Raw genomic sequence first — 144,179 nt, forward strand, 5'->3', positions numbered from 1 at the left:
TCAGGTCAGAGCAAACTATAGCGTGTGTTTCCGTGGTAATCAAGGACAACAGCGTGGCTCCCTGCTGGGATTTTAACGGTTTCTGGCCAACAATGAAGCTCTGCAGACACATCTGGCACACACTCACGATACTACACTGCACCTCTGCTCATTTTATTGCATTTGATGTCAGAGGTCAATATATACTATTTCTACGGGGCGACGATGCAGACGCGTGTAATATATTAGGCTGCCACGGTTTCAGTTCTTAACTGCTAACTTGAATTTTTACAGTACAGTGGGTCACAGTCAGTATAACCGTCTCTCTAGTTTTTCCTCTGAACAATATTAGTCACAGTAGTCGTCGTAGTTTTAGTAAGAGTAGTTCGGGATTTCGTGCAATTCTCTTTAGAGTCCGCTGGATTTTTGAGGCCGGCGCTCACACCAGTGTTTAGGCAGCGGGACGTTCTGATGAGGATTTATATGGGCCAGTATTCTTTTATAGATATGTAAGTACACAGTATTTTAGAGCGATATATCAAATAACTAACGACGTGGTCACCGTTCAGTATTCCAGCAATGTATTTCAGAAACACTTTAGCAACTTAGACTAGAGACACGCCTCGACTCCATGATGCTGCTCTGCTACATGTGCTGCAAACGGCGTCGGCGCCCCTCCGCTGGGAAAACCGAGCGATGACTCCATTTAGAAATTAACCCGACCCGCTTTTTTTTCTACCTTGTACTAAAAAAAAACAAAACAAAACAAAAAAAAAAGTTTTACAAAGAATGAAAACAGAGTTTTTACGTCACACTGGACAACTTACATGACTATGATGAGCAAATGTCACTAAACCATCGCTAAATCTAATGACGTGTTCAGACCAATTTTGATACACACAGTCTATGCAAAAGGTGCGAATTCAAACCGATTTGCACCGGGTGAGGCGAAAATAGAGGCGAATAAACAGCCGCGGGGTTTCAGCGAGAAATTCACTTCGAGCTGTGCTGTTAAAGCCGATCAGCTGCTTCCCCTGACTGAGCATCCGGGAGATACGAGGGGAGGAAAAGGAAGAGTTTGGTTTCTGGAACCGGGCGTCCCATCGGTCGCTGGGGTGAATATTTAGGGGTTGCAAAACGATCCAAAACCAGCAACCGCATTCATGAGAGTCACACAAAGTGAACTCTGTTTCATGTTTGGTCTGAACACCACGTTAGAGCCGCAGCTTCAAGGTAATCTTCACCTGCATTCCTGCCCATTAAAGCAACGACACTACACGTGTGCACACAGCGTGGGTACATCGCTTCCTCTTTAGCATTCGAGCGTGTAAACAGCTTCACAGATGACTTTTGGCCAACTTTTGAATTATCTTGAAAAGAAAAAAAACAGACGGAGTGAGAGAGAAAATGTTGTCCTTTATAACTTTTTGCTGGTACGTGTAAAGAATAGAGCTCATCCTGCTTACGGGTAGAATTCTGTCCTAGTAGCTTTCATTGCATGAAGTTATCTCGTCACATTTTCTGACTGAGAACAGCTCCTGTGAACAAAGCTTCCTTTAAACGTGCTCGCCAAGCCTCACGGGAGCTGTGCTCGAACAGTTAAAAAAAAACAACAAAAAAAGTCTTTTGATCCGTGTCAATATGAAAAGTATCTACTACATTTTAAATGATGTAATCTGAGTAGTTAGATGTTTGTAATGTCTCTTTCTCCAGTGGTCAAGTCTGGATTATAGGATACATGAAAATTTTTAGGGACTTTTTTGTTTCATGTTTTTGGTTTTTTTTGGGGTCGTTTTAACTGTGGCTGTTTGTCTCTGTCCGCTGGTGCAAAGTCTGAACTTCCAAGTTTACATCTGCATCCATTTGTTGTGTCTAAAACTCCAGCCTGCGCCTTAACAGTGGGATGGAGCGGGGGTGGGTGTGTGTGTGGGGGTGGGGTTGAAGTGACCCTCCCTTCTTTCCTTCCTTCCTTCCTCCCTTCCTTCAGATGCCTTTAGTATAACAAACTGGTCCTGATCTTCCTGAGCACAACTGCTTGAGCTGTGACACTAGCAGGATGTCCCCTCTGAGAGCCCCCTGCCCTGTCCCCGCCTCCAGCACACCCGCCCCACTACTACCATCCCATGCCCCGCCCCCAGCCTTCTAGTATGTGAGTTGACCGGTCCCCTTTTGTATTCCTGGTGTTCTGTACATAATGACCTTTGCCTTCCCTTCCCTCCCCCGTCCCACCCGCCCCCGGCTGTCCTTTCAGGGGGAAAAGAAAAAAAGAAAAAAAAAACATCCCGACTCCCCTGAAATCTTGTATTTTGTTCTAATAATGACGAAATTTATTTATAAGGATTTTTTAAAATCTAACTCTTTCTCCTTTTGTAAATGTTCCAGTTAAATAAAGTTTAAAAAAAAATGTTAAAAAATTAAATGGATATATTGAAAGGTTAAAAAAAAAAATGTCTCTAGAAGTCCCCGCCCCCTCCTCTGGCTCTGTACTCTGAACTTTGTGTTTTTGTTTTTTCTCTTTCTGTATGCTTCTCTTTACGTGCTTCAGATGAAGAGTTCTATTTATTATGACATTAACGTTATTATAATTATGACTAATTATTAATATTATCATCATCCTCATCATCCTCATTATTATCATTAATAAACTTGTCTACTTCAGCCTCCGCGTCTCCGCTGTTTTGTGGTGAGTGATGAGTTGCCGGATGCTCGGGACGCGCCGGGGCTCGCGGTAACGCTACGAGTCCCACGACGCGGCATCGCTACGACGACGCGTGACACGAGCCAGGTGGAACGGGGGCGGGGCCACGCTTCCAGACCCATTTGTCTTGTGCCGGAGCCCCTCTGGGGCCGCGTGATGGAGAGCACCTGTCTGTCGCCGAGGCTGCCATTTACCCAACCGGAGAAAGACAAACTCAAAGAGCGAAGCCCGCGAGTGGAGAAATATAGAAGCGCCTTCAGGGGGAAGCGGGAGAGACAAAAAACATGAATGTAAATACTTCAGAAGATCAGTGCCTCTCCATCACTGTTGACTTTGTTTAATCCTTTGAGCCTCTACAAACAATGGGAGATGGGATTTTTTCTTTTTTTTGTCACAACAAAATCTAGAAAATGTTATTTGTGTCACTGCTGTGCCACATCACAATGCGCACACGCTCAGTAGGCGAATACGGTTCGTGTGCTTTTGTTTTAACGTCGCCGTTTTTATTAGCTGTTTAAGACGTGCCCCAGTTTCTGTTTTCTGCTTATTAATAATACATAATAACACGAAACTGACATTTAATGGAGGCGACGAAGGCACGTGCGAGCGGGCGCGCAGGGGACAAAAAGACACTGAAAAATAAACTATTTTTAGTTCATGTTGACATTTTTCAGCTGAGAGAGGACTCGTGTCAGTTTTATAACCAAGTTATAACCTGATATTTAACTAAAGCTGTTTTCACACAAGAACCCTGGAAAATGTCTCCGGATGTTTCTCCAGAGCGAGAACATCGAGTTCGCTCTTTGTGACGGTGCAGCCTGGACACGCTGTGCAGGACGAAGACAAAGAGTTTTGTGGTTTTTATTCGTTTTTAATTCATTTTCAGTCGTTGCTTTGAGTTTGGGTTCAGAGTGAGTTTATTTTTTTTCATTTTTTGCTTTGATTTTTTTTTAATTGTTCAGTTTTTGCTTAGTTTGTCTTTTTTTTTTAATCATTTTAATGTGTGGAAGTATCTCCAAGGCTTGCTAAAGGAAGACACCCCAGTTTTCATTAACCATACAAGCATGAGCAAATTAAGTAAAAGCTATAAAACAACATTAAGATTTATTCAAAATGTTCATCATGAGAGTCCAACAGAGCAATTTTGGGATGTGGTGGAAGGAGATTATGGAAGCTGTTGAGTCAGTATGGAACAACATCTCTGGCTGTCTAACATCAGGTAAATAACTACAGTGTTTGAGAGAAAAACCCAATAATCAGATGATCTCCTGTTGGCAGCACTCGGCGACAGTGGGGAGGAAGAACTCACTTTTAACAGGAAGAGACCTAAAACAGAACCGGGATCAAGGAGAGGGCGCTATCATCCGAGACCGAGTAGAAGAGAAAACATCGAGCATAAAGAGGCTTCAACAACGAACATTACACAGCTGTGTTCATTTACGTTTAACTTTTTAAATTTGTCTCTGAAGTAAAGATTCGGCTACAGGAGCTGGATTCAGAAATACGTGCTGCTGATCACTCGACTTATCCTGTTAATGGATAAAAATTAAACTCAATGCAAAGAGGTTAGATTACATTTACTTTGATTACTCCATCATTTTTCAGGGTTGTACATTTAATTACGTGTTTACTTTTGTAAATAACCTGTGATAGGTGAAATCCGCGAAGTAGCCAACTTTATTCTTTACAGTTATTACAGATGTTTTAAGGCTGTAAAACCCCTCACTACACACACTATACACTCACACAGGCGTGAACATTTTTACACTTTTCTCTCTTGTTTAAACTCTCAAAGTTCAAACCTTGGTAGAAGAATAAGTCCAGTATTATAGAACGAAACCAAAGATCAAACCCTGTTTTCAGGTCCAGAACATGGGAACAGAGCAGCTGCCAGAGAATTCAACATTAATGAATCAATGATACAGAAGTAGAGGAAGCAAGAAGGAGGAGCTGAGTAAAGTTTGACTTATCTGACTGTTTTGTTTCACTTAATGCGCCTTATGGTCCGGAGAATACGGTAACTTCTACCTTCCATTAGCATGTCAGGAAGTCCAACTTTTTGTGCGATGGTTAGCATCTTCCTCTGCCTTCTGGGAGCTACCGCAGCTGCCTTTGATGGTGCAAACGTTTCGTCGACATTGTTGTTTGTTGGGGAGAAAACTTACAAACATACAGTGCAGCACTTCAGAGTCACGCTGCTAGCGATCGAAGATTTATGTAAATTTGATAAGCTGAACTCATTCTGTACTGTACAGGAGACACGGCGCGAGATTTTGACAATGGTCTACAGCCAATCAGGACGCAGAAGACAATGCGCTGTATAAAAAAAAAGCATGCAAAATTGTACACAACAAAAAAAAATATCAGTGAAACAGCGAGGCCGCGAAAGGTGAACTATTTGTTTTACAGGTGCTTGACTTGCAGATGCCTTAAATCATTACTGTTGTTGGATGTTGGGCCTCACCTGGTCACATTATGTCTGTTTCTGACTGCTGTGGTGACATCATGGCAAAAATGTATTTGTGCGCACATGTTGAGAAGAACTCTGACATTGTGTTCGCGTTCATGTCCCGAGGCCCTAAGTAGCAGGTGATGAAACTTCAGGTTTAACACTGTGTTTTCTGGGTTATGAAGGTGGTTCCTCACCACAGTAACCTGACCTGCAGGTTATGTTCAAGGTAAAAGATCAATATGTGCCAAACCACCACCTACTAACCAATCAATTCTCTAGAAAATAGATCCCTGAAACCTGACGAACATCATTAAAAAAACTAAACAAACTTTATTTCCTGTTTTTTCTTCCTGGTGTCTGCAAATAAAGCCTTACTGTTATTGTCCTGTAAGCTGTAATACAGTAACATTATGCTAAAAATAGCCCCCGGAGCATTTTACTTGTTGACATTATGTAAACTGTTTCTGACTTGAATTATCTTTCGATATTAGATTGAGATGCAGCTGAAAGAACGGGGCATAAACAGTCTAAGAAGCAAATCTACACAATGCATTAATCTAATGGAACAAGCAGCTGTAATTATACCCAAATCTTCCCATTACTCACTACTGACAGTGACGATTCCATCAACCTAAACTGTTTGTTTTGGAGAGTTTTTAATGGTCTTTAAGTGCTTAAAAGCACACAAACTTTTTTCTACTGGGATGTAAACGTTGCACAGTGCTCGTCCTTTCAGTTTGTGATCTCGTGGTTAGACGGGTCGACCATCCAGTTGATAACCGCCTCCGCGTGATCGCACTTGAGCCTTCAGCTGTGCTGCAGCTCATCTATAGAACCTGTAACCACTTTATCTTTGTCAGCTTGACTCTGAGAAACTGACTTTACAGCCACATCACCTCTGACCATCGTGTTTTATGCTTTACATTCATATTATTCCTGGATTTTAAATCTCTTAATATTGTTCTTGTTCATTTTCACATGTATTATTATTAGAAAACATGTCCTGGATATGTTGTAGCACAGGCCTCTCCTGCACCTTTAACGATGACTTTTGACACCTCAGTATATCTGATTAAAGACGTGGGCTGATTAGAACAGTTTCCAGATGTTTCCCAGCGTAGCTTGATCATCAGAGACGCAGTCATTTTGTTCTATTAAGCCTGAAACATGGCAGAAATCACTGAGTTGAGAAAAGAGATTCGAGTTACTCTTAGTAGGCAAAGATCCCTCGAACCTCAGCGTGCTCACTTTCCCCCGATGAGGATCCTTAACAACAAAACAGATTTTTAACTTTATTCCCTGATTTTTGTTTCCTGATGTCTGCAAACAAATCTGAAGTTCTTTTATTGTTCTACAATATTCATAGATTTAATGCCAAACTTGGACACTGAGGTGTTTCAGTGAATCAGCCTATTTCTGATTTAAATTTAGCAACATGTAGCTGAAAGAACGAGGAACGAATCGTCTTATAGGCCAAATTTTTACCAAATCAAATACGCAGGTCATCAACAATGACTTCAGGGGACGGGCTGAGACGGCGGCAGATCATCTCAGCATTGTGGAAGAGTCTAAATGAAATGTGTCGTCTTTGCCTTCAGCTGAGCACTTGTGCTATTTTTTAGTGTTTTGGTTCATTTTAATGCCTTCTATACAGTTATAAATACATATGCTATAACTTTCTACTTCACAGATCCTCAAACAATAGCTGTAATGTCAACCCTCTCCCATTCCCTTATTATTATTATTATTATTATTCCCTATTCCCTGATTTTTGTTTCCTGACGTCTGCAAACAAATCTGAAGTACTTTTATTGGTCTATAAGTATTAATAGATTTAATGCCAAACTTGGACACTGAAGTGTTTCAGTGAATCAGCCTATTTCTGATTTAAATTTAGCAACATGTAGCTGAAAGAATGAGGAATGAATCGTCTTACAGGCCAAATTTTTCCCAAATCAAATACGCAAAATACTTTATATAATAAATAAAGGATCCAGGGGACGGGCTGAGATGGCATCAGATCATCTCATCATTGTGGAAGAGTCGAAATTAAATGTGTCGTCTTTGCCGTCAGCTGAGCACTTGTGTTATTTTTTAGTGTTTGGGTTCATTTAATTCCTTCTATACAATAATAAATACATATGCTATAACTTTCTACTTCACAGATCCTCAAACAATAGCTGTAATGTCAACCCTCTCCCATTCCCTTATTATTATTATTATTATTATTCCCTATTCCCTGATTTTTGTTTCCTGATGTCTGCAAACAAATCTGAAGTTCTTTTATTGGTCTATAATATTCATAGATTTAATGCCAAACAGTGAATCAGCCTATTTCTGATTTAAATTTAGCAACATGTAGCTGAAAGAACGAGGAACGAATCATCTTACAGGCCAAATTTTTCCCAAATCAAATACGCAAAATACTTTATATAATAAATAAAGGATCCAGGGGACAGGCTGAGACGGCGGCAGATCATGTCAGCATTTTGTTTGTGTTTCAGAAATCAGCATTGTGGAAGAGTCGAAATGAAATGTGTCGTCTTTAACTTCAGCTGAGCACTTTTTTAGTGTTTTGGTTCATTTTTAATGCCTTCTATACAGTTATAAATATCTATGCTATAACTTTCTACTTCACAGATCCTCAAACAATAGCTGTAATGTCAACGCTCTCCCACCTGGTGGCACCCTCCGTCTGCCTTGGTTGTTGCACAGTTCATTCAGAGGCATCACTTTTCAGCCACGCCAGCAGCCGTGTGGGTTAACCCAAGTGTGTCATCGTCCCTCACGGCCTCGTTCTGTCACACCTGCTCCTCTCGCACACCTGATCCCGTGAAATATCACCTCCCCGTTTTATTCATACATGTAACGGTTGATTAAGGTCAAATGGAGATCTAAAATATGATAAAAGCATCTGTTGGGCTCCGATAGAATCTGTCACCCCAACCGCAGCAATTGACCATAATCACACAATTATGAAGCGATGAGACACTTTGGCTTTATGGGGAGGGTGCTTTGCTAAAACGGCCGACGTAAAACCCCATCTGTACAAATGGGCCTTGGATTTGAGCCAAAGCGGGGGCTAAAAGACCCAATATATCAAGTCACGGCACATCTAGCAGAGGGGAGCCGAGGGCCGCTGACAAAACGACGAGCCCGCCGGTGTCAAAGAAAAACACGGCTCAAATATTTGTAGCCACTATCAATTTTGTAGATACAGGATTCCCTCGTGTAATTTTGGTAGCAAACACAATTAACAAAGATGATTCATGAGCCAAATGACGGCCGAGTCCAAACCAGCTTGTAATACAGTTCGCTCTTCAGCCGCTCGAGTATTTATATCGCGGCGATTAATCTCGGATGACACGAGGCCCGCGCGCTTTCTTTGACTGCTGCTGTTTGAATGAATGTTCATCAGTGTCCACACACATACCGCAGACATATAATGTTACAGCTGCACATATACTGCAGGGGTGAATTTCCTGGTAGAAAAAATGAATGTTTATAGCTGTGTTAGTATTAGCTAACAGCCTCGCTGCGCCTTGGCATTGATTTTCCACGTCTCTTGGCGTCTCCTGGAGGGGCGCGCGACGTTCCTCCAGCAGATATTTGGTAGGAGAGCGCTATGAAACGCTTAGATGGAAAATTTCCCACCGGGTTGAGACTGTAAAGGTCACAACGTCACGTCGCTCTTATGAAGATCATCGTTTTAAAGGCGATAGATCGGAAATACTTTGTATTGATTCGCTTTGACCCTCCTCTCCACAGGGACGAGCCGGACCGGGCCGGGCCCAGAGGTCAGGAACACGGAGCGGTAGGTGAAAGGTCACCGTTCAGGGACAGACTCTAGGATCTCCTCTCCTCTTTGAGACATTTCTTGTATGCAGTCCTTTTCAAAAGAAACTTAATGACATAAAAAACAGCAACAGTCATATTTTTGTTCTATTCTATCACCGTGTTGATATAAAAACCACCGATTCTGCTAATAAACTGAAAACATCTGTTACAGTTTCATGTGTTTCATTTGTCTTTAGATTTATTATGAAAATGTTAACAGCAAACATGCACATGTGATCTCCTTCTTTTGTAATAGATACATTGTCTCTGCATCACGGTTGTTATAGTAACCAGAGATGGGCAGTAACGCGTTACTCTAATCCGATTACTTTTTTCAAGTAACGAGTAAAGTAAGGGATTACTATTGCAAAAACGGTAATTAGATTACCGTTACTTTCCCGTAGGAACACTGCGTTACAAAAACCGTGATTTTTTGCTAGGACGTAAGCGAGTGCGACGTTGGTGACAACAGCTGTGTGCAGATCAACAATGGATCATATATCGAGTGCAGAGAGAGTATGAGCGTGCAGCGTTTAAAGCGTGGAAGTACTGACCTTACTTTGAGTTTGATTCTGTAAAAAGTGACAAAAACATTAGTGTCCGTTGTGCGTGGGAAGAAAACTTCTTTTTACAGCAAAAAACCCCTAAACTTCCAAACAAGCACCGAGTAGCAACGACGTAATGGGAAACTCACAGAGAAACTCGCGGATTCTTCCACTGACCACTGCGGCACACCTGCACCAGGGTAAACCTCCGCCTACCCCACTCCTGCTTTACAGGTGAAAATAGAGCAACAGGACCGCTAGTCTTTGACTTTATTTATTTTATTTATTTTCTGCTGTGTTTTACTTGCATCTATTTGAAAGACTGAGTGTAAACACACAAAAAAAAATTTATTTTATGTGCTGGAATGTGCAGAAAATAGGTTTAAATATTAAACTAATTTCTTCCAGTCAGAGAATGTTGCAGATAATTAAATGTTTGCTTGATGCATAAAGTTAAAAGATTAAAACTAATAAAACAAGTTTTAAAAAGAGACTTTTCCATTTGATTACATTTTGTATGATGGATTATGCAGAAAAAGTAGAATTGGGCTGAAAGATCTATCGCTTTATCACCTATTCAGCTTGTAAATCGTGTTTTTAAAAAGTAACTAAGTAATTAATTACTTTTGAAAATAAGTAATCAGTAAAGTAACAGGATTACTTTTTGGGGGAAGTAATTAGTAACTGATTACTTTTTTCAAGTAACTTGACCAACACTGATAGTAACTAACACAAAGTAATCTCTGCCATCACAATAAGACCTCAGCAGTGCCACACTGATGCTGTGATTCATGCAATTACAGCATCAGTGCCAACCATCCATTTCTTTTAGTATTTTGTGGCTGACTTTAGGAAATAATTTGAGATAAACTTGGATACAAAAAACCTGTCAAGGAGGATTTGAAGGCCTCGGGCATCAATCTGAATCCCTGAGAAGCTTCAGGACAATCAGCCTGGAGACGGGACAGAAACTTGTCTCCAAGTTTGAAGAGACTGAGGGTCACTGTCACTCCATTATCTGCCTCCTCAGCCAATCTCAACATGGCGATCTCCAGAAACTGATGGAGGCCAAACTAAGATGCTCAATATTCAAATTTTTTCGTGATGCAAAAGTGATAGATGTCAAGTAAAATATGTAAATGTGCTTATAAAATACAACCCTCAGATTTCAGTCTTATCTTCTTTTTCTCCTCCGTTGTTTCCAGTCCAGTTTCGCTGCCATCGCAGTCCTCAGAAGACTTTATCCCATCACACAAAATAACAAGAATCAACAGGGGAGAGTATGAACCCACAATATGGCTCTAATAAATCAGCTAACGCAGCATTCATCACCAGTCTGTGTGCGCCGCATGGACGTTTGAGAGCGACAGAGGCTCGTCCTCCTCAGCCTCTCTGATGGAAGGAGAGCAGCAGGTTTCTTGTTTGGAGTTTTCGACAGTGCATCCATCAGCCCAGCGCTGCGCCATCTGCTGCTAACGCTGCATGCTCGGCCCAGCTAAGTGCCATCTGCAGCCAACTTCGCTTACATCGCTCGGAGAACTTTTACTTTGGGGCTTCCTTAAATCTGGTGATCTCATTTGTCCGTTTGAGAAGGCGGCGGCAGGTGAAAGGCAGAAACTTGGTAACTTCTGTGCCATCGATCATGCTGAACACTTGGATTTTTGTTTCATATGATCCCATAAGACTTCATTAATGTCACAACCCTTCAACTCTTAGTCGTCCAACTTGAGCTGTAGTTATGCCGTCTGTCCAGATGAGGGAGACAAACCTTTAAAATGTACACACAGATCATCCAGGAACAATCATGCACCCGAGACAACCGTCCCGCTGAGCCGGTCCTGCAGCGAGTCACTGTTTTCAGCTTAAAACTCAAATCAAAGCCGGCATCAAACTGAGGCTGTTTAGAAATGATCGGACACGCAAGACTGAGAAATGTTTTATCTGAGAGACAAACGATTGGATGTGTTGTCTCATCAGTTTTGCATTGACGACGCTTTCAGAGACTGAAGGATCAGAAGCTGACACACGTGCACACTGTGAAGATGGTTGCTTCTTAATAAAGGAAGTAAAAGTAATCTAATTAGGTACAGTGGTATATATTTGATAAAATGTGCTTTAATTAAAGGACTCAGTCTTTCACAAGTAAAAATAAGACTTAAGATCTGCTGGAATATGTTCACGCTCGTCTGCAGGTTGTTTCCACTCCCAGCGTGCAGCGCAAAGAAAGGCCGGCCTTGGTGACATCCCCTCCACTCTAATACGATTGTGGTTTAATACCCATTACAGCGGTGGAGAGGTGCTGTCATTAGCAATTCAGCAGGGCTGTAACTCACCTTCCCTTCTTATAATGATTGGGATCCTGAAAAAGAGGCGGCTATAAATGGAAACAAAAGTGCTGGGCTCGACAGAAAACGAGCACCAGCCACAATTTGTGGGATGAGGCGAGCGCACGCTTGATGACCCGCGGCCTTGTGGGTAATGCAAGGTCAGTCCGAGGAATTGGGTGATCTGAGAGCCAGGAGTTGGAGGAACCGCTTTGTTGGCACGAGGCGACAAATCAACAACAGCAGAGAGGGATGGGAAAATCTGAGAAGGAGAAAAGAGTGGCTGATACAGCGGGTGGTTTATTTGGACGATGGCGTCACAATTCAAAACTCCAGATCCCAAAAAGATTCAGTTTACATCATCTGAAAGTAGGAAACTAGCAGCGATGTTGGTGACAGGTGAGGTAACCAACAAGAAGTGGGTGGGGTCCTGAATTAAAGGAAGTTTGGGGTGAAATGGAAAGAAGAGTCGCTCGCAGTCATGAGGAGGAACAGATGAGGTCCTGTGTCTGTAGTCAAAGACACCTTCAGTGATTCCCACTGGCATAAACCCTCCTCCATCACCTTACCACAGCGGTCCCCAATCTTTTTTGCGCCACGGACGGGTTTGTGCCCGACAATATTTTCACGGACCGGCCTTTAAGGTGTCGTGGATAAATCCAACAAAATAAAACTAGTACCGGTACCGAAAAAAAGAAGATTTATTCATAACACACGTGAAAAGACCCAGGAAAACCGAGTAAATGATAAAAACGATAACAAAATAACGCTGAAAACCGATAAAAACCCTGAAAACTATACATTTCACACCTGAGCCTCAACTCTCGCGGCCCGGTACCAAACAACTCACGGCCCGGTACCGGTCCGAGGCCCCTGGGTTGGGGACCGCTGCCTTACCACACTACTTCACACAATCCAAGCAGTGTTGCTGTCTCTGGCTCGCAACTCGTGCTATCTTGGACTTGGCCTAGTTTATCTCCGGGGAGATTGTTCGGTTTCTACGTGTCTCTCTGGGTCGGTTGGCGACATGCTAGCATTAGCCAGCTTCACCCAGCAGACGATGCTCACAGGCTGAGGAAGTGTGGCATCTCTAAGTCATCCGAGTGACTTCCTGTCTCAGCTGACTGCAGGTTTCTCAACCTTATAAACATCACATTTACACAATGACCAACATGGGCCATGAAGTCAGTTCCATGATCACCAATATGCTAATTGAGCACCGATCAATGGCCATGAGTGCCATTCACAGGATTGTAAGATGGTGAAACAGGACGGACCCTCGACTCCCCGCTCAGACCAAGTGTACGCCTCACCAGTGAAAGAGTGGCCACAGGCCTGTGGGTGTAAATAGACCGCAGAGTCCCGGCCTGACGAGGTACTGTAGCTCGTCTGTGGTTTAGCCGAAGGTTGTTTGGTTTAAATGATGTTCTGCAGTTTGAAAACCACAGAGATGTGATGTTTTGAGAAAACATGTCTGGATCTTCCAGAGGATCCTTTAGGTTAAGCTTGCCATCAAACCACGTGTACTCGGGGCCTCCCTGATATGATGTTCCCCCCTATTGCACACACAGACGCGTCACTGGCCCATCAGACACCCGTTTGTCTCATCAGACGACCAGAAGATCTTCAGAAAGCCTCATCACAGAGAAAGCACGCAGCATTACAGAAGTTAGGATAAGGCAGAGGTCTATCTCTCTAACTAGCGGGCATAATTATCTTCTTCTTCATTAGAAAACTAAAAAGAGAAGTGTGTTCCCTTTAATTTGCCCCCTGCTGTGATCTTTTTTATTTCATCCTTTTCCACAATTAACCCAATCTGTTACGGCCAAAAGAATTAGAAACTCCGAGGATGAGCGGCACTTCTGAACTGCAGATTTTATAAGAAGAGCTTAGAAGTGAAGTCTGTCAGAGAGAAAGACGTGTTACTATCAGAAGAGGGGTGGAGGGAGATTTAATATTATTTCAGATTATAAGACTATGTGGAAACAATTAAAAGATCTCGTTCTGGTCGTTCTGCATCTTGTAAACTCCAACCCGCCTGTTTATATCTGATAAGTTATGGCTGCAGGAGTTTGCATGTTCTCTGTGTGTTTGCATCGGTTCTGTTCTGTACGCTGCTTCCTCCCACAGTCCAAAGACATGCAGTTAGTGGGGAAAGCTTCATTAGTGACTCTAAATGACCATAGGTGTGAATGCGAGTGCAGATGGTTGTCTGTCTTTGTGTGTCAGCCCTGCAACAGACTGGCGACCTGTCCAGGGTGCACCCTGCCTCTCGCCCTAAGACAGGATAGGCTCCACCCCCCAGCAACCCTGACAAGGACTATACTGGTGTTTTTAAAAGTTATGTTTGACTTTATGACTTTCTGTGTCGTTTCTGGGATGTTTAGGACTCATATTGCACTGCTGGAAATAGTTTATTTTGATGCATATGCTGCTTTTTTTGCAAATTTGCACTATAATATTTATTTTCGTTTTTCCTGCAGTGTATAAAAATTGGTGTATTTAAAAATAAAACTATGAAGACACTCAAAATAAATTTCCTGTGGTGGGAAACTATTTTGTGCAACTTTTTTGTATTTACAGTTTTGAGGGATAAGCCTCTTAAATTTCTCTAACTAGAAATATATGTTAAAAAAACTAACCATTTTCAATTTTTTTGTAGTTTATTGCACTTTTTTGCAATTTATGTAATTACTATGCACTTAATGCAGACATATTATTACAATTTGGGCTGTAATGTTTGTATTGATGTATAGCAACTTGAAAACTCCCAAAAATGGCTCCACAGCATGTAAAAATATAATATAAGTTCTGGCGCACTTGGTTCTATGGTAGGTCTTAAAGGGTTAATTACCCCAAACTTCAATCATAATATGTCAGAGTGTGTCCAGGCAGGATGGATACAACACACTAATCATTCATCAAAAATAATTCCCATTATTTTTCATACTTTTCTCTAAAAGACAGTGTCAGGGTGACTAATGATGACTTAAATTTAACACGATTTAACAGTTTACGGGTGAAAAAACAGCGTCAAGCTTCAAACCCAAAGCGAAAAACATATTTCAAACATTTTCTTTCTGTAAAAGCATGAAGTAGAAGCATAAAGAGAACAACTGCAAAGGAAATAAAACAAGTTTGGGACGTTTTCTGGAACGAAGTTGGAAAGAAAACTGAAGAAATAACATTTAAAGCTTTGTGTGAGACAAAAGCTTCTCGTTTCTGCCTCTCGGTAAGACAATTAGAGCCCATCTGTGACGCTGTAACTGTGCTTATTCATATTATTTATAACACCGCTGGTTCCTAATTGGAGTCAAAGCACTGACATCAGTTGAAAATCTGTCTGCTCGATTATCTAACGCAACCAAAACAAAGCTCCACGACCAAAGAGCCTGGATGATCGCTCCGCAGCAGCATTTTTTCACTGGAAACAAAATCGAACCGATGATGAATCGCTCTCTTCTCTCTCTCTGCGTTTGCCTGGTGCCAAGGCGCTCAGGATTTAGAACCACTACTGGTGTCCATCTGCACACCGGATTTAAAATGCGGCTACGCTGTGACCCGTCTGTTGTCCGAGGCCTCTGGAGACGGAGGGAGAAGAGGACACGGTGCCAGGAAACGCTCGCTTGCTCTGACAGGCGAACGCGCACGCTCGTGCTGCTTTTCCCCGAGACTAAAGCTCTTTATCGGGAGGTGCGAATCATTCACGCAGCTCGTGAAGAAGAGCGTTCACCCCGTGTGCTGACGGGAATAAAAACTAATTCTGATCAATGAAATGAAGCGTTTAACGCCATCTTAGCTGAGCTGAGGGTGTTTGTATTACAGTATCTGAGCTGCTGCTGTTTGTCTTTGTGTTATGATCTAATTTCAGATTACATTTTGGGGGATCAAAAAGTGTATTTGCAGACGTCCAGATTAGTGTTATCAGCAGGAACAGTGTGACCTGTGAAAAATGAGGATGTACATGAGAGAATCTGTGTTGTGGACAATTCTGCCTGTTGGTTTAAGGCAGCTTACCGGGCGTCTGTTGCAGCCAAATCCATTTTTATTCACCCCGTGGATTATACGACTGCTTGGCAAGGCTGCCCTCGTGCAACTAAAGCCAGCGGGGACTCGTGCAGGTGGACGTCCTGAATATAGAGCACGGAAAGTAGAGGGGAACTGGCGACGCCTTGCAAATAAAAGCAATTTGTCACCAATGCTTTGCTTTGTTTTTGTCGAAAAGGGCAAAAGGGTGCAAAATCCAGACAGACTGCTGCCTGTGGAGGGCGCTGGCACACCGGCGATGAGAGTGGCTGACTGGAGAGGTGCTGAGGACACACTTCTCAGTCTCTGCATGTGTGTGTGAAGTCTCGGGGTGGTGCTAACAATTGACGCTCGCCTGCAGAGAAAGTCCTCAAACAGACCCGAGAGCCTGTCACAGCACGCGGAGAATAAAGGACGTCAGTAGTCCGTGCACAGCCTGAACGTGAAACATTAAAGGCTTCTTAGGTTTCATGTGCTTTTGTGACATTACACTGCAGAGCAATGCACCTTACAGATCTCCAAAGCTCTCACCGCTTTAAATAAAAGTCAATTCAAAGAATAAATGTTTAGCTTTTATATGCGTTACATACGTCACTACTGAAGGTTCACAGAATATTATTTAATTCAGGATCCAACCGGCGCCCTGTTCTCTATGTTTTTAATGGATTAACTAAAGGCTGTGCCTTTCAGAGGGAGGGGGCGGGGCCTAAAATTACTAGTGTCAATTCAATTCAATTTTATTTATATAGCGCCAAATCACAACAAAAGTCACCTCAAGGCGCTTCATAGATACAGAGAAAAACCCAACAATCATATGACCCCCTATGAGCAAGCACTTTGGCGACAGTGGGAAGGAAAAACTCCCTTTTAACAGGAAGAAACCTCCAGCAGAACCAGGCTCAGGGAGGGGCGGGGCCATCTGCTGTGATTGGTTGGGGTGAGAGAAGGAAGACAGGATAAAGACATGCTGTGGAAGAGAGACAGAGGTTAATAACAGATATGATTCAATGCAGAGAGGTCTGTTAACACATAGTGAGCGAGAAAGGTGACTGGAAAGGAAAAACTCAATGCATCATGGGAATCCCCCGGCAGCCTACATCTATTGCAGCATAACTAAGGGAGGATTCAGGGTCACCTGGTCCAGCCCTAACTATATGCTTTAGCAAAAAGGAAAGTTTGAAGCCTAATCTTGAAAGTAGAGATAGTGTCTGTCTCCTGAATCCAAACTGGAAGCTGGTTCCACAGAAGAGGGGCCTGAAAACTGAAGGCTCTGCCTCCCATTCTACTTTTAAATACTCTAGGAACAACAAGTAGGCCTGCAGAGCGAGAGCGAAGTGCTCTAATAGGGTGATATGGTACTACAAGGTCATTAAGATAAGATGGGGCCTGATTATTTAAGACCTTGTATGTGAGGAGCAGGATTTTGAATTCTGGATTTAACAGGAAGCCAAAACAGGAGAAATCTGCTGTCAGGGAGGTGAAGAAGTGAGGGGCCACAGCAAAGGCAGGTTTCACATAAATAAACTTTGTTTAACAGGTGATTCATGCAAAGCTTCTCTAGCTGAGTCAAGAGCTGCAGAGGAGCAGATGGATCCACTTTAGAGGTAAGCATGTGGAAGATAGCAAAACCAGGCTAGCTGAGGTCGGCTAATCAATCCGAACACTGGAGGTTAAACATGTCCAGGGGAGGTATGGACATCCGTTTGAAAAGATGTAAAGTTAATGTACCCACCTGTCTGCCCAGAAGTACAAACCTGCGTTACACTGCTGTGTGTCTGCTATCAGGACACGGTGAGCTTAGAAGAGAAAAGCTTTGCTCACACTTTAAGCTGCTTCAGCTCTGTGCAGTCAGTGCCAAGTTCAGCTGCAGGTAGCAGATATGCGAGCGCGTGAACTCGTTTATCAGACACGCTCCATAAACCTGCAGCAGGAAGTTATTTTCTGCATACTGCATCCATTTTTGTTTCCTGTTCTTTGGTGGCGAGTGGCCTGAGCGGTGATGTTGACCTGTTTACAGTCACTGCATCATCCATCAGGTGACCGGTCTCGGCTTGGCACGAGCTTCTGGGGAGAACAGACGCTTAACGGCTTGACAGGTTGCGTCCGGGCTCTCCGGGCCCGAGTGAAGCGCCGCTGGCTGCTGGATGGAAACGTCAAACAGCCTCGAGACACCCAGCGGACTTTGGGGGCAGCTCGTCGTGCCAGCTGAGGCTGCAGGAGTCAGGCCACTGTTAACAGCGCCGTTACAGAAACGTTTTCATTCAGGATTCTCATAAACAAGTCGCGCTGGTGTTGGTCACAGGTGGGATGAATGTGCGCCCCCTCTTGGGATCCACAGCAGCCGAGTGTGGCCTTTTACCTTCTACCTTACCCTTTGACCTCGCTTCAGACTCATCTGAAAATATCTCCGAGCGCTGGCAGGAAGAAAAGCAGAGGCTCTGTTTCTGAATGCCACGGTGACGCCCGAGATGACGTTTGTGAGGAAATAATATTTTGGGTCAGCTGTGATTCGCTGCCATATTGTCCGGTGAAGCAGGAAGGCCAGGCCACAGAGAAAGAGCATATGTCTGCCTTTCCCTCTGCTGCTGCCCCGACATGTGTTACTTCCTCCTCGCTCGGCCCACCTGCTCGGACAAAGCCTTACAGTTTACACGAATGCCAGCCTACAGCAACAGAATGTGTCAGCCTGAACAGATCAGGCTCATCAAAGAGTTCGCTGAAGTCATTTGAACCGATGCTCCGAAATCAGATCCATTTCTTATGCTTTCAGAAAATCCGTTGCTTGGTATAAAAGACGGACATAGCATCTGCGTCTGAAGAGCGAAGCCAAAGTGGAAGCACCTTAACCTGCACGCTTCTGAATAGCCAGCAGATGCTCAGCGCTCAGCTCTCCTCGTCTGTGACCTCAGTAAACTCTTTCGATTCGGTAAATCGTCGTCGTTATCAGAGTCAGAAATCACTGTTTGGCCAATGGCAATTCAGAAAATAGCTCAGTTAGAGGTTTAAAAAGGAGACTTCACCAGCCAGTGGGTGGAATATCTGGAAATTTAATGTGAGTTTTATGTATAAAAAGCACCAAATCACAGCAACAAGGTGCTTTATACTATAAGGTACAACCTTACACTAATACAGAGACACCCCAACAGTCAGGTGAGGCTCTATGAACAAGCACGGAAAAGGAAGGAAGATGACGAGCCGAGAATGGGTGCAACCCTGCCATTGAACACATCACAAGTACATGACTCCAACCACATGACTTTGCTCAGCCAATCGGATGGCATGTAGGTCATAGTAAGCCTGTCCCGGCTTCCTCCTGTCAGATGCGTGGAGGCGAGCCAGGTGACAGAGCTGTTGCAGATGCTGATTACTGTGAGCCAGAGCCACAGTGTTGTTGTGCACTGAACAGAACGGAATTGGCCAGGTGAACCTTTTTGGGTATGAAAAAGGATGGCGAGCCAATGAACGGCTAGACTCATTCTGCAATTGAAGCTTCCACTGATTGGATAGGAATCTATCAAAGACGACGCTCTGTCCCCATTGTCCAAATACACTGACTTCCACAATCATACACACCATTCCCCCCATTTCTGGACAATAGCGCTTGGACATCTCTCATGGACATTCAGATAAAACTCATGGACTTCAGTGTGGATCAGTGGTTTTGATGTTGACATGTGTTATTTATGGGGAACTGTTTTTTGAGAATATTGCTTGGTATAAGCCATAAGCCAGAAGAATTTGCTTAGTTGTCTTTGTGCACCCCCACTGGGTTTCTGATTAATTGAATAGCTGCAGCAGGAGTGATTATTTAAGTTTTCCTTTTCTTTTCTTGTCATTTTTCTTTGGGGTTTGGTTAAATACACGGTACCTGCAAAAGCATTTTGTGTTGTGTGTATTTATTAATTACTGCCCATCAGCTCCAGTAGCATTCCTAAATCTTCTGATTAATAATAACCATAATATTTCACTCAGTACCTAGCCTGTATTAATTCATTAGCGCTTCATCAGTGTTACATGTGGAAGTGTGAGGCAAAAAAACCTGGAGCGTGGATGATGCAGCAAGAGTCCTGACAGGGACTAGAAAGAGAGAGCAGATTTCTCCTGTTTTGGCTTCCTGTTAAATCCAGAATTCAAAATCCTGCTCCTCACATACAAGGTCTTAAATAATCAGGCCCCATCTTATCTTAATGACCTTGTAGTACCATATCACCCTATTAGAGCACTTCGCTCTCGCTCTGCAGGCCTACTTGTTGTTCCTAGAGTATTTAAAAGTAGAATGGGAGGCAGAGCCTTCAGTTTTCAGGCCCCTCTTCTGTGGAACCAGCTTCCAGTTTGGATTCGGGAGACAGACACTATCTCTACTTTTAAGATTAGGCTTCAAACTTTCCTTTTTGCTAAAGCATATAGTTAGGGCTGGACCAGGTGACCCTGAATCCTCCCTTAGTTATGCTGCAATAGATGTAGGCTGCCGGGGGATTCCCATGATGCATTGAGTTTTTCCTTTCCAGTCACCTTTCTCACTCACTATGTGTTAACAGACCTCTCTGCATTGAATCATATCTGTTATTAATCTCTGTCTCTCTTCCACAGCATGTCTTTATCCTGTTTTCCTTCTCTCACCCCAACCAATCACAGCAGATGGCCCCGCCCCTCCCTGAGCCTGGTTCTGCCGGAGGTTTCTTCCTGTTAAAAGGGAGTTTTTCCTTCCCACTGTCGCCAAAGTGCTGCTCATAGGGGGTCATATGATTGTTGGGCTTTTCTCTGTATCTATGAAGCGCCTTGAGGCGACTTTTGTTGTGATTTGGCGCTATATAAATAAAATTGAATTGAATTGAAAAAAATTCTGAAAATACTGGAGGCCACCAGTATTTTGGCCTCTTAGCAGATGCATGAACAGCATAAATATAAAAATCACAAGATTTTCAGAAAACTTGACCTCAAACTAAAAGTCAAGGTCAAACTTGATCACCTGTGGTATGAAGGTCAAAATCATTCTGAGTGCTGAGCGATTATTTGCTCAAAACAACAAACAGAAAAGTTCTGACTGTAGATTTAAGAAAGTCTCAGGTTTGTTTTCTGCTTCTAATAAATTGATGGAGAGAAACTAAAAATAAAGGTAAAGGTAACACTTCCTGCTCAGCAACAACCCAACACCTGATCGTTGCTTTACAGTCCCATCTGTTCGCCTTATTGATCAAATATCAATGGGGGAAAGCCTGTGAGCTCTTGATTACAAACTGGGGATTTGTGGATATTTATTATCGTCCGGTGATCGATCGGGGTCGCGGGCCCAGCCTCCAGCATCGTACGCAGAGAAACAAACACACATCTCTCAGTGCAGCCCTGACAGGCTCATAAAATCCGACTGATGTCCTTCTGCCCGAGAAAAAGGATTCATTTTTCCAAGGATTCATCCACAAGGGAAGAAATTAAGATTAATGGCTTGTGCGTGCCACAGCAGTTTGCAATTGCCTTTGTGATGGAGATGTTTGCAGCTCTGCAATGTAATATATGCAAATGTGACCTGGAAGTGCGTAAACGGGTGTCATCAAAATGAGCCTGAGCTCATTCGCAGTCAGCTCGGGGCTGAGACAGTGGAGCGCTAAAATATTTAAACACAGGGCAAAGTTCACAGGTAAGAGTGTTTCTGAGCAGCAATTTCACGTGCAAATCAGCAGGTGCATTTCTCCTCTCTGACCTCTAGGGGGGGCTGGTGTCCTGATCAAATCAGTAAAGTGGAGCTAAAACAGCTTCAGGCGGCGTGTTTGTGGTGCGTTCGAGACGAGTATGAGTCACCTGCAGACAGCCTGTTAAAGTCAAGTTTGTCTCGGTGCCGTTTCATGTCCAGAACGCCAGCGTGACCTTTCAAAGATTTCTACTTTGCAGTTCCTGCAGACTCGACACAACAACGCTGAGCCTCTGAGGTCAGAGGAGTGAAACAAGCAGCAAAGACCGTGTTTGCTGGGAGACGGCCAAGGTCAACCAAGGTCAAAGCTGCAGCTGTATTTTCACATCAGCTGTGGAATCAAACGTGCAAAAATCCTTTCAGAACAGGAATGATCCATTTCAACGTGCTGGCAGACCGCCCACGGGGAGCACCGGGACCTTTCCCAGTGTGGGGGGTCATTTTAGCATTTTAGTGTGAGCATTACAGCAAGCATCAGGAGGGGAACGCAACTCTCCGAACACGTGCATCAAGCGCTCCTCCCTCCCTCGCCAACAGACTACGCTCTCGCCACAGCGTCCACAGCCTGCAGATGCTCGCCTCGAAGAGACACAGATTCTCACGTGCAGCCATCCCCTCGGTTTGCGTCTCTCTCAGCACAGTATCGACCTGCTGCTCTGCGAGCAGGGAGTAAAAACATGATGAATCTCAGCTAAATGCTGAAAGTAAAGACTGAGTCGGTCAGCGTGTGCGCGGGTTCCCCCGTCTGAACACATGCATGTGAGGTCAGCTGGTGATTCTTAGCTGCCTGTGAGTATTTCTACAGCGCTGTGATAGGCTGACCCTGCATTTCACCTTGTGACAGCTGAGACAGGCTCCAGCCTCACTGCGACCCTGCAAAAGAGGACGGATGGATGGAAATAAATATCTAACTTTACAAGAGACAATTTGTTTGTTGTATATGTGTCTTTCTGGCTGCTGTTACAACCAAATTTCACCTTGTGGGACAATTAAAGGATTATTCTATTCTATTCTATTCTATTCTATTCTATTCTAAGAGACAAGATATAAAAATTAGGGATGCACCGATACCGATATCCGGTATCGGCCTCGATGCCACATTTTCTAAAGTACTCGTACTCGTTAAAAGTCCCCCGATACCGGGGACCGATACCACGGTCTGAGACCTGTCTATGTTTGAGCGGCATGTAAGGGGTTAATCACAGGCGCCGAGTGCCCGCCCCCAGGCCCCGAGTGCCCGCCTCCAGGCCCTCGAGTGCCCGCCTCCAGGCCCTCGAGTGCCCGCCCCCAGGCCTCGGCTGCAGCTCAACTTAGCGACTTTGTCGCTATATTTAGCGAGTTTTCAGACCCACCTTAGCGACTTTTTTCCTAAAAAGCGACTAGCGACAAATATGGCGACTTTTTCTGGTGTTATTGGAGACTTATTTATGACGACTATTTGACGTGAAAGGGCGTGTTGCTCTTACTCTCAACAAGCAGCGGTGCTGCCGTGGGCACCTCACCCGTGCTAAAGCACTCACGGGCGGAGGATAGTCCTCCCCCAGCTGCAGGAGACGTTCACACCTGTGCGTCCAAACTGCGAATGAACCGCGCATGAGCGAAGCCGCTGCTCCCGCACTGACTGTAACGCAGTCAGTTCTTCTTTTACTGTTATGCTGTTTTGTGGATCAGGTTTAAAACTACTTATAAACACACACACACAAAGTAACTCCACCAGAGTGCCAATTTCGGGTCACTTTTGCCGGTTGAAGGCCGGGTTAAGGAGCAGGGTTGGAATTGTGACATTAAAAAAACAATAACTGCTAAAAGAAATTTAATTTGTAGTTCTAAATAAATTCAAAATGCATTTAGGACGTTTTTTACTCACTTTATGTCTCGTCCACGATGTTATTTCTCTCTCTAACAGCGTAGGTTACAATTATATTAGCATGACCAATTATGCAAATTAGGTGATGACGTCATCTAGCGACTTTTAGGACAACCAATAGCGATTTTCCTTACTGAGGAGTTGGCAACACTGCTCAGAGCTGAGAGAAGGGCAGGCGAGACATATCAGCCGTGTGGAACTATTTCCAAGTGAACGAAGATGCGAAAACAAAGGCGGACTGCAAATTGTGCTCAGCGAAATTGTCCAGAGGAGGCTCAAAAGGTAGCGCATTTAACACAAGTAATTTAATCAAGCACCAAAATCCCAACACGACAACGAGTACAAAGAGTTTACCCACGCTTATTTACCCAGGCTTATTAGCACAGAGGAGCATAGCTGATGCTATAGCAGTGGGACGGAAAATAGTTGGGCATTTTAAACACTCCGCCTTAGCCTACTCCCGCCTCGAGGACATTCAGGGACAGCTCAACCAGCCAATAAAGAGACTGCAGCAGGACGTACAGACGCGCTGGAACAGCACGAGTGCTGGGCGTGTCCGAGCACGAACTCCCTGACTATCTCACCGCTCACCAACGGGCTCTTATGGAGACGACTGTTGCCATCCTCGCCCCCTTTGAGGAACTAACTAACAAAGTGAGCAGCTACGACGCACTAGCCTCTGATGTCATCCCAGCTGTGACTGTGCTAGTGAGACTTCTAAACAGAGAAACAGACGAACAAATTTAAAATTAAATTTTGTTTTTTATAATTATTTATTCTGTAATATGTTGCATACAACATGCTTTTCATTTTAAATAAATGTTCTTAATTCCAAACTAGTCCCTTGTTTGTTTGTTTTTTGTTAAATTATAGGACTAAAGCTGTTACCTGCAAATTTAAATCATGTTTTTATTAAGTACTCGGTATCGGTGAGTACTGAAATGCAAGTACTCGTACTCGTTGCCAAAGAAGTGGTATCGGTGCATCCCTAATAAAAATATTAATGTATTTCCAAACAACAGCATTGTGAAAAATGTATCGTTCAAAGAAAGATAGGAGGCACAACTTCCAGCTCAAAGACGCACAAAAGTAACCTCAAAGTCATATAAATTTGCAAAACGTGTTAATTTAAATAATAAATAAATTACAAACATATTTCCAAAGGTTATTTTTTATCTGGTTGTTAAAAGGATATGAAAAAAGGAGGCATATTTAAAGTATACTGAGCGAAACATCACTGTATACTTGGAGATGCTACTTGTTTCCCACACATCAAACAGCTACGTTAACAGCAAGTATGTTTGGGATTTATTTTAGCACTATTTATTTATTTAATTTTCTTAAAGTTTATTTTCTGCTTCTCCCGTCTCAGCCCAACAGCTGGCTCGGCCCAGCTGCTGTTCGAGATGTCATTCAGCTGCATCTCGATACGAGATCTCGTCCTGCGGTTATTCTGCTCCAGTTATGAACCTGAAGGTTACTCTGATCAGAAGCTGAAGCAAGAACCGGTTCACTGAGCTGAACAAGGTCCCACTCAGACCATCCAGTGGTTCTGACATGCCCCACTTCAAGAGGCAGAAAAGAATTTGACTTAAAGATTCACGTCACGTCAAAGTTACAGGTTAACATCAGGTTCATGCACCAGTGGGACTCCCCACAGTTTGAGAACCACTGCTACAAAGCATGCTTTACATCCAGAAACGTAGCTAACCTTACATTATTCTGGGATTCAGAGGGTCCAGTTTAACGCTGTGAAAAGTGTGTCTCCATAAAGGAAAAGTTTTCTGTGAGGAAAGCCCACACAAAGCCCCGGCTTCATCCAGGGTGAAGCTGTGACAGCAGCAGATTACTGCCTCTGTAAAGCCGGGGTGTCCGCACACTTTGGCTTTGTTATACATACTGAGCAGGACAAATGTGTTAGTGCTCCCTGGTGGATAAAGCGCATTACAACAACACTGCGTATAAATTACCTTGAACAAATGGAAATTTCTGTATAGTACTACACTACTGTGTGTGTGTGTGTATTTATGTTAGAGTGTATAAAGACTGTAAATGTGCACACACTGCCATCGATGCGTTCTCTGTCTGCACTGATAAAAAGCTTATAGTTTAAGGGACGAGCACATTCCTGATGGGAAGGAATCGGCGGGCACTGACTCCGCCTGTCCCAGAGAATATTTCAAGGGCAAACCTGTTGATGCGATCTGCGGCAGGGCAGACAGGAGGCGAGACGGGGAGCGAGCGAGCGGGCGGGGAAGGCAAAAAATAAAAATGAATGAGTTGACAAACGAATGGGTCCCAGGGAAGCGTGAGGAGAGACGACGCATTAATCTGTGGCGGTTGAAAAAGGGGGATGTTGTAGAGTTGTAGGGCAGCCGGTACTCAAAGAGCAGAGGGAGGGAAATAAACGGGAGGGGTGGAGGGAAGGAAAGAGAGAGACGGGAGGGAGAGCGAGAGGATAAATCCTTACTACATAATGATTAGAGCTCACAAGCCCTTCCTGTGACATGGAGTGTAGGAGTCAGGATTACAGCCGGCCAGAGAAGCCAGAGTGAAAGCTCTGCTGATGGGCGAAGGAGGGGCACAGGTAGGAACAGCCCAAAAAAGAAAACAACAACAAGGCATACAGGACAACAAGTGCAGCCAACTGAAGGCTAGAGCAAGCAAGGTGCGCTTGGAGAAAGGTCACGAGGAAGATCCAAGAATTTCCAAACTCCAGCACCTCTGTTCCGGCCATCTGTCGCCAGCCGCCGCCGGCCTCGTCCCGGGCAGCTGGATCATCTCTCAGAGCCTTATTTTGATGGAGTGGCAGTAAAAGTACCGCTCGCACCAGAGGAGGACGAAGGAGGGAGTCTGGGAAATGAAGAGAAGGGTCACCCTGCAGGACCCGCGATAGATGAGGACACACGATGCGGACAGGTGTAGATCTGCGTCTTCGCGAGCCGGGCAGCGACGATCAAGGACGCGGGTGACGAGCTGAAGGTTGAGGATTTCTTTTGGCGCGAGTTTCTGGCAGCTTTGTTAGTTTTTTCTTTTTCTCAGAGAATCACTTTCCAGCCAAGAGAGGAATTATCTTTCCCCCAGAGGTGCGCGGCTGGTGAAGACTTTAAAAAGGCTACTGCTTCACACAGATATGCACACTCGCGGGTTTCTCCTAAACTCCTCCTCAGCTTCTCCTCCTGGGACACATTACCTGAAAACAGTCTTCAGAGGTGTCCCTGTCAACAAGTTGGAAAACTAAACCAAAAGCGCGTCCGTGGCTGAGATTATATCAACTTGCTTTGCTTCTCCTTTTCCTCCTCTGGCACCTGTTCACCTTGATCTCCCTTCGTCACTCCATCCATCCTCCTCCTGCTCCTCTTCTTCCCTCCCCCCCCCTCTCCCTTTTACCAGCGAGTGATAATGTGACCTTCTGCCAAAGTGCTGGAAACCATGCCACCGTCGCAGCGGGCTCCTCTGTTGCTGCTACTGAAATAGACTCAAACAAGTGCAGGGAGAGGAAGAGCGAAAGGGGGAGGGAGATACGAAGGAGGGGAGGAGGAGGAGAAGACGAGGGCCAAAGGGGAGAGAAAGGAGAGGAGGAGAAGGAGGGGAAAAAAAGAAAACGGGGAACAGGACAGCTGAAGCTGCACACACGGCATGAGTGGTGACGAGCCAGGGCTGGATGTGGATTGCCAACACAGGTAAGATCACCTTCGTCGATCGCATTATTTAAGCGCCGGCGTGCTCCGATCAGCTCGCAGTTACTCCTGGTTAAGTATGGAGATGCTTTCTGCTTCTTTGGAGTAGTTTTGTTTGTTTTGTTGAGCAGAGTTTCCTCCTCCTGCTTTCTGCTTTGGGTCAATAGCAGAATTATCAGAGCGCAGAGGGGATCAGATCAGAGGGGGGTACTCGACAGCATCCTTGTCAGAGGGATCAGACGACACGCTGCGCGGGGCTTTTTACGCCTCTTGTAGGTGGCAGTAACTGTTGCTTTAACTCACCGAGCTGCTGGGAGGGGGGGGGGAATTAAGCAGAGTGGATCGATGCGTCATTGTAAACAGTTAGAGCCGCTGAGAGGGCCTTTTGATACATGCCCGCCGGACTTGAGATACCACTGCTGCAGGGGAAATTGAACTGCCACTGAAGAGTGACTTTACAGGATGTGAGAAAATGTGTGCTTGCTCCAATTACCGAAGGATTCGTTCTAGTGTTTTGGCTCCAGGAAGACGCGGCGCCTTCGAATCAAGTCTTGTGGTTCAAAATTAGAGATTTATTCAGAAGTTAGCCGAGAAAATTTGTCCCACTCAGACCAATAAATACAAGGACAACAATGCTGCTGATAAAACAAACATAAAACAAACTATATTTTATCTGACATATACCCCAGGATCACTAACACCATCAGCTCCACGATGTAATAGTGTCAAGACGCATGTCTGCAGCAGGAACTCAACACACGGGCAGGAATCCATCCAGAACAAACGGCCACATTATCCATTCCTGAGTGAATAACTGATAAAATAACATCTCTGTATCTCAGAGTAACAGATTCTTCTGTCACAGGCCTTAAACACGACTCGAGTCGTTTTATTTTAATGCGCGGACAGAAACTGAATATGAAAAAGGGGCTTTGACGATGAAGAGGTCAGAGGAAGGGAGGCGTTCTTGTGTGAGACCAGTTTAAATGAGAGGCGACGGTGAGGGGGGGACGTTCTGCCGAGCTGGATACGACTTCTTCGAGAGCCGAGGCTGCTGCTGTCCGGACACCAGCAGCATACAGCCACGAAGGATGGCTGGTGACACAGACGGACTTTAATCTGTTTTTAAGGCTCACCCGGGTTATTAAACGCCTACAGAAACCTGTGAAACCTGTACAGGGGCCAGACTCCGACTACAGCATGTTTGTCTGTGTCAGAAAATGTGTGTTTGTGTGACCAAGACACTTTCACTGCATGTGTGATGTGATCGGGAACACTACGCTGAATTAGACTTGAAAACAGAGGACGAGGTCAAATAAACTCATCGGCAAAGGTTTTAATGAGCTTATAGATCACGGGAACAAAAGCCTGTTTTTCCATAGACTTCTATACAAGCCAAGCCTGAGGAGACGCCCTCTGCTGGCTGACACAAGGAATGCACCTTTAAGGCACTTCCCCACTGGCTTCACTTTTCAAACCTGGAAATGATGCCTGTCGTTTAAATGCACACAGCCACACACGTCCAGAGCAGAAAATATACTCATTTAAGCTTCTAAAATTAACCAGTTTAATAGGGATTACATAAGAAGTGGGCATAATTTCCACTTTGGCACGCAGTTACTTTGGTTTGAGATCCATTAGGAAGAAAATGAGTCTGCTTTATGTCCCTTTTCATAGTTTGCAGATGTCCTCTTATTTATCAGGCTCTAAATTTGGGTCTTATGTGTCCTCGTGGGCTTTTATGCAATTAAAGAGTTTTCATTTACACGGCCTATAGAAGTGAACGCTCCAAGAATTCATTTATTTTGAATCAAACCTAAGATTCATGCGATGTTGGAAACTTCTTCGGTTAATCGTGGTTATTTGTTAAAATCGCAGGTCCACAGGTGGAGGTAAAAGTCTGTTTTTCCTGCAGTGAGAGCAGAGTGGGAGCGGGGGGTGGTGAGAGTGTGTGACAGTGCAGCAGCAGTTAGGCAGGTGAAAAATGGCTGTTCATTATGTTATACCAACCATATCCCAGTTTCAGTAATTGGGTGCGTGTATGTGAGTTCAGTACAGACAGCCTGCACGTACATGCGCACCAGAAACCAACCGGAGGATCCTCAGCCTGTCGCACAACATGATGCAATCTCACTACATCACACACCTGCCCTTCAACACACGTGAGGACCTTGACTAACTCAATAAATGGTTACGAGGGTTTTTACCACGATCGTCCCTCTGCCAGCTGCACCAAAAACACGCTCGGCAGCAAATATGTCTGACTTATTAAACACTATCAGTTACAGGTTGTCAGGGAGGATCAGCCTTCGTGTTAGCAGACACTGAACGAACCGTACGGCAGCACCGAGCAGCTGTAATGACTTCAAACATTACAGGGAAGCTTCTTATATGAAGAGCTGTTACTCATAATTGTATTGAGGTCCTTTACAAAGCTCTGCAGTTAAAGTGGACCTATTGTGCTTTTTATTTCCTGTAGTACATCTATAAGCTGTTACAGTGATGGGTGCTCACATTAGCTTTAATACTGAGGTCATTGTATGTACGAGCAATCCCTGTGAGCCAAAAGCTTTTAATTGTGAATCATGCAAAGCTTTTCTAAAGAGTCTAAGACTGAAGGGAATGCAAAGTTCATTTTTACAGTTGTGAAGTGTTTGCAGACAAATTGGCGTCTTCCAAGCAAACTACTGACCACTACAGCAACATAGCAACCAAAGAAAGATGCTGGTGTTAGAAACCAGTTGTGGAATCCACACGTTTTCCAGGGGTTCCCATGAGGCCTGTGTGAATGAGGCATTAGCAGCCGAGTAAGGAGAGGCCTGGCCAGCTGCACTTAAGCATGTGAAGCAGTTGATTATCAGCTGATAAAACATCAACCAGTGAGTGAACAAATCTCTTCCCCTGTGCTGAAGCTGTGCCTGGACCAGAGTATTAGAGGTGGGAATCACCATACATCCCACGATACGATATTATTGCAATTTTTTAAAATATTTTGCGATATTCAGATTCTGTACATAAAGGTAAACTTTATCAATATTCATTTTATCTAATATCAAAGTCTCACACTCAGTCTTTCTCTCATTTCAGTTTTATTGTTGACAAACTGAACGGTTTGTATTACAGTCTAGTCCAACTTAACTGAATCAACCATCTGGTACAATTATAGCTATTCTGAACTATGCAGTTTATGAAAACTATGCAGCCCCTTCAGCAACTGAAGAATTTGAAAGTAAATTAAAACAAAATATAATTTTACATTAAATAAAAAAGTTTTGAACTTAATTAAAATAAAACATGTCTTAAATTAAAATAAGTAAACTGTCATGTTTATTGCTGCCATAAAAAAGTTAAACACATTTGGACAGTGAAGGAATGTCAGGATTCTTGCTCAGAAAAAGGATCAACATGCTCTGAAGTCAGAGCACAAAAACCTTTTTGTAACAAAATATCGATTTCTGCTGTCCCTGTATCGATACATTATTAGCAAACAAAATATCACCATACTACATAGTATCGATTTTTTCCCCCACCCCTACTGTGTATGGTAATTAAAATGGATGCAGCATTGTTGCTCTTTTTTTTTTATAATTGAAACAATATTAAAAACAATGCAACTGAACCATCCTTCGCAGCGCTGGATCTCAGTGAGCGCAGAGACTGACAGCAGCTACACAAACACCAGTTTAACAACCACTCCTGTAGCCTTGAGTTACTGAGCTCTTCAACTGCAGAGCTAAATTGTATCGTCACGCAAGCCTCGCATGCTCGCAGCCTGCAGCCTGCGGGCAGACTGACAAACAACCTCCGGGTTGGTAACACTCAGACGGGCTGATTTGTCAGCTGTCCGGATCTCCCATCTCACGCTCAGAGCCGATCTGCTTAATCAAATGTTAAAGACACAAAACCTCACCCATCTTCACGTCTCTGCAAAGCGAGAGGCGAGGGAGGGGAGGAAGACGGGAAGAGGAGAATGATGATTGAGAGAGCAGACCCCCAAAAAAAAAGAAAAAGAAGAAGACATAAAACAGAAACGCCAGTCGGCTCGCCCGCACAGGGAACGGGTTGAAATGGAAATTGCTCTGATTGACGGCTGGTTACAAGCATCTCAGACAGTAAAACATTTACTGCAGAGGAAGGAAGGAGGTTACAAGATATCAGATCAATCTATCGAAGGTCATCAGAGACGAGGGTAGATTTAACTCGGGCGTCACCCCTAAACCCTTCTCTCGACAATCTCTAAAACCCGTACGGGTCACTGTTAAACGTTCAAACGCAGATCTGTGCTGCGACGCCCGCGAGAAGAAGTTCTCAGGGCGCTCTCATGCTGCACAGCCTGCGTGGTGAAACCTCAAACTCTGGGCAGAATGAGGCTTGCAGGCTATGCTGCTCTCTTCTCGAGTTTATGGCTGCACTCACGGGCACAACAGAGACTCGGGGCCCATTTATATTCATGGCGCGGCGCCGCTTGCACCTCGTCTAACGTCCTGTCCCTGTTGAGAAGGAAAACTGACACGCCGTGGGGTTGGGAGGGCGGTGGTGGGGGGGCTTTCTTTGCCTCTCCTTTCCTTGTCATTCTTCTGCCTCTTGTGGATCCTGACACCAACCTGAGTGTTTGTGCATGTGTGACGCGTGTGGGTGCACGTGCGCTGCGTAGTGCGGGAAATTGATTAAGCTAATCGCTTTCTATTCACAGCTGCGTGTGTCCCGCTTAATTTTTCACAATTATCCCTGAGCGGGTGACGCGGTGGGAGGGCGTCTCGATGAGGGATGATGACAGCGATAACCTTAGAAGGAGGGCCTGGAAAGCGAGGGAGGCCGGTGAGACGACGTCCAAACAGAAAGCAGCGTTTAAAGAAATTGTCTAACAAAAAGTGACACGCGGCGTCCTGGTGGTTCGGCAGCATGTGATGACGACGTGATGCCACGTGTCTCCTCTTCCTCTGTCCTTCTTGTCACTCTCAGCGTCACCTAACAAAGTCAAACTGCTCGACAGAGCAAAAAAGACTCAACTCGTGGCTTCCTGAGAGATAAAGAATTGTTTTTTACTTTTCTGGAGGCTGTTTATTGTTGCAAAAATCAATACGTCATCTCCGGAGAAAACCATAAAAGCCAGAGTTGTTTATGACATGCTCTGATTGCTTTCCATGGAGTGGTTTTACATGTTTGAGCTGCGATTAGAGGCACTGAGGCTGCACCTCTCACTACCTTTTCACAGATTGTGACAAATCGAAACCTCGTGCAGTCATCCAGACAGCAAAAGAAAGCCTCCATCTCTTTGTTGGCTTCCTTTGACATTGAATTTCTCCCACGTATCCTTTCAATAACCAGTTAATAACACTTAGTGTCCTGCAGAGTGTTTTTGCAAAGCTGCAGCTCATTCTGGTTTTTTGTGGATACTTGGTAAACATGAAAGATGTTTTTCTTTGGAGTCCGAACCCGAGCAGAAAGTCAACACTGATGTGCTGAACGCAGCTCAGACTGGGTGATGATGCAGATGTGCGTCTGCTGGATGTGTTGAACTTTCACAGCATGCAACACGTGGAGACATCGAGGGCCAAACGAGTGTTTTTGTTATGTCCTGGTAGCTGATCCGAACCAGCAGGTCGAGTACATCCTCTGCTGGGCAGGGTTCGGTTTTTGTCTGTGAGCTGTTACAACTGCCCAAAAAAAATGTAAATGTTCTATTATTATTCTAATATTTCTACTATCTATGCAGTATTTTTGCTCTGGTGACCTTCAAGTCATCTTGAACCAAAACAAACACGGTGAAGACAGATGACACTTTCCTAATTTAACGTGACCCTGTGATGCAGCTGGATTCTTACAAGCATGCTATCCGGTCGTTAAGTGATGACGTGACGAATCCTACTTCCGGGCCTAAAGTAGTCTGCGTTTAATATGGCTTTTGTGTTGTTAACATGTTTAATGCTTTGTATTTCCTTCTATTTAATCTCAAAAAGCTCCTAAAACAGTCAGTGATCACTGTTGACCTCCCTCTGCTTTTATTACCGCTAATCATTTGTTTAAGCTCAGTTTTTAAAACCTTAGGATGTAACTACAGCCCAGCCCATGCAGCAGTATATGAATGACTAACCTCGTATTGTGGATGGATTATCTCAGTTGTTCTCCTGGCTGAAGTTTGGTCCTTTTACAGCATCCTGCCATGCAATCCAGTCGTTAAGTCTGACGTCACTAGCCGTGTCTGGGCCTAAACTCCGCTGCAGGTCCATATATCAAACGATCACTATGGCATTACTGAGAGTTGAAAAACTGTCTAAAGTCTTTCATCTTTAATAAAATGATCAGCGTTCTGCTCTACCAGGTGGAACAATTGAGTTTAACATCCAGGCATCCATGAAAACGGAATTTATGACATTTAACAGAGTTAGAAGTTAGCAGGAAGTTAGCTCGCTAGCTTCTATCTAAATACAACATAGCATGTCCTGACTGCGGGGTTTTGGAAACAAATTCAAACGTACAGCTCTGTTATCACTTCCAACATAAATGAAGACAGAAAACTAAACAGCAGTGACGTTTGTAGGGTTACTGAAGTTTGGCTAGCTGGTATATAATGATGTGCTACGTGACCGCTAGCGACACAGCTATGTTAGCATAATATAAACAAGCTAACTTTTTTCCCCACTCGATAAAAGTTAACATGAGTGTTCTCGGTGGTCAGGAACAAATGTAATCGCATGGCAGGATGCTGTAAAAGGACCAAACTTCAGCCAGGAGAACAACTGACACAATACGAGGTTAGTCATTCATATACTGCTGCATAGGCTGGGCTGTAGTTAGGTTTTAAAAACTGAGCTTAAATAAATGATTAGCGGTAATAAAAGCCGAGGGAGGTCAACAGTGATCACTGACTGTTTTAGGAGCTTTTTGAGATTAAATAGAAGAAAATACAAAACATTAAACATGTTAACAACACAAAAGCCATATTAAACGCAGACTACTTTAGGCTCGGAAGTAGGATTCGTCACGTCATCACTTAACGACCGGATTACATTTGTTCCTGACCACCGAGAACACTCACGTTAACTTTTATCGAGTGGAAAAAACGTTAGCTTGTTTATGTTATGCTAACATAGCTGTGTCGCTAGCGGTCACGTAGCACATCATTATATACCAGCTAGCCAAACTTCAGTAACCCTACAAACGTCACTGCTGTTTAGTTTTCTGTCTTCATTTATGTTGGAAGTGATAACAGAGCTGTATGTTTGAATTTGTTTCCAAAACCCCGCAGTCAGGACATGCTATATTGTATTTAGATAGAAGCTAGCGAGCTAACTTCCTGCTAACTTCTAACTCCGTTAAATGTCATAAATTCTGTTTTCATGGATGCCTGGATGTTAAACTCAATTGTTCCACCTTGTAGAGCAGAATGCTGATCATTTTATTAAAGATGAAAGACTTTAGACAGTTTTTCAACTCTCAGTAATGCCATAGTGATCGTTTGATATATGGACCTGCAGCGGAGTTTAGGCCCAGACACGGCTAGTGATGTCAGACTTAACGACCGGATAAGTAATGCTATTCCTGCACCAGCAGCACAGACATGGCACAAAGGCTGACTCTTACCAAATGGCAAACAAGCCTCGTCTGCATCCGCATTTATGGTTTACATGCAAATACAACAATGACATATAGTCCTCGAACCATGTTTAAGTTGTATTAGCTCACCCAAATGACTGAAAATCTGTTTGCTTGAAGTAAAACCCACGTACGCATTTAATGACTGAGCTCTGAATCCAGGGAGAAAAAACAAAACCAGTTTGCTCTCCAAGAATCAGCATCTGTGTGAAAGCCTTTGACAGATCCTGAAGATTATCCCCGAGACCAGCACAATTTTTCTACACGGCGATGTTGCTCAAGAGTTTTTCAAATATAATATTTCAATTCTATCTTTAGTACAAAGTAAATTGGTTTAAAATTGGTATTTCAAAGCCTCCGCACACAAAAATCAATACGGTGTTGCCAGCTTTATACCTCTGTGGGTGTGTGATTTGGAAGAACCGACTTATGTTGCGTTTATCTTGCACATTCCTGCTTTACACACAAAATAGGAAAGAAGAGGAAGACTGCACAGGCCACACACACACAGATTAAAAACAAAGTGATATGCTCATATGTGGATTAGAGCGTGTGTGTGTGTGTGTGTGTGTGTGTCAGAGGTCAGCTGTATTTGTGTGCAGCCACTGTATCAACTGGGAGAGCAGGTTGGTGACAGCTGGACCGGTGGCAGGGGTGGAGGGGGGGTGGTCTGGTTCTGCATGGGCAACCACAGTTTCAGCTTAACCAGGGTCTTACACTGATCCCTGCTTTACATACGGCTGCACACGAGGCCGAGTGCGGGGTCCGCCAAAGCCTGACAGAGGACGCTTCCGCCACCCTCCGTGTTACCTGCCGCTGCAGGTTTACAGCCAGGTCAGCCCGCAGGGTCGGAGTAGGAGTATTGATATCAGCGTGTGATGTCGCGCCCCGTAAGCCTTCGGCAAACATCCTCCCATGTGTTAAAGGCAAAATGGATTACATTTGCATTGCCATTGTAATCTTCAGCCTCGCAGAGATTATTAACCTCAAAACGCGTCACAATCTGTTCGATTTCACTACGCGCTGTGCTGACAAAGACAACGGGTGATGAAGTGTCCGCTGACGATAAATGTGCCAAAGCAAAGAGGAGAGATATATATCAAACATCTGTCCAATGACGAGCGAACACGTGGCCTCTGTCCTTGGGGATTTTTTCCCCCCAATTTCGAGTAAATGATGATCTTTTCTCGACTATGTTGATCCATTTATTGCACGACCAAACTACGGAGTCTTTTCTTTTTATAGTTTTAATGCAAAAGGCTCAAGCTGGGCGATGACCTGATCAAGGTTATACGACACTTGCTGCAGAGGGAGCACTGCTTTATCGCTGCGTGAGGTTTCAAAGATGGAACTGTAATAAAAGCCGGCTACATAGCTTTCCATCTGCTGTGGCATTTAAAACCTGCTGATCGTGACTCCTCTGACGCTATAGAGTCAGAAAATCCAACTGTTCAGTTCTGCTCCGTCTCCCTCCTGAATATTTAAATCCTTTAATGCAAAGAGATACCAGCAACTGCCTGACTACTCCCCTCTCCCACCCCTCAACCTTTGTTCAGAGACGACAGTAAAAATCTCACCAGATTTATGAGGACTTTACCTAGACAGGTTTTCACCCTGTGGCAGATCAATCACTCGTAGAGTTCCAGTAGAGGCGTGCGCGTCTTAAATATGTCTGCAGTGCCGGCGGCAGAAGCGAAGTCAAAGGGTCCGCGACAGAAACTAATATCACCGAGTGAGTCTGTTTGATGCGTCTCTGTCTGCAGAGGTCACGTGAAACAGATTCATTGGTATTGGTTTGGACTTCAAAGCCTCCACCGGGGTTTCACTTTGGGTGCATTTCAGCAGGAAACCCTGGTGGACGTCGACTTGGTCTTTTTCACGCGGCCGGCTGCCGTTTATCACACGGCCCCATCCCATAAAGACCAGAGCCGTAAATCAACAGGCAGATTTAGGGGGGACCCTGCCCCTCTGCTGACAAGTCTGTCGCTGCAGAAAATGAAAATCCTGGCCTTCGTGGAAACGGAGCCATATTTTGTACAAATGAGCACAAAACATGATATGGATTATGCATTTTGTTAACTTTATTTCTCACTTTTTTTTTTCTTTTTTTTTTCTTTATTGCTTAAGTCCTTAAGCAAGCAATTTGGCAACACCTCTGGGCAGTTACTTGGAGGGGAAAACACCTGTAACATGGATTTTAAACCCAGGAAGCAAATGGATGAATGATGACTGAGATATTCTCTTAATTTTGGTGCGTCTGTGCTGTATTTTCATCACCTTATTGCTCATGAATGCAGTGATGGAGCCTCTAACAGCTGATATCCTATTTTGTAAATACGCTATGATGAATGTTAAACACTATACATGTTTCACAAATGATTGCATGCTCTGCTAATCAGGGTCATTTGTAGGCTGTTAATTGGTGCATTAAATTAATTTCTGAATCATGTGATTACGAGCATCGAGTAAGCAGGTGGTGCAGTTTCTGCCCAGTATGCACCACAAAGCTCCTCCCACCAACAACAGCAATAATAAAAAACAAAAAGAGTTAAAATGTTTAGTAAATTTGATTTTAAGCCCTTTCGTTTTTGGACATCACCGCAGGTTCATTAACCTCAGGTCAGAGTTCTGCGTCCTCCACGAGAACACTGAACAAATTCTGTTCTGATTCATGTTATCAATATACTGATCAAAACAAAATAAAGATAAGATCCTCATCTATGTATTTACTAAAATAATAAATACAGAAATATTTACAGCCTTATGACTGTGATCCACAAACGTCACAGCATCATCACTGGCTAACTGCAGATTGGCTTGTTGGGGTCCGTCGGCAGCACAGCAGCTACCTGTGTTATTACACTCGACATAAACAAGTCCAACATGATCCAACAGAAAAACTCCACTTTATCAAATTATGTTTGCATAAAGCAGTCACAGCAGGTGAAGACTGGCTGTTTTCAGATGTCTAACACTTCGTCACTGCTGATGTGGCATTTGCAGTCAGAGTCCCTACAGTGACGAGCACCTGCCTCAGGAGTCATGGTAATCCAAACATCCACAGTTAACCGGTTTTGTCTTTAATTTATTCTCAGTCGCCTCCATTGCTTTATCTACACATTGCTTTTCACTGTTCCATAAAGGACAAGTGGCCAGTTACGCACATGCTTCAGTGAAGCTTCAGTGAAACTGAGAGGCCGTGCATCTTAATCTTTGTGGCACAAGTCAAAGTTCTGAGCAAATTAATATCAAACAATCCACTGATTTTAGCATTAATCTGTAGTTTCCCATCGTTTAATCTTAAACAACATCAGAGGCACAGGTGTCAAAACTTAATGAGAGCTTCACAATTGATCTTCTAAACAAACGAGCCTAAAGAGAACCAAATTAAATAAGCACGATTAGAAAGGATGAAAAAAGACAAGAGCTTCCGCTGCAAGAGATTTAACAAACACACTCGAGGAGACTGAAAAACCAAACAAGGGCCAAAAAGATGTTTCCTGCACGCTAGGATGAACACAAATTGTGCAGCTTGAGGGCAGCGAGCAGTTACAGCCCGTTGTTGCACAATAATTAATTTGATTTGATATTTCCAAGGTTAGTTGCATAAATGTACTTGTTGTTTATGCTATTTACCCATATGGAGAATATATATATAAATCTTATAAAGTTTTTATCTGTCTTGTATGAAACTTGTATGAAAAGCATACAAGAGTGAAAACACATATAAGATAAAATTATTTAATGAAACTTGTATGTTTTGTATACTTACTAGAAAAAATATGAAAGTAATGAGAAAGTGGCCACTTTCATGAGTAAATCATGTATGTTTTTACTATTTCTTTTCCATATGGGTAAATTCAGCTTTGGCTTTAGTGTCATAACTTGAAAAGTTCTGAACGTGTGCAATTTTACATCGTGTTTATTTGAAGATAAAGGTTCACAGAAAGGGCAGCATGGTGGCATGGTGGTTGTTGCCGCACAGCAAGAAGGTCCTGAGTTCAATTCCACCATCAGGCCGGGGTCTTTCTGTGTGGAGTTTGCATGTTTTCCCCGTGTTTGCGTGGGTTCCTTCCGGGTACTCCGGCCTCCTCCCACCGTCCAAAGACATGCAGCTTGTGGGGATAGGTTAATTGGTTAATTGGATAATCCAAATTACCACTAGGTGTGAAAGTGAGTGCGAATGGTTGTCTGTCCTTGTGTGTTGGCCCTGCGACAGACTGGCGACCTGTCCAGGGTGTACCCCGGCTCTCGCCCTATGACAGCTGGGATAGGCTCCAGCGCCCCCCGCGACCCTGAAAAGGAGAAGCGGAAGCGAATGGATGGATGGTTCACAGAAAGGTCTCACTGAATAAACATATATTATTATTATTATTATTATTATTATTATTATTATTAGTCCTAGACCTTTAGGTCACAACAAGCCTAAAGATCGGTCGCTCAGCAACAGGGAGGTGCAAGTTCAGGCGGTCGCCCATGGACACAGCACCACAGACGGAGTCGTGAGCTCCGGCTCAGGCCTGTGGTGGAGGTGAGGCCAGTCTGACCAGCATGCCGAACTCAGGCTTGCTGGTCAGACTGGCCGACAGTCTGGGAGGATTCACGCACGATCTGATATCGTCGTGTTGGTGTTGTTCCCAGATCATCATACTAAAGGTTGTTCCAGGATCAACATTGCAAGTGACCAATCAGAATGTTGTGATGTCATACTTTTGCGACTTCGGAAAAAACCGCTGTAAAACAAAAAACTGTACTTAAGCTGCGAGAAACCGCCTCTGTCCGCCAATCAACGGACCCTCACCCTGACCCTAACCTTTTAATAAACGCTAAGCAGAACTGATATTGTCCTTGCAACATTGGAATTTCATAAATGCACGAATGGCTTGGCGCGCCAAAGAATAACACTTGCAATGTTGATCCTGGAACAACATTTTCATGATGATCTGGGAACAACACCAACACGACGATATCAGATCATCCGAGGATTCCCACTCCTGCTCGTGCACCGCCGACCACGCCCCACCACAGAGACCAATAAGATCAGACTTGGTAACCTTGTTAAAGTGGCTGGTCAGACTTCAGGGACATCCTCTCTTAAATGACTTTCAGCTGCTTCCTTCAGGTCGTCGGTATAAAGTGCCGTTTATACCTGCTGCTATCATCGTGCTTAATTACACTAAACCATGTTCTCTTTCTTTTGGTGGTGTTTGATGTGTGGACATACTGCAACTCAATTTCCCACTGGGGACAATAAAGTGACCACTGAGTGCATTCACATGTAAGGCACAACGGCGTTGCTATATGATCAGTCACAAACATGGTTCAGTCTACTGGCAGCAAATATGTGGTTTGCAGTGTAAGCTGCTTCCTGCAAAACTCAAACATGCTGTTAAACAAACAATTGGCGACCAACTCGATTTTATAATAAATAAACTTTATAAAGTTTACTTATTATAAACACTGTGAACAAACGAACCACTGTCAAACTCTACTTCGAGGTCAATTTTGATTGTTAATTCATTTTGAAAAAGAACCACGTACAATATAAACATTCAATGCATTGTAGCAGATCATAACAGTGTCAGCTTTGTTCCACTTAATATTATGATTACATTTATCTGAATCATCATTATTTGAATAAATAAACGTGTAGAACAGCTGTATACAGCATAATATTTGTTATCTGCTAAACTGCAGTTGAGGAACTGGTGTTGCTTTGTTAATTAACTCCAGCGCCAGACGATGTGGAGCCGTGCCAGACTCGGTCCCACGGAAACAAAGAGCAGTTATTGTCTTAATGTGTTTGAATACAACTCTAACAGAGCTAACAGTGTATTTACTGCCATGCTGTGGTTTTTCAGTGGCCTATAATTAATGATATAAGCTGTTTAACTGGAGCAGCTTAGAGCAGCGAACAGTCAGAGAGAAACTACAAACTGAGGACAGGATTTGGCACAGACTCGGTCTGTCTTAGCTTTTCTGTATTCTGAGTAAAAGTACACAGATCAGAAGGGGATAGGAAACCTTGATAGTGTGATTCAAAGGTTCGGTCAGGACCTGCACAGCGGTCTTAGTGGTAGGTTGTCCTGGGTCGCAGATATATCCAAAGATCTGGCTCCAGATGTTTAGTTTATTTGAGATCAGTCAGAAGATATCGAGGATTGATCACGTTTAGCGAAGCTCGTGCTGTAGAGCGTCTGACTGCAGAACAGCTCGTATAGGAAATGTTTACAAAACACTTTTCATTTGGGCTCCAACCAAAAACGGCGGACACGCGCCAACTATGTCACACTGTGGATATTTTTAGATGCCGATGTTTTTCCTTTTTTTGCCTCACCTCACCCTGCTCCCACTGTACTTATGAGGATGATGATTCTACAGATTAGTTAAATGGGTGCAGATTTAAAGAGATTAGCGTGGCTGTATTTTTTTAATCAGAGATTAGTTCAACATATTCATACAGGTGTAATCATCTGGTGGTAAATGAATCCTGACTCTTTGTAACAGAGAAGGTCAAACTGTGGCTTGTGTTTGCTGGGTGGTTGCATTTATTACATTCTATTAAAGAAACCTCTTTCAAGCCTGGAAAGCTCTGATCCTGTCTGCAGGATACCCACAGCGGGCAGTGACGTAGAACAAACTGAGAAAAAACGAAGCTCAAAAGCTGCGACACACTTTTTGAAGTTTTTTGAAGCTTTTGTTTTCGTAGTTCTGGAGTGAAAAATGTTTCTACAGTCCCCAACAAGATTAGCAAGCTACAGTACATCCAATAAACTGGGAAAGCTCTATTCCTGTACAGTAATACTTACATTTAAACAAGCAGAAGATGAAATAAAGATGTGAATTTCCTTATTCGGTTAGTGAGCAGTTGCAGGGTGATGGTGCTGCACTAAAAACCTCCCTGTGAGATGTCGTAGTTTCCATGAAAGATTTCAATTTGTCTGCAAACGCTCGCTTTACTTCAAAGTAAGTTATTTATTTACCTCTAAAATTATATATATATATATATATATATATATATATATATATTAGGGGTGGGGGAAAAAATCGATACTGTGTAGCATGGTGATATTTTGTTTGCTAATAATGTATCGATACAGGGACAGCAGAAATCGATATTTTGTTACAATTTTGTGCTCTGACTCCAGAGCATGTTGATCCTTTTTCTGAGCAAGAATCCTGACATTCCTTCACTGTCCAAATGTGACAGTTTACTTATTTTAATTTAAGACATGTTTTATTTTAATTAAGTTTAAAACTTTTTTATTTAATGTAAAATTATATTTTGTTTTAATTTACTTTCAAATTCTTCAGTTGCTGAAGGGGCTGCATAGTTTTCATAAACTGCATAGTTCAGAATAGCTATAATTGTACCAGATGGTTGATTCAGTTAAGTTGGACTAGACTGTAATACAAACCGTTCAGTTTGTCAACAATAAAACTGAAATGAGAGAAAGACTGAGTGTGAGACTTTGATATTAGATAAAATGAATATTGATAAAGTTTACCTTTATGTACAGAATCTGAATATCGCAAAATATTTTAAAAAATTGCAATAATATTGTATCGTGCGTTAAGTATTGTGATAATATCGTATCGTGGGATGTATGGTGATTACCACCTCTAATATATATGAATAGATGCTGATGAAGATTGGCTTTTACTGAAGAAATAAGTAAAAGAAAGAAATAAATAAGAGATATTTTACTTTTCATGCCAAGACAAAAAGTTGTTGAACAACTTTGACCTGTGATGGAATAATCTGACATCATTTATATCTATGCTATCTGGTTACCTTTAAAAAGTCTTGATTTGGAGTACCTACATCTCTTAGTTTCACTAAAAGGTCTCATTAATTAGCTCATTCTTTTTGATTTGGTGGATTGGCGCTCAGTGATCAGGATATACCACTGATTTGATTTTATCTATAAAGTGATTCAGTAAGTTCTGCCTCTGCCGTGTCAAACTGAGCTCACTAAAAAGCTAATTATGTTCCTACAAACCTAGTAGACGTCTTTCTTTCTTTGCTAAAGATGGTGTATTTCACTATTTTAGGAAGAACTGGTCACAAGAGGAACAATAGAGCTAATTTAAGTGTGTAGTGTTTGCCTACCCGGTGCAACGATAGGGAAGCCCTAACGTTCATACGAGTCCCATAAAAGTCATAGATCTGCTTGATCATGGAGTTCTGACAGCCCTGGATCAAGAGGAAGCTGCTGGACTGTTATCAGCAGGTGAAACAGACGCAGCAGGCTGCGGATCCATGGATGAGTGTATTGATTAAGTAGCAGGAGACGGGACAGGTGCACATTGTTAAACAGCTGCAGCAGGGCTGCCGTGCCCAGAATATAAAGGGAGTCATTAAACACTGCACCACACTTCTCACCCAGATGTATTTACTGCTGCAGCGTCACGTTAATGAGCTGGATCAGGAATCACTTGGAGGACCTTTGCAGCATCTCATCGATAAATGGCAGGTTGCTTTCTTTCATGTGGTTTCATAACTCATATGGTCTATATCAGAGAAAACAGAGAGTGGGCAACTTTGGAAGAATGGATGCAGTTTGCAGGATGCAAAGATGAGATTTCACTACCCACTGTGGGGCAGGACGGCTGTTGCAAAAGTAATTAAAGGGCACTGATTGCGCTAATCCTTATTTTCTGTCAAGTGTACTGTTACAGTGGTGGATGCTCATATTAAACAAGGTCAAATTTCCAAATAATGAGGTCAGTGTATGCACAAATAATCCCAAAGGGTCAGGCTTCAGGCGGCTCTAAACACTCGGTTTCAGACAGCTTCTTTTTTACTTGTGTCTTTGCATGTTGCCACAGATGGGCGATCTCCTTATATGGTCATTCTTTGGCTGTGAGATGCCCCACCCACCAGCTGTTCAAGCTCTTTGTTTGCAAGGAGCAGCCAATCAGAAGAAAGCTGGGTCAAAAGGAGAGGAAGGGAGATGCCAGAGGTGCTTGTTGAAGCTTCCACCCCCTCATAAGAAAATTAAGGATTACTTAGAGTCCAACAATAAAAGTCTGGACCTGGAAATGAACAAAACAGGTTTTAAAAATGTGAAAATAAACTGCTGCTTTTGGTTGAGACAGTGCTGAAAAAGGTGAAGGCTTCACATGGAAACATACACTGCATTAGAAGGGGAAATAAACCACACTGTACAAGACTTCAATATGCATGAACCAGATGTACTCACATTCTTATCACTGAGTCTGTGTATGTGTCGCCGTGTGCAGAAAATCCAATTTGCCTTATCAGCAATATTCAATTTCTGGGAGCAGATAACATGTGTATGAGCTGAACATGCAGATGTGGATGTTTGCATTATTTACCTGTTCAACTTAACAAAATGTCTGAGTGTCAGCAGTGTGGAAGCACAACAGACTAAAAATAAATAACGTCGTTGTACGATAAAGCCCCAGCAGCTATTTTTAATCAGTCTGCATTTCTCAGCTCGTTCAGTAAAGACACTGCTTCCTCCGTATGTCACCCACTAGAGGGGGATAAGCACATCTTAAATGTTTGTTAGTCAAACTCTAACTAAGTGAGGGCAGAGAATACGAACACTGCCGATTGGTGGGGCGATACTGCCGATTGGCACCGTTTAACTTTAGTTCGGTCTCTCGTCCACTTTTTAAAATCTAATCTCTCATCAGATGTTAGATCATTCTCAGCGGTGGCCTGTTTACACAGTTCAGCTGTCAAAAGAAGAGGAAACAGGAAAGTGGCTGGTATGGGCTGCTCTGAAGCAACTTATTTAAGTCACGTTGCTTTTCCATAATCCCTTTGACAAGAACGGACTTTGGCGACAGCTTTCCAAGAGAGGCAGTAAGAAATAAATAGGACAGAGGAGTGTGTGTGCTTACATTAATCCTGTAATGGGGACTAACCTCCCAAACCATCATCTCTGCATGTAACCTTAAATATCTGACTTCTTGCATTCTTGCTGAAGAAAGCTTGCAATTAACAGGGAAAAGTTCAGGTTCTTCATGTGGGTATGGAATAACCATTAATGTACCGTCTGTACCATATGTACACCATGCAGCGCTCCATGTTATTATACTCTATATAGGTTAAACATACTGTGGTCTACTTTACTTATTTAATCTCACAGTACAAAGACAACATGTAAAAGACTGAAAAGGTAAATGTTTCCCTTTTTTTACACAAATTTAAAGTTGGGACAAGTTATCTCACATATTTATGCAACTTGCAAGCAACGCATTAGAAACTGAGGAGCCCATCACTGTAGTTTAGGAAGCAAAATGTTTCCCATTATAGCTGCAGGATTTCAGCTCTTCTTTTTTCTGAATCATAACACTGCAGACTCTTTAGTGGGCCAATCATCATCTACCACCCAAATTTATTTACTACAGAGGTATCCACAAATGGTAAATGGTAAATGGTCTGTATTTGTATAGCGCTTTTCTAGTCCCTAAGGACCCCACAGCGCTTTACACAACCTGTCATCCACCCATTCACACACTGGCGATGGCAGCTACATTGTAGCCACAACCATCCTGAGGCGCACTGACAGAGGCGAGGCTGCCGGACACTGGCGCCACCGGGCCCTCTGACCACCACCAGTAGGCAACGGGTGAAGTGTCTTGCCCAAGGACACAACGACCGAGACTGTCCAAGCCGGGGCTCGAACCGGCAACCTTCCGATTACAAGGCGAACTCCCAACTCTTGAGCCACGATCGCCCCCGTACAAAGTACGAGGCCACCTCCACATGTTCAGGCATGGAAACCCGATGCCATGAAGCTCCCAGCACACAGTTTGTATGCTGATGTTAATGCCTGAAGGCGTTTTAGAACTCTTTGTCAGCCGAGCGTTGGCCATTTAAATGCACTAACACAGCGGTCTCCAACCTTTTTTGCGCCACGGACCGGTTTATGCCCGACAATATTTTCATGGACCGGCCTTTAAGGTGTCGCGGATAAATACAACAAAATAAAACTAGTACCGGTACCGAGAAAAAAGAAAATTTATTCATAACACACGTGAAAAGACCCAGGAAAACCGAGTAAACGATAAAAACGATAACAAAATCATGCTGAAAACCGATAAAAACCTTGAAAATCATACATTTCACACCTGAGCCTCAACTCTCGCGGCCCGGTACCAAACGACTCACGGACCGGTACTGGTCAATATTACATAAGCTAATAATAAATGAACTCCATGCTGACAAAAGAACCAGCTTGTTTTCTGCTGAAATATTTAAATGTTAATAGATAACAATGGAGCACTTTAATAATAAGCTTACATGCAGACGTAATCAGGTATAACTGGGCAGTGACTGGTTGCACTCTGTGGGGCACCAAGTACAGTATGACTCATTCTGATTCCAGTTTGCAGCAGCGTCATGACGCAAAAGGCAACCTGTCTCTGGCTCGTGGCTCAAACTACAGTATGTACCTTGTGACTGCTTCAGAGCCGAAATTGTCTCTGCTTTGTAATAAATCTAAAATCTCTACAACCAATGGATGTCCACGGTGACTTTTGATCCTCAACATCTGAGTGGAGCCTGCAGCCCTTGTATACACAGCAGCGGTTTGAGAGGATTTAGCCAAAGGACAGATGAAAATCCTCTTTCCTTTATGTATCAGTACAGTTTAAGGATTCGGCTGGCTTTAGGGGTTCGGGGGTCGGCACCCAGCAAACGTACGCTCACAAGCTGTAATGTATCTGCATCATGAATCTTTGAAGGCTGTTTCCTCCAGATCTGAACGGTAAATAAAAACTGAAATACGATAGCCTCCATGGATCTCAACATACAATATAAAATATATTCCAACATACAAAGTTAGCAACAGCAAAGTCGATCTTGATTTCAGAACAGTTTTATGTCCATTGTACCCTCCAACCCCCCCATCCCGAATTCTCCCCCTACCAGGTCCACACTAGACAAGACACCACAGAGAGCCAGTCTCTGCCCACACACACACAAAAACATCTCAAGACCCATACACATAACAAGCATAACCCCAAAAAACAACAAAAAAGGGACCAAACAAAACAAAAGGATAAACAAATAAATAAAGTAAAAATGAGATAAAAAAAATTAAAAAAAATCCAAACTTTATAATGTAGCTTCACTCAGTTCACTTCAGACTCAGGAAATAAAGTGATGGTGTCCTGTAAGAGAAATGATTTCCAGATTCTGTTAAATTCCCTAATAGAACCTTTTAATATGTCTTTAGTCTTGACTTTATAGTATTCTGCAGAGTAACCGTCAGGGCCCGGCGATTTACCTGTGTTTAAGGATTTAATGGCTTCTTGTACCTCTACTACAGTAATCGGTCCCCCTAATCCCTTCGTCAGATCGCTATCTATTCTTGGAAAACGTATATTTTGGAGAGTTTCTTCTGATAGAGGGGAAGAGCTTGAAGTGTACAGATTGGAATAGAAACGAACAAATACTTCATTAATTCCCTCTGGGTCCGATATTATGTCACCAGCGGCAGACTTGACCTTTGGAATTAGTTTGCAGGTTGCTTCGGCACGGGCTTGATAGGCCAGAAGTTTCCCTCCCCTATCACCGGATTCAAAAAAGCGTTGCTTTGTCGTAATTAATTGAACCATAGCTGTTGCGGTGGTGGTTATACAATATAAAATATAAATAAATATATTAAAATCATGTCACAAAGTTACTGATGACTCCATTTTTGCTTTAATGCCATTTTTACCACCTGAGCGTTCAGCCTTCATTCATGCGCCTCAGCTGTTTTACGGTTTCGTTAAATATATAGGAGGTCTTCACGTGTTTCTTCCATGAATGTTAATCCCAAAACATTAAGCCTAAACGTCTCCACTGCTGTCAGCTGAAACACGGCTAATGTCACTGAACAGGATGTAGAACATGCCCTCTCACAGTGGCGACTAATCAACATCTAAAATGATTTAAATGCACCGCCTGAGTCGAGTAGCACATGCAGGACACGTCACGAACAGCTTCCCATGAGTCTGTGCATGCAACATGACAAAAATCCCCAATTCCTTCATAAGTATTCTGGAGATGAACCGGCCTGGCCGTCATGCACTGCATGCTTGTTCTGCAGTGTTTTCCAGAGGAGCTCACAGCTCGGTCCGACACAGGATGTAGAACGGAGAGAAAAACGCAGCACAGAGCTGCACCGGGCTCCGTGCACTAGCCAAATCTCTTGATAAGTTTATACACTACAATCAAGCCGCAGGCCATGACGCCTGGTCGGGATTACCAAGGGATTACAATATATTCACCCCACTGGGATTCCATCACATGGTGGATCAGATCTCTGTGACAGGGGCCCAGTGTGCAGCACTCCCCGAGGGCCACAAACACTGCTGTGAAAGATTTGACAACGAGCCTAACTCTGTCTGACAGCTCAACACAAACCGCTGTCTGCTTACAACGTGAATGTTAAACTAACATTACAGGGTTTGACATCGCAGAGTCCCAACTATGGCATTTCTCCTGCATTACCTTCCAGAGGGCAGAAAGCACAACAATTGGAAGTAATTAAGATAGTACGGCTGAGAGTTAGTGCTTGCATTGCAGTCCATTAGAGAGGCAGCGTTGCACAAGGAGCAAGGATTTTATCACCAGAGGATTAAAGGCATTTGTATCTTTTGATATGTTGAAATGTAATCTAACGAACGTTATTCTGACACTGTGGATGCCACATGATCGTCAAAACTATGCATGCAGATCTGCAGCAGATTAAGCCTGAATGCCTTGGGCTGCTAAAAAAGAAATTAAGTAATAGCATCAAAAGTAATGTCACGAGAGAAAAATGATAAATCCTCTTGTTCTCCATTTGTTGCATTAAACGCTGGACACCATCTGCTGGGTTGTACCGCAGAATCCAACAGCAGCAGGGTGGCAGCTGCCATCCTAAGACGCAACAGCCTGGCCACAGCCTCGTGCTGCACGCTGACAAACACTAAAAATACTGCTCCGGGCTCCGTTAATGGGCTCTTACACGTCTGATTACAGCGAGCGGGCCGGCACGCTGAGCCGAGATGAAGCCGGAGGGTCATTTATATTTATCAAAACGTAAAAACAAACACAATAAAAAGATTTTCCCGTCTAACATGTCGATCTCTTCTATCCCCCCCCCCACCCACCAGGCAGTAGGTGACTGAGATGGGCGTTCGTCTAGGCTGCTGGAGCGACTCCCCGTGGTGGCCGGTGCCGCCGCTGCTGCTCCTGCTGCTATTCTGCGCCATCCCTGGCTGTTCGGGCCGGCCGTTTGGGATCCCCACGCCGTCTGTGAATGTGGCGGTGGTGTTCAGCGGCACGGCCTACCAGACGGAGATCAAGGGGCGTTTGAGTCGGGAAAACTTCATGGACCTTCCCTTGGAGGTGAACCCTATCACTGTGCTGGTCAACAACACTAACCCTCGGGCGCTGCTAACCCGCATCTGCGACACTCTCTCCACCAACCGTGTCCATGGCGTGGTGTTCGAGGACAACGTGGGTTCAGAGGCCGTGGCGCAGATCTTGGACTTCATTTCCACTCAGACGGCCGTGCCAATCGTGGGCATCAGTGGAGGCTCTGCTGTCGTCCTGCCACACAAGGTCAGCTCGACACCTCACACACACAAACGCCTTTGTTTTTATTCCACCACCGCTGATTTTTAATTTTTCTTTTTATCCAGAATACACCAACACCACAGGACCAACTATAATAATATTTCATTAAACAAAGGAGATAGGTGCTCTATGAAATCAATTGTTGGGGTCAATCTCATTCCTGGACAAAGTTTCTGTTCTTCCTTTTGGTCTGTCAGGTATTAAGAACTCCTTCCTCTTATTGAAGTTAGATAACAGCTTCATTCAGTATTTAGACATTTACTTAATCACTTCAGTCTGCAGCGTGACTCGTGGTAATTATAGTCCTCGTAGCAAAAAGAGAAATCATTTCAATCACACTTCTGCTTAAGGTGCTGATTCATTTTCTTGAGAGTAGTTAAATAATGACAAAGAAGCCATTAGGAAAAAAACAGGAATCCGAGTGCTAATTACATCAGCTTAATGAACACTGAAGGACGTATAATACGTCATTTTAAAGCGAGCAAAAATAAAGAACAGAAAAAGAAAATCGATGGACATTAGTAATGACCAAATTGCACATTTGCATTATTGTTTCACACAATTCATGAGAAGAACATGTTACTGTTTCAAAGTCAGATACAAAGAATATACCTGGGGATGCCATGATGGCACCGGATCTGACATAAACGATAGTAACCAGACCGAAAAGCAGCGCACATTTCAGTGCTTTTTTTTTTCCTGAGATGTCATACACTTTAGATTCTAGCCAATCATTTTACGTTTCCGAGGATAGTAGGCGGGTCCAGGTACGTATGTTCTTTTAGAGCAGAGCTACAGACGAAGCAGTCAAAAGTCTGGCTGTACTTCACAGCAAAAGATGCAAACTCAGCAGCCTGCAACAAGTGCTTTAAGCTGATACTGTGATACTGTCAAAGGAGGTAACACCTCAAATCTGATGAAACACCTGGCGACGCATAGCGGTTTTTTTAAAAGCAGAAAAATGCGCCGTATTTGATAGCTTGCTGCGAGACCTCACACCGAGCACATCTACTGCGGGTGTGGTGGTGACGGATGATGATGCAGCAGCAGCCGTTCTTCTCTGCGTGAGTAGCTTCATGTTGTTCGTGTGTAATTTACGTTGAGTAGGCTAACCATGTTATTACATTAATGCATGTAAGGTGAACTAGCAAACATCATCATAGCTACATGCAGCTGTCTTCTTGTTTGATGGCAGATACTCCCTTCACCCTGGCCAAAAAGGCTAAAATGACTAAAGAAAAAGTGGAAAACAGTTAAACATGAGAGGTTTTTGGACAAAGTTTGTGTTTTTTCCATTGTTTAAGCTGCTTCCAGCCAAGAGTGATACCATATATGCCCCGTAGCTGCAGAAAAGGCTAACATTGTTATCTTTTTACAAAAAAACAGCTGAACATGAGAGGTTTTTGGACCAATTTTGTGGTCTCCATTCTTTAAGCACCGGCACCGTTTCAAAAGTACCGGTTTGGTACCGATATCGGATAAAACCTAAACGATACCCATCCCTAAATATACCTTTTATTCAAATCCTCAGTTTTTAATACACATATAGGACCTTTACTGCCTGATCTACGGCCTTCAAAGTATTCTACTGTTGCTCCAGCTGGAAGCAACTTTGGGTTCAGTGTCTTGTTCAAGTTTCAAAGCATCAACCGTGTATCATAATTCCACTCCACTATCTGAGCCACAGTCTAACGGATATGCTTCACACATAATTGTTGCATAACACAACCCGTCATATGTCAAATGATGAAGTTGTGCTATTTGAAAACGAGTGAATAACAACACCAAAAATATCCAGACTTTCATTTGCCCCACAGATTTGCCAGCTGATTTATTGTTGGAGCACTCGTGCTGCATAAATAATCATGAATCATGCCCATGATGACGCCGTCACCATCACGCCGTCTCAGATGCACATTACATTGCACGAATCTGTGCAAGTGAAGGAGAAAAGGGTTGGTGCATTTCTTCACTGTACTGTGGCGTCAGTGTGTGCATCACATTCAGTTTTTATCTTGCAGTTAATATTAGCTCCCTGATTAACTTTCCAGATGTGAGCCATCCTTCCTCAATGCAAGACGCTGAATTTTGGTACCCAAGTGTATCGTGAGGTTCTGGCTCCAAGTCAAATGGGTGAAGGAAACAGTTTATATAAGACTAACAACATCTGGCACCAGCATGCTGATAATCTATTGCAAGAGGAAGTGATATGATTTATTGTTATGTCAACATTTAGTGCAACTTCTAGTTTTATTAATAAGAAAAACTAGAGCTCCAACTCTTTTGAACATTTTTCATGCAGATGTTGTATGTCGACTAGGGCTGCCACAAACGATTATTTTGATAGTCGACTAATCAGATCATCATCCATTGGACGTAAAACGTACAGCTTATTACACCAGCAGCATCTGCTCTTATATAACTATCATTAGCTTACAGCTTTAAGTGTTTAAGGTAAGTGCTAACTAAAAATAAAGACAAGATGATAGTTTATTAAATTTTAATGAAATTTGCAGATTGTTTCGGTGAAGTTTAATAAACTCCTTGCTATCTAAAATATAACAGGACACCGGAGTAAATTCTCGAGCATCTCACACTTCTGATAATCAGCTGTCTGCTTGACGTTTATTCAGCTGTGTAAAAACTATAACTTTAATCTCAGCCAAACCGATTTACTCAGGAACAAATAAAATACTAAAAAAAAGCCAAACAATAAAATTTTTAAGTTATCTAAGTGACTTATATATCATGTTTAACCTGAGTAGCGAAAGACGGCGGTGGGTTTGAAAACGATTAGCGAGAGTCCGGTGTTCTCATGGCTCTAGTTAGCCTAGCCCCCGGCTAGCTATCGAGCTAGTGGGTAACAGACGTCTCTGAAAACGTCGGAGCGCTTTTGAAAATATGTGGTGTCTTGATAAACTGAGCAGATATTTGAGGTTTACACAGCTACATTCTCGCCTGAAAATATGTTAAACGTTTATTTTGTGACCCAGAAAGAATAATAAGAGTCATATTAAAACTAACTAGCTGCCGCCATTGTTGGAAACTGAGCAGGGCTGCGCTATGAATTCTGGGACACAGCTTCTTCTTCTCAACCTCAACATCGAAGTTTACCGGAAGCCCACACACACGGACCAGTACCTCCTGTTTGACTCCCATCACCCTCTGGAACACAAACTTGGAGTAATTAGGACCCTACACCACCAGGCAGAACATGTTCCCTCTAAGCCTGAAGGGAAAAAGAAGGAACACACACATGTAAAGGAAGCACTCAAAACGTGCGGCTATCCTAAATGGGCGTTTTTAAAGTCAGCAAAGAGGCACAGAAAAGAAGATCAGACACCAGCGAGGGAGGATAAGAAGGACAGACGCAACAACATTGTTATCCCCTATGTAGCCGGTGTATCAGAGAAACTCAGGAGGGTTTTCTCCAAGCATGACATCCCGGTGTACTTCAGACCCAGCAACACACTCAGACAAAAACTGGTTCACCCGAAAGACAAAACGCCAAAACACAGACTTAACAATGTGGTGTATGCCGTACAGTGCAGCGAGGAATGCCCAGACCTCTACATTGGAGAGACCAAACAGCCACTTCACAAGCGCATGGCACAACACAGAAGAGCGACCTCCACAGGACAAGATTCAGCTGTCCATCTGCATCTTAAGGATAAAGGACACTCTTTCGAGGATGCCAATGTTCACATTTTGGACAGAGAGGACAGATGGTTTGAAAGAGGAGTGAAAGAAGCATCTATGTCCACTGTGAGCGACCATCTTTGAACAGAGGAGGTGGTTTACGACACCAACTCTCTGCCATCTATAATCCAGTTTTGAGTTCCCTTCCCAGACGCCTTAACGCCCTCTCACACCCTGGGCCATCTGACCTCAGGAATTCGCATGATAAGGTGGGGCCAGGTTTCACAATGAACTCACCCGAAACTCTGGCTGATTGGGACCCACACCCAGTTCCACACCTTGGCTCAGGCGATTAGAGGATCATCAGGGGGTCCTTTTGTCCCTCTGTGGGGGGACACTCCCACTAGGGTTATATCTGGGACTCTCCACCTTTTGACCTTAGAACTGAAGAAGCCTCTCGGATGAAGGTGAAACGTCTTCAAGTAACTTAACCCTTGTGCTGTCCATGGGTCATTTTTGTCCTCTAAAGAAATCTTTTGCTATCAAAAATGTGTTTTTTATTCATTAAATGGTCTGAAAATAACAGAAGTTATTCATTACTATACTATGCGTGATTGGAATAAGTTTTAAGTAATTTGATTTATTTATGGGGTTTTTATTGGATTTTATAACACCTGCTGTCCTCAGGGGTCAAAAATGACCCCAAAGTACAAAGTGTTGCAAAGAGCCGTATTTTCACAACATACTGCTTTCAAACATCTTTGATCTTGGATCACTGATGTGTGGGGTCAAGCAAAGGTCATAACAACCACAACAACAACAACAACAGGCAGCACAATGAGGAGGCAGGTGCTCTATATTCAATGAAAGTTTATTTACACAGCACCGAATCACAACAACAGTCGCATCAAAGTGCTTCGTATTGTACGGAGCCCCGCAGGGGACATGGGAGAAAAAAAAATTAAGACGGACTTTTGCGAGATCTCGCAAAAGTTTTGCAAGATCTCGCAAAACTAACTCGGGATCTCGCAAAAGTTTTGCGAGATCTCGCAAAACAAACTCGGGATCTCGCAAAACTTTTGCGAGATCTCGCAAAACAAACTCGGGATCTCGCAAAACTTTTGCGAGATCTTGCAAAACTTTTGCGAGATCTCGCAAAACAAACTCGGGATCTCGCAAAAGTTTTTTTTTTTTTTTTCCCTCCTTTTTTTTTCCCCTCCTTTTTTTTTTTTTTTTCCCTCCATTTTTTTTTCCCTCCTTTTTTTTTTTTTTTTTTTTTTTTTAACTTTATTTAACAAACAATGAGTATACAACATACGAACAGATGAAGTATACAAAACAACAAAACATGAACACAAATAGCCAGGGGTAAAAGAAAAAGGTAACAGTTATAAGAATACATCTCGCAAACGTTTTAGCCGCACGAGGCACGATGTGCCGGGAAAGCGGTGTTCCTCCCGGCTCCTTCCCGGTTCCTTCCCGTTAGCTCGAAGCTAACGGGAGGTCGAGACCTCCCGTTAGCTTCGAGCTAATGGGAAGAATGCGGCTAAAACTTTTGCGAGATCTCGCAAAAGTTTTGCGAGATCCCGAATTTGTTTTGCAAGATCTCGCAAAAGTTTTGCGAGATCCCGAGTTTGTTTTGCGAGATCCCGAGTTTGTTTTGCGAGATCTCGCAAAAGTCTGTCTTAATTTTTTTTTTCTTCCGTTTTTTTACCATGTTGTGCAAAGCAATGACCAGCAGGACAAAGCACATATTGTCCTCTAGTATAATGAGGAGGAAGAATCAATGTTCAGGAAGATCCAGGGTTAGAAGATAATGAAAATATAGCTAATATTTAGAGCACATGTTACCCTTTCTCTGAAAAAGCACATCACCCACCTGCAGAAGTGGAAGAAGGCTATGAAGTGAAGAAAAGTGATGAAGAATCTGAACTATGTTCAAGTAGGTTCTCAGGCCTCCAGGACATGGTAGTCTGAGAAGCTTGGAAAGAAAGTGACTGGGCTTCTTGAAGTTTCTTGAATTTTCAGAATGTGAAACTGAAATAGAAGATGTGTCAGAGGACTACACATCTTTCATTTCAATTATGATGAAGACAAAGAATCAAGCAGGAAAGAGGAGTCAGCTGAGACAGAGGAGTATTTGCAGTAATGTGAGGAAACATTGATCTGGTCTTCTATCCTTCCCAGTGTCAGACGATGCATGAGTCTCTCATGTGCCTCAGAGAAAGACGATCTACCACAGTCCAAGCACATGTGCCAGGTCCCATACTCCTTCAGTTGCTTTTCTACTCGAGTACTGAAAGCATTACACACAGTGTATTCTGCTTGTATTCTGCCTTTGAACGTTTACATGCCAATGGATGCATCAGAGACCAAGTTGGGGTTCAGTAACTTGCCCAAGGACAACTTGGTAAGAACTCCAGACTAGAGCACACAGAGATTGAACCAACAACCATCCAATCAGCAGATGAGCTGCTCTGCAGCCAACTCAATGACAAAAAAGGAGGGACAACGAGAGAGGAAGAAAAATGGATCGAATGCAGCTGTAGGCACATGTGGGTGTGTTGATTCTTACTGCCGTGCATCCAGTAGAGTCGCTACGGCCAGTTTATGACATCCTGAGTCTGGTAGAGAAGTTTTAAAGGTGACACAAGATTAATTATAGAAGCACAAAAAGGATATAATTTCTTGATAAAGACACAATAGATGATCATCGTTCATGACACAAACGTGCTCAAACGTGCTTGTGTCAAATATGGACACGTCTTTGTCCTCATGAAAGTTTGCCTTTACTCAGACCCCATGCCCTGGTGTTCCCACCATGCCAAAATATAGAAAACTGTCAGGTAACGAGTTGGAATAAAGTTGAATAAAACCTTGAAACACAGAGATGGATGATATTTTATACTTCTTGCTTTATAAACAGTCAAAGCAAACGGGGTCATTTTTGAGCCCAGAGGACAACAGATGTGATTATTTGCTGCCAGTAAAAAAACTTGAAGTAGTTTAAAAACAGCTTTCTAAATTAACTTTGACATAAACCCGTCTGTGATCATCTGTTAAAGCAACCGACTCTGGTTGTGAAACGATAATCACGATAACTGATGATTTAATTTATTTTTTACCCGAAAACAAAGAAAAAATTCCTTTTTATGAGGTTTTTATCAGACTTAAATTTGAAATGGAATAAAAAAATGTTTAAAAATGTTTGAATTAAGTTTTAATTAAAAGTGGGGGAAAAATCGACTTCATATTAATTAAGTATCAATCAAACCAGATGGGGACATTTTTGACCCCTGAGGACCACAGGTGTGATTATGTGCTGCCATATAAAATTTATAAATGCTTCAAAAAAAACTTTCTCACTAAAGTTCAACATACAGCACTCTGTAGTTAGTCAGATAGTCAAAATTATCTAAACAATTAAATATTTTATTTTCTCAATTTGTTTTTGCTCAAAAACAGGGTGTATTTTTTATAAACAAGGTGTGGTGGCCCTAAAATGTAAAATGTTGGGTAAATTATGTGTTAATGTGTTGGTCTTAAGTAAAACTAAGATGTAACACTGAATTGATTGACAATTTATACTTTATACTTGAAAAAACAGTCAAATGAAGTGGGGACATTTTTGACCCCTGAGGACCACAGGTGTGATTATGTGCTGCCATTTAAAAAATTTAAATGGTTCAAAAAAAAAATTCTCACTGAAGTTCAACATATAGCACTCTGTAGTTAGTCAGATAGTCAAAATTATCTAAACAATTAAATATTTAATTTTCCTGTTTTATTTTCGCTTAAAAACAGGGTGTATTTTTTGTAAACAAGGTCTGGTGGCCCTAAAATGTAAAATATTGGGTAAATTTTGTGTTAATGTGTTGGTCTTAAGTAAAACTAAGGTGTAACACTGACTTGATTGACAATTTATACTTTATACTTGAAAAAACAGTCAAATGAAGTGGGGACATTTTTGACCCCTGAGGACCACAGGTGTGATTATGTGCTGCCATTTAAAATTTATAAACGCTTGAAAAAAAACTTTCTCACTAAAGTTCAACATACAGCATTTTTTAGTTAGACAAATAGTCAAAATTAGCTAAACAATTAAATATTTTATTTTCTTGTTTTATTTCCACTTAAAAACACAGTGTACTTTATGTAAACAAGGTGTGGTGGCCCTAAAATGTAAAATGTTGGGTAAATTATGTGTTAGTGTGTTGGTCTTAAGTAAAACTAAGGTGTAACACTGAATTGATTGACAATTTATACTTTATATTTTAAAAAACAGTCAAATGAAGTGGGGACATTTTTGACCCCTGAGCACCCCAGGTGTGATTATGTGGTGCCATTTAAAAAATTTAAATGGTTCAAAAAAAAAATTCTCACTGAAGTTCAACATACAGCACTCTGTAGTTAGTCAGATAGTCAAAATTATCTAAACAATTAAATATTTAATTTTCTTGTTTTATTTTCGCTTAAAAACAGGGTGTATTTTTTGTAAACAAGGTGTGGTGGCCCTAAAATGTAAAATGTTGGGTAAATTTTGTGTTAATGTGTTGGTCTTAAGTAAAACTAAGATGTAACACTGAATTGATTGACAATTTATACTTCATACTTTAAAAAACACTCAAATGAAGTGGGGACATTTTTGACCCCTGATCACCCCAGGTGTATGAAAATCGGGAGGACATTATGAGGGTTAAAGAAGTCCAGACGCTTTTCTTTGCAAGCTCCTTTGACTACGATGACCTGGATGACTGAGAACCTTCACAGACTTCTTCTTCTTCTTCGGGGTTTAACGGCAGCTGGCATCCTTGTACATGCAGTGCTGCCATCTTCTGTTTCAGTCCGTTATTACACTCTTAAATCCTACTACTTATTCCTGCGTCTTTTGTGATCTTACAAAGCTTCAAACAACGCATCGACTATTAAATCAGTCGTCGACGATTTTGATAGTCGACGTAATCGTGGCAGCCCTACTCTCAACCCACAGTCAGATGGACTTTTAATACACTTTTTTTATAATATATTATGAGAAACGCTGTGTTTAGTTTTACTTTTCAGGGTTTTTTTTTTTTTGGGTTTTTTTTAAGGATTTAAAATGTCATTAAAGATTTATTTTTAACCTCTATTTAAGTTCTAATTAAATATTACCACACCAACGAGTTTGGTCAGCAGCTTTCGGGGAGTCGAAATTAGATCAGGAGCATTTATTATTTAAGTTAAAAAGATGTTTTGTTTGTTATTACTAGGATTAATGCGAGCATACAAATGCTCTGCACCCCTATCAGCCTGCCTCACATTCACCTTTAGACTTTTCAAGACCTGTTTACTCCTTCAGATGAAATCTAAAACCAAACACATGGATGTGAGTGTAAAATCGAAGTTAAGGTACAATCAAAGTTTCTTAAAAGTCTTTTAAAAGTGTTAAAATGGGTTTAATAATGTGAAAAGTGTCATTGCTGCCCTAAAGCTATTTTAAGTATTAGCGATTTCTCAGTAAACTCAAATCTTCCCATTTCATTAGTCTGAAGAATAAGCAGCTTTTAGGCCTTTTTCTTCATCGTCATCTTCAAGGTTTCCATCAGCAAACTGCAGGCCTGCCAGGCCTAAACTGACCCCCTACCAGGTCTCAGCACAGGGGATTTTTGAGATGTGTTTTTAGCCATGAGCTAAAATAATAAGCTAAAGCTACTTTTACAGTTAAAAAGAATTGGTCTCTTTATTTACAAATGATGATGATCCTTTGCAACGATCAGATCAGCGGAAAAATGCTAATACGAAAGATGCACAAGAGGTTTTAACCATCACAGCATCTAACAGCACGAGCCTGAGGCAGTAATCTCACGGCGCTGAATTCATCTTTTCACCTACAGCATCAGTGAACTCTTTTAGTGCTTTGGATAAGAATATGGTTCTTCATTCAAAGACCCACATTGGCCTTTTCCATTTCCATAAGCAAGGACACACTAACAAGACTCCAGTAATTTGCATCATTCACACGGGCCTGTAGACAGCTCCCCTGTCAGCAACATCCATTTCAGAAAACACGCGGCGTGATCTCGCCCTCCGCATGGTGTCGAGGGTAATAAAAGAGATGCCATGCAGCAGTTAATGCCTCCTGCTGCTCATTTACACGTTAACCATTCAAACCTGAGGACAGAAACAGCAAATCAATCACAGTAAATTACAGAATAAACACATGTAATAAGAAATAAGCTCTTTGGCAAAGGCTAGTGTGAAAATGAATGATTGCTTTTCATCAGCAATTAGTTGGGACCATTAATTTATGACATTTAGTGAAGCCATTATACTTGCCTTTCAGAAGAGTAAGTGCATGCATTATTAATATAGATGGTCCCAGCTTGAAACCAACCGTGATCTTCATCTACCCATTGAGGCACCGGGTCTCTGAGTGACATGTACACATGCCTGCCCTGCATGATTTGCTATTTGCATGCAAATAGTTTCCCGCAGCCTTGGGTCCACTTGTACTTAATCCATACCACAAATACCAAAGATTCTGGTTATTACTAAACATTTCAAAAGCATAAAAAACACGGAGCATGCTTAGACTTTCTCAAACTTCACCTGCTTCCAAGTAGAAGAGCACGCGACCTTCAAACTGACCCCGATAACGGTTATGAAACAAAAAATGTTGCTGCTTCAACGCATTCAAATTTCAGGTCAGCCAGTTTGTTTGTGTGAACATTTTAAGCTAATAACTTGTAGAAAATTAAACCAAACCCACAAATGACAAATGTGCTTATTGCAGAAACGAGCCATCACAAAATCCTTCTTTACTCTATATTACACGTCTGTCCACTCGTATCCATCTTTGCACTGCTTCCAGGCAGATATCTGGGCAGCGTGTTGAACCTCTATCAAATGCAATCTGTAACTTTTACAGTCGTCGCTGTGACAAAAAAAAAAAAAAAAACGACATCCATATAATCAGTTAATTTGATTTTATAAAAATTATAAATTTTTCCCAAAATAAGGTTCAAATGAATTTCGGTTAAAAGTTGTAATTCTACTCTGCATTAGGGCTGCCACGATTAGTCGACTAGTCACGATTACGTCGACTATCAAAATCGTCGACGACTGATTTAATAGTCGACGCGTCGTTTGAAGCTTTGTAAGATCACAAAAGACGCAGGAATAAGTAGTAGGATTTAAGAGTGTAATAACGGACTGAAACAGAAGATGGCAGCACTGCATGTACAAGGATGCCAGCTGCCGTTAAACCCCGAAGAAGAAGAAGTAGCAGCCCAGCTCAGTTTCCAACAATGGCGGCAGCTAGTTAGTTTTAATATTACTCTTATTATTCTTTCTGGGTCACAAAATAAACGTTTAACATATTTTCAGGCGAGAATGTAGCTGTGTAAACCTCAAATATCTGCTCAGTTTATCAAGACACCACATATTTTCAAAAGCGCTCTGACGTTTTCGGAGACGTCTGTTAGCCACTAGTTCGATAGCTAGCCGGGGGCTAGGCTCACTAGAGCCGTGAGAACACCGGACTCCCGCAAATCGTTTTCAAACCCACCGCCATCTTTTGCTACTTAGGTTAGACATGATATATAAGTCACTTATATAACTTATATCATGTCTACTAAACTGGCTTTTTTCAATATTTTATTTGTTCCTGAGTAAATCGGTTTGGCTGAGATTAAAGTTATAGTTTTTACACAGCTGAATAAACGTCAAGCAGACAGCTGATTATCAGAAGTGTGAGATGCTCGAGAATGTTATGTTATATTTTAGATAGCAAGGAGTTTATTAAACTTCACCGAAACAATCTGTAAATTTCATTTAAATTTAATAAACTATTATCTTGTCTTTATTTTTAGTTAGCACATACCTTAAACACTTAAAGCTGTAAGCTAATGATAGTTATATAAGAGCAGCTGCTGCTGGTGCAATAAGCTGTACGTTTTACGTCCAAGGGATGATGATCTGATTAGTCGACTATCAAAATAATCGTTTGTGGCAGCCCTACTCTGCATACACACATTTTACACCATTACAGCTTCATTAATGGATAAATTCAGAGTACCGACATGACCTCAGCTTATCCCAGCACGTTATAGATTCACCAAAGAAAAATCTTTATAACCATATAATGAGAGAATAATGAATAGATACGCCCATAAAAGGGGGGACTGGACCTACTGGGTAGAGGTTCCAGGGGAGACCCACAACACGCTGGAGAGGTTATATCTCTCAGCTGGGCTGGGAATGCCTCGGCGTTCCCACAGATGAGCTGGAGGAGGTGCCTGTGGAGAGGGAGGTCTGGGTTTTTCAGCCTGGGCTGCTGAACCTGTGACCTGGGCTGTGATAAGTGGCAAACAGATTGATACTCAATTGTGCATCTATCTATAAATGACTGGCTAATGTGTTGATAATCTCTCTGGTGGCAAGGACAAGGAAAATGTAACAGATAAAAAGAATAATGTGAATGTGGCATTTTATCCCGCTCTAAAGTGAACCTCTCAGTCCGCACTGCCACGTCTCTGAACGCTGGATTTAAATGAAAACGAATGCATGCCTCAGAGGTTAGAGATGTGGGGTAGCTGCAGCTCAGTTGATAGGAAACATTAAATCCGTCCCTGCTGACCATTTCTCAAAATATCCTCAGGCAAGGCAGTGCACCCTAAATCGTCTAAATATTGAAAAGGGATAAAATGTAATGGCTCTGAACATTAAAATCCTCCAAAAGAAGTCAAAGTAAATGATTAATAAAATAATAACGTGCAAAAATGTGGAGAACTTTATAATCTAGGGAAAAAGAGTCAGACAACATTATAAATAAAGGTTTTACAGATAAAGCAAAGCTGGAAGTTCAAAAAAACAACAAAAACTTTTAGAGTGACTGATATAAAATATGTCATAAAGATTATAAATTACCTGAAGGAGGAAGAAGATGATCTGTAATTGTCTGTCAGACTGTTATAGACCAAATAAAACATCAAAAAGCACTGTTTTATGACAACAAAAGTGCCATAATTTATGCTTTATTCAGTAGCATTTTAATATTTAATCGCTGAAAAGGTAAACATGTGCAAACAGTAATGAACGAGCTGCACAGAGATGATTTTGGTCTAACCTTCTTTGAGTTTTCCCTTAATCAGGAATGCCATTCACCAATTGATTTATGGGGTGCTGTCAAGGGTAGTCAACAAGGCAATGGAGCTCATTCATTTTTCATACATATCACTGAAAGCACAGAGTTTGAGCCCTATGAAAGTGACAGCATGAAATTAGGTGATAAACCGATTCCTATCCTCGGGACATTTCTGTTTGTCGATTGGCAACATCAGAGCTGACGTGCCATCGTGCGCCTCATTTTCTATTCCCATCACAAACAGCCATTAAAAAAACTAATGCTGGGCCGAAGACTCAATTAAGAATATTGCTTTTTCGTGTAATTATAGTATTGGAACTCATTCAGCTAGCAGTCACGTCAGGATCAGATGACCAAGGGAAGCTTTAGATCAATCAGTTCCCAGGAGCCTCCTCAGTGTCTACACACTGGATAAAATCAATATCAATAATCACAGCGGACACAAATCACCGACAGGTTTGGGAAGCCTGAAGAACGCGCACCTGGTAAAGCTGGTCAAACAAGGAAGAAACGCATCAACTTTCAAGAGGTGCAAGAACCATCAGACTGCAAAGAAAGAAAACAGAACAAGATGAGCAGATCTACTGGTTTTTATTTAATTTGATACACTAGAGACTTGAAATAAACCATTCCAACATCAAAGTGCCACAATTACACAAACCGACAACCGCTCGAGTCAGCCGAAGACAAACACCTGTTGTGTTTCAGAAGAGTTACTGTGTTCGGCGGTGGAGTCGGCAGGAGCTGCTTCCGTCTTTCCAAACTCGAGGACTTGAACTGATACGGATTCTTTCTGTGTTTGTGGCTTTACTCTCTGTGCTGGTTGAGCTGCATGCTTCACGCCTGCTGCCGTCTGCTGCAGCTACAACGTTCGTTCAACCACAACCATCCATCCATCCATTCGCTTCCGCTTATCCTTTTCAGGGTCGCGGGGGGCGCTGGAGCCTATCCCAGCTGTCATAGGGCAAGAGGCGGGGTACACCCTGGACAGGTCGCCAGTCTGTCGCAGGGCCAACACACAGGGACAGACAACCATTCGCACTCACATTCATTCGCACATTCACACCTAGTGACAATTTGGATTATCCAATCAACCTATCCCCACAAGCTGCATGTCTTTGGACGGTGGGAGGAAGCCGGAGTACCCGGAGGGAACCCACACAAACACGGGGAGAACATGCAAACTCCACACAGAAAGACCTGATGTTGGAATTGAACTCAGGACCTTCTTGCTGTGCGGCAACAGTGCTAACCACCGTGCTGCAAATCCCAACCACAACCAATCACGTACAAATCTTTAAAGCTCAATGACAACAAACGTCACTTATCATTGCTAGAAAAGATCCTTCAACTGCCACAGACACAGAGTGGATTCTGTATAGTCTGAGAGCTGGTCGTTCTACGTTGCCGCACTCATTTGTGGATAGTGACTAAAAAACAAGATGGCAGATACAAGTGTTAGAAGTCAGGCTCTTAGGCTATGTCCACACGTACCCGGGTATTTTTGAAAACGCAGATTTTTCTATGCGTTTGCACCTTTCGTCCACACGTAAACGGCGTTTTCGGTCACTGAAAACGGAGATTTCTAAAAACGCCTGCCAGGGTGGATATTTTTGAAAACTCTGTTTTTGCATTTACGTGTGGACGAGAAAAAAAGTCGCTAAAAAAAGACGTGAAAGCGCATATCGCTTTTACTCTCAACAAGCAGCGGGTGCTGTAACGCAGTCAGTTCTTCTTTTACTGTTATGCTGTTTTGTGGATCACAAGGTTTAAAACTACTTATACACACACACACACAAAGTAACTCCACCAGAGTGCCTATTTCGGGTCACTTTTGCCGGTCCAAGCCCGGGTAAAGGAGCAGGGTTGGAATTGTGACATTAAAAAAACAATAATTGCTAAAATAAATTTAATTTGTAGTTCTAAATAAACTCTAAATGCATTTAGGACGTTTTTTACTCACTTTATGTCTCTTCCACGATGTTATTTCTCTCTCCAACAACATAGGTTACAATTACATTAGCATGACCAATTATGCAAATTAGGTGATGACGTCATTTAGCGACTTCTAGCGACTTTTAGGACAGCCAATAGCGATTTTCCTTACTGAGGAGTTGGCAACACTGCATACGACTCGGTTCTGCTTCTATGCTCCAGCTTTGTTTACTTTTTCCCACCGAGGCTTCTAGACTTCTGATTGGCCAACATTTCTGCACGGTTAGGAATATATCGCCACCTGCTGCTTTGGCATGTTCCTAGCAGCGTTTTCCTTCATTTCTGCCTTTACGTGTGGACGGGATTATTTTTTAAAACGGAAACGGAAAATCTCCGTTTTCAAAAATACCCGTGTACGTCTGGACGTCATCTCATCGAAGAGAGAGAGAGGCTGAGGAGCTGGGTAATTTGAGAGAGGCTCAGGGTGGAGCAACTACATCACCATCAAAAGAGCATCTGAAAGCATTCATCTGACCAAGATGCCCCCTGGACACCTCCTAGGTGAGGAGACCTGATGTTTTTGATGGATGAACAGATGATGGATGGATTTAATTCAGTTTTATTTTTAATAATAATAATAGAGAGAAGACCCAAACATTCAAACGTCCCCCTTTGAACAAGCACTTGGCAACAGTGTGGCTACACATTCTCAACGTGTCTGATGTAATTTCGCTGAACAGAGGAGCATAAATTCAACTTTTCTCTCATTATCCATTTAGTTCAATATCCTGACCTAAAATCCAAAGCACTCTTTGAAGCATCCATTCTGTAGTGTGACAGATCACATCCTCCGAGCAAGACCGTCTGCACAAAGTGTACAAAATGTATGACAGAAAGGACCAAAAAACCCTGATTGTCTTTGCAAGAACAAGAGCCTGAGGCTTTTCTCAGAACTAGAGCAGTTCTTTTTTTCAGACTCTGCCGTGTCTACTTTTGGAACTCACTTGTGCCCACTTTTCAAGTCCTGCATGTCAAAACTCACAGAAATAAGAGGATAACCTGTCTGGACTGAAGCAGACCGACTCCTGAGCGGTCACAGAAAGCAGCCAGCGGTAAAAAGAACAAGTGTTAGCAGAGGCAGTACATGTGTATGTGCGGCGTCACGTTCAGCTATCGGCTCCTGTGAGATTCATTAGGTGGGTCCAGAGATGCCCGTGTGTATTTTTTTAAAAAGCAACACAATCAAATCAGTTTATTTATCAGCTCAAATCTCTGATATTTATTAGTTTATTGATGATTTTCCAATTTTCTGTTCACGTGCAACTAGGGCTGCACGATTAATCGTTAGAAAATCGCGATCTCGATTCATACTTATGTGCGATCTCTTTTCCAAATGACAACGATTAAAAAAAAAAAAAAAAGACGATTGTACCGCATTTTGATCCGGGACGTAATCTGCATGAAAACAAGCGCTCACGCTTCCTGCTCAACAAATGACAAGGGCGGAGCCTTATACCACGTGATACAGAAGCCATCTGGCAGGGAAAAAACAACGGCGAGCACGTGAAACTGCCCGAGGGGAGAAAACACAATGAGCGCAGAGGAAACGCTTCCTGATGGCGGTGAGAATGACAAGCCCACTGTAAAATTACTTCAAGAAAAGGTTCTCATTCCTCCGTGTGGAAGTTTTTTGCCTTCAAAGACGATGAGAGTCAAAAAAATATTTGCAAGCTGTGTTTTGCCATAGCAACACTACAAATCTGTATAACCACCTCAAACGTCACCATAAAGTGCAATATGACGAAGCTGTAAAGGCCAAGAAAGTGACAGGAGAAAATCCATCCTGGTCAACCACCCAAACATTAATAACGGGAACCTTAAACAGCGCTTCCCTATACCCGTCGAAATTACGGAGGCTAATACTTATCACCTGACCAAAGATATGGTTCCATCAACACTGTGCAAAACGAGGGATTTAGGAAAACGATCAACACCCTAGACAAACGCTACACAGTGCCGTCCCGCAACTATTTTTCTATTGTTGCACTACCTGCTCTATACACGCAGCGTCGAGCAACGGTGGAGACGCAATTTCAAGCAGTACAACATTTTGCAGCAACAACAAAACGTGAGACATTTGTTGTTTTTATGTTTATTTATTGTTTTTATGTTCAGTCTCAACTGTTACGAAGTTGATGTGCAGTTGTGATTCTCATTTTATGCAAAATCGTGCAGCCCTACGTGCAACTATGGCTCATCTCAACCAGCTTATGACAACTAAGATTAAATTGATGACACTGCAAACCTACCTAAATATTAGTGGTGGGGAAAAAATCAATACTGTGTAGCATCGTGATATTTTGTTTGCTAATAATGTATGGATACAGGGACAGCAGAAATCGATATTTTGTTACAAAAAAGGTTTTTGTGCTCTGACTTCAGAGCATGTTGATCCTTTTTCTGAGCAAGAATCCTGACATTCCTTCACTGTCCAAATGTGTTTAACTTTTTTTATGGCAGCAATAAACATGACAGTTTACTTATTTTAATTTAAGACATGTTTTATTTTAATTAAGTTTAAAACTTTTTTATTTAATGTAAAATTATATTTTGTTTTAATTTACTTTCAAATTCTTCAGTTGCTGAAGGGGCTGCATAGTTTTCATAAACTGCATAGTTCAGAATAGCTATAATTGTACCAGATGGTTGTTCAGTTAAGTTGGACTAGACTGTAATACAAACCGTTCAGTTTGTCAACAATAAAACTGAAATGAGAGAAAGACTGAGTGTGAGACTTTGATATTAGAGAAAATGAATATTGATAAAGTTTACCTTTATGTACAGAATCTGAATATCGCAAAATATTTTAAAAAATTGCAATAATATCGTATCGTGCGTTAAGTATTGTGATGATATCGTATCGTGGGATGTATGGTGATTCCCACCTCTACTAATTATAATTTATAATAGCAATCTGTCACATTAAACACATTGGAAGTCTTTTTATCTAAAATACATAAACGCTCTGAAAACGTGAACACGAGGACGCATGCTGCATCAGTAAATCATGAAACGGTAAAACTGTGTGACAGCTCGTCTTCTCTCTAACTCTAACCCTCATTTACCATTCGCACCGACCGATCCTCTCTCCACGTCAGGAATAACTGATATTTAATGAAGACCTGTGTCTGCGACTGACTCGCTTACTGATGGAGGGATTTAATAAAAGTTAAACAGACCGAAGCAACAAACAACTTCATCCCCAGTTAACATTTTGTCAAACCAAGATTAGGCAACATTAACCGATAAGTCTCATTAACAACAGCGAGCGTGTAAACTGTAATTCTGCCTCCGTCGATATTTATAGACCCGTGTTGGTGCTGAAACGTGGAAGTAGTGGGACGTTTCACAAAGGACGGGCTTCGAGGCGTCTCATTCTTGGGAACACAGAATTAATGATTAGTGCAGAATTAGCTCTTGTGCTCGGATGTGCGTTATTTCAGTGTCGCTGCACGCCGCCTATACAGTCCTGTTTTGCGATAAATGCCACAGGAAGCCGTGTGTCTGTCCCCGGTCAACGTGCAGGATCTACGTGACGTCAGCGGCACAGGAAGACAGTGCCAGAGCGCTTCCTGCTGCGCGGCGGAGGCAGACATATGTCGCGGCAAAGCGCCGTGGCCAGAAGTCACTCTTCATGGAGGGACAGAGGGAGAGGAAGGGGAGATGGCTGCAGTTGAGTCATGTGATCAGGGGAGCCATACACCGCTTTGTGTTCCATATATTTAGTGCCAAATTTCACTCACTGCCACAACACATTTACCTCAGTGCATCCTTTCATCGCGGTCCTCTCCCAGCATGCTCCTCTGTCACACCAACCCTCTGTACGCCCTTCTTCACTACATCAACGGATCTTCTTTGAGGTCTTCCTCTGGCAGCTCCATGTCCAAACCCTCTCAGCCTCTCTGACTCACATCTGTCCCTCTGATGGACTCATTTCTGGTCTAGTCTAGTCTCTTGTTCTCAGCTCAGCCGTCTCTGAACCGTCCATCTCAGCACGTCTCTCTCCATCATCTTGCAAACATTCTCTTGCTGCTATCTTTCTATCACAAATCACCCGTCATTGTGTCCTTGATCGCTGACTCAGATATCTTATTTTCTTTAGATTGTTGGATACAGTCCAAGCCTATCAATAAATATCACCCACCTGAGTCATTCAAATAACCTTCAGCTATGAGCTAGGATATTTCTGAGCCCGTAAAGGTTATTGTGTATTTTTAACTATTAAATTTAATATATATCCTTCAATACATATTTTAATAAATAAAATAAATTAGACAGCTATTTAAAAAGACAGCTAAAGGTCTGCTACAATGTTGGATGTCATCCATCCCATCATCCTCGGAGGTTTTGCTCTTGTGATGGATTTGAGTTTGCCCTTTCTGTGAATGAGTCTCCGTGATGTGTAGCAACATGAAACACGTAAAACATAATGGTGTCCGGGACTTTGATTAATCATCGTCATTGCAATCTCAATAATTCTCAAGTGGAGAAAAGGTTGAAACATAATTGTCCTGAAAACAAAACCTGTGCAAACAACAAGCAAAAAGTTTAAATAACCAAGATTTTTGGACCTGATTTGCGACAGGAGCGCTTCGTTTTAGAAACTAGGGCTGCACAGTTGATAAACTTTGAGTCTCAGCTTTAAATTTCTGGCTTCCCACAGTTAACTAAATATAATTAAGCAACAATAAAACTGCTCTGCCCAATCAACCGCTTGCTAAATGACCACACGGCTGTGTGCCAATAACAGCTGTTCCTGCACCACACAGCCTGAAGAAAGAACAAACTGTGAGAAAACAGATCTACAACAAAATGAAACGGTCTGGTACAGCAGAAGGTGATGAACCCTCAAAGCGTCGTCCGTTGTTAGAGATAATCTTGATATGGCAAGGCTCGCAAAATTTCAAAATCTCTGGTAGCCCTTTGGGCAGGCATTCTTCAGTTTTTGGTAGCCCAAAATAAATTTAAGTAGCCCGAATAAAAAATAAAGCAATTTTTTTTATGTTTTGTTTCCATTACAATATTATACATTAAAGTATAATATTGTAATGGAAACAAAAATTAATCAAAAAAAATTGTTAAAATAAAAATTACAACAACTGTATAAAAATTACAATCATCAACTCAAATACTTGGTTCAAATTGAACAGAAATTTCTATGAACTTGTAAGAACTGTGTAGAACATGAATCAGTCTGTGTCAGATCCTGAATCTGAAATTTCCACTGAAGTCACGGGTAAGAGGCAAGTGGAACCAAGATCGAGGCCATTTGCTTTTTGAAGTTTGCAAAGACTGCTAAATTTTGCCAATGGTAGTTCACTCTTTGCAACATAGCACGCTGTTCTAAACAGATTTTTCAGGAGTTCTTGTTGTGCTTGGTTTATTTTTAGTATGTTTTTTGCAATTGCTGTTTGTTCTGGGAAAGATACTGCAGACTGGGCAATAATGCATTTCTTGCATTTCTCATGGGTTCTGACGGGGTCTTTCTTAAAATTACTGGTCCCAGTAACAAAGGCGCTTGTCGACTCAGAAATCAAATGAAACTCACAACACACCTGTCAGAACATCATGTTATTTAGCTCGTCATATTCCAGCCACAGGAATTCTTTTGTCCATGAAACCAAAAAAGCTGCGCTTTCTTTTTGCCTCATTGTCTGATTTGTCATAACTTTTCCGTTTTGTGGTCGGCTTTTCTTTGGCTGCCCCTTCTTCACCCTGACCTGTCTTATTTGGCTCAGCAGAACTAAAATACCTGCGTAAATCCTGCTGCTTTTACACACGTACTTACATAACGGTCAGCGATTCTTTGCGCACTCAACCTCTCACATGTTTAAGCTGCGGGAGATTTCACTTGTCATGTTTGAATAGTAAGCTAATGAGTGATAAGACAATGTCAGAGGAATTGGTGCGCAATTAATCGTCACTTACCAATCAGTGCTGCTGCTCTCTACACACCGTTCGCGCGATCGCAAAATGAAAGTGAAAGCAAAAAAAAAAACAAGCGCAAATTCAAACGCGATTTCAATATGTCACATATTGACAGTGGCTCACCGATGCCAATGACATAATTACCCAGCTACATTGGCGAAAGAATGCAAAAGCATAGACATATATTTTCCTTCCTATGACAGCCCGACGGGCAGGGGTGAGTTAGATTTTGGTAGCCCGACTGGAAAAATCGCTAGCCCCGGGACGTCGGGCTAGCAATTTTGCGAGCCCTGTATGGGGAAAGTTAACTAACACAAATCATACACAAAGATGTGGGTCTGAACTGCAAAGCAACACAACCTGAAAACCACACCACAGACTGCAGTTTATCGCCCAACATTAACAACATCGTCAATAAAAACAAGCGTCTACAAAACATGAGTGTATCCATTGAGCTCACAAAGATGCACTGAAATCATCAAGGAGACACACAGACACAACTTTTAGTGTTGGATAGATCACAATAGATCATCTAAACTCTGTAAGGTTTTCAAACCTTTACAAAGAAAATGTCCGGCTGCAAAGAACGTCTCCACGTGGACATTTAAGAGCATCATCAGGACTTGTTCTGAAAACTCTCAGAGGGTTTTTGTCTGCACTTATGCACGATTTCCAAAACTACGTTTGTAAACAGATAGCAGTTTTGCATATTTTAAACTTCTGAATGTAATCTCAGCCTTCAGATGCTAAGCTTTTCACTCAATGGCTGTAATCTTCTTTGGGACCGTGGACCATTACTGTGACACTATGGAAGTCCAGCTTACTGCGCAAACAGAGTCCCGGACTGCAGTTTGTATGTACAGTACTCAAGCTACTCATTAGAGACAACTGCACAAGTCTAGTGATCTATTTCAAAGAACAAAACAAAGCAGACAGAATATTTCTGTCCTTCTGGGCTCGTGCAAACCTTTCTGCCTTTACGCCAAATTTAATTTGACCCATTTCAAGATTTAAATCTGCATTTTATGCCTAAAAAGGTGAAGAATTCATTTAACATTATATGGAAATGACTGGTGACGACCGGTTCCCTTCCATACCATATGCACTGGGCAGTACTCTGCATGCTGTGCACACTAAGGCGGTCGTGACTTCAGGCTTTAAACTGCAGCTGAGCCTGTGGTAATGCCCCAGGCTCACTCTGGCTGCACTATCAGCCTGCTCTCTGCTAATTGAGGCGTTGAGACCGTAGTTTGCAGGCAGCTTTAATCTGACACACCCGTGGGCTAGCAACCATCTACAAAGCATACAGAAACACAAGCCTGTACACACAGACCTGCACAGACACTCGATGGCTCCTCGGCACCTGTCAGGGTCACACTTGTAGGGGTGAGGCAATAACGCTGACAGATTTGCTGTGCAGTGAGGGGAGGTAAATTAGTAGATTTATATGATTCAAGGAGAGATTCTTCAGCTTCTCCGTGACCAACCTGCATAAAGACCCTGCACCCAGTATAGATGTGTATAGACAACCAGCAACCAGAACAGTCTAATCCATCTTAGTCCACAGCAGGATGTTACACACCGAGTTTCCCAAAAGTAAATATTAATCTGTAACGCATTTTAACAAAACCATATTAGCATTCATTGCAGCTGCATGTTTGTCCACCCATGCATGAACGACTTTTATCACGCTTCTTCCCTGTTCAGGGACGAGTGAGAGGAAACAAGGGCAGCGGTAAGCGAAGCAAGTCAACAGAAAAGGAAAATATTTTCATAGCTGCGGGCAGAGTCGAGTCGCAGGCACAAAGTCAGTGGATTTAACCGTGACGTCTGAAACCGTAAGACCCTCATACATCACGAAACCGCTACACTTCTCTCAAGGACGACGAGGAAACAGGATGAATAAGCTCAGAGGCCCGTCTGAGGATGCACGACCCCTCCTTTTTTTTGAGCTCTGAGGGCTCGCTGCTCAGGATGAAGTGGTTTTTCCCCAGAGTGATAGAAGGTCAAGTGGGGGTCACCTACCTATCAGCCCCAGGGCGGCAAAAAAAAGGCTTTTATTAGAGCAAAAACACAACAGAGTCCAAAGTTGCACTTTTGGAACGATGCACGAGAGTTAAAGATTAATCGTGTTGATAAAAATTATGCATCATCGTTAAACCTCCAGAGGAAAACAAAATGTATTCACAACAAAACTTTGTGCACTCAGTCACGCTAATGTCACGCCGCTCCCAATGATTCACGGTCTAATGGCGGCGCTTGTTTTGCTGAGCAGTGCGGTGCAGTACAAATGATACAGAATGATTGGGATCTGCTGAAGAATCGATCAATAATCCTTCATCTCAATCGCTCTCACATTAACTGTGATACGCTGCTATCATTTCTGAGAAGTGATGCTATCATCACGTACAACAGCCTCATAGTTTTCTACTGTCTCATAAGACAAGTCTTGTAGTCTTCTTAAAATATCACTTAGTGATTAATCATGTCTGTTTTAATAAGTTGTCTATTTTAAGTAACAGTGTACACCTGACCTGTAGAGGATGCTTCATTCATTGCAATAAAATCAGTTACATTAAACACAAATGTTACTTTTGCTTCAGTAGAAAGTAAGGATGCAACGATACCAATTTTTTCAAACCGATACGATACCGATACTTGGATCTGAGTACTTGCCGATACAGAGTACAAAAAACGATACTTCTACCACACACACACACACACACAAATACAATTAATTGGAAGACAGGTTTTATTTTATTCCCTGCCGATAAAAAATAAAATCTTAATAAAAATGACCACAAAAAAATTTCAAGTGAAAAATAAGCACTTCTGTTAAATTACTGCAGAGTCTCCACATTGTAATTTAACAAAATATCACTGAACTATTGGCACTGTCTCGAGCTTTCAGAATAATAAATAAACACTTCTGTTTGGAATCAAAAAAATACAAATTAGGTTTGCGAATAAAATGAACTTTTAAATTATTGCAGAGTGTCCATATTGTAAACAAACAAACAAAATTATTATTATTAAATAAATAATAAAATATAAAAAATTATAAAATAAATAATAAATAAAATAATAATTGGCCCCCTAGTGGCCAATCTAAAAAACTACAACAGAAATGACCAGCCACCCTCTGATTAATGAAATAAGTTGGTATCGGTTCATGGTATTGGTTAACTTTTACGAGTATGAGTACACACACATTTTACAGTATCGGCCCCGATACCCGATACCAGTATCGGTATCGGTGCATCCCTAGTAGAAAGTGTCTCTACTGCCACTTTAAGAAAGTATTCCTTTGTGCCAGAAAGACTTTAACACATCTTACCAAGGATAATTTACAGCCACTTTGTCTTTAATTCTGTGCTGATTCATCACCGTTAAATGTTTCAGACAGCGGGTTTAAATGGTAGCTCATCACTAAATCAACTAAATCACAGTAAAGAAAAAGAAAAACGGCTTCTCGGTTGAATCTTTAGAGCGATCTCAGTCAAACCCAATCACAGCTGCCGCAGCTAACAAAGCTTCGCTTCTCCAGAAAAGTTGCATTAAAAGAAAGAGGCGAGAGAGGTGGGGCTGTGTCTCATACCACGAGCTATTTTCTCACCACTCCGCTTTTTCCTGATAATACACTTAACAGAAAACCCATCTTTATTCCTCCCCTCAAGGTCAGTGCATTTTCAGAGGAGACGGGTGAAACGGCGCAGGTGCTGGCCGCAGTGATAGTGCCATCCCTCTGCATTTGCAAGTATGGATGGCATCCACTGTTTGCACGGCAAAAATAAGACATGTGGGTTTAAGTGATGAATGAGTCTGCGGCTCCTGGTGGAGCAAAATAAAACAGAACCACTTAGCTCTTGTCAAAGCTGCACTGCAGACTGGTTGGGCGACTCTCTTCCAGGTGTCCGAGGATGAATTATGTGCGTGTGCAGTCTTATTGGTACGAGGGGGGGTCCTCCAGAGATGTTGCTGCACATTTTCCAAACTGAACTGAGATAATCATTTGCTTTTTAATCAGCGACAAATTGTGTAGTGTGTGCCAACAAAGCATGAAGGTGTTTCCCCAACGTCACACCATGTTGTCCTCTCCCTCCAGGGTGAGGGCTCCAACTTCCTCCAGCTGGGCTCCTCCATCGAGCAGCAGATCAACGGTATGTTCAAGGTGATGGAGGAATACAACTGGGACAGCTTCGTGGTCATAACCAGCCTCTACCCGGGTTACGAAGCCTACGTGGATTACATCAAGTCCTTTACTGACACCAGCTACTTCATATGGGATCTGCAGGACGTTCTGACCTTCGACATGTCCACTGACATCACGAACGACATACGAGCGCGGAGGCTGCTGCAGCAGATAGACGCCCAGGTGCTGCTGGTCTACTGCTCCCACGAAGAGGCCCAGTACCTGTTTGCCATGGCAGGAGAGGTCGGATTAGTGGGACCAGACTACATCTGGATTATCCCGAGCCTGGCTGTGGGGAACCCGGACATCCCTCCACCCGACAGCTTCCCGGTGGGGCTCATCAGCATCATTACGGACCGGTGGAGGATGAGCCTGAGGAAAAGGGTGCGCGACGGGGTTGCTATCGTCGTGAAAGGTGTCCAGAGTTTTCGAAAACAAAGAGGCTTCGTTCCCGAGGGCCACAGCGACTGTCACAACCCTGTCAAGGCGTTAGCTACCAATGACACCCTGTTCAGGTAAGCTACAATGTTGCGGGCAGCGCCTTTACTTTACTACCAACTGTTTCTGTCTGTTGGTAGGCATATCCTGCATATCCTTAATGTAAAAGAATTAAATTCTTTATAATATGATAAGTAAACTGCTAATGAAGCAGTGCTACCGGCCTCAAACTGTGTGACACAGTTTAAGTTTATAAGAAAAAAATTAATTAATTAAAAGAGGTCATATGGACATTCTGTCCGGTAAAGTTGGCATAACACAAGTTCACCCCGATGTCTAATTTATCTGTAGATAAATTCAAATTCATATACTTAAGTTCAGGAGAAGAATTTATTTTATTTTATTAAGCTCCATCTACAGGTATAAAAAGATTACTCCTCAGACTGCTTAAAATCACTTCAATGACATTTAAGACTAAACTTGTGAACATAAACTCCCCACAGAAAGGAACCAGGAAGTAAAATCCAATTTATTTAGCTTAAATTTACACATTTTAATATATTTTTAAGACTTTTGAACCACTAATAAATTAGCCATTATATCTCATCTGTTATAAAATATACAGGTTTATTCAAACTGTGAAAAAGTTCAATTCATTCATCACTTGCGTGACAATAAGGTTAAATGTGATTTGGTGCTGACATGCAGGTATATCCTGTCGCAATTGTGGAAATTCTCACAATAGCCTCCTAATTTGGAGCATCACGGGAAAGCCTGGGGGAAAAAGAGCAGGAAGTATTAGATTTTACTGGCTAGCAGTTTGCAGGTGTGTGTTACCACAACTACACAATCCTCCTAGGACCTCGAAGTAATTTCACCCCAAAGTCAGACTGAAAAAACAAGAGCTAGATTTTAGTTAGCATGCTAAATGTGACATCATAACAGCACGACTAGAAAAAGAGAGAAAAAAACATGGCAGCTTACTTGCTCAGGTCTGCATCTGAACAAAACACCGCACCTTTAGAGCAAAGTCCAAAGTGCCAATGTTTGGTCGTAAAACATAGACCAAGTCTGGAGAAAACCAAACACCACAAACACATCATACAGTACCAACTGTCAGCACGGTGGTGGAGACCTGATGTTTTGGGCTCATTTTAGAGCTACAGGACGTGGGCGCCTGTGCAGTCATCAAGCCATAAAGTCCTCTGGATACTAAAATATTCTAGAATCAATCGTGAGACCATCTGTCTCCAACAGAACGGCTGAAAAAGGAAAGATTGAAGAAAGTCCCAGTCAGAGTCCCCACCTGCATCTGACTGAAGTGCTGAGACAGCTGTGAATAAATGAATGGCTGCAAAGGCCTCAATGAACTGAAACTATGTTGTAGAGAAAAGTGGACGTTACAACGTTACAACGTCACAATGTTACAACGTCACAACGTCACAATGTTACAACGTCACAATGTTACAACGTCACAATGTTACAACGTCACAATGTTACAACGTCACAACGTCACAATGTTACAACATCCAGTTATTGCTGCTCAATAGAATAGAATTCTAAAGTACAAAAAAACCACTAATTAACAGATTCTAGAGAGACGCAGAGCCTTGCATTGTTCACGTGCTGCCATCTTGGTCACAGTGGTGGTTCTACAAGCTACTGAACGCAGGGGTGGACTGCAGAGAGACCTATGAAAACGTCTCTTTTATGACTGTATCTCACATTTAGAAACTAAAGGTGCACACAGAGGTGCCAGAGTCGAGCCAAAGCTTTATCGCCTCTCACGCTGCCCGTGCTTCCCCTCTCTACCAAGTTTCACAAAACTCACTGTGATTATTGTTTAAACCTGCTGGCAGACAAACGCTGAACACACGAGTTTCTCCACTGGGAAAAACTGGTTACCGGGCCAGTCCTCGTAAAATGCCGCGAGTGCCGCAGTTTGACGTTAATGGAGCTGATTGTGAGCATGAGATATGAACTCTGTACTTTATAATGTCTAGCTTGTCGTGTTTAATTGGACACTAGACTCTAAGGACAGCGCTTTAAATTTAAATTGAACCCCAGAGTTTTGGAAACGCACTCAAAAATGTACCAGCTGTTACAGCAGCTGCACAAGAGGAGCTCAAACAACCGCGAGACGTCTTCAGGACAAATAAATTAACACTTTAACACACCGACATTTATCTTCTTTTATACCATTTTATCATTTTTATGTTGCAGATAGAAAAAAACCTGCTTGCTCACTCTTCCTATGTCTATATTTTTGACTTATATCTGTATTTATTTTGGGTGGAGTTGAGCTCTGCCACTGATTCGAAGCAGTGACGATATTTCACAGAGAAGTCAATATTTGGAGTTATTATAATAAATTAGGTTAAATTGCTCCCTGGTGGTCAGAGATCACACACTGAGTATTCTTTCATTTTTGATATATCAAAGATAAGAGCGGTAATGGCTCCGTCTTACATCTGTGGGACATGGCAAGATTGAGGTCAACAACCACTTATTTATTCATGACTGCCCATCTGTTTGATGCTGTGGAGCACATTTTATGGCGACTGTCACTCTCCCAAACTGTGTCCTCTGCCCCGCTGCCATCTATCTCCTCGTCTCTCCGGCGCTGAGCGCTCTGCTGTATCTCCTGGAGGCCGCAGGGTAATTTAGTTGGCGGGCAGGGTGTTGGTAACGGTGGGTAAGGGGCGTGGTTTCGCATCGCCAAAAGAGTAATCTGACACCATCTGTGCCGTTGAGCACACAAGAAATCCTATTTTATTGGGAAAATGTTTTAATCAGCAAAAGGGAAGCACTAGGAAAAAACTGCCCCGGCAACAGCTTTTGGCTCATGTAAGCCAAGGTCATTCAGGGAGACTGAGGGCGTTTTGCGTGTAAATGTTTATATGTGCAGGTTTAGACGGTCACCATGGGGCACCGAACAGGACACAAGCGTCACCAGACACTCGCCTTGCATTATGAAACATCGCTCTCTCCCTCTCATGTCAGAAGTCGTTTATCTTACAGAGTCTTCAGAGCCTTGGGGGGGACAACTTTTCCTTTTGTAAACCCAAACCGTCCATAAAAGAGCGGAAAATTGAGAACAGGCTTTGATAATGTACAAACCCGTCCGTTTAAACTCGCTAAACCCAGCAGGCGTGATTTGAATAGCGGCAGTAACGTGAAGGTCGGCGAGAGAGAACAAAGCACTTCTGTCACCTCTCGTGTTTGCAGCCAGATCAAACGCGAACGACGGCCTCTCCTCCCGGATTCCTCCGCACATCGCTGGAGTTGGAAACAGGCTTTTGATAATGAGTCGGCTCACCTGTTAATGAGATTATTGCACGATACCAGATTAAAGGGGCTTTTCGCATAGACCTGTTCTCCTCTCAGCAGGCCTTCGTCACCTCTGCTGGAGTGTGAGAAAGCAGCGCCACAGGTCTAATGTGACAGAGGATGTGGAAGCCGAAGGAGCAGGAAACCATTGTCGCTGGCGTTCTCAGATTACCCGAGCAGTGTTCAAAGGCTTTAATAATCCCAAAAGCTACATGTATGCTCCTCCTACACCTGAGTTAGGACTAAAACAACTGGTTTATTAATCACTGAGTCAATCAACAGTAAAATTATTGGCAATTATCTTAATAAGTGATTTGTTTTAATGACTTGGCAAGCAACAGATGTCAAACATTACTTTATCCCTGCCTCTCAAGTCAGATGATTTGTTAAATCAAAGAATTCAAACTCTTTCAGTCTTGTAGCACAGCGGTCTCCAACCTTTTTTTGCGCCATGGACCGGTTTGTGCCCGACAATATTTTCACGGACCGGCCTTTAAGGTGTCGCGGATAAATACAACAAAATAAAACTAGTACCGGTACTGAAAAAAAGAAGATTTATTCATAACACACGTGAAAAGACCCAGGAAAACCGAGTAAATGATAAAAACGATAACAAAATAACGCTGAAAACCAATAAAAACCCTGAAAACTTTACATTTCACACCTGAGTCTCAACTCTCGCGGCCCGGTACCAAACGACTCACGGACCGGTACCGGTCCGAGGCCCGGGGGTTGGGGACCGCTGTTGTAGCTTGCTTACCACCCTTCTACACCTGACGGGGTAAAAAAAGGGTGAACATTAACACCACCCAGTTGACTTTTTTGCCAAGTATTATAGTTTTCAGCAACTGCCTCCTGAACAATGTCAGCCCATTCCTCTTTAACAAATCTCTCAGGATCCTGCAAATTCTTATTTGATTTTTATCAGCATGTACCTTGGTCTTCAGCCAGTTAATAACATTCACTTTGGTCTTGCAGAGTAAGTTCTTCACCAAGAGCGACACTTAGTCTGGGTCGCTGTTGGAAGACATCTCAAAAACTGTGGATCCACTGGGAACTGTTCGACTGCTGCACAGTTGTGGTTATAAGGTGGCAGTTAGTTGGCATCACATGTGAATTCACTTATTTAGCATTTTTATTTATAATAGAGGTGGGAATCACCACACATCCCACGATACAATATTATTGCAATTTTTAAAAATATTTTGCGATATTCAGATTCTGTACATAAAGGTAAACTTTATCAATATTAATTTTCTCTAATATCAAAGTCTCACACTCAGTCTTTCTCTCATTTCAGTTTGATTGTTGACAAACTGAACGGTTTGTATTACAGTCTAGTCCAACTTAACTGAATCAACCATCTGGTACAATTATAGCTATTCTGAACTATGCAGTTTATGAAAACTATGCAGCCCCTTCAGCAACTGAAGAATTTGAAAGTAAATTAAAACAAAATATAATTTTACATTAAATAAAAAAGTTTTAAACTTAATTAAAATAAAACATGTCTTAAATTAAAATAAGTAAACTGTCATGTTTATTGCTGCCATAAAAAAGTTAAACACATTTGGACAGTGAAGGAATGTCAGGATTCTTGCTCAGAAAAAGGATCAACATGCTCTGAAGTCAGAGCACAAAAACCTTTTTTTGTAACAAAATATCGATTTCTGCTGTCCCTGTATCGATACATTATTAGCAAACAAAATATCACGACGCTGCACAGTATCGATTTTTTCCCCCACCCCTAATTTATAACGCACTTTACATCCAACAATGTTGGCCAAAGTGCTACAAATATAAAACAAAGAGAAAACAGTTTAAATTACATCTAGAATATCTTAAAAATAAAAATAATGTCAACAAGTCCTGCTGTGCTGAAAGCCGAGGTAAATATATATGTTTTAAGATGTGATTTTAAAACACAGCTTCTGTAGCAAATTTCTTTGTACGTCTTGTTATATTGTTGCACACATACATGTTTAAATGCTGAATGCTGAAACATATTACAAGTTGAACTCACTGATCATGTTCTGGGGTTTCTGTTTCAGGCACATGTTGAATGTAACATGGGAGCACAATGACTTCTCCTTCAACACTCATGGTTACCTGGTGAATCCAGCCATGATAATCATCACTCTGGACAGAGAGCGACAGTGGGACAAGGTAAGACGACGGCAGCTGCTCGACTTCACACCAAATGGCTTTTTAAATGTGTGTCTGATTATTTCAACTAACAGTTGAGCTCACACAATGAGGAGTGTTTACAGGACACTGATGTCTTTCTCTGCATGCTAACAGCAGAGTGATTTCATACATCGCCGGTCTCTTTGCATAGACTAGTTAGCGGAATCAAAGCTCCACTGATACACAATGAAATAATGAAGGATCGCCTCCTAATCACACACAGCACATTCACCCCCACTGATCCCACTGATCCCACCCTACACTTCTTCGAAGGATATTAAAGTAAAACCCACACACTCGGGAAACTTTGCTTCGGCAAGCTGCCTCATTGATATTGAAACATTCATTAAACCATCTGATGTAACACTAGACTGGAGGGAGTTCACGTCCTCATCAAGTTCAACAGAAAGTGCTTAGTTTCACATGATGCACAAAATGAAGAGACACCAGCAGTTCAAAGCTAATTATGTTAATTTAATGTTTTAAGATGTTACTTCCTGTAACTTCCAATATGTTATTGGGACTGGGAGAAAATGGGAAGCTGTAATGGCAACATAAACAAACAATTTGTGGATATGGAAGGAGATTGAAGCCGTTTTGTGCATCATTCAACACTACACCAAACACTATTGACTTTTGTGTACATGAGACAATCAAATGTTAACAGTCAATCAATTCCAATTAATCAACTGTAAAGAAAACCAATCAGAAAATAATTTAAAATCATTACGGTTGAATACTTCTACTAGAGTCATCACAGAATTTTAAAACTTCTAGAGTGCAGAGACCTAAAACTGTTTTAGTTTGGATCAGTATAGTCGATAGAAACATTTAATAATTGGTGGCATAGCTTCATATTTCCATCAAACAAACCCAGCACAGAACAGCGCAGCCATCCAAAACAGCAGACACGGCACTGATTAAGTGAGGCAACGCATGGAAGGAGCTGCCGGGTTGTAAGTGGGTTACAAAGTGGCTTGCAGGCACAAACCAACCGTAGGAAAGTTAGAGCAGCCTAAACAGGACAGCCTGTGAGATCCGCCAACTGGACGCTGATCTGGTCTGCTGTTGAGATCAGCTGATGTACCTGCAGCGGAACTAACTGTGGATTGTGCACATTCAGATATAAATAAATATTTAAGAAAAAGCAGCAATTTGCACATTTAAAAACTAGATCTGGAGATTATCTGGTATATTATCTTTAATCACCGTTTATCTTTGGAAACAGTTTTTTATTTTTGTGTCTCCATCTTATTTTCTTTATATCCCATTTCTTTCTGAACAGACAAGTCTTTCCTTTGGTATCTTGTCCTGGTGCATTATTCATTATGGCTCAGTCACACTAGAAAATAGGACAGCGACCGCCTTGAAACTAGAGGGAGGGGGGTGGAGGGTTGCTCCGTGTTTTCATTGAATTTGTTTGCAATCAAAAAACAATTTCAAGAAGCTGCAGTTTCTGTGCAATCGCTCATGCACAGGTTGAACGCACAAGCATGCAACACCCTCAGTCTCTAGGAAACAACTTCTGACTGTAGGCAGTTGCACAGGTTGCCTACAATTAGGCAACTTGTCTCCAAACAATTGCGGTACAACTCTGACCTGACTCCAATTTTTAAGTGAAGGTTTGCAAATAATGCTGTCAAATTTAAACACGCATTCAAATTGCCAACACAATGCAATCAGTCAGGCTCAGTCTATGCTGATGAACACAACTCATCTGTGACATGTTTGCCAAAGACGACTCAACTGGTTGCCAACTGGTTCTGATTATACTCCTGTATAAAACCAAGATTGCTGACACTTATGTAAAGTTGCAGTTAAATTGCCGTCCTGCAGCAACAGGATCACAACTACGAGTTTGTGGCGATGCTCTGAATGCAAGCAGCTAATGAATTTATGTTTAATGTCCATTTCTGTCTGTGTAGAAGGCAACGGACTTGTAATGTTTTTAGGTTTTATCACAGTTGATCTCCATCTCACAAACAGATTGCAAGTAACTGTCGACGTGACCCAATTCAATCACAAACTGACAGCAGACTCATAGCAAACCGACTCCATTTTATTGCCTATTTATTCCCGTCTTGATGGACCAAAGTCACTTTGAAGTTAGCAGCTAGACCTGGTGCCCCGTCTACATAGCAACGAGAAAATGAGAAGTTCACAGCACACAGCTGCAATAATTTTAGTCACATCGCGGTGTCTGACTACTTTTTCCAAATCGTTCCATGCTCTCTTCTTTTTTTTCCCCCCCTCTTTATTTATAAAGTTTTGCACATGTAATTTGACATATCAGGCCCAATACAGCAAGTACCAACCGATATAAAGACATATATCAAAACAAATTAGGCCATTAAGATTCAGATGATAACAATAAAACAGAAAAAAAAAAAAGGAAAAAAAAAAGGAAAAAAGGAAGAAAAACAAAAAAACAACAACCCACACACAGAAAACAACAAAAAAACAAACAAACAAACAAACAAAATAATAATAATTTAAAAAAAAAATCAACTCCCTCCCAAAACCATAACAAAAGGGAACCCTGTGGTACAAAAGTTTAGTCTGTTGTAAGTGTTAAAGTAAAAGGCTGCCACATCTGTGAGAACTTATTAACATTTCCTCTGAGTCTAAATTTTGTTTTCTCCATTTTTAAAAAGAATCTTCTTTTTTAAAGTAACGACCAACAGAAAACTTCCTGGAAGTGTAACTCTGTCTCCTCTAATATGTAAACACAATGCTAACAATAGAAGACTGAATCTAAATTGAATTCACTGATGTAAACATGAACTGGATAGGTCATGTGACAAGCAGCTCAGCTGAGTTTAGCATAAGACGTTAGTCGTATTGACTCAGAAACACTTTCACATAAAATATGAAATGTGTCCTCCAATCACCCCCCGACTCCAGCACTCCTCATTCCCAGCGTGCTGACCTTTACATAAACCTTTCTGGGGAGGAAAAATACATTTCTCCCGTTCCCTGGAAGAACAACACTGCACTCATTTCACAAAATTTTGTCTAAGAAGTGTGAGGCAATCTATTTTGTGTGCTCCACTTTCTGTTGCCTCTATTCTCTGAAAGCTGAAAATCAATTCCACCTTTTGATTTCCTTTTTACCAGCCTTTGTGTTGCACACATGCAGAGGCAGCCGGCCTGTTACATTCATACATCATCTCCGTATAAGCAGCCTCACAGTTTTGAGGCTGCTGCCCGGCATTACACGCCTCATATTTTTTAACTTATTAAAAAAACCTACATCACTACAACGCTCTTATCGGCCGGGCCTAATATGGAACTTGCCAAGAGTCATTGTTCAGCTGTTTCCACAGATCTACAACTCAAAGTCATTTGGAAAGAGCAAGAGAGAGTGAGAGAGAGAGCATGACAAAAGAAAGTGGAGACGGAAAGAAAAGGCCCCTGAGAATGACGAGAAGTGTTCCTGTCATTGCCGTTATCTGCAATTTTCTAGCTGCATGCAACACTTGCAAACCCTGAAAGTAGAGCCTCACTACTGAAAAGGATTTAACTGGAAAGACGGATCCAGTTGCTCTTTCCCAACAGATTTTCTGTGATATAAACCACCAGTTCTCTTTCCAGACAATTAATAATAGAATTAAAACTCTCATGACAGTGTTTGCTATAAATTAAGCTTCCCATTCCTTATTCTTGCTTAGGTGCTGCGTGAAACACAAACATCTTTTTACCGATGTCTCAGATGAACGAACAATGAAGATTTCACAGTCTAAGCAGCCACAGGCTTCACTCATCTCAGTGTGTTCTCTTGTAAATTGAAATTCTGAGTGACTAAATGCCCAAGAGTGGGATGATACTGTAACAGTGGACTGATCGATATGACTGGCAGGAAAGAAGAATAACTGTGAGGTCCAGGGAGGCCTGAGATATTTGCACTTTTCTGTCGACGTTCAGTTTTTTTCCATTTCACTGTGACAGGCTTTACCGACTGGCATGATGAGATAGGATTGCCCCCCTTCCTGCATAAACAGCAGAGATTATGTGGGAGGAAAAACATTGTGTTCAGACTGGCGCATGTTTTTTTTAGCTCTCCAGGAAGTTGATGACATTTACAGAAGCACAGTCAAGTGAACTAGAAAGAATTTTGTTTAAATATCAATAAGCTCACATTTGTCCCAAATACCTCACTGCCAGAAGTAAAACGCAAGTGGAATCGTTTCATCTACACGAAACAAAAAGGCGCCGACTATTTTAAAAATGTGTCTAGGTGATTGATGTAGATGGAGACAACCGAGATACATCGCTACTTTGACCTACACTCAAGTATTAGGTTTACTGTTTTAAACTGGCAGAAATACAAAATAATTGCAACCACATGCAATAATTTTACAGTCTCGCTGCCTTTGAAATGGGTGCTTTAACTCTTTAAGACCTACCATAGAACCAAGTCCACCAGAGCTTATATTATATTTTTACATGCTGTGGAGCCATTTTTGGGAGCATTTCAAGTTGCTATACATCAATACAACCATTACAGCCTAAATTTTAATAATATGTCTGCATTAAGTCCATAGTAATTACATACATTGCAAAAAAGTGCAATAAACTACAAAAAAATTTAAAATTGTTTTTGTTTTTTTAACATATATTTCTAGTTAGAGAAATTTAAGAGGCTTATCCCTCAAAACTGTAAATACAAAAAAGTTGCACAAAATAGTTTCCCATCACAGGACATTTATTTTGAGTGTCTTCATAGTTTTATTTTTGAAATACACCAATTTTTATATACTGCAGGAAAAACGAAAAAAAATATTATGATGCAAATTTGCAAAAAAGCAGCATATGCATCAAAATAAACTATTTCCAGCAGTGCAATATGAGTCCTAAGCATCCCAGAAACGACACAGAAAGTCATAAAGTCAAAGATAACTTTTAAAAACACCAGTATAGGCTCATGAGGCCCTGGTGGTAAAAAACTACATTTCCACAAAATAACGTCACTTCCGATTTCGGGCAGGTCATGGCGGACATGCGATAGTTCAAACAGCTGATCGGATCGGCAAAGCCTGTTTCTGGAATATTATGTTTATGTTGCTGCAAGTGCTTTTTATGCAGTTTTTGCAAAGCTATATGTGGAAGGAAACTGTGACCGAGGACAAGCTGATGGCATAAGATGTAAGTACAACTCCTCCGGTTTCATATGCAAAAAAATTATTGCGCTAGCTCACGTGGTTGCAGAGCTACCGGGATTTAAAAATAGTTACACAAAACGGAGCGTGCCCGCTCCGACCGGCTTTAAAGGGTTCTGTTCGCAGTCAGCTGCCGTCTTCAAAGCAATAACACGGAGTCAATCTCCAGTTAGTTGGCTTATTAAATGATATTAAGTTGGCAGTTACATAAAGTGGCAAAGAGTCCAGAAATTCAATAACTCCTCCACAAATAGTGACATAACTCCTGAAGGACTGCGATTTAACTGATAAATGCTTTTATGTAAGAACCACAAAAAGTTGAGTCGCGTTTCATGTCGCAAGGAGACGCAACGCAGATGGATTGTGTTCATGGTGCAGACCGGATCAGACTGACTGTGAAGTATCTGCAAATCGAGCAACAATTTGCAAACATGTGCCAACGTCTCTGAATGTGATTTGTCCTGTTTTGTGCCATCAGTCTAGGGCAGGGGGTGTCCAACTCCAGGCCTCGAGGGCCTGCAGGTTTTAGACGTTTCCTTGATCCATCACAGCTGATTTAAATGGCTAAATTAGCTCCTCAACATGTCTTGAAGTTCTCCAGAGCCAGGTAATGAACTAATCATTTGATTCAGGTGTGTTGACCCAAGGCGAGATCTAAAACCTGCAGGACACCGGCCCTTGAGGCCTGGAGTTGGACACCCCTGGTGTAGAGTAACTGAGTCATAAAGGGGGCAGGAAAATCATTCATCGTGACAAAGAAACATCCCTCAAAGCCGCTGCTTTGTTTAAACACATCAAAACTCGTCTTGGTGGTCATTTTATTTCATTTGGTCCTTTGTATTTGAGATGTGATCATCCAGACCAGCGTCTGTGAGAGCTGGATGATGACTCTGGTCTGTCTGGTTAGCCGACCACATCCACACAAGTCAGTGTTTTGCAACAGGAGATGGATTTGCACGCCTAGCTCTGGCTAGCATTGGGCGTTGCTGAGTTTCACTAACCTTAGCTCACTTGCCTGCTAACAACGTCATTAGCCATTAACCTTGAAGCCACATCAGTTTTCATTTTGACGTCCTTGTAGCATTTGTGCTGGAGTCTGTGTTGTGCTGGGAGGCGGTCATTCGTTTAATTAGTGAGTAATGGACTCCATTTCTACCTCCCGGTAATTTATGGTTGCTCACTGTTAAAGCTGTGAGCAGAAGTGTCGCTTACTTTGGATTTTCACCGAAGCAAGAAAGTTGGGAAAGGTCTCATTTTCAAAGTCAATCGGCTCAAACACTGGGAAAGTTGCATGTAGCACTTTCAGAACAAATCTTAATGACCATGTTCAGCTTTGTGTATGACTTTGTCTTTGCTTCTGAACATCATTTGTTGCCAAATCTACCAGGACCTGCATGTGCTTGCAATGCTGGAGTTTGCCAGATGACGCCGCACTGTTGCCGAGTTTGTTACCAGATTTGTCTGCGCTGCCATCTTCAAATCAAATCAAAATTTATTTATATAGCACATATTAAAACAACAGTGTTGACCATAGTGCTTCACAGTCAGTAAAAACACGAGACAATTAAAACAAACAATAAAACAGGACAACAAACAATAGATAACAACACAACAAGCTAGAACAGCCAACTAGACAGAATCAAAAGCCAAAGTAAAAAGATAAGTTTTAAGACGTGATTTAAAAAACTGGATAGACTCGGCAGTACGAATATGAACAGGGAGGTTATTCCAGAGTCTGGGTGTCACGGTTGCAAAGGCCCGGTCACCTCTCGACTTCATTCGAGACCTAGGTTGTGCTAGGAGCCTGTGATTGGATGATCTAAGTGCTCTGTTGGGATTGTATAAGTGGAGTAGTTCAGAAAGATAGCTGGGCGCTAAATTGTTCAGAATTTTAAAAGTTAACAAAAGAATTTTAAAATCTATGTGATATTTAACAGGGAGCCAATGTAGTTTGGCTAAAATTGGAGTGATGTGTTCATGGATTCTCATACCTGTTAAAAGACGCGCAGCTGCATTTTGAATTAACTGAAGCCGGTAAAGAGAAGAGTGTTGGAGGCCCGAGTAGAGGGAGTTACAGTCGTCCAATCTGGATGTGATAAATGCGTGGACAAGCTTTTCAAGGTCCTTTAAAGGAAGGAACGGCTTTGCTTTAGATATGTGACGCAACTGGCAAAAGCTGTTTTTTACCACAGTGGAGACCTGTTTCTCAAGTTTAAAAGAGCCATCCAGGAGCACTCCAAGGTTCCTTACAGTGAGCGAGAGATGGCTGGCGAGAGGGCCAAGGGCATCAGCTAACTGGTCTATCGGAGTGTGACTACCAAAGACTATGATTTCAGTCTTATTCTCGTTCAATGTAAGAAAATTATGTGATAACCAAATTTTAACTTCATGCAAACAGTTGAACAGAGGTTGCAAAGAAGCAGACACATCGGATTTCAGAGGTGAATAAATCTGGATATCATCGGCATAACAGTTGATAACAGGAGATGTTGAGATCTTCTCCATGAATCTGCAGCAATCCCTGTTCAAATGAGCGAGAGGGCAGATTAATGTCGTCGTTGTTTTCTGTTTGACGAATATTCTTCAAAGGTTTTAGCCAAAACTGTTGCAAACGAGACAGGGAGCCACACTACAATTTAACAGATGTAGAACGTGCTCTGGATTGAACGCTGGTGTTTCTGGACTTGACTCACTCTTCATGTTTCATATTGCCAGAGTGAAACGGAAATATTTCACCGCTGCAACGGGGTGTACTCTGGTCCAATGACAGCTGGGAGGGAGGGAGGGAAAAATGGATGGATGGATGTTTAAAATGTTTTAAAGTAGCGCCTGTTTACATTTGGGTTTCTGGTCCAACCCTCAGAAAGGTCATGCTTCTCTGGGAGTAAAATAACTGCAGCTGCTTGTACCTGTGAAACTGTGAAAGTCTGTTTGCCATTCATTTACTACACTGTGGCACAAAAAACAGCATTTAAAAATCAGTCTGACGTGTCAGTGTTTGTGGTAAACTGGGACCAACTGGTCCAACGCAACGTTCACTCCTCATTTGTGAGGCTGATTAAAGGAGGGTGAGTCAGAAGGGCCAATCAGTGGAGCTGAACAGGTCACGGCTTCTTTAAATAAGTGAGACTGAAATGTTTAATGTCTGATCTTTATTATGTATTCAGCTTGCTCGTGAATGCTCATTTCCCCACAACATCCAATTAAAATTAGCTCCCTGGTAATAAAGCGGGGGTGGAATTGCTTTCATTGCATTAGATGTATAATTGTGCTCTCTACATCCCCAGTGACCCAAAATCAATTTCCTCTAAACTGTCCAGGAACTAAAACGCTGCTCTCTGCGCCGGGACCAGACGCTCAAATAGCAACATGTCAAAACAGCACATACAGTTAGAGGATTGAGGACAAGTGTATTAAGAGTGGAGACTGAGATAGACGGGGTTACGCACTTCTGTCCTCACAGATGCATGAGGGGCTTATTTTCTCAATATTATACAATTATTTTTATGTAGTTTTGTGGCTCGGCTAAACAGATTTCCAGGATCCTCTGGAGTTTATTTATGTGGCTGTTCCCCCAAATCCATGTTTATTTCTGTGCCTCGCTGCTGTAACAAATCAGAACCACAGAAGCCATCTGGAGTTTGGTGCAGGGATTTTTCACCGCTTCGCATTAATCCACCCCCCCTCCTCTCTCTGTACCTTCAGGTGGGCACCTATGAAATGGGGATCCTGCAGATGAGATACCCCGTCTGGCCGCGGTTTGGCAGCTACTTAGAGCCCGTGTCAGATTACAGGCACCTCACAGTGGCCACGCTGGAGGAGCGGCCCTTTGTCATCGTGGAGGCAGTGGACCCCGTGACTGGTACCTGTGTTAGCAACACCGTGCCCTGCCGACGACAGTCCAATAAGACTGAGACGTAAGTGAAGCGACTCGTTTTGCTGGCTGACGAGACAAACGTTGCATTTTCAGTGCTATCCTCATTAACGCTCACAGGGTGGAGTTAAAAGCTGAAAATTAGATGAATAGCATCACATATCATAAGTTGATTAATTACATTTCACATTCAGTTGTTTTACAAGCCAATTACTCCAAACACTACAGGGTGTAACCACTGGGACAGCAGGCTAATGTAACAGATGGTGGATGCAGTTTGTAGAAGAATATCGCTGACCAACAGAGTACGAGTTCGGACAACAGCTTGCAGAGCGCATTAAGCTAACAGCCGAGTTTAACCTTGGCCTTATGGCAAAGTTACATGTGAAATACATTTTAATTAGCTGAAGTCAGTTTGTACTTTAGTCGTCACCCCGTCGACTGGGGTCTGTGCAGAGAACAATAGCTGTTTTTTTTTTAAATCATACTTTTTATTTATCATCCCGATTTTATCTTTTTATACAATCTGCTTCCTTCTAACGATGTCACAGACAGCACTGTGCAAAAGATTTATGCAGGTGAGAAAAAATGCTGTAAACAAAGAATGCTTTCCGAAATGGAAGCGTTCATCTTTTATTTTCATCAATCAACAAAATGCAGCGAATGAACAAAAGAGAAATATTTGCTGTGACCACCCTTTGCCTTCTTCTACGTAAACTTGCACACAGTTTTTGAAGGAACTCGGCTGGTAGCTTGTTCCATCTTGGAGAACGAACCACAGATCTTCTGTGGATGTCATGTAATCCTGACACACTCGATGATGTTGAGATCAGGGCTCTGTGGGGGCCGTACCATCACTTCCAGTACTTCTTATTCTTCTTTATGTTGAAGATGGCTGTATGTTTGGGGTCTCTGTCCTGCTGCAGAAAACATTTGGGGCCAATAAACAATCATTTACACTTCTGAAAACTTTCTTTGTTTACAGCATTTTTCCACACCTGCCTGAAACTTTTGCACAGTGCTGCATATTAAATGTTTTCTGTTTCTTTATGGGCAATTCCACCTGCAATTTTGGGCAACTTTGATTGATTCTTACAGTAAATTATTCTACTCCATGTATTAGGGCTGCTCGATTATGGCAAAAATGATAATCACGATTATTTTCACTGAAATTGAGATCTCGATTATTTGACGATATTTATTTAACAATAACAATGTATCGAATAATGACTTTAAAGATTGTCAAAAAATAATATAAAATAGTGCAAATACTGATAACAGTGCAAATGTTTGCAATATAAGAAATAAATGAAAAATGTAAACATCTATGTTTAGTGAACTTTGCAGTGTTGCTCTGTGGTGCAGCTACGACACCGTAGCAAAGTTTACACACTGTGTCTACTTGATCCACGTCTGACTCCGCGAACCCATAATGTTTCCACACCACTGAAGTTTTTTTACCTCTTTTCAACCAACAGCAGTCACTCTCCTCTCCAAATAACTTCTGCTTAGCTTTCCGAGCTTCCCTCGGGTCCTCTTCTTAATTGTTGTGACACGTGTTCGAAATGCAGAGAGGTGCGCTCAATTTGCCACACGGAGCAGCGCGAGAGTAAAGCACGAGGGAGGGGCTAATAATCGGCTCAGTCATTTTTAATGATCGTTGAAAGCCCAGATCGTAATCGAGATTAAAATTCGATTAATTGAGCAGCCCTACCATGTATGTTAAATATGTTGGCAGGATGAAGGTGAAAAACAAGCAAAACTGAAAACGTCTAAAATAAAGTCCAAGACGAGGTTTATATTTTCATTCCATTGTACAGATTTGAGCTCAGTAACTTTGATTTCATGTAGAAATCATCGGTGACTCCACATGTTTATTATTAAAAAGAGATAAATGGACCGGTTCTTACATAAAGGTTTCAACTCTACCTGAGAGCTCAAAGCGCTCACACTATGCTTAGAATTAACATACTTTTTAACCCTTTAAGACCCATAAGACCAACCAAGTCCGCCAGAGCTTATATTATATTTTTACATGCTGTGGAGCCATTTTTGGGAGCATTTCAAGTTGCTATACATCAATACAACCATTACAGCCCAGATTTTAATAATATGTCTGCATTAAGTGCATAGTAATTACATAAATTGCAAAAAAGTGCAATAAACTACAAAAAATTTGAAAATCGTTTTTGTTTTTTTAACATATATTTCTAGTTAGAGAAATTTAAGAGGCTTATCCCTCAAAACTGTAAATACAAAAAAGTTGCACAAAATAGTTTCCCACCACAGGAAATTTATTTTAAGTATCTTCATAGTTTTATTTTTGAAATACACCAATTTTTATACACTGCAGGAAAAACAAAAATAAATATTATGATGCAAATTTGCAAAAAAAGCAGCATATGCATCAAAATAAACTATTTCCAGCAGTGCAATATGAGTCCTAAGCATCCCAGAAACGACACAGAAAGTCATAAAGTCAAAGATAACTTTTAAAAACACCAGTATAAGCTCATGAGGCCCTGATGGTAAAAAACTACATTTCCGCGAAAATGACGTCACTTCCGGTTTCGGGCAGGTCATGGCGGACATGCAAAAGTTCGCGCTGACGTCTATTCCAACGTCTATGAACAGCTGATCGGATCGGCAAAGCGTGTTTCTGGAATATTATGTTTTTGTTGCTGCAAGTGCTTTTTATGCAGTTTTTGCAAAGCTATATGTGGAAGGAAACTGTGACCGAGGACAAGCTGATGGCATAAGATGTAAGTACAACTCCTCCGGTTTCATATGCAAAAAAAATTATTGCGCTAGCTTATGTGGTTGCAGAGCTACCGGGATTTAAAAATAGTTACGCAAAACAGAGCATGCAGCTCCGACAGGCTTTAAAGGGTTAAACATGCTGTTGGTTTGTTATCAATTTGCTAGGCAGCTGCTGTTGTGTCTTTATCTTCAGGTGCCTCCCTGAATATACAGCAAGAGCTGGTCAGGTCATTTCAACATGTGTTGATCATCTCAGCCACACACATGTCTTATGTGAACCCACTTTACCACACAGTCCCACATGCACACTCACATGTTAACGTGCCCATTTTAATTGATTCTGTGACTAACTTGAGAGCGCCATTAGGTGTGAGATTAAGAGGCTCTTCCTCTGCCGTTAGCGCATGCATGACTTCTTATCACTCAATGGTGAGATGCTCATTAGGCTGCTTGGCCAGAGTGCAATATCCCGGAGATCGCTCTGTGACCCAATCAGGGAAATGTACGCGCTGCATGGAGGGGTATCAATTAGATGGGACGATTAGGCCATGTCATCAATCCCGAACACCTAGAGACTGATATTGGTGTTCATTAGTGGGGGGGAGAAGCACAGGCTATTATCCATTACTGACAATGGCGTTCACGACATGAAGGGGATGGAAGATGAAGATCACGTCCCTTCAGTGTTATGAAGCGCTGGAGTGCTTAATCGCTCATGCTGACCAAATCATCCTGCCAGTACGGAAAGAGCGTAATTCCTCTTGTCAAACAATGAAACGTTTTCACAGAGCCGAACAAAAATTCAAGGAAAAAGAAGACGGAGGCCCAACGAAGCATCCGGCACTTTGGGCAGTCGAAGGAGAAACATCGGCCAATGAAGGGTGATCCTTGAGTACAGACACACTGAGGGCTTCATCTATAGGTTTTATTTATCATTCATTTAGTCTGAATTGTCAGAGACTGGTGAGAGTGGCCACCTGAGTGATGTCTTCAGATTGCCCGTTCTGCCAATTCAAAAGTAATCTCTTTGCAACACTAGCAAAACAGAGTATTTGGGAATCTGCACAAAAAGGGAATGGCAACATTGTGATGTGTGATGTGTCTTTTATCCATCACAGCTGATTTAAATGGCTAAATGACCTCTTCAACGTGTCTTGAAGTTCTCCAGAGGCCTAGTAATGAACTAATCATTTGATTTAGGTGAGATCTAAAACCTGCAGGACACTGGCTCTCGAGGCCTGGAGTTCATCATCCCTGACCTAAACAATCAGACATCCACTTCAACTACAAAACTATGCAGGAATACATTTATACGTGGAAAGGGTTTAGACTCTAGGGCAGAGGTGGGCAACTCCAGGCCTCGAGGGCCGGTGTCCCTGCAGGTTTTAGATGTGTCCTTGAACCAACACAGCTGATTTAAATGGCTAAATTAGCTCCTGAAGTTCTCCAGAGGCCTGGTAACGAACTAATCATGTGATTCAGGTGTGTTGACTCAAGGTGAGAGCTAAAACTTGCAGGACACCGGCCCTCGGGGCCTGGAGTTGCCCACCCCTGCTCTAGGGATAAGTAAAGATTTGAAATAAATAAGTCTAGAGTTAGACTGATCTGAGACTTTCCTGCCTTATATAATTTTGTTATCCTAGAAGAATAAATCCATAATGCAATTAAAGATCGAGGCTGCAGAGCAGAACGAGGACTACAGTCAGCACCTGCAGTCTGAGATTGTGAGGATTGTGGAGGAGAGCTGCTTCTCCACAGATATCCTCAGCTGATTGCATTGTTCAGTCATCTCTGACACACACACATGTATTTATGTGTGTATAATCTCTAATGTGTAAAATACTGACCAACTGGAGTTAAGTTATTTTCATACACTTCTCTGTATGAGAAAACACTTTCAGTACTTGCAGGTTACACATTTGCACTCCCGATAGTGGTCGGCCAATTTCCCCCTCAGCCTCTTAAAAGCACCATCTTTCTTTATCTGAATCTCCACAACAGCACTACAGCACTAAACATGATTACAACTCAGACCCATGTCAGGGCTTTCTAAATGAGAAGCCACTGGTCATGCAGATTCTCCGTTTCAATCCCTCAACCCCTGGGCCATGCACGCAGCTTGCCAAGCAGACCATCTGTGTGATTCACTCACGCGTCCTCGGAGAGGCCTGACAAACAGACACCAGCGTCCGGCTTGGACTTGGCTAAAGCAGCTCGCAGCAGTTACCACGAGCTCTTCCCTTTGAGTCGTGCACGTTCTCCTGTCGGATCAGAAAAATCTCGCTTCCTCGGCGTCTTTGAACAGCGGGGAGCTGGTTCTACCTCAAAGCACTCTGGCAAAGACTAATTCAGAGTTAATGCCCTGGTGAAGGGTGGTATTGACCTGAGAAGATAATGTCATCACACATTAGCTGCATTCGATGGGAGTTAGATCATAAGATGATTTCATTAAAGCTGAGACTGAGTGCAGCAGCAGATGCGCTCCCGGAGCCTGAGAGCCAAACGATCTATACGCAGTACTAGAAAGTTGCACTAAGTAAATTTACACATTGATGGTCTCAGAGGATAGTGTAGTCTCAGCACTCCCTCATATATACAGTGTGTTTACCAGCTCACTGATCAGTCACAGTAGGAGTCCTTGTCATGAACAGAGCTGCCCCATGAGGTTGTTAACCCTTTAAGACCTACCATAGAACCAAATCCGCCAGAGCTTATATTATATCTTTACATGCTGTGGAGCCATTTTTGGGAGCATTTCAAGTTCCTATACATCAATACAACCATTAAAGCCTAAATTTTAATAATATGTATGCATTAAGTGCATAGTAATTACATAAATTGCAAAAAAGTGCAATAAACTACAAAAAAATTGAAAATTGTTTTTGTTTTTTTAACATATATTTCTAGTTAATCTAGAAATTTAAGAGGCTTATCCCTCAAAACTGTAAATACAAAAAAGTTGCACAAAATAGTTTCCCACCACAGGAAATTTATTTTAAGTGTCTTCATAGTTTTATTTTTGAAATACACCAATTTTTATATACTGCAGGAAAAACAAAAATAAATATTATAATGCAAATTTGCAAAAAAGCAGCATATGCATCAAAATAAACTATTTCCAGCAGTGCAATATGAGTCCTAAGCATCCCAGAAACGACACAGAAAGTCAGAAAGTCAAACATAACTTTTAAAAACACCAGTATAGGCTCATGAGGCCCTGATGGTAAAAAACTACATTTCCGCGAAAATGACGTCACTTCCGGTTTCGGGCAGGACATGGCGGACATGCGATAGTTTACGCTGATGGACATAGGATGTGTTATGAACAGCTGATCGGATCGGCAAAGCGTGTTTCTGGAATATTATGTTTTTGTTGCTGCAAGTCCTTTTTATGCAGTTTTTGCAAAGCTATATGTGGAAGGAAACTGTGACCGAGGACAAGCTGATGGCATAAGATGGAAGTACAACTCCTCCGGTTTCATATGCAAAAAAAATTATTGCGCTAGCTTACGTGGTTGCAGAGCTACCGGGATTTAAAAATAGTTACGCAAAACCGAGCGTGCCCGCTCTGACCGGCTTTACAGGGTTAAGATGTCTTACTGAAAGGTAAAAACCCTCAAAGACCACCAGGAAACCTGACCTGCTTCCTTAATCCTCCACCTTCATTAAAAAAAGCTCCAAAAACTCCAAATTTAGGATATTAAATGACAATCACGTTTGTTTTTCTACAACTTAATGAACTCTAAAAAGTGGAAGGCTTGTTTCATCGCTGCATCTCAATACGTAATTTTCTGTTGGTTTCCTCTTTGTGGCCCACGAGTCCATAAAGCATCTTTATCCATTCAGTGATATAAAACAGATTAGAGCTCGCTCCTTCCATAGGGAACCCCAACCATAATCGAATTTTTGGGGAGGGTAATGCAGGTGTATTCATAAAGTGAAAGGCTATTTTAAAGTACTGTCCATTAAGCCTAAAAGACATTTCAGTAAAGGCAAAATAACTTGAGGTACAGATGTAAAGAAATTAAAAATAAGAGTGAAGACGAAACTTGTCAGATGAGAGGTAAAAGGTCCAGTCGCTTTCTCTCCAAGCTCCTTAAAAATACAAGCGTTTTTTCAAAGTTTGCTTTGCTGCTTCTGCACCTTCAGCAGGTTGTAAACTGTATCAAATTATACGGTGTTATTTATTTATGTGTCGACTGCTGTGATGCAATTTCCCAACTTCTGGGATATATCAATTATGTCTTATTGTTGTCTTCAGATTACTATCATCATTATTATGGCGATCGTGGCTCAAGAGTTGGGAGTTCGTCTTGTAATCGGAAGGTTGCCAGTTCGAGCCCCGGCTTGGACAGTCTCGGTCCTTGTGTCCTTGGGCAAGACGCTTCACCCATTGCCTACTGGTGGTGGTCAGAGGGCCCGGTGGCGCCAGTGTCCGGCAGCCTCGCCTCTGTCAGTGCGCCCCAGGGTGGCTGTGGCTACAATGTAGCTGCCATCACCAGTGTGTGAATGAATGGGTGGATGACAGGTTGTGTAAAGTGCTTTGGGGTCCTTAGGGACTAGTAAAGCGCTATACAAATACAGGCCATTTACCATTTATTCTCTTTATTAAAGGTTCATAAAGTGTCTATTAACCAATCAGTGCTTCAAAAACAGATTTTTTGGGCGGGACACGGGAAAATAAAGATGTTAGAAGAGGATCGATGTGCACTTAGTGAGGATTCCTGACTCAGCTGCAGCTGTCCGACTTCCATATTGGAAGTGTTACAGTTCCAGCGGAATGGTCAGCAGATCCATGTGTACAGATGACAGGCTGGTTCATGAACGGGTGTATCAGGCTATTTAAAGATCACCTACACCTAAACGCTGTGTTTCATCATCCCCAAAATCAATTTCAGCTGGAAAACTGTTGCCGTGTTTCTCCTCTCTCTATCTTTACTATTAGTTTCCACCAATCCCCCTACAGAAAAAAAGACATTTACATTTTTAATGTAAAAAATTACATTACAAATGCAGAAAACAACAATAATCTGCACTTAAAATCTTCCAATATTAATCTGGAAATTAAACAACAACTATACAATAATTGTGCACCGGTGTTTTCCATAGATGCGGATTCTGTAAGGTGCTGCCAGGTGGAGTCAAAGACAGTGACACTGTCACAGGATGTGCTCACCAGGATGCAAACGAGACAGGAAGTGCCGGGCTAACTGGTTAAACTTTTAAAAATATAAGTGAGGGGACAGTCCATTAGTAAAGCGATTAAACCTCCACATATACTGTATGTAAAAGTCCGTGTGTGGGGAAAATGTTTCTGTCTTATCTCACTTCACAAATCCTCTGATATTTTGTCCTGTTTCCTCAAAAAAGCAGATTCAGCATCACCAAAAGCTCTGCAAACTAATCTAATTTAGCCCAATATTTAAGAAAGAAATCACCTGGTGCAAATTTACAGCTCCTTTAAGAGGAGACGACTTGAAGAGGTTCTCAATGAGAGTGATGAGTTTAATTTTCTCAAGAAGGGGATACGGATGAAAATGAACGTGGACGCGCACACGGGGAAAAAGGGCACATACTGCTGCCTGTCACCATCAAAACAATATTCCAAGAATGTCCACAAGGAATAAATTACCTCTGTCTCTCTCTCACACACACACACACACACACACAGACACACACACACACACACACACACACAATGATTCCCAAAGACCCATTTTAATGCGACTGGCAGCTGATTTAAGGCCCAGCCCTGAACCCTGGCAGCTGGTGAGACGAGGGATGTTGGGAGCGCTGTGTTTACTCGGGGTGTACTGTGGCAGCCTCGTTTCCCTCTAAAGTGTTTGTTTGTTTGTTTGTCGCGGCTCTGCTCCTCCTCGCAGCCTCGCCTTTTCGTCTCATTGACTCCCCGTCCTGATGTGTGGGTGCAGAGTCCATTAGACTGAAGGTCTGGGGGAGGTTAGGGGTGATGTGTCATTAGTGCTCTCTGCATTGCGCCCATGGCTCACTACTTTGCAGCCACATTATCTCACACTGCCCACCTCATGCACTATACGGGATTGCTCACTGAAGGAAATAATCATTTGATGGTAGAACGCCACATTCTCTAACACCAAAAAACACTAAATGGATCAAGTTTGTCTGAAATTATCTCCCATACGGCCAGTTTCACTCAGAACGATTAAAAACAGATCTTCCCACACAACTGTGACTCAATTGTTGGCAACTTTTTCACAAATGCCTCTTTTTCAAACACGCACAACAATAAAGGATCCAGGATAATCCTGTTAGCGAGCACAGCGGCATCAGCAAACCCTTCAACATTCATTAGTTTTAGTTTGACTTCATATTTTTCTTCTAATATCTTCGCACCACTAGTTTAGGAAGCACTTAGTTTTTGAGTGTTTCCACCAATAAGGGCACAACAAAGGCAGGCAGATTTACGCCCACAAAACAGAAAAATGTGGACGAAACAGGTCGTCAGGAGTGATCAGGATTGGGAATTTAGACAACTGGATTACAAAAGTGTTGAGTGGAAAACGACATCACCAGTTGGGGTCATTTTATGTAGCTTATTTAGCAGCAGTTAGTCTAGGTAAATAATAAAATTAGCAACACAAGTTATGTGTTATTTTCTTCTGAATAAGTGGAAGAAAATGGATGGATGGATGCAAACAGTGCTGGCATGATCAGGTCTCCAAGCGTCCAGTGAAACTGAAGATAACAGGTCATGTGGATGGGTAATAACCAGTTTGCAGTATTGTCACCAACAGAGATGGGCAGTAACGTGTAAACTGATGACTTACTTCAAGAAATAAGTAATGTAAGGAATTACTATTGCAAAAACAGTGATTAGATTATTGTTACTTCCCCGTAAGCACGCTGTGTTACTGCGTTATAAATCGTCGTGATTTTGTTTGTGAGAGTCTCATGACAATGACTAAAGTGCTCCACACGTCTGTGGCAGCGGCAGACGTGTGCAGATCAACATGGATAACATGGAGTGCAGGAGAGAGTACGACTGTGCAGCGTTTAAAGCTTGGACGTATTTATATTACTTGACGTTTTAGTCCCTAAAAAGTGACAAAAACAAAAACACGTTCTTTCTACAGCAAAAAATTAAACTTCAAATCTGAGCACCGAGCACGCTGCCACGGGAATGTGACATTCACAGGGAAACTCCCTGCTGAACAGGTGACAATAAATTTAAGCGCGACAGGACTCAGAGCTGCTGAATCTTTGATTTTATTTATTTTCTGCTGTGTTTTATTTGCATCTATTTGAAAGAGCGTAAACACAAAACATTATTTTATATATTGGTATATGTAGGAAATAGGTTTAAATGTTAAACACATTTCTTGCGGTCACAGACTGCTGCATTTCATTTAATTTAATTCTTGTTTGATACAATGTGCACAAAGATAAAAGATTAAAACCAATAATTTAAAAAGAGGCTTTCCATTTAATTCAGTTTTATATGATGGATTATGCATAAAAATAGTCTTGGGCTGAAAGGTTTATTGCTTTATTACGTTTTCATTAGAGGTGGGAATCACCATACATTCCACGATACGATATTATCACAATACTTAACGCACAATACGATATTATTGCAATTTTTTAAAATATTTTGCGATATTCAGATTCTGTACATAAAGGTAAACTTTATCAATATTCATTTTATCTAATATCAAAGTCTCACGCTCAGTCTTTCTCTCATTTCAGTTTTATTGTTGACAAACTGAACGGTTTGTATTACAGTCTAGTCCAACTTAACTGAATCAACCATCTGGTACAATTATAGCTATTCTGAACTATGCAGTTTATGAAAACTATGCAGCCCCTTCAGCAACTGAAGAATTTGAAAGTAAATTAAAACAAAATATAATTTTACATTAAATAAAAAAGTTTTAAACTTAATTAAAATAAAACATGTCTTAAATTAAAATAAGTAAACTGTCATGTTTATTGCTGCCAAAAACAAGTTAAACACATTTGGACAGTGAAGGAATGTCAGGATTCTTGCTCAGAAAAAGGATCAACATGCTCTGAAGTCAGAGCACAAAAACCTTTTTGTAACAAAATATCAATTTCTGCTGTCCCTGTATCGATACATTATTAGCAAACAAAATATCACCATACTACACAGTATCAATTTTTTCCCCCACCCCTAGTTTTCAGGTTGTGTATCATGTTTTTGAAAAGTAACAAAGTAACTAATTACTTTTGGAAATAAGTAATCAGTAAACAGGTTTACTTTTTTTGGAGAAGTAATCAGTAACTAATTACTTTTTTCAAGTAACTTGACCAACACTGGTCACCGACACACCATTAAGCACTGCATCCTGATCCTTTACGTGTCATTGCACCATTTTCAGTGTAGATTCAGAAAGTTTGATTTGCTCTGTGTCTTAAACAGGAACATAATCTGCTTTAAAGTCAAGATTCTTGATAATTAATCTTCACACGCAGCTTAAACTTCTGAATACAAATCACTAAAATGTACAAATTTAAATAAGCATCACACATTTTGCTTTAACTGTCAGGATCAGACTAGGGCTGCCACGATTAGTCGACTAGTCACGATTACGTCGACTATCAGAATTGTCGACGACTGATTTAATAGTCGACGCGTCGTTTGAAGCTTTGTAAGATCACAAAAGACGCAGGAATAAGTAGTAGCATTTAAGAGTGTAATAACGGACTGAAACAGAAGATGGCAGCACTGCATGTACAAGGACGCCAGCTGCCGTTAAACCCGAAGAAGAAGAAGAAGTAGCAGCCCAGCTCAGTTTCCAACAATGGCGGCAGCTAGTTAGTTTAATATTACTCTTATTATTCTTTCTGGGTCACAAAATAAACGTTTAACATATTTTCAGGCGAGAATGTAACTGTGTAAACCTCAAATATCTGCTCAGTTTATCAAGACACCACATATTTTCAAAAGCGCTCCGACGTTTTCGGAGACGTCTGTTACCCACTAGCTCGATAGCTAGCCGGGGGCTAGGCTAACTAGAGCCGTGAGAACACCGGACTCTCGCAAATCGTTTTCAAACCCACCGCCATCTTTCGCTACTCAGGTTAAACATGATATATAAGTCACTTAGATAACTTTAAAATGTTATTGTTTGGCTTTTTGTAGTATTTTATTTGTTCCTGAGTAAATCGGTTTGGCTGAGATTAAAGTTATAGTTTTTACACAGCTGAATAAACATCAAGCAGACAGCTGATTATCAGAAGTGTGAGATGCTGGAGAATATACTCCGGTGTCCTGTTATATTTTAGATAGCAAGGAGTTTATTAAACTTCACTGAAACAATCTGCAAATTTCATTAAAATTTAATAAACTATCATCTTGTCTTTATTTTTAGTTAGCGCATACCTTAAACACTTAAAGCTGTAAGCTAATGATAGTTATATAAGAGCAGATGCTGCTGGTGCAATAAGCTGTACATTTTACGTCCAATGGATGCATGCTCTGATTAGTCGACTATCAAAATAATTGTTTGTGGCAGCCCTAGATCAGACTGCACAATGTTTCTGTGTCTGAGTAACTTTCTCTGAGGCTGGACTTGGACAGGACAAAACCTACCTGTGAGTGATAGACAGTGACCACTACGGAGAAAATCAAAAGTCATTAAATTAATAGCTTTATGTAAATAAAATCGCTCAGAAATAAGCCTTCATATTTACATTCTAATCCAAGTTCGCAGCACAGGGAGGGAGAGAGGAATGCAGACTCCCTGACACATTTTTCTCCAAATCCCAGCAAAGTGTTTTACAAGACAGGACTTTGTGTTCCCGTCCTTCTCCCCGGCTCACATCGCTGCTGTCATCTTCTTAGTGTGAAACTGAAGGGCATTTTCATCGCCACGTTCCTCATAATCCTGCTGATAAGCAGAGGGAGAATTGATTTCAAACCTTACGTCAGCCCATTTTACTTAGTATGCAAAGCCTGAAACTGTCCACTGGGCTTCTGCTGCCTGCTCTGTCTGAAGATCAGCAGAATATTTAAGAAGGCATGCTGTGTCTGTTTTGTGGCCCAGACAGCTGCGTTTGTGCTCGCTACTACACCGGCATATTTCATTAAAACTGTAGCAGAGACAATCAGCCCGGGTCAGAGGACAAACTGTTGTATGCATGAGTCTCAAGAAGATATGGCTGCAAGGAACAATATAGCATTTTTAATGCAGCATTAAAAGCTTTGCAGCGGTAGTTGAATAATAAAAGATGAAATGATTGGCGAGAAACGTGGCCGCCTGCCAGCCTTAACGCTACGTTTTATATGCTGTTCTAACACAGAAAGAGGCAGTCGTTACGCTGTTAGAGCAGCACTGTGTGACAAACGCATTAAAGTTTATCTTCATTACCGAAGTGACTGAGCTTAAGAGTGGCGGGGGTTTTCACAAGGCATTTAAACAGAAACTAATGCACAGTTCATTCCAACCAGTTTGTTTTACTGGTGAACTTGAAAGACTGACTGATGGAACCACAGGCAACCATAAACCTTAAACGTATCACCATATCCTTAGCATCCCATTTGCTACTCTTTGTGTGTGTGTGGCAAAAACGCCATCATCCAGCCCAGATGATCCTCCAATGAGTTTCCTGTCTGCTATTGTTTGTGTGTCATTAATTATGTCTGTATGTATTGTTTTGTTCCACCCAGCTGTTCATCCATCTGCTGGGACCAAGGCATCATGTGCACGCCTGTAGAGTGGCTCACAATTTCCCTCCGACATCCACCGCAGCTTTGACGATGAAGAGATGGCTGTTCATTACCTCTTCACCCCACTCCAGTCAATCATTCCTCATTTCTCAAATCATTTGTAAAAATGACCTGACTATGTGTTGGGTCTACAAAACAGGAAGAAGAAGAAAACTTTCTGCAGTTTCTCAAAGAAAACATGTTAAAAAAATTCAGTATCCCAGCGTTCCGATCTCTTTTTCCTTTCTCGTTCCCTTTCAGTATCGTAGGCCACACTGAGCCATACACAAAGCTGTGCTGTAAAGGTTTCTGCATAGACATCCTGAAGAAACTGTCCCGCACTATTAAGTTCTCCTACGACCTCTACCTGGTCACCAACGGCAAGCACGGCAAGCTGGTTCGAGGAATCTGGAACGGGATGATCGGAGAGGTATGAGCAAAAGCAGCTAGTTTAGTTTTGTTTCAAGATACAAAATCTTTTTTTTCCTCTTTTAAAAAAAAAACAAGAAACAAAATCTACATCATAAAAATCCAGGTCTGAATGTTTCAGAAACTGAAACGTGATCTACTGGGATTTTTAAACAAAACCATCTTAATGCCGGGCTCACACTGTGCGATTTTTGGCCCATTTTGAGCCGATTTTTGAGTCGTGCGACCGTTTTGGCAAACGGCCCGATTTTGGCCTTCATCGTGCGTCGTGCATCGTGTAGTATACGTGGGGTAACGAGAAGCAATTAACACCTCACGACCAGCTCCCGATCATCAATCGCTTGGTCGTGAGGATTTCAAACCTTTTTGAAATCCTCACGACCGTCGTGAGGGTGTCACCGCAGTTTCTCACACTGCGCACGCGCAAACACAAATGTCAGTGAAAAAGACGTCGCAGCACGGCAGTGCAGCGTGTGATATGGACACAAGCGATGGAGGCACTTGTAGAACTTTGGAAAGCTCATCCGAGCCTTTTCGATGTGGCCTCACAAAATTATCACGACCACAACAACCGTGAAAATAGTTGGATTTACATCGCTGCTCAATCACAGCTGCCTGATCATGTTTTTCATTAGCAATTTAGCAAAGTTGATGGCGGTGGTGTGCGTGTGTGTGTGAGTGAAAGACAGAGAGGGAGAGTTTCTGTTATAACCTTCATTTTATGGACGCACAGTGTGAGCACTCAGGTCGCATCAGAGCATCGGGTCGTATAGTGTGAGACCTGCATCGTGACCTACGAACTTCTAACCCCTGCGAGTCAATCGTACAGTTTGAGCAGGAGCTGAATCGCGCGACGGGGGGGGGGGGGGGGGGGGAAATCGCACAGTGTGAGCCCGGCATTAGGGTTTACAGAGAGTAAAATATCCCACAGGACTGGAGTTATATGAGATGAGGCCTGACTGCTTGATATGAAGGTAACAGGAACTCATTACAACCATGGTGTGTAGAAAAGCCTTCCTAAAGGCCAGGCTGCCCACCTGCCGGGCAGGGTGACAACAACATCCATAAAAAACACTGAAATTATCCAACCAGGTTGTTCCGCACAACCAATTCAGGGTCACAGTAAGCCAAGGTGAGAGGCGGGGCCACCAGTCTGTCGCAAGGACAGGCACAGAGACAGACAACCACTCAAATTCGCATTCGCATCTACGTCTAGCAATTAACCAACATGCATGTCCTCAGACTGTGGATGTCAGAGTACCCGGAGTGAACCAACGCAGGCATAAAGAGCTTGAGAAACAAACGTCTGAAACTGAAAGCACAGTGAAATTAGAAGTTGGATTGTTTGTTTTGATGCTGAGTGTCAGGCAACAATAAATAAGAATAAAAACCCTCAAGAAGACAAAAGTCTGTTCTCTGATTGTAAACGTGTACGACAAGGTCGACTGGGTCAACACAAGAAGGAGGCGCAAGTGTCCCTGTGAATGATGTACATTCAGATTCCTCTGACCGGCTCTTCTCCTGAGTTGTTGCAGGATACATTAGTAGGACCCCCCCCCCCACACACACACCCTTTTTTATCAAAAACAGGAAGGCTATTGTGCTCAATGAGGCATCGACCTCCGCAGGAGAGCTAATGGCTTGCATGAGTGTCTGGACTGTAAATCTACCGGCTCTCCATCAGCATGATAAACAGCGGTGTTATATAGAAACAAAGAAAAGGAGGGTTGCAAAGTCACAGTGGAATTTGAACTGCACTGCTGTGGTTCAAACGTCAGAAAAAATAGCATCAGCGTTTTTCAGCCAGAGCCTGCAGTCTTCAGTCACATTTGGTAAGTGTAGCTTTATGTAATAGGTATTATACTATATGCTCCAATACATTATGATGGATTAGAGACGGATTAGATGGCAAATCATGTGTTACAATGCACTGGAGAAAAAAAGGCAGGATAACACTGGCAGTTGCTTTTGAGCTGCGTCCATCTGGCTGCTAGCTGAGCTCTGGAAGAAGCAGGAAGTATATCACCCTCAGGGGCAGACGCCCAGTGTGTTGACTTCACTAATAAATGAGATTTATCTCAAACATCAGCAGAGGATGTCCTGTATTATGTAGCTACAAAGACTTCGATTTATGATCACATCATACAAACATCTGCTGTTTGTACCTGCATCCAACCCCAACCACCCAAAAAAAATCAAATAAAAACATAAAATCGAGACTCTCTTCTTCTGCCACAGGTGTTCTACAAACGGGCCGACATGGCCATCGGTTCACTGACCATAAATGAAGAGCGCTCAGAGATTATTGACTTCTCGGTGCCGTTTGTGGAGACGGGGATCAGCGTGATGGTGGCTCGGAGTAATGGGACGGTCTCTCCTTCTGCTTTTTTAGGTGAGGAATGTTTCCTAGAAGCATTTTAACTAACATCAAAGCATCACTGTGCAAAAGGCCGGAAAACGTATCTCATATCTCGACTTTTTTAGGCTGACATGCAATATGTGAGGCATCACAACCACTTTATCGTTATCTAAAATGCAAAAATAAAACATTAAAAGGTTTTGGTTTCTCAGTCAGGAGCTGCTGCAGTTTCACAGGAAACCTTTTGAAACTTTTCTGCCTATTTTCTTGATGTTTGCAATAATTACTTTTGTACTGGCTAAAATGATTTCGCTCGGCTGGGGATATTTCGAGTCTCTTTGAAGTGGGGTCGTGCGAGGTTTGGATCCACAGTCAGTGGACCTGTGGCAGATGGCAGCACCACCAACCGACACACTGTAGTAATGTTATTAGTCACAGCTTCACTGAAGAAAAGCGTAAAGTAACAGAACTTCAAATGATATCAATAAAGTATACCGTCTTTTGCAAATATTGACAGTTTATCAGTTTATTGTGGTGTGACCTCATGGTCTACAGACGTAAAGTACCTGAACATCTATAAAACACTCATATTTGCATATATCTGCAAACATGTACTTGATTGGCTGTGCTCTCTGTCCCTGCAGAACCCTACAGTCCGGCCGTGTGGGTGATGATGTTCGTCATGTGTCTCACAGTTGTGGCCATCACAGTCTTTGTCTTTGAATACTGTAGTCCAGTTGGGTACAACCGCAGCCTGGTCAGTGCCAAAGGTGAGTCTCCTAACCCGGTCCAGTCCATCAGCGCCTCAGCCCTCGAACAATTAACCAAACAGAAACTTCATGCAAGCATTAGGAGGACGCAGATACCTGCTAATTGGGGCTAAAGAACTATTAAAACAGTGCAATTTTACTCAAAACCAGGCTGCAGATTATTATAAATATGGGCCTTACATGACATTAACCCCTAGTGACACACACTAGATGACCCCACGTAGGACCTCCTCATTTGTTATTCGGCCCCGGTAGGAAAATCTTCAGAGATTATTGACTTCTCGGTGCCGTATATACAAAAGTTAATAAGTATAACTTTTGTATATACCTATCTAATCAAATACCAGTTGCAACCAGTGTGTTCTCAAATTGCAAAGAGTCACATCACTGATGGCGCAAACTGACTGAGATAATCCACAAATCTTCACCAGTCCATCTCAGAGTGACTGCAGTCGATCTAAATTGTACAGTAACTGTTTGGAGACTGGTTGCCTCCCACCAGCCAACCTGTGCAATCACCAATCCAACTACTAGGCAACTACCAATTCTCAAGGATGTTGCCTTCCTATTTCTAGTTTACTGTGATTGAGCCATTAGGGGAAAAACTCAATTATCATCAGAAGTGAAAGACTGAACAATAAGTATTTCAGGCCTTCATCAAACCACACTTAAATATTCAGCCAGCATAAAATTGATAAATGTCAAATGTTAGCCAAACAAGGGTCATTTCTGCAGACACCATTTTTCGGCTACTACGTTTGTTCATCCCTAAAGTTTTCTCTAGCTCTAATATGTTACCAAAAAACACGTCAAGATATTAATTAAGAAATAAACGTGTCAGATTTCACAGATACTTGGGTCATCATCTTGGCCGGTACTAAATCGTTCCCTCTTTACTTCATCCTTTCTAGATCCCGGAGGTCCCACCTTTACCATCGGGAAGTCTGTGTGGCTGCTGTGGGGAATTGTCTTCAATAACTCTGTCCCTGTTGAGAATCCAAAGGGCACCACTAGCAAGATCATGGTCCTGGTCTGGGCTTTCTTTGCTGTCATCTTCCTGGCTTCCTACACAGCCAACCTGGCAGCCTTTATGATCCAGGAGCAGTACATCGACACAGTGTCCGGACTGAGTGACAAAAAGGTACAGACCTCTGTCATTGACCGTCCTGAGCGTGTTGCTGTGTTTAATGTACAGCTTAGGAAAGTGCTCTATTTTAGGAGTGCAAACAACATGTGGCAGAGCTATGAAGTGTAAACATCCAGAAATGCCAATGTCATAGCTGTGACTTTCCACTTTCCCTGCAAAACACAAAAGGGTTCACACAGTAAGTGGGGAAATTGAATTACATAGCCAGACTCTTTGGACGGTGATGTCAACGGAAAGCCTGTGAAACATAATACACAAGTGGATTTTCTGGGTAGACGGCGATTATATTTTTCTGGTATTATCTTATGCATATTTGTCTGGCCTGGGGATGTGTTTCATAGGAATATTGACGAGGAAATCCATGTTAAACCATCAGCACAAAAAATGATTTGCAGACTTTTTGCTTGCAGGCAACTGAAGGGATTAAAGAGGCATTTGAGGAAAAGACCAAGCAGCCCGCCGCTCATTACGATTCTAGCAAAGTCATTTACAATTCCAGTTTCATCATACATTAACTCTGCCACGCAGCGAAGGAAACAGAATCAGTCTGACAGTGAGCCCATAGATTATTAAAAGGAATTCTGCATGGCAGCATGGTGGGAAGTGAGCGCTCAACTGCTGTTGGTCCAGCTGTGCCGAACCCCTTAGGTTAAGTAAATGTAAATGAGGTACAAGAAGACACCACAGAACGTGACCTTGTATCAGAGGACAGTGATAGAGACAAGCTCAGCTACTTTCAAGACACTGCAGTGTTAAGAGAGATGATTAGCTCGTTTGTCCAGAAAAGGCACTTCACTTACACAACAACTTTTTGCAAGTCGGAAGTCGGTAACACGTCGCTACCCCTAACTTCTTTTGGCACTGCATCTCTAACCTTTAAAGTTGGGGTGTAATAATTCTCCAAAACCACAGTTCATGCCATGCTTTTTCTTCAGAGTTGATGGTGAAAAATATTCGTTATCCTGATGGCTTTCTGCAAAATCTTCATCCAGGTGGATTCAGGGAGGTCCAGTCTGATACTCCTGATAAACATCAGGAATACTGTGTCGTATATTTGTTCATTTTTGACTTTTGGACAGTGTGCCAGATGTTCAGAAGTTCATGTCTGATGGCTTGAATTGTAAAGATCAACAGGTATCAGATCAGCACCTACTGACCAATCAGTTCTTGAGACAATAGCGTCACCCTGGAAGATCCCTGGGACCTCTGTGTGGATGCCAGGAGGGTCTAAAGATTCTTATTTGCAGCTTTAGTCCTTTATATTTCTTCTGTTGGCTGCAACAATTTCACAACAATTTTATTGTTTATGCTCCTTAATATAAAACCCTAAAGCAGGACATCCACTTGTACCTGCGGACCTTATCAAATTTCCACGCTGTCTAAGCCAGGCATGTCCAACACATGGACTACATACGGCCCACTCCGCTGAAGCTCCCGTCTGTCAGTGTAAAGGAGTTCAACTACACTTGCAATTTCAACAGAACGTCTCAGTTTTTCTACAAGGTAAATAAATGTTGCTTCAGTAAATGAAAGAAATCAATCAGCGCGACTCTTTGGGCTTAAACTGTAAGAAATAAATGTGTAAAATTACAGAAAAACATCGGTTAGCTCACAGCCTAGCACTGTTTTTTACTGTAGATCCAAACGTTTTTATAGCAGACGGGAACTTTTCTGTCATTTAAATGTTTTTCTATTACTTAATTACTTCAGTGTACCAAGAATGACCATGTGGGAAGTCTTTATTAGTGAAAAAACCTCTAGTGGGCCAAAATGCTTTTCCGTTGCTGGGCAGATTCTGGCCCCTGGGCCGTATGTTTGACACCCTTGGTTGGATTTTGTTGATCATTCTGCAGATGAACAAATGAAAACTAAAAATCGTCCGCACATCTAAAATCTAATTAAATAAAATAATTAATTGGTGCCTTAATGACAGAGCGTTAATACTAGCATTAATAGTTTTCATCTTGGCTTCAGATAGGCGATACTACACTACTGCACACTGACTTTCAGTCACTCATACAGGCGGTTTTTCTGTAGCAGCTGTGTTGGTTTCAGTCTTTATAGTCAGTGTAGCCTCTTATTTTTAAGATAATATAGTTTCATGTTCCTTTGGGGAGTCTTATTTGTGGTCAGATGATGCCAATGACATCAGTCATGAGGACATGATTGAAAGCCCTGGGTTGATTTATTGAGCTGCTTACCCTGATTGCCAGTGTTGGAGTAAGTGAGGTGAAATGATATCCTGGGTATGTTGTACTTGCTTCGTACTACAGGGCCCCGACTGACCATTAATAACGCTGATCCTGTGCTGATGTCAGCAGCCTTTGCTGCAGCTGATGTGATTTCCTCCAGAAGTGTTAGCTGTGTGTCACTGCCATGCAGACTGCAGCAAATGTCATTTCTCTGTTTTCTCATATTATCTGTCACATTATCAGATTTTCACTGTAATATAATTAGATAGTCATAGTAGAATTTGAAAAAAACAAATCACAATGATTATATTATTATGAATCCTAGAGAAAATTAAAAAACAGATAACGGGACTGTTCAAATTCATTAATAACTTCGTTTTTTGAACAACGAGGTGATGAAACGCATAACTGTACAAACAAATATCATTTATTTACATATCAATCTCTGTGCATTTTATCACAATATTGATATTTCATGTCTAAATATGAAGATGGGATACGTTACGGGCGGAGACTGCACTGGTGTTCCTCATAATGCCAACACTGTAACCTGTACTCTGCTACTCCGGTTTCTTTATTTTAACAGCTGACGATTTGTGTTTAATCTCAGTCTGTTCACGAGCACTCTGTCTTTCTGAGATGCACAAATTTTATACAAAGTAACTTGATGTGCAGCTTGTAATCAGACACAATCAGCTCCAACAAAACAGCCTACAGGAGCTACATCTAGAAGCTAAACACCACAATACAGAAGCCACCAACCAGCATGGTGGAGCTTAGTTGTATTGTTTAGTTTTATTCAATTTAGAAAGACTTCCTTCAATGAAAAAACAAAAAAAACAAAAAAACTTCAGCATGCTGTGAATTATTTTGTCTGAAAACAGACAATATTGGATCCAAAGATCAGGTTTTTGTTTGTTTTTTAAATTGTAATCATCACATTTCAGTTTTTCCTTGAGCCTCCTTGTTCTTATTTCTCTTTCACATGAGAAGTGCTTCCTCATAAAACATCAGAGTGGATAATCTATGTCTATATGCCATCGTCTCTCCTGAGACGCTTATTCGATCAACATTATTTTTGTCATTAAAAATTGTTATTCTTCTTCCAGTTTCAAAAGCCGCAGGAGCAGTATCCTCCATTCCGCTTTGGTACCGTCCCAAATGGCAGCACAGAGCGCAACATAAGGAGTAACTATCCCGAGATGCATGCCCACATGGTCAAATACAACCAGAAGGGAGTGGAGGATGCCCTTAACAGCCTCAAAACAGGGTAAGTGTCTGCCAGGAATCGTAAAAAAGTCTCCTCGCAGCAGACGTGCGACTGAAAGAAGAGCCAGACAATTACACGATGGCCATTTGAGTAAAAATCCTTTTCTTTACCCTGCTAGGAAACTGGATGCTTTTATCTATGACGCTGCTGTGTTGAATTACATGGCTGGCAAAGATGAAGGCTGTAAGCTGGTGACAATTGGCAGTGGCAAAGTGTTTGCTACCACTGGTTATGGCATTGCACTCCAGAAGGATTCACGCTGGAAACGACCCATCGACCTGGCCCTGCTCCAGTTCCTGGCTGATGGTAAATTCTTCATTTAATAGATTGCTTTAATATTTGTATTTGCAGTATTCCCATAAAGCTGAATAAGAAAAATTTCTAATGATTGAAAGCAAAACCTATACTGTTGTAATAAAAGAGCCACAATATTATTACAGTAAAATGTATCTGAATGAGAGAATGAAAGATCATAAAAGCAATAAAGAAACTTTCATGATTCATGAGGTCCTTAGGCAAATTATTGCAAAGCCTCGGGCAAAAATCCCCATAACCTTTGGCAGAACATGCAGTAGGTAAACATTTGGATAATAAAGCAGACTGTCAGACTTATCACTGCTCAGATCAGTGCACGATTTAGGCAGGAAGATTTTTATTCTAGAGGGAAGAAGAGGAAGACAACAGCTGTCATAAACATAAAGATCTCAGTTTTTGTGGAGGCAGTTTAGGAAGCAAACAAGTAACTGAGCCAACACTGTTGATGTTGCCAAAAAATGTTTTCAGATGATCCGGATGGTGGTTTATGTTTCTTTTGATTTGTAGCTTTATTTTTACTGATATCGCTGCTAACATGTTTGCTAGAGCCAGCGATATGAAAGCTTTCTTTGCAATAACAGCCATAAGGCTGGGTGATGGTCTCCATCACTGGATCATCGTATCGTCCCCCTGATAAATCACAAATAACCAATGGCGTCAGTGCAGGACATACAGGGGCTGGGGGTTAAAGTTCACTTGTTAAGGTAGCACTTTCCACCCTCTGTAATGCATACTGTACTGATCAAACAAAACAAACAGAGCACTACAGAGAAATACACACACCAGAGAGCACTTCCCTTATCCAACATTACGAGAGATGCTGCAGCTGCAGCAGTTGGAGGGAGTCATTTATACAGCATGAAAAAGCATGATTTAGACGCTTTAATTAGTGGGAACAAGTTGAAAGTTATCATTTGATCAGTTGCCTGGATCTTTTTTGTAATTAATTAATTATTTAATTATTTAAGGTCGTTCTGAGTCCTCCAGTGTTTTTTCATATGTGGGAAAAATCTCCTCTAGTGTCCGCCATGACCTCTGCATACATACGTCTTTCAACAACAAAGTAGTAGAAGCTGTTAAGCTCTAATTTAAAAATGAAACCATCCTTGCGTTTTCTCTCATTTTGAGATGCACCAGTGCAGCCATTCCACACATGCACATTTATTCCAAAGGAAGCAGAGGTGCGTGCAAGGACTTGTGTGTGCATGCATGCGTGCACCAAGACAAGTTGCAGTCGGTAACATGTGGAGATATCGCATAACATAGCAAGACAGATGATAGGCTTGTAATGCCTTACTTGCACTGAGTCTGCCCCCTCAGATTGTTGTCTGCATCTGCACAAACCTAAAAGACTATAATAAAGGTGACCCTGAAACTGAAAAGAAATGCTATCTTGGTCTTGTTTTCTGCTTAGTTCAATATAAACTTTGCATGAATTAAATTTACAGAGGTGCATTTCCTTCTTGCAGCCAGGTAAATGTTACCCATGCTCCCACCTGGTCTGTGGGGCTGCAGTTTGAGACCCCTTGTTTTAGACAAACAACCGCTGTCTGCCCAGGATTTTGCAATTTGCAATAAAAAACTACTTTACTCTGTTTTATCTGGGGTACTGATTATCTGAAAGAATTTCATTATCCCATGTGAATGATGTTCAAAAGAGATTGGAGGGTGTTCTATTACTCCCTAAAAATACTGCTAGTGTTATGCAAATAGAGCTTAAGCCTGTTTTCTGTGCTCCTCGCTCACAGGTGACACACAAAAGCTGCAGACCGTCTGGCTCACTGGCATCTGCCGTAATGAAAAGAAAGAAGTTATGAGCAGTAAGCTGGACATTGACAATATGGCGGGGGTCTTCTACATGCTGCTTGTTGCCATGGGCCTGAGCCTGCTGGTTTTTGCTTGGGAACATCTCCTCTACTGGAAACTACGACATTCAGTCCACAAATCGGAGCGCTTGGACTTCCTCCTAGCTATCAGCAGAGTAAGTACCCAAGTGGTTTATGTTACTTTCATCAGCCACGTAGCTTTAAGAAGTGCATTCATGTGCTGTCAGTAAAATCTAAAAAACAATCTATAATAATAATAATAATAATAATAATAAGTTCCCAACAAGGAAAATTCACCCAAACAGATTCAGTGCTCATGTTTACCCAAACTAACGGCACAAAAATTCACAATTGTAAAAAATGCTGCATCCCTTTTTGAGATCTCCTTCAAAGTAGAGCATTAAAAGACATTGGAAATCCAACAGGTGAGTAAAACAACCACAATAGTTCAAGTGTAGCAATCTGTAAAAGAAAGACTGCAAAATACAGTGAGCTTAAAGCAATGAAGGGACTTCAGAGATACTGGAATAAAGTGGCAGTCGTGCTGCTGGTGAAACTGAATTTAAATTGCCCCATTAAAAAAAATAAACTTCATCTGTGTGTCTAGTGTAGTCAAAAATGAGATTAAGGATTCCAAAGAGATATGCAATGTGGATGTAAAATATAGCTGATTGGATAAAAGTGGAAAAACTAATATGGTAAGTGCACGATCAGCAAATCGCTCATTTATATTCCTGAGATGAAGCTGTGTCCAAACAACATTTCAATCACAGCAATGCGCACATAAACCATCAAAACAATAACGACTCTCCTTCTGCAGTTACAGTTTCCTGTCATTTTTTCCACTTTACTAGGTCAGCATGTCAATAAAATCTCTTTTTTTTATCCCACTCAGTTGATGAAATTGCCGGTCATTCTGGTATCTAATGAAGTTTACACATATTAATATTAACTTTCCACCTCTCTGCAGGGCATCTACAGCTGCTTCAATGGGGTAGAGTCCGCTGACCACAACGGGAGCATACAGAGTCCAGATGTCACTTCTAACTATACACAAGCTAATATGCTAAAGATGCTTAAAACAGCCAAGGACATGGTGTCCTCTGCAAGGGTGGAGAACTCTTTGGATAATGCCACCAAAACAATAGAGAACTGGAGCAGGCGGGGGGGCGACAATGTGCGAGCTGCCCTGCCACCCAGAATTACCACCACAGACATGACTCACGGACGCCTGCCCTACATCTCAAGCATCACAGACAACCATTCTCCGTACCCCCAGAGGGCCATTACACCCACCTTTCCCATTCATTACGGGGATTCTTCATCCCAAACCCTCCTGGATAAGCCCCGGGTGGTAACTCGACCCACCCCACTCCGGTACACGCTGCCCGCCCGCAGCAGTCAGCACATCTTAGAGAGGACTCTGCCCATCTCCAGTCTCAGCAGCCCTCACATCGCCATAAGGGATCCTTCTCCTGCCGGACCGTCAAACCCCCATCCCAGCAGCAGGCTGTATGTGGAGAACCAAGCCCGTCACCCCATCTCTCCTTTTGCAACTTACAGGGACTTCCAGATGCCAGATATCTACATGGAACACAGAGCACCCCTGAGGAGGAAGTTCAGCTACCCCCCTGACTGTGTGAGCCGCAGGAGGAGGTCCCATAGCTATGTGTTTGATGCTGCAGACCCAAGAGTAAGAGGCGATTACGATGGACCTCAAACCTGCCTCGCCGAGCTGAGAGCAAATCACCTCCTAAGCAACCACGCCTCCAATGCAGCTGCCATGCCTTGCACCGCAGGACACTACCCTAGTGGCAGCACCAGCTGCAACTCCTGCATGAAGTCCTACCTGGAACCCGACATGGACGACATACCACTCCTCGGAAAGGACAAACTGAACCGCCGCGCCTCATTCCTCAAAGCCACGTGGGGCAATGACAGGATCCATCAGGTAGATGAAACAAAGCCTTCGACATCCACATCTCCCCCGACCAGAGGAGACATGCCTGACCTGTTTCCACGGGTGGTAGTGGCTAACCCCAAACCCCACAAGCTATATGGCAGTCTGGGGCACAACCTGTCCTGCTACCCTTTGGCTGCTGAGCCAGCCTACTTGGACCCAGCCCACATGGGCTCCTACCCCTACAAGCAAAAGCTCAAGTACTCCGAGTCCACCCGGCTGCCCTCTTACAGGGAAGCCATTCTGCAGAACGCAGCCGCCCTGCGCCGTTCTTCCTCCACAGTGGTGCACAGACACTATTCCACCTACCTGAACTCGTACACAGACTTACCAGTGTACGTGGGGCCACTGGCTCAGGGACCGTCCCAGTTCTACAACAGTTCCAAGGACATGTGCCACTTGTTTCCCTGTACAAGCCACTGCCCAGACAATGCAGCAATGCTGCCTCGTATGAGTGACAGGCAGATGGTTTACCACAACAATATGTTTGGGGCCTACGATGGCACAGGAAAGAGGGAAGACCCAGGCTCTGGGCCTAGAGACCGGAGGCAGGTGTTGGTTGCGCGAAGAGTCAACAGTCCCTATGTGCCAAAGCCCTGGGGTAGGGTTTCAAGCCTGGAGTCTGAGGTCTGAACCACCATCCTTAACAGTCCTCCATTAGGCTCTGTGACTGAGCCCCTTCAAGGAATGCCTGGAGGTTCTCCCCTCAGCCTCTGGTTAAAGCAAAAATAAAACTCTACACCAACAGTGTATTTGAGAGCATTGACTCTCAATTATCAGTGCAATAATATCTTGGGCAGTGATATGTAAAAGGAGAAGACACTCGAAAACAAGTTACTGCTGGGACTTTATAAGCCAAACTGAAATACAAATTTTAAAAAAGGCAATGTTGAAAAGTATTTAATACATAAGAATTTAACCCGTTGATTGTTATTTAAACGATTTTTAAATGCTGTGTTGCTATGTGAACGAATACTGGGAGACAATATACTGTAGCCTCTCGATCTGATTACAACTTGTGATTTTCTGCTCTCATTTCCTACAAATTCACTTCAGTTTCCCACCATTTCGATTGAGTGATAAATTATCGATATGATTTTGTGATCAAACCACTGACATGTCTTCCGTAAATTTCTAAGTCCACGACCTTGGGCGCACCGTTGTTCTGAGACTTCCTGCTCCACTGGTCATTAATGTAATTTGACTGAGATTTTAAAAAGGGAAAAGCATATAAAGCATCATGTATTTCCATTGTCACACTACCCTTTAATAAAGAACAAGGCCATCTCAAGGGTCTTTTGGGATCATCCTCTGTCCTCTTCATCTGTGTCCTCTCATATTCAAAGGACATATAAAGAAAGTGGTTCTCTCATTTAAACTTGCGTTGTATTATGCACACAGTCCATCAAATCATACAGAAAGAATAAATACAGTATAGTGGAACTAGGGCTGGGCGATATGGCCTAAAATTCATATCGCAATATAATTTGAAGCATGTGCAGTAACGATATATATATCACGATATATTCTTTTCTTCTGTATAACGTATTTTCCACACTATAAAATCCTTTAATTTTCTCAAAAATCGAGAGTGTGCCTTATGTATGAATTCTGGTTGTGCTTACTGACCTCGAACCGATTTTGGCTGCAGAAATCTGTTAAAAAAATGTTTTAGTACAACTTTGGTAAGCCGCACTGCTTGATGGATTGTCAGAGCATTACGGCTGCTGTAGTGAGGAGCTTTGCGGAGTAATCTGGGTCCAAAACTCCGCCTGCTTCAGGTCCCAAAGTCAAACGAACACTAAGAGTTAAAAACGGTCTAAATTATTTCATCTTTAATAAAATTATCAGTGTTGCTGCTTTATTGAGTGTAACAATTAAGTTTAACATCCATGAAAACAGAATTTTGCCAAATTTAACGGAGTTAGAAGTTAACAGGAAGTTAGCTCGCTAGTTTCCACCTAAACATTTCATACCATGTTCTGACTGAGATTTTTGAAACTAATTAAAACGTACAGCTCTGCTATCACTTTCAACATAAATGAAGACAGAAAACTAAACAGCAGTGGCGATTGCAGGGTTACTGAAGTTGGACTACTGTTGTGCTACGTGATTGCTAGCAACACAGCTATGTTAGCATAACATTAGCACAGTGAAGCTGGAGGATGAACGCCAACTTTTTCCACTCGATAAAAGTTAACGTGAGGGATTCTGGTGGTTTGGGACAAATGCAAATCGCATAGCAGTTTTTGGCTTTCCCCATATTTCAAAAGTGCTTCATCTCTTTGCTATGACTGTAGCATAGACTGACCAAAACCATGGCGTTTTGGTTTCAGCTACAGTAAAATGTAAAAAGATGTAAAATTATGTAAAATGAGAAAGTTGCAAACAACAGAATATCCCTTCACACAGCTAACAGCATCCGTCTGGGTAACAAACCATAAGATCAACACTCATTCACACAACAGTCGCGTGCAAACAGCTCAGTCAGGGTGCTGCTGTTGTATCTGGCTGCCAATCTCTAAAGAGAGCAAACACAGAGAGCTGCCCCTGCAGCCGCAGAGAAAGGCCGCACTCGAAATAAAACAAAAAGCAAAGGCAGTATAAAAATCTGAAGCACTGTAAGTAAGAGGGAAACGAGGCGTTTGAGCTGAGATGGTAAATATTACCACATTTTTAAAAACCGAGAGTAGGAATTTGTCTGCGGAGATGTCAATCCAAATAATCCATTGGTTGATTAGGACAGATCGATGTCTATGCTAATATTTAATGGGTTAATTCACCAATATTTAATCATAAGCTCAACATCTCCACAAACTGTCATGAAATTTGGCCTGGTAGCTTTTCCTGCGAACAGCCACAACAAAAACAAAAAATAACCCTGATGGCTCAAATAACCTGTGTTCACACTCCATGTTGTTCATGAAAGCACCAACTGCACGTGCCAAGCAAAAAACAGGGAAATGACTGCAGCTCAGCCAGCAGAATAACGTTTACAAAGAGTTAAAACAAACACCGCACACAGCAGTATGAACGCTCAAAGCTTCAGCCAACAGATACCAGAACAATCAGCCAGGAGCAGATCTGCAGAGAGCAACGAAAACAGCCAGCAGCGTCAGCAGGCGCACTTCAGAACAGCAATTAAACAGAGTCCCGGCAGAAACTCACCTGTTAGCTGAGGCAGTAAACATTTATCGTGCCGAAGGTTCCCATACTCAAAGGAGCAATGAATATTTCTGATATTTACACGCCTAAAGCCAAATTACAGCATGCAACCATCACCGGCTTATCCAGAAGCAAAATAACACAGAAGACAGGCAAAATGTGTCGCATGTTCAATGCTACACATTCTCCATGTGATTCTGCTAAAGAAATCAGAATGTGTCCTAGGACCTGGCGTCCACATATCTGGACATCACATTTTGGGTTATTCAGACCAAAATACTCAATTTTGCTCTACAAGGGCCTGATATCCACTTATGAGGACATTATACTGCTACTGTTCTATCAAAATTCTAATCAAATATCCTCATAAGTGGCTCTCATTTTTCTCAGAAACAAAAATTAGGTAAAAAATCAATTAGTAATTCTTTGTTTTTACATTCATCAGGTCCCAATCAGCCCAAATATCAAAGAGAAATTAAAAATGCCGTGGAAGAGTTTGGGTCTTAGGAGGTTAAGATTTGATCTGTGTGCTTGTTTCTATGAGGCATTCGTTTTCATTAAATAACAACTCTGAGAAGTATGGAACTAAGACACAACTGGACATTTACAGTAAACATGATAGCCGGCCTGACCTGGCTGATGTTCATCTGGGTGTCAGCTGTCAGCCTTCTGCACAGACAGGAAGTAAAAGAACTGCAAATAAAGAAAATCAAAAAGAAGAAACTGACAGTTACATACCTGAAAACACGTAAAAATAATGATAAAAGAAATAAAAAATGCAGAATTGAAAATAAATACATGAGATCTGGTCCATAACACTTCTCCGTCCTCAAGCTCAGAACTTACTATGCATTAGCAGCAGGCATCGTGTATAAGAAACAGTAATCCAATAAAAATACTGTAAACAGGTAAAACGGCAGTATTAGAACAAAAGCAAAAAGGTCAAATGAAAAAAAACAAACAAAACAAAAAGAGGAAGCTGGCATCTTGTTTTTGTTATGTTCTCAACTTCATTAATATTATTTGACTTCATATGTGACTTGAAAGCGGAGCAATTAGAAGCTCTTTAAACTAAGAACAGGCAGTAAAATTAAACTAGTGCAAATACATTATTACTGTATGTATTTATGGACCAGTCTTTCATTATTTCAGTGACAGATACAACCCCAGCAAATTTCTATTGGATGGACTTCTTTCTTTATTATTTATAGGGTGAGCATATTTTTGACTTCCTAAAAAGAGGACATGAAGAACTTTAATAATACTGTTTGTTTATAAAAACATTTTTTAACATATTTAAACGATGCCTTCTCCGTGTGGTTAATGAATGGTGAAATTCAAATGTCATAAAGGCTTTTACAAGTCAACCAGCACAAAACGTTGGTCTCCCTGTTATTTATTTATTTATTGGAAGAAATCATTTAGCCTGACTGTTAGTTAGCAAGCTCGGCTAATCAATTATGCTAGCCGAGATCACCTGTGCCCGACAGAGTTACACTGACCGCTGAAGGACTACTGTCACATGAAAATTACAAACAACACTCCGTTTAACAGCAGAAATAATCTCATATTTAAAGGATTTATAAGAGTTTAACACAGACGAACGTACCGAAGCAAACAGGAGGAGAAACCGCGGTCCAAGTCTGGAGACACCAGCAGAGGGCGCTGCTCCTACTGACAGAAAACAGTGAAAACTAAGTTAAAAATCCAAAATTATTTAATATATTATTAGTAAAATAACATTTAATAGTTAATAGAATCGGGCTTGAATATATGGCAGTGAATAAACCCATTTAGGGGTCATCTACCTCCATCTCACCCTATCCGACACTCTGCCACGCCCATCATGTCCACTCTCCCTCCTCTGCGCATGTCCAAACCACACCTGTGTATCCTGCCTCTCTGCTCCACTTATTTCTCACTCAACACCTCCAGCTCAGCTTCCTGGCTTTTTCCAGTTTAAACCATGCACCATCACAGGTCTCATTACCATCTAATAAACCTTCCCTTTCACTCTCGCTGCTTTCCTTCTGTCACAAATCACCCCTGACTCTCATCTCCACCCACTCCACCCCGTCTGCACGCTCTTCTTCACCTCTCTTGCGAACTGGCGTGTTTGTGGATGGTTGACCACAGGTATTTAAACTCATCCACCTTCACCACTTGCCCTCCTTGCATGTTCACCTTTCCACCTGTCTTCCTCTCATTCACACACATATTGTCTCACTTCGACTGACTTTCATTCCTCTTCTCTCCAGTGCATACCTCCACCTATCCAGGCTCCCCTCCACCTGCTCCCTACTCTTGCTACAGAACACAGTGTTGTCTGTGAACAGCATAGTCGATTTAGACTAAAAATTATTAATTTATAAGTGGAAGTGGAATCAAGTAGCTAAACTAACCTTTGCTCTATAAGTCTGAACAATAAAGTATTTTATAATTTTCTTCTTGTTTTGCTTTTTTAAAAATTGTTTTAATGCTTTCTATTATGTCTTGTAACAATTTTATTTGACTATAAGGTTTAAGCATATTCTTGATATTTTTTCTTCTTTCTCCTTTTATGTCACAACTTGTTGGAAACAGATCTATAAAAGCGCAGCACCCAATAAAATGAGATTGTTACTGAGGTATATTATACAGCTGGTATAATATAAAATATATAAAAGCATAAAATTATTTTAATGAATAATAAGTCCAGTCATCCGTTCATCGAAAGCCAGTTAGACACAAATATATTCATCCATGGGAATATTACCAATGGAGTGAAGTGAACACAAAGGGAAAGGGGGGTCGGACCTCTTATATTGAAAAAATAAATTGTTCTAAATTCTGATTTGTTGGAGTTTTACTGAGTTTCTGAGTTTCTGAGTTTTACTACATGTGACACATAGAGCAAAATACACAAATAAATATGTTTCTGGAATGTCTCTATTTCCTTTTGATGGAGGAACCGGCCATCAGCTGTGTATTAAATTTCATTTTCTGCTTATGCGTCGCTTTTGAAAAAGCATTACAGTTTGAAAAATCACCTTATTTCGCACCAGCTGACAGCATCACATATATCCTGCATCAGCTTATTTCAACTTTAATTGAAGCGATGTTTACACTGAGTGTTCACAGCCAAGAGTTCTTATGTTTTCCAGGATGTATCATCCATCAAATGGACATATCAGAGATATACTGTGCATCAGTTACTGCAAATCTTTCCAACTTTTCACTAGAATTTGAAATAAAGTTGGATGGGCCCCTGCGCTGTCTGTCTGCGGGGAGAGCTGCCGCACCGTGTGCCTGCAGATTTTCCAAATCTTCAGGAAAATACTGCAAAAAAGAAGTTCAATTTGCTGGCGAACACACGTTAAAAGCCTTCAGACAAACTTTATTTTCACCCTGATATTATTTCAGTGTTTACACCAATTGCTGAGCAGGGCTGAAAGCCACACTCAGTTCTTAATCCTATCCAAACACGAGCTTTATCACAAAGCCAAACATAAAAGCCGAACACTACACTATGTCCCACTGAGTGTCTTTCTGATACTGTTTGAAATATTACAGCTCACAGTGCTTGATTTAACATATGTGCCATGTCAGCACATTGTAAAGGAGTCCGCTGGCCCTAATCGCTCTGATTTACTCAAACGTAGAAAGAAAAAGTCAAAGCCACGAGTGCAGTCTGTGGCCCATATTGATGCAAAATTCATATCTCTGCGTCTCATGCCTCGGGCTCTCGTGTGTTTTCATCTCGGCTCCTAGACAAACAGCCATATAATGGTGCAGCGATGAGGCGTTTATGTATTCTGCACCGCTCTCTGAGACCTGCGGGATTGATGTGAGGGCTGGCTGATTGCAGTGCAGTTGATAAATGATTCTACACATGCACGTAAAATATGACCAGCGATTCGCTTTGTCCAGAATATCCACTCACGTGCGCTGTAGCAGTCGTGACCCGCGAGCTGCAGAAGATGGTGAAAACTATTTCAGAGTTACCACCCTGGAAGATAACACTATCATCATCACTGATTACGCACATTAGCAGTCAAGTGTGATACATTTACACAAGTGACAAGAATACATTATATTAATAAATACAATCATATAGTTAACATGACAAAAACAGTTTCACTGCAAGCTCGTCAAATGAAAAAGACTTGAAATGAGTTATGCTAAAAACTAAATATGAACTAAATATTTGTGCTGAAACAAAAACTCAGGTGTTCAGTCCCCAAAATAATCATCCACATACATTATTCATGGACTTTGACATAATTCAGCACAGTGTGTGCCGTGTTTCACTTCAACTGTCCAGTGTGTGACCCTTATCAGTATGGCCCTCTGCTGCCCATACTCCACAGTCCAGACAATGTATGTTAGATTCATTTATGTTAGATTAACGAGTAATTCTAAATTGACAGTAGCCCTGCAAACGACTGGCATCACACCCATGGTCTACCCTGCCATTCATCCTGCGACAGCGGCAATGGGCTCCAGTCCTTCGTTTACAAAGGTGATACACATCACACATGGATTTCAGGACCAAAGGTGTCATGATCGGAGTGTCTGGTGTTTTTCTGTGTGGGTCCTGTGGTTTCCTGTGTTCGCCCAGCAGAGGGACTTTTAAGGCTCAGTCCTCCAGTCTTTGACAGTCTATCAGCTTCCTCACAGTGGTAACTACCTTTGGCTGTGTCCCAATTCAGGGTCTGCAGCCTTAAAGTACGCAGCCTCAACGATCCTCAAGGGCCGCGTACTCAAAGACCGCTAAGGCCGGAAGTGCGAGGCTTGTGAAATGGGACGGTCTAGCCTCCGTTGCGCTGCCCAGGTTGCCTAGCAACCATGATACTAACAGCTGGAAACGTTTCATACAGCTTTGTTTGACAGACATGAAGGAGAAAATCTTTTGTTCGTTTGTTTGTTTGTTTCTACATGAGCTTTGATCATTCTCTGATTAAGCTCAGCTATTGAACGGCGTATATTTTAAAGTAAAGGCTTTAAAACCAAGTTAGTACAAACGTCACTAATGTCACATAACTTTGCCAACATGTGGCCAACAGGAATGTTTTAATGTTCTTCGTTATTAAACATTTGCACATAAATAAGTGACATAATATTCAGTACTTAAAGTTTACTCTTACGCCGTTTTTTTCGGCAAAATTATCCACACCCACCGCCGCGCTATGCATTCTGGGATATGTTGGGCCACAAAGTCTACACCGCCACGTCCTTAAAATTCAGGGAAATGAAGGACGCATTTGAGGGCCGCATTTCGAGCAGCCTTCGAATTGGGACAGCCTTCGTCGCGTCGCTGTGACGTAATCGGCCTTAAAATGCAGCCTTTAAGGCTGCAGACCCTGAATTGGGATACAGCCCTTGTCTCTTTGTGTCCCCAGTTCTCTCGCCTCTGATTAGACTCACCTGCAGTGCAATCTCCTGGCCACTATTGGTAAAATTCACCAAGCCTGCTTACAAACTCATTCCTGGAGAAGGCAACTACTCACCTGCCCTCCTTCCCAACATCCCTCCTGGATTTCCGGAAACGTGCGATTGGAACCTCACCTTTCAAACACCCCGTCAGTCAGACAGACGCTCACTCCGCCACCCTCCCTGAAGCCTCTCGCACATTTTCCAGAGAATGAATCCCTGTCCCAAAGGTGAGATCAGACCTCTCATCGAGTGAAGCCGCTAAATGTCAACTGCTTCTCCACAGAATCCAATAAAGTCGCCGTTCGCTGAGAATCTTCCAGCAGCTTCTAAATCAGGTGCATTTCAGCTCAAAGACAGCAAGCCGATTAAGCTCACTGATTAATTCACAGCCTTTAATTGTGCATAATTAGAGAAGAATTAAAGAGAATTAATTTGTGTGCTCTGGGCCTGTTTATCCTCTGAAAATCTTTGAGCAGAAAATTCTGTTTATTCGTGGTTCCTAGAGTTCCCTGCAGAGTGCACCGGGCTTTCTGAATTTTCAGTGAGTAATCAGTCTGCAGAGCCACAGAAATCATTCAAAGTAATGAAAACTAGTGTTCACAGTACAGAAATAAAAGAAATGGGATTTTAAGGAGGTAACAGTTGGATCAATTACACGTAGAAACGACAATCTTTGAGAGCAATCGATCTGTGACTCTGGGAAGAGAACTGTGTCAAACTTCAGCTGACAGACAGGCAGCCTCGTGTTGTGCGATTAGGACGTGCAGTTTAGTAATAAGCTGCAGGATCCCCTGATTTCCATTCCTCATTTTCAGCAGATATCCCCATAATGTGTTTCCTGCGTATCCAAAGAAAAGCTTTGATTATATTTGAAAGTGGTTTCTGGGTTAAATGCTCCGCATAGCTCCGTCTCAGCATGGCGTGCTCACTAATGGGAGCCGTTCACTGATATCACTGACTGATGAGTGCTTTTCACTGTGGCTCGGTATCGTATAGAAACGTGACTTCTGATTGGACAAAGACAGATTAATGCCATAAGCACTTAATAAGTGTGAGAATCGAGTCTCGGCTGAGTAAACTCATTCGGTGGAACTTTAATGTAAATCTCTACAGGCACGTATTTGAACTGGCCAGCATTCATTCAGCTGAGCCGGTAATTACTGAGTAATTCTGTGATCTGTGCTTTAATTGGTGACAAATTCATTGCCTCTCACTCCCATTTAAAATGTATGAACTCATAGAAGGTGGGTGTACAAAGACGAGCCGCGCGAGACGATTTATTTCCCAATTTTTATCACATAAGTACTGGACAAGATTACATCTAGTGTCAGGGGATTGTTTATGAATACGATTTCACTCTTGATTCCCTCTGCATATTGGAAATATTGAAATTAGACAGTCGCAGGTACATCTGAGCTGCTGATGTGCATCCACAGTGAGAGAAAAGTTGACTAAAGGCCTCGGGCACTGTGCTGATGTCCTATCAGCGAGCAATTAATTTCACACTGTGACTCCATTTGGTTATTTGCATGAAGGATGAACCAAATAAAGGTGCAAAAAAAATTTTTTCCATTTAAAACATTGAACAAATAACAAAATATATTAGCAGACTCCAACGGCATGACAGGCAAAGACATCTACGCATTGAAATAATAAATGTATCTTAGGTTTGCATGCTAACCAGCTAGCTCTGTCCTTTTATAGATATAATGAGTCACCGAAGCGTCCCGTCTGCCTGCAATCCAACAGAGGGAAAGGATCGCTCTGAGAATAGTCTGCACTCTTAATCAAAGTCTTTCCAGAAGCAAGTCCACTTGGCTGCTATATCAGCAACACCTCAAAGCAGTTAAGGCCAAACCTCATTAACCCAAACAGTGTAGCCTAGCAGATAGGCTTCGCTGTAATTTTAATGGTCGCCAGACAGAAAAATTAGAGGATTAAAAACAACAACAATAAAGTTTTAGAGCTTTTAGAAAAATGACCTATTAAAAGGTTTAAAACGAAGAAAAATATGTTTCCTTTGTGGCCCAGAGGCCAATCATAATCTCTGCTCATAACCACAGCACTGAATAAGTGCCAGGCTAGCTGACCTCGTGGACACTTTAAACCAGAAACAAGCAGATATGTTGAAGCTGTGCTTCACCCACTCATCTTGGATACATGTTGGCGTTTGTATCCGATGACTCTGAGAGGTTTCCAAATTTTTCTGTAGTGAACGTTTGAAGGCTGCAAACAAACGAACTAAAAATTGCTGTTTCTCACCCCTACTTAAGGAAAAACTTCAAAGGATCAAAGATCCTTGTGACATCATCACTCCTAAGCCAATCAGATTGTCACATGACATTTTGGAATGTGGAATGGGGATATTTTTTTTTTTAAACAGTTTTCAAATTTAACTTAATATTTAAGTGTTTCTTACTTGACCTGCTTAGTCGATTAAAAAGTTAATTGCCACGAACACCCCTAATGTTATATAACAGACCACAGAAAAAAGACATAATAAATGTTTAGTTTTTTAAATTATCCTACTTTTTATAAAAGGGAACATTATTTAAAGAATATGTATTTAATTAAAAAACTCTCTGTTCATCTAAAGGGTATAACAAGAAGGGTGAGCTTCCTGCTCGAAAATGAAATGACCAAAATAAATGTATTTCTCTGCAATTACAAACTCTGTGTAAACAGTCTTGGTGTCAAAATAAAGCTAACACTGGTGAGATGTCATCAGAGCTGTAAAGATTACTGCAGATGTTACTATGTCAAAGTTACTGTGACTCAAACATAGAAAAATAGATTTTTTATTTCCCTCACCTAATTTTTAAAAGTATTTTATAGCATATAACACCTTTGAAAATATGCTTTGGTTCCCATTTAACTCCAGAAAATCATAAATCAAGATATGGATATTACCTGTCCACAGATTCATGGTGACGTAACTGCCCTTTTAACTGTCTGGTGTCTTTGCTTTGTTTGGTGTTTGTAGACATGGTTTACATGAGCTTTTAGCTGAGATTCAGAGGTTTCTGTGGACACTACTCATGTCAGCACTTTATATTTCTGACCTCGTGTTATAATCGATTAAACGTGATCTCCTCCCTTTTGCCCCCATTTTTGATGGTATGGGTGCAAATGATCAGGCATTACATTCTCATAATAAATCAGATCAGATACTGCAAATAATTAATCCTGCATTTGTGTGATTGAAAAGTGTGTGCAATGACACCGTTTTAAAGATTTGGCCTAAATAATTCTGGAGTGAATGAGCCTAAACATGATGACTGGACTAGCGACACCGTGTCACCTGTGACACACACACATGCACGTATGACTTTGCCAGTTTCAGCTGAAACAATTTCAGTGTTTCAAACCATGTTCCAGAGTTTTTAGTTCACCGTTCATGAGGTTTCAAGAAGAAAATGAAAGTGTTTTGGAAAAACTCTGTAAAGATTAGATGAACAATACTCAAAGGATAAATTCAACTGGTTTATTTTGTTAGATAAGTTGAACAAAAAGTTAAACAAGCAAGTAAAGAAAGAAACAAGGTGAAATGAAGTAAGAGCAAAAAGTTAACAAGTAAAGAAAGAAACCAGGTAAAATGAAGTAAGAGCAAAAAAGTTAACAAGTAAAGAAAGAAACGAGGTAAAATGAAGTAAGAGCAAAAAAGTTAACAAGTAAATAAAGAAACGAGGTAAAATGAAGTAAGAGCAAAAAAGTTAACAAGTAAATAAAGAAACGAGGTAAAATGAAGTAAGAGCAAAAAAGTTAACAAGTAAATAAAGAAACGAGGTAAAATGAAGTAAGAGCAAAAAGTTAACAAGTAAATAAAGAAACGAGGTAAAATGAAGTAAGAGCAAAAAAGTTAACAAGTAAATAAAGAAACGAGGTAAAATGAAGTAAGAGCAAAAAGTTAACAAGTAAATAAAGAAACGAGGTAAAATGAAGTAAGAGCAAAAAAGTTAACAAGTAAATAAAGAAACAAGGTAGAGGAGAGAAAACCCCAACAATCCCCTCTGAGCAAGCACTAGGCGACAGTGGGGAGGAAAAACTGCCTTTAAACGGGCAGAAACCTCCGGCAGAACCAGGCTCAGGAGGGGGCAGTCAACTGCCAGGACTGGTTGGGGGGGTGAACAGAGGTGGAGCAAGACGAGGCTACATCAGTTGAAGAAGCAGTATTGTCCCTCTTCTGGAACAAGCTGAAGAATTTTTTCTTCTTTTTCATGGACTTTTCCACGAGGGCCTTTTTCTCCAAGATGAGGGTTCTCAACTCATCGATGGTTTCGGTGTTTTGCTTCTCAAGTTTCTTGCATGTTTGTTCCACCTGTTCTAATGTAGCTTGTGTTTCTTCAAGCTTTTCTTTGAGGTCTTTGGATGTTGCCTCCTGTGTTAGCTTTGCCTTCTGCAGGTCTGCATTTCTCACTTGATCTTCTTTGTACATGCGTTCTAGCTGCTCATTTCTTTTCTGGATGTCGTGGAGCGTACACTGCAGGTCTTCATGCGTTTTGTCTTGCTTTTGCTTTTGCGCCTGCATTTCTGTGTTTTCCCGCTTCAAGTTGTTGAATTCCAACAATATCCCCTTAATGAGCTCTGAGTTGTTTTTCGCCATTTGATCGATCCTTTTCTGCATATGTGAGCATCGTTTTTCCAGTGTTTCCTTTTCTCCCTCCAGCTCACTTGTTTTGACCTTCAGTTCATTACAGAATTCTTGCATTTTTTGATTTTTACTCTCAAAGTCCTTGATAATGCACTTTTCTTCTGTCAGTCTTTGTTGCTGTTGCTCTTTCTCTTGAAGGAGGTCTTTATTTTGGCACAGTGTTTGATCCAACCTTACCTTCACCATTCTGTACTTTTCCTGCATGTCTTGGAGTTCGCGCTGCAGGTCTTTTTGCTTTGTGTCCTGTTCTTCCTTCTGTTGGAGGACTTCTTTATTTTTTTCTTCAGCTTCATCAAGCTTTCTTTGGAGCAGGTGATTCTTTTGGTCCATGTATTGGAGATCCCACTCTATCTTATCAATCGTCGCTTTCCTGCCTTGAAGCTGCTCGGACATTTCTTTAACTTCAGCGCTCTTTTTCTTGTTTTCTTTGATGAGGAATACAATCTGCTCTCTAGCTTGAGCAAACTTGATCCCCCAGCCCTCATTAATAATGTTGATGTCGGGCTGGCGCTGTAGTGTTTCTTCCAGGTGTTTGTTTTGTGCTTCCATTTGTAAGCACTTCTTCTCCAGGTGAAGTTTTTCTTCTTCAATTTGTTGAATTTTGTTCTGGAGATGGTTGTTTTCATTCCTACTCTCCTGTAACGCCCTTTGGATGGATAAGAGGCCATTTGGAGAAATTGGCCGGCCACGCGTTGAAGGAGAGGCGGCGTAATCTTTTTGTCTTGGTTGCCGTAATCTTGGATACATGTTGGCGTTTGTATCCGATGACTCTGAGAGGTTTCCAAATTTTTCTGTAGTGAACGTTTGAAGGCTGCAAACAAACGAACTAAAAATTGCTGTTTCTCACCCCTACTTAAGGAAAAACTTCAAAGGATCAAAGATCCTTGTGACATCATCACTCCTAAGCCAATCAGATTGTCACATGACATTTTGGAATGTGGAATGGGGATATATTTTTTTTTAAACAGTTTTCAAATTTAACTTAATATTTAAGTGTTTCTTACTTGACCCGCTTAGTCGATTAAAAAGTTCATTGCCACGAACACCCCTAATGTTATATAACAGACCACAGAAAAAAGACAGTTTTTTTCTACGTGACAGAGCTATAATAAATGTTTAGTTTTTTTAATTATCCTACTTTTTATAAAAGGGAACATTATTTAAAGAATATGTATTTAATTAAAAAACTCTCTGTTCATCTAAAGGGTATAACAAGAAGGGTGAGCTTCCTGCTCGAAAATGAAATGACCAAAATAAATGTATTTCTCTGCAATTACAAACTCTGTGTAAACAGTCTTGGTGTCAAAATAAAGCTAACACTGGTGAGATGTCATCAGAGCTGTAAAGATTACTGCAGATGTTACTATGTCAAAGTTACTGTGACTCAAACATAGAAAAATAGTTTTTTTTATTTCCCCTTACCTAATTTTTAAAAGTATTTTATAGCATATAACACCTTTGAAAATATGCTTTGGTTCCCATTTAACTCCAGAAAATCATAAATCAAGATATGGATATTACCTGTCCACAGATTCATGGTGACGTAACTGCTCTTTTAACTGTCTGGTGTCTTTGCTTTGTTTGGTGTTTGTAGACATGGTTTACATGAGCTTTTAGCTGAGATTCAGAGGTTTCTCTGGACACTACTCATGTCAGCACTTTATATTTCTGACCTCGTGTTATAATCGATTAAACGTGATCTCCTCCCTTTTGCCCCCATTTTTGATGGTGTGGGTGCAAATGATCAGGCATTACATTCTCATAATAAATCAGATCAGATACTGCAAATAATTAATCCTGCATTTGTGTGATTGAAAAGTGTGTTGCAATGACACAGTTTTAAAGATTTGGCCTAAATAATTCTGGAGTGAATGAGCCTAAACATGATGACTGGACTAGCGACACCGTGTCACCTGTGACACACACACATGCACGTATGACTTTGCCAGTTTCAGCTGAAACAATTTCAGTGTTTCAAACCATGTTCCAGAGTTTTTAGTTCACCGTTCATGAGGTTTCAAGAAGAAAATGAAAGTGTTTTGGAAAAACTCTGTAAAGATTAGATGAACAATACTCAAAGGATAAATTCAACTGGTTTATTTTGTTAGATAAGTTGAACAAAAAGTTAAACAAGCAAGTAAAGAAAGAAACAAGGTGAAATGAAGTAAGAGCAAAAAGTTAACAAGTAAAGAAAGAAACCAGGTAAAATGAAGTAAGAGCAAAAAAGTTAACAAGTAAAGAAAGAAACGAGGTAAAATGAAGTAAGAGCAAAAAAGTTAACAAGTAAATAAAGAAACGAGGTAAAATGAAGTAAGAGCAAAAAAGTTAACAAGTAAATAAAGAAACGAGGTAAAATGAAGTAAGAGCAAAAAGGTTAACAAGTAAATAAAGAAACGAGGTAAAATGAAGTAAGAGCAAAAAGTTAACAAGTAAATAAAGAAACGAGGTAAAATGAAGTAAGAGCAAAAAAGTTAACAAGTAAATAAAGAAACGAGGTAAAATGAAGTAAGAGCAAAAAGTTAACAAGTAAATAAAGAAACGAGGTAAAATGAAGTAAGAGCAAAAAGTTAACAAGTAAATAAAGAAACGAGGTAAAATGAAGTAAGAGCAAAAAAGTTAACAAGTAAATAAAGAAACGAGGTAAAATGAAGTAAGAGCAAAAAGTTAACAAGTAAATAAAGAAACGAGGTAAAATGAAGTAAGAGCAAAAAAGTTAACAAGTAAATAAAGAAACAAGGTAGAGGAGAGAAAACCCCAACAATCCCCTCTGAGCAAGCACTAGGCGACAGTGGGGAGGAAAAACTGCCTTTAAACGGGCAGAAACCTCCGGCAGAACCAGGCTCAGGAGGGGGCAGTCAACTGCCAGGACTGGTTGGGGGGGTGAACAGAGGTGGAGCAAGACGAGGCTACATCAGTTGAAGAAGCAGTATTGTCCCTCTTCTGGAACAAGCTGAAGAATTTTTTCTTCTTTTTCATGGACTTTTCCACGAGGGCCTTTTTCTCCAAGATGAGGGTTCTCAACTCATCGATGGTTTCGGTGTTTTGCTTCTCAAGTTTCTTGCATGTTTGTTCCACCTGTTCTAATGTAGCTTGTGTTTCTTCAAGCTTTTCTTTGAGGTCTTTGGATGTTGCCTCCTGTGTTAGCTTTGCCTTCTGCAGGTCTGCATTTCTCACTTGATCTTCTTTGTACATGCGTTCTAGCTGCTCATTTCTTTTCTGGATGTCGTGGAGCGTACACTGCAGGTCTTCATGCGTTTTGTCTTGCTTTTGCTTTTGCGCCTGCATTTCTGTGTTTTCCCGCTTCAAGTTGTTGAATTCCAACAATATCCCCTTAATGAGCTCTGAGTTGTTTTTCGCCATTTGATCGATCCTTTTCTGCATATGTGAGCATCGTTTTTCCAGTGTTTCCTTTTCTCCCTCCAGCTCACTTGTTTTGACCTTCAGTTCATTACAGAATTCTTGCATTTTTTGATTTTTACTCTCAAAGTCCTTGATAATGCACTTTTCTTCTGTCAGTCTTTGTTGCTGTTGCTCTTTCTCTTGAAGGAGGTCTTTATTTTGGCACAGTGTTTGATCCAACCTTACCTTCACCATTCTGTACTTTTCCTGCATGTCTTGGAGTTCGCGCTGCAGGTCTTTTTGCTTTGTGTCCTGTTCTTCCTTCTGTTGGAGGACTTCTTTATTTTTTTCTTCAGCTTCATCAAGCTTTCTTTGGAGCAGGTGATTCTTTTGGTCCATGTATTGGAGATCCCACTCTATCTTATCAATCGTCGCTTTCCTGCCTTGAAGCTGCTCGGACATTTCTTTAACTTCAGCGCTCTTTTTCTTGTTTTCTTTGATGAGGAATACAATCTGCTCTCTAGCTTGAGCAAACTTGATCCCCCAGCCCTCATTAATAATGTTGATGTCGGGCTGGCGCTGTAGTGTTTCTTCCAGGTGTTTGTTTTGTGCTTCCATTTGTAAGCACTTCTTCTCCAGGTGAAGTTTTTCTTCTTCAATTTGTTGAATTTTGTTCTGGAGATGGTTGTTTTCATTCCTACTCTCCTGTAATGCCCTTTGGACGGATAAGAGGCCATTTGGAGAAATTGGCCGGCCACGCGTTGAAGGAGAGGCGGCGTAATCTTTTTGTCTTGGTTGCCGTAATCTTGGATACATGTTGGCGTTTGTATCCGATGACTCTGAGAGGTTTCCAAATTTTTCTGTAGTGAACGTTTGAAGGCTGCAAACAAACGAACTAAAAATTGCTGTTTCTCACCCCTACTTAAGGAAAAACTTCAAAGGATCAAAGATCCTTGTGACATCATCACTCCTAAGCCAATCAGATTGTCACATGACATTTTGGAATGTGGAATGGGGATATATTTTTTTTTAAACAGTTTTCAAATTTAACTTAATATTTAAGTGTTTCTTACTTGACCCGCTTAGTCGATTAAAAAGTTCATTGCCACGAACACCCCTAATGTTATATAACAGACCACAGAAAAAAGACAGTTTTTTTCTACGTGACAGAGCTATAATAAATGTTTAGTTTTTTTAATTATCCTACTTTTTATAAAAGGGAACATTATTTAAAGAATATGTATTTAATTAAAAAACTCTCTGTTCATCTAAAGGGTATAACAAGAAGGGTGAGCTTCCTGCTCGAAAATGAAATGACCAAAATAAATGTATTTCTCTGCAATTACAAACTCTGTGTAAACAGTCTTGGTGTCAAAATAAAGCTAACACTGGTGAGATGTCATCAGAGCTGTAAAGATTACTGCAGATGTTACTATGTCAAAGTTACTGTGACTCAAACATAGAAAAATAGATTTTTTATTTCCCTCACCTAATTTTTAAAACTATTTTATAGCATATAACACCTTTGAAAATATGCTTTGGTTCCCATTTAACTCCAGAAAATCATAAATCAAGATATGGATATTACCTGTCCACAGATTCATGGTGACGTAACTGCTCTTTTAACTGTCTGGTGTCTTTGCTTTGTTTGGTGTTTGTAGACATGGTTTACATGAGCTTTTAGCTGAGATTCAGAGGTTTCTGTGGACACTACTCATGTCAGCACTTTATATTTCTGACCTCGTGTTATAATCGATTAAACGTGATCTCCTCCCTTTTGCCCCCATTTTTGATGGTGTGGGTGCAAATGATCAGGCATTACATTCTCATAATAAATCAGATAAGATTATTATCTATTAACATTATTTAAAGAATATGTATTTAATTAAAAAACTCTGTATTCATCTAAAGGGTATAACAAGAAGGGTGTCACAGTCTGGCGAGGGCAGACTGTAGGGGTTGACAAAAGGAATCAAAACGCAGATGCAAAATTAACACAAACCTAAACTGGGAAATCTAAACAAACAATAAGAAAAACCTAGACAAGAAACTTGGAAGCATGGCATGGCCAACAGACGACCTGACCATGACACACTGAAAACAGAGGACTTAAATACACAGGAGGTGATTCGGGGAAGTGGGAACACATGGAGGAGCCTAATGACAGGACAAGGGAAGTGAAACTAAATACAACGAACAAAGAACACACGACTCCTTCAAAATAAAACAGGAAACATGAGACAGCCATGATAATACAAACTTGATAACATAAGACACGCAGCATGAAACACAAAGGGTGAGGGAAACGTAAATACAGGGGAAGAAAACACAAGGAGTCTAATAACCAAATGAACTTTGCTAATCTAATGAACTTAAACATAAACAACATCCAAATAAACTAAAACTTAAAACGTTGGGTCAACAGACCCAGGAACATGACAAGTGGAGCATGTGACTGAGCTGAAGCTCTCAATGAGACGGGTTACTGATGAAGGAGGCTTATTTCAACACAAACCACAATAGTTTCTGAATTCTAACCAAAAATCAAAATAGTTTAGTTGGTTAAATGTAAAAGTATGAAAAAGTCAACACGTTCTCACTCCCAAATCGTAACATTTTACGCTAGGTGACAAATCGTCAACATATTACGTTTTCGGCTACCCACCACGTTCCTAAATGACGACTTCGGAAAAATGAGGAAATATGAGAACCGTATGGACTCAATCTACACATGTTTGCTCTTTTTCTTCAAATCACTTAGAAACGTGTTATTTAACATCATTAAAGTCCTGGTTAAGCTCAGGAAAAAGGTTATGGTTAGGGCTAGGGATAAGGTTAGGTTTAGGGCTGGAATACAGGGCTGGAACGTCTATTACCGCGCGAGCGTCATTGCACTGGATTTCGGCCATAACCCGCCGCGTACCATAAGAACGCCGAAGGTCTCCTTTCGCCTTCCTCAGGAACGCCCCGGGACGTGACAAAACGTCGGCATGTTACGCCTCGGGAGTCAGAACGGTCTGGAAAAAGCAGTGAAAATCAAATAAAGCAGCAACTGAAAAAAATGCAGATTCAATCACAACAGACAAAGGGCCAAACAAGGTCTTGGCTGATAATCCTGAGACTAATGCCACCGGTACTGATCCGGTCAGGCACAGCGGTGGTCAGGAGGCACGACGGAGGAGCAGGAGGAGCAACCTGAGGTGTTATCTCTCAGCTTGAATTAGCACAAAGAACAAACACTCAAAGGATTTGTCACAATGAAAGAGAGGAGGAAGTAACGAAGGCCATAACGGTTGAAACTTATTGAGAGATCAGATCAGATCTGATGGTGCGTAATGACCAAATGAGTTCTGCTGGGACACAAACGGCACTTTAACAAGCTCACGAGACACCAGAGCCGAGAAGACGGCAAAGAAAAAGTCATTTTTTAGTTTCTAGTTTTGCATCCGTAAAGGAAAAGAGTCCACAATAAAGTAGAGAATGTCGGTCACACTGTTTTGGTTCAGCTTTGCTTGTTTCTACTGCATCTACTTTACCCTTCACGGTTTTCCTCCCAGACCCTTCTGATCAACCCACAGACAATGTGTTAGTGATGTGTTTAATCAAACCACCTGGATGTGTAAGAGCTGGAAGATGGCCAGGCTTCTCACACACACACACACACACACACACACACACACACACACACACGACCCATCCAGGCCCTTCTCATTAGCTTAGCCGTGATGTGTGGACCCGAGCTGACCAGCTGAGCCAGTTTCTGCAGAGACCTCAGGCCTGCTGTTTGTTTGATGAATCCTTGAACTCCCCTTCCACTGCATGACAGCTCTGTGGATGGAAACACAAAGCCACAGAGCGTGGGGGGGTGGACAAAATAACAGAAACGGTACATAAAAAAAAAAAAGATATCTGAGCTTTTATCTAACCACATCACACCTCCCAAGGTATCAATGCGGGGAAGTCAGATGTGTCACCTTTAAAAGATGCCTGGTAATCATCACCTCATAATATGAAAGTATTCAAAGAGAAATGATGCAACTGAGCTCCAAGGTGCAAACAGTTGGTGCTGCACTGCAGGTGTATCAGACAAACACAGGATGACTTAACTGTGGAAACACAAACTCCCTCGTGCATGAAGAGGAGTTACTAATACTAATAAAGCTTAGGTAATCCAAAAATGTTAATAAAGGTTAGAATGAGAGCAAACACTACAAAAAGTCTGCAAAGCTCAGGAAAGTGAAGTCCCTGCAGGAGTGTCTGAAACTTCTCTGTAACAGGAGCTCATAGATAACAGCCCCCAGCTGCCTGTCAGTAAACACCTTACTGATTAGTTCATGAGTTCAAATTTAATTTAATAGAAAATGATGATTGTGTTTTAAATCGAGGTCTTTATTATAATAAAAAGGATAAGATGATGGGCGCTTTAAGGTGAGCATGCTCCACACTGTTCCTATCAGTGTTGGTCAAGTTACTTGAAAAAAAGTAATCAGTAATTACTGATTACTTCCCCCAAAAAGTAATCCCGTTACTTTACTGATTACTTATTTTCAAAAGTTATTAATTACTTAGTTACTTTTTAAAAACACGATTTACAACCTGAATAGGTGATAAAGTGATAGATCTTTCAGCCCAATTCTACTTTTTCTGCATAATCATCATACAAAATGTAATCAAATGGAAAAGTCTCTTTTTAAAACTTGTTTTATTAGTTTTAATCTTTTAACTTTATGCATCAAGCAAAAATTTAATTATCTGCAACATTCTCTGACTGGAAGAAATTTGTTTAACATTTAAACCTATTTTCTGCACATTCCAGCACATAAAATAAAATATTTTTTTGTGTGTGTTTACACTCAGTCTTTCTTTAGATGCAAGTAAAACACAGCAGAAAATAAATAAAGTCAAAGACTAGCGGTCCTGTTGCTCTATTTTCACCTGTAAAGCAGGAGTGGGGTAGGCGGAGGGTTACCCTGGTGCAGGTGTGCTGCGGTCAGTGGAAGAATCCGCGAGTTTCTCTGTGAGTTTCCCATTACGTCGTAGCTACTCGGTGCTTGTTTGGAAGTTTAGGGGTTTTTTCGGTGTAAAAAGAAGTTTTCTTCCCACGCACAACGGACACTAATGTTTTTGTCACTTTTTATGGAATCAAACTCAAAGTAAGGTCAGTACTTCCACGCTTTAAACGCTGCACGCTCATACTCTCTCTGCACTCGATATATGATCCATTGTTGATCTGCACACAGCTGTTGTCACCAACGTCGCACTCGCTTATGTCACTGTCATGACACATTCTCGCAAAAAACCCCCACAGTTTTAGTAACACAGTAACGCAGCGTGCTTACGGGAAAGTAACGGTAATCTAATTACCGTTTTTGCAATAGTAATCCCTCACTCCTTCATCACAAGATCGTGACAGTGAAAACACTCACAGCTTCAGTCTTAAGATATGTTCTGATCTTAATAAATATGTTTATACTGCACGCTGAAATTACGCAAACCATATTAACCCTCTGAGGTCTAATTCACCATCGAAAGGACCCTGACCCTAACATTAACTCTGACAATCTGAATATGTGATTTAGACAAACAGAGAACAAAGAAAATAATAATTCCAGCATGAGAAAATTTCCTTTTCTGGTTTTTAAAGGCAATTTTGGTCACGTCTCCAAGATACAGGCTCGGGGTCGGGTTCGGTTTTTCACCGATGATGACTTGGTGGTTAATTTCACATTACCATATTTATTACTTTTCTTAATGACCTTACTGATGGATTACGTGACACGTGACTGACAAACTTCGACAGCCATCAGGAAGGGAACAAAGAGAAATTTACCTTATCGGGACAGCTGTGATAATGGAGTGGAGACACTTCATCAGGATACACTCCATGAACATTATTAACTGTGCGCTTCCCAGGGGACGAAGCCAGGGTGAGCTGCTGACATGAGGTCAGAGTGTGCAGTAAATCAGGCTAATGGACGCACGAAATATGCAACGGTGCAGAAAGGTCCGGATCAAAGGAATGGCGTTCGCTCGCTGATCAGTATTTCAGAGCTTTTTATTCAACATTAGGATCATCACAGGGCAAAAATACAACTGTTTTTGTCTCTTATAGTACACAAAGTGCTCTCTATGTTCATATGCATTCTTATTATTAAACCTGCAGGCGTCAGAAATCTAAACAAAAACTGCCAGAATCTGTAAATAGAGCCGTCGTCTGCAGCCCTCAGAGAAAACATGAGCATATGCACCAGCACAGCTCTTTTATTGGTTTCACATGGGATTCAAACCCCACTCTGCCAGGTGAAAAAGCCCTCAAACGGCCAAAGTTAAAGAACAGAGCCCAAAGGAGGCGTGGGAGACTAGTTAGCTCTGTCTGTGACGGTTCACAGAAATCAAATGCATGGCAGCAAACTTCACAGTCCAAAATCTAAACCTTAACTGGCACGTTTGGAGTCATGTACAGGTTTCCACTCGTCTCAGCGAACAGCATTAACAAGCTCCAGGCAAAGGGCAAAGTTTAAAGAACAATCAAAAAGGTCAAACGGGAGGAGAGTCGATAGAGACATGTGGAGAGTAAGAAGACAGCTGAACTGGAATCAAAAGAAATCAGGAGGCATACAGTGTAGGAACTGTCAGGGAAAAACAAAGCAATCCAGCAAAAGCACAAAGAGAAGCGGGGGAGTGTATATGCTGGGGTGAGGGGTTGTCTTATTGCTAGTGGTGTTGCAGAAAACCAGAGGAAACAAACAGGGGAAGTAAAGGAATGAATGAGAAGCTGGGACTGCAAAATGAAACAGGAGGTGGAAGAACAGAAACCCAAAATACATACAAGTATTAGGGATGCAACGATACCAATTTTTTCAAACCGATACGATACCGATACTTGGATCTGAGTACTTGCCGATACAGAGTACAAAAACCAATACTTCTACCACACACACACACACAGAAATGCAATGAATTGGAAGACAGGTTTTATTTTATTCTCTGCCGATAAAAAATAAAATCGTAATAAAAATGACCACAAAAAAAATTTCAAGTGAAAAATAAGCACTTCTGTTAAATTATTGCAGAGTCTCCACATTGTAATTTAACAAAATATCACTGAACTATTGGCACTGTCTCGAGCTTTCAGAATAATAAATAAACACTTCTGTTTGGAATCAAATAAATACAAATTAGGTTTGAGAATAAAATAAACTTTTAAATTATTGCAGAGTGTCCAATTTCATATCGCGGCTCGAGTATGCTGAGAAGACGGTTCAATCCTATGCTTTCCACGACCAGCATTGGCTGGTCATCCAGAGAAATAAAATGAGTCAGAGCCTCTGTTATTTAAACTGCCCGTGGATTTTCTCTTGACATTTTTCTTCGCTTTTCCAAAACCTGAGTTAAAGTTGGCTGTTCCACACTGCTGACATTTTGTTTAGCCTAGCTACAGCAGCCTCCAGTTTCTCTTTTTTATCTGGAGCTGCCAGTCTCACTCGTCTAACCCTGTGCCTGTTTAGCGCGGGATGTCCCCCTAGTGGCCAATCTAAAAAACTACAACAGAAATGACAAGCCGCCCTCTGACTAATGAAATAAGTTGGTATCGGTTCATGGTATCGGTTAACTTTTACGAGTATGAGTACACACACATTTTACAGTATCGGCCTCGATACCGATACCAGTATCGGTATCGGTGCATCCCTAACAAGTATATTTACAATTGACTGAAATGTCACTATGAATGTGTTTTTGTTGTTCTATCTGACTGAAAGCGTTCGTATGATGCTCCACCTGCAATTTGTAAACGAACATTAACAATGGAGTGCACTTTCACCTTAACATGAATGAAACATGACGAATTATTCAAGCATTTGTCAAAACAAAACAGTTTTGAATGATGTCCTCATGTCCTCTTATGTCATTTGCTAATGTGGTTACGCCACAATCAATTAACTCTGTTTCTGTCTGCAGAGGATGGATCCGTAAGCCCGTCAGGGACGCGTTATTACCAGCCTCTGGTTGTTTGGCCTGCGGGTGTCAGTCTGCCTGGGTCTTTTATTTGTGGCAGATGCCTTGGCATCTGTACCCGGGCCAGGAGCACTGGAGCAGATTGGTGGCCGCGATGGTGCCTGTTTTTCATCATTCGTTAGCCGAGGCCTGCAGATAAGCCATCGTCCCACAGGGGCCTTCCTCTGAAGCGTACTCTCAGGAAAAGATGGTGGGCCACATGTGAGGGTCTGTGGTGCCAAGACAGCAGGCGAATGAGATGATGGACACAGAAACATTGTCACTCTCAGACAGTGCTGGTATGCATGCCGAGATTAGATTATGTAATCTGTTCGATGGGGCTCTTATCTCGTGTGGAATAGCTTTTCTTCATCAACATCCAGTTATGAAAGCGTGTGACCATGTTCAGGAAGCTGCGCTCCTGTTTTATCTCTGCTCAGTTCTCTTTGTCACTCTGGTTTTCTGGTGCCGTCAGAATCACCTCAATAATAATTTCCTCATCACTGTTTTTGTCCAACGATCCATCTGCCTGCTTTCTGCGAGCCGAGCACTCCCTGACGTTGTCTTTTATTTCACTGTAATTCTGACACTTTCAGGCCTGTGCTCTTTCAGGCTGTGCGAGGATCTCATCTGAAGCCTGCATCCGTCTCCTTCACCACCATCACCACACCACGGCGACTCTCAGATGACTGTCACTGCTGTACCTCCACCTGCTGCTCTGCTCTGTGATTTCATGCTCAGGCATAAAAATCTACTCCAACTTTCTCCTTATTACTCCTCAGTGGTTTTGGAGGCACTGGATTGTGCGACATTCAGAACAGCAGATCAAAAGAGTTCTTGTGTGTTTGCATGTATGCTCAATCAAAATGTTATTTTATTTTATGAATATAGTAGCATGTCATATACAACAAGCTTGAGCTGACCTGTGTTTAACTGAGACTTCCTGATAACGTAGCACAACATCCTCTTGATAGAATAGATCTTTATTGTAACTGTTACAAGAACAATGAAACAGTTTCTCTCTGTTAGCAGCGTGTAGATTTTCACATTAAAATTCCTTCAGAATAAGAGAGAAAAAAACAAAAAAATAGACTTAAAGTTAAAGAGGTGCCTAACATAACATAAGTATCTACACATATGTACAAGTTATATATGCCGTATAAAGGAGCAGGTGCAATATGAGGAGCAAGTGATCGGTGGTAGCGCACACTGAATAGGAGGCAGGGCTACAGGTAGGCTGGTTGCTATTATAATAAATACGGTTTATAAATACAGTAAAAATGTCCATAAATGTTAACAGCACAGTGAAGGGTGGAGGTGGGGGTGGAGGCATGTTTGACAGCCTGTGGGTAGAAACTTTTATTGAGGCTGTTTGTTTCGACCTGATCGACCTGCAGCGTTTACCAGAGAGAAAAGTGGGTGTCCAGGGTGCGAGGGTGATGATGATGCTGAAGTCTGCCAGTATAAATGTCTCTGAGCGGGGTCTGCCGCCCTCACCACCCGCTGCAGTTTCCTCTTGTCCTCCACAGTACAGCAGTCAAACCACATATGATCCATTTTGGCTCCAAAGAAACAAGATGGCAGCGACCAAACGGTCAAAATTCAAGTTTCAGAGGGAGACGGAGGTAATAAATGCTGCTCTCTGGAGCTCCAGAATGTAAATTTCAAGGGGTAAACATTTTTCTTTTGGCAATTGATGTTTTTTGGGAGTGTCATGAAGACACTCAAGAATAAATTTCCTCTGGTTGGAAACTATTTTGTGCAATTTTCTTGCATTTAGTTCAACATTTACAGTTTTGAGAGATATCTCTGAAATATCTGTAACTAGAAAAATGTGTAAAAAAACAAAACAAAACAAAAATGATGTTCAGTTTCTTTGCAGTTTGTTGCAATTTATGTAGTTACTATGAACAGAATGCATTCATATTATTAACATTTGGGATATAATGGTTGTATTAATGTATGCATGTAAAGATAAGCTCTAGAGGACTTGGTTCTATGTTGGGCTTTTTATGCAAATGAGAAAAAAAGGAAGTGAAATGACTCTCCTCTGGATTCAGCCATCTTTTATATACAGTCTATAGCAGCCAGCCATACTGAAAGCTTCGCTGACCTTACACTTCGTTTTCTTACTGTGTGACCGCTACTGTCAAAACCTGAAAATCTCCCAAAGCCATAAGTCAACACAAGTTATTACACGTTATTTGGACGGTCGACGTATTAAGGTATAAAATATTCATGCATTTCATTTCCTCACCGCTTACTGGATGTGGGGACCGTCCACTGCACCTCCAGGTCTGAAGAAGCCGTCCCATCATCCCGCTGCCGCGCAGCCGTGAAAACAGGAAGAAAAATGAAACTGATTTATTTTTAGAAAAGCTTTAATATTCAGTTTACTGATGTTCTGCATTACTGTGAATCACATCTCACATTCTTTTCACTCAAGCTTTTAATGCTTGTTAAAGCTTGTTTGTTATGCATTTTTATCTTTAATGCGTCGTCTCTGCTCTTTGAATAATAGCTTGCACCTCGAGGACAAACTGGTACTAGCTGACCTTTAAGCCCTGGTACGTGACACGTGTACCTTTGAAAATGTGATCGCACTCAGCCCCGCGTGCCTTTCCTCTGTGGTCTACCATTGATCATTCACTTTCTCCAGCCACATTTTGCCATCTGGCTCAGGCTTTCAGACCAGTCACCTGCTGTTTACAGGTGCATCTTTGCACTGTGAAGGTGGCGGTGATGCCATCAGCTCGATGATTCAAACAGAATCTGCTAAAGATGCTATTTAATAATCAATTTCTTTGTGATCCGTTTAAAAAAAATACCACATGTATCTGCCAATGAGGCGGCTTTGCTACCTTGTGACACTGATGAGCATTTATGCCATTAATTATGCCACAGTCTGATCAATTAACAGTGAAGATGCAGCGAATCGAGACCGGTTACAAACATGATTGATTTTAATGTCCTTGGATAGTTTTCCTCCCTCCTCCTTTTTAGTCATATTCACTAACATCATGGCATCTATTTGCTCTGCAGCAGTGTTGGTCAAGTTACTTGAAAAAAGTAATCAGTAACTAATTACTGATTACTTCCCCAAGAAAGTAATCCAGTTTACTGATTACTTATTTTCAAAAGTAATTAATTACTTAGTTACTTTTTAAAAACATGATTTACAACCTGAATAGGTGATAAAGTGATAGATCTTTCAGCCCAATTCTACTTTTTCTGCATAATCATCATACAAAATGTAATCAAATGGAAAAGTCTCTTTTTAAAACTTGTTTTATTAGTTTTAATCTTTTAACTTTATGCATCAAGCAAACATTTAATTATCTGCAACATTCTCTGACTGGAAGAAATTAGTTTAATATTTAAACCTATTTTCTGCACATTCCAGCACATAAAATAAAAATATTTTTGTGTGTTTACACTCAGTCTTTCAAATAGATGCAAGTAAAACACAGCAGAAAATAAATAAAGTCAAAGACTAGCGGTCCTGTTGCTCTATTTTCACCTGTAAAGCAGGAGTGGGGTGGGCGGAGGGTTACCCTGGTGCAGGTGTGCAGCGGTCAGTGGAAGAATCCGCGAGTTTCTCTGTGAGTTTCCCATTACGTCGTAGCTACTCGGTGCTTGTTTGGAAGTTTAGGGGTTTTTTTCGCTGTAAAAAGAAGTTTTCTTCCCACGCACAACGGACACTAATGTTTTTGTCACTTTTTATGGAATCAAACTCAAAGTAAGGTCAGTACTTCCACGCTTTAAACGCTGCACGCTCATACTCTCTCTGCACTCGATATATGATCCATTGTTGATCTGCACACAGCTGTTGTCACGAACGTCGCACTCGCTTATGTCACTGTCATGAGACATTCTCGCAAAAAAATCACGGTTTTAGTAACGCAGTAACGCAGCGTTCCTACGGGAAAGTAACGGTAATCTAATTACCGTTTTTGCAATAGTAATCCCTTACTTTACTCGTTACTTGAAAAAAGTAATCGGATTACTGCCCATCTCTGCTCTGCAGCATCAAGTTTATACAGTCAGTAGTCGGTTTGAGACTCCACATCGAAAGGAGACAGTGGAGGTGGTTCGAGCGACGGACCAAGACGTATGTCAGGCACGTCGTACTGGGATGAGGCTTCAGCACAGACTCAGGCCACGTCCACACTAACACGTTATCGTTTGAAAACGCATCTTTTTCTCTCCGTTTTGGCTCAAAGAAAACGCAGAGTTTTGAAAATGCTCTCCAAAGCGGATATGTTTGAAAACGCCGTTTTCAGTGTGGACAGCGAAAAATGATGACACATTTTAGTCATGTGACCAATTAAACAAAGATAGCTGAGGGCTTTATACAGCAGTTGTTTTGTTTGACAGCCCTATTAAAGATTAATATCAGTCTGTACATGCTCCAGAGCTTTTCTGCAAATTCTTTAACTCTCACTCGCTTTTGCAACTTTGTACTTTTGTGTTACTCGCAGCAACAACTCCACCTCATTGTTAGTCCATTTAAAAAACTCGGTGCTTGCCGCAACGTTTCAAAGAGCCGGAAAGTAAATAAATGGCAGACAGAAATGAGGAAAGTCGAATCATCTTGCGTTTCATGCATGCGCAGGACTGGAACGTAAGCGTTTTCGGCCGTTTTAATGTCAACGCACAACTCTGTGAAAACGACTGAAAACGATAGTGTGGACGCAGAGCGTTTTCAGATGAAAACGCCATTTTCAAA

The 144,179-nt window shown here is 41.7% G+C and overlaps 4 protein-coding genes and 1 long non-coding RNA gene across 5 annotated transcripts in view; 2 read left to right on the forward strand and 3 right to left on the reverse strand.

The window, feature by feature from the left end:
- Window positions 1-2,633, forward strand: part of rbfox3b (RNA binding fox-1 homolog 3b) — a 448,440-nt gene extending 445,807 nt beyond the window's left edge. Inside the window, exon 14 of the mRNA XM_087840096.1 lies at window positions 1-2,633. This exon is cut by the window's left edge and continues 3,668 nt beyond it. The gene's annotated coding sequence lies outside the window, so the exon portion shown is untranslated.
- Window positions 2,634-26,882: 24,249 nt separating this feature from the next.
- grin2ca (glutamate receptor, ionotropic, N-methyl D-aspartate 2Ca) lies at window positions 26,883-116,291 on the forward strand. The gene is made up of 13 exons (XM_006801942.2): window positions 26,883-27,097; window positions 48,818-49,268; window positions 74,075-74,676; window positions 79,981-80,095; window positions 88,981-89,192; window positions 102,879-103,047; window positions 105,285-105,438; window positions 106,050-106,175; window positions 107,087-107,316; window positions 110,624-110,784; window positions 110,903-111,090; window positions 112,848-113,080; window positions 113,896-116,291. Exons 2-13 carry the CDS (start codon window positions 48,834-48,836, stop codon window positions 115,516-115,518), a joined length of 4,248 nt encoding a protein of 1,415 aa, XP_006802005.2. The 5' UTR covers window positions 26,883-27,097; window positions 48,818-48,833; the 3' UTR covers window positions 115,519-116,291.
- Window positions 101,385-119,920, reverse strand: LOC102782671 (uncharacterized). The gene is made up of 4 exons (XR_437320.2): window positions 119,859-119,920; window positions 119,660-119,724; window positions 118,683-118,743; window positions 101,385-101,796 (listed from the first exon to the last, which is right to left on the reverse strand). It is a non-coding gene; the product is annotated as an uncharacterized LOC102782671 (long non-coding RNA).
- Window positions 119,921-126,935: 7,015 nt separating this feature from the next.
- Window positions 126,936-129,149, reverse strand: LOC148103043 (uncharacterized). Its single transcript, XM_087840100.1, has one exon. It carries the CDS (start codon window positions 128,861-128,863, stop codon window positions 127,550-127,552), a length of 1,314 nt encoding a protein of 437 aa, XP_087696226.1. The 5' UTR covers window positions 128,864-129,149; the 3' UTR covers window positions 126,936-127,549.
- Window positions 129,150-130,198: 1,049 nt separating this feature from the next.
- On the reverse strand, window positions 130,199-132,557 carry LOC102791510 (uncharacterized). The gene has a single exon (XM_006810961.2). The coding sequence runs from the start codon at window positions 132,269-132,271 to the stop codon at window positions 130,958-130,960; it is 1,314 nt and encodes a 437-aa protein (XP_006811024.2). The 5' UTR covers window positions 132,272-132,557; the 3' UTR covers window positions 130,199-130,957.
- Between the last annotated feature and the right edge of the window lie 11,622 nt (window positions 132,558-144,179).

This window comes from Neolamprologus brichardi, chromosome 4 (genome assembly GCF_056152115.1).
Source record: "Neolamprologus brichardi isolate AB-2024 chromosome 4, ASM5615211v1, whole genome shotgun sequence".
In the NCBI taxonomy this organism is placed as follows: domain Eukaryota; kingdom Metazoa; phylum Chordata; class Actinopteri; order Cichliformes; family Cichlidae; genus Neolamprologus; species Neolamprologus brichardi.

Bases quoted from the DNA above. Each gene is read 5' to 3' on its own strand.
- grin2ca (XM_006801942.2), top strand. From the start codon at position 48,834: ATGGGCGTTCGTCTAGGCTGCTGGAGCGACTCCCCGTGGTGGCCGGTG. The intron at 49,269-74,074 runs GTCAGCTCGACA...CTCTCCCTCCAG, and splicing joins CTGTCGTCCTGCCACACAAG to GGTGAGGGCTCCAACTTCCT. The intron at 80,096-88,980 runs GTAAGACGACGG...CTGTACCTTCAG, and splicing joins GAGAGCGACAGTGGGACAAG to GTGGGCACCTATGAAATGGG.
- LOC148103043 (XM_087840100.1), bottom strand. From the start codon at position 128,863: ATGTATCCAAGATTACGGCAACCAAGACAAAAAGATTACGCCGCCTCT.
- LOC102791510 (XM_006810961.2), bottom strand. From the start codon at position 132,271: ATGTATCCAAGATTACGGCAACCAAGACAAAAAGATTACGCCGCCTCT.